Here is a 144,179-nt window from a genome sequence, read left to right as displayed (position 1 = left end):
TGGAGTGGTTGTCATGCCCTGCCCTGATACCCTATACTGTAGATATTGAATGAAGCATCAGGACCCATTTAAGTCACCAGTGATTAGAGATGAGCGAACAGTGAAATATTCGATATTCGATATTCGTTTACAGTAGCCCCTCAATATTCGACTACTCGAATCGAATATCGAATCCTATTATACTCTATGGGGGAAAATGCTCATTTCAGGGATAGGCAACATTCGATCAAATTGAACTTACCAAGTCCACGAGTGAGGGTCGGGCTGGATCCTTCGAGCAGTCTTCTCCGTGCAGTGTCCCCGCGGAGTCTTCCGGCTCAGAATTCACTCTGCCAGGCATCGGGCCTGGGGAGAGCCGGCTGCACATGCCCGCACTACAAGAAAATGGCCGCTTACAGTCGGCTCTGCCCAGGCCCGACGCCTGGCAGAGTGAATTCAGAGCCAGAAGACGCTGCGGGGACGCTGAGCGGAGAAGACTTCTAAAGGTAGGAGAAGAACCAGCGTTGATTGGCCGACTGTATAGCACTCGGCCAATCAATGCCGGTTCTGCATCAAATTTTTCCATTCGAATAGCGAGTGGTACTCGATCGAGTACGAGTATTTCGAATACCGTAGTATTCGATCGAATACCTACTCGATCGAGTACTACTCGCTCGTCTCTACCAGTGATCTCTTTACTTTGGGATTGTCCAGATGGATCTCAAAAAGTTGTCCCGTTGATAAATTTAACCACATTTAATGGAAAATAATGGTACAATGTAATAAATAAAATGGACTAGCCTCCTTATTTCTCTTTGACATTTTTGATACGCAGGGTCCTGTGACTTTATGGGAATGTTTTTTATGTTGTCATATGAAATCCCCTTGTATAATAAATCTCTTTCTCCTGACAGTCGGGGGGTTTACGCGGCTCTAACTATTAGCAGAGGTTTCTTCGGCATTCTGCAACTGTATTCTATAGGTTGAACCTATGAACTTTGAGTTAATTAGAACAGCCAGGAAAAAGATGATATACATACCATATGTAACAAATCCTGATTACATGCTAGGTACGTGTGCATGAAATACATACAGGCATGTTCATTATGTCGGCCTTATTCCAAAATCATACCATTTAATGCGATAAAAAAAGAAAACCATCCTATTTCCCTCTTATAGATATATTGGAATACTATAGTTTTATTGCATCAATGGATTTTACTTGCATTCGTCTTCAATATGCATTAGCTATGGGGTATGTGAAGACATCTAACACTCGTCGCAGTCGTCTTTGCTGCCTTTGTGCTCTTCGTTGATTCAATTTGAACTCTCGGTTTGATATCCTATTCTTCTTTGCATTTCATGGAAATTGGCTTAAGCCATATAAAAGATAGTGAGATATCCAACAACATTTCAACCTCTAGCGAGTTCTGATTGCAGATATCGGTATATGGGATTGAAAAGACAAGTAATGAAGTGGAAGAATCATCTTGGATATCAGAGGTTTGCATTGCTTGTTTTTCCCTCCTAGACTTTTTTCACCATATACATTATTCATTGTGTTATGTGGTACTACTGTATGACAAAGTCCTTTTATTTTAGTAGATGTACAAGATGTAACCTCATCTTTCTGTGTTATTAGTGTATACTGTAGGTAATTAGAGTTGAACGAGTACTGTTCGGATCAGCCGATCCGAACAGCACGCACGCATTGAAATCAATGCACGCAGCCGGCACGCGGGGGGTTAAGCGGCCGGCTGCCGTCAAACCGGAAGCACCAGGTGCTTCCATTCATTTCAATGCGTGCGTGCTGTTCAGATCGGCTGATCCGAACAGTACTCGCTCAACTCTATAGGTAATGTATTGGTTTTAAAAGGAGAATACGCTAATCTAAGGCTATGTTCACACCTTTGCTTTGGTTTCTATGTATAATTAATGCAAAAACACTTACATTGCACCTGTTACTCCCTGATGACTATGGGATGGACCAGAGACAGAAGAGACCAGGAGAATGGGGAAAGGTGAGTATTTGTTGGTATTTTGCTTGTTTTTTTGATAAATTGTACTGGGGGCAACTGGAAGGGGACAATGTATATTGTGGGGGCAACTGGAAGGGGACAATATATACTTAGGGGGACAAATAACTGGCAGAAACTGAGGGGGAACAATATGTACTGAGGGGGACAATTAACTATGAGACAACTGAAGGGGGAATTATAATCTAAAAAGTAAAATGTAGAGGGGGCCATTTGGGTGGAAAAGTTAATGTCTGAGGGGTCATGGGGGGGGGGAGTTAATGTGTGATGGATAGGGCTGAGCCGATCTTGAGAATTCAGGATCAATTTTAAAATCCAATTTCCGATCATTTTCCAGCCGATCCCGATCGTGAAATTTGCTCGATTGCTGATCAAAATCCGATTTTTCTTGATCCCGATCTCTCAACCCTAGTGATGGACAATTATATTATATGGAACCACTACAGGGGTATTTGACTGTACAATGGGCCACTGAGGGGCATTATATTGTATTGGGCCACTAAACAGGTATTATACTATGTGTGGGTCACTTATGGTGTTTTAGAATTTGGATGGGTCAGGTATATCTAAGTGGTAGTGATGAGGGCGTACTTATGAAAGCTTTACACTTGGTTCACCATTGTGGTAAAATGGCCCTGACTACAGCCCATACATTGACCATTTTTCACAGATGGGACTTGCTTGTTTGCAAGGGCCCTAAGAGTGGCTGTATATGGAAGATGATTTTTAGCTAAATTGGTTGCTGTGAGCAGGATCAGTCAGATATCTAAGGGTAAGTTCAGATGGGATTTATGGACTGGAACCTGAGGCAGCCTCCCAGTCCAAAAGACGGGTAGCTGTGACTGAATGCCGGTGCACTGTACCGGCATCCAGTCGCACACTCCGCTCCGGATTACGCCCAATGAATGGACCTAGTTGGGAGTGTCTTCAGGCCGAATCGTGAGGCGAAACAGCCTGAAGAATGAGCATCTTGCTTCTTTTTCCAGCTCCTGGAAAAAACACCTGACCTGCTCCCATTGATTTCAATGGGAGCCGTCTTTTTGGTCAGGATTTTGAGGCAAATATGGCCTCAAAATCCTGACCAAAAATACACTAATATGTATGGGGACTTCCCAACTCTCCCCAGATAGAGCAGTTGGTGGAGGTAAGGATTGACCATGTGTATTTTAATTGCCCAATTATTTTGCTTTCAAACAGCAAGACATGGCTGGCAGCAAATTTCTCCCCTTTTTCTTTTTCTATATATCTACCATTCCTTACAAAAAAAAGCTGCGCTTCCACAAAGTGGAACCTCAGCCTTAGGCCTTTTTCCCACTGCATTTTATATTACAGGCAAAGTGGATGGGATTCAAGCGAATTCCATACCCACTTTGCAGTAAAAACTGCATTGCGGACATACCGCAATTTCCAAAATCGGTGCGGTTTTGGGTACCACAGCATGTTAATTGTATCTATGGAAACGCCGGTGGTTTCCCCATAGATATAATTGTAACAGAAAGTTTGCGGCGGAAAACTCCGTTAACTTTCTGTTTAAAGCGCTGTGGGAAGAACAATGATGTGTTGCCGCCGCATTTTTTTCTGCAATGCTTTTTGGCTGCGGAACATCCTGTGGGGCCTTAGCCTTAAGGGTTTTTCTAAGACTATGATATTGATGATATGCCTTTAGGATATAGCTAATATAATCAATAATATCAATAATTATCAATAATAGATCAACGTCTGACACCAGGGATCCCCTTCGATTAGATTTTTGAAGAGCTTGCAGCGCTTGGGTCAGCTCCACTTTCTTTCCAAAGACCAAGGATAACACATCAATTGCTCACTTTTCTATGTGGCGACTCATTCTCTTTTAAATGAATGCGACTGATCTGCAATAAGAACAATTGCTATACAATGTACTGCGCTGTGTATAGTAACCAGTGAAGAGATCACAGCACTTGTCTAAATAAATGATCGTGAGGGTTCCAGGTGTTGTACCCCACCGTTCTGATGTGGCCTTATTATATCTATCACAGTCCCAGAATTCTCTGATGTAGCTGTTTATTGCTAGTTCATAGTGTATAGGTCTAGACCAGTGGTTCTTAACCATATCTGAGGTACCGAACCCACCAGTTTCATATGCACATTCACCCAACCCTTCTTTAGTGATAAATCAAATATGATTTTTTTCCAAATTCAAGACATAGGTATATGTTTTTTTACTGGTACACAAAATGAAACGTGCATAGGGCCTAGGGTTCGATCGAACCCTGGTTAAGAACCACAGGTCTAAACCTAAGAACCTCCTGCTTTCCTTCTATTTGTAGTTCACAATCTCAGGATCTCCGAGTATTGCAGCTCCAGCCATAGTTTGTTAACCACATAATACTCTGTTCTTTGCATTTTGTGTTGTTTTCTCCAGAGACTTCAATAAAATTGCAAGCTCAAATCCCAAACCCCATTTTTATAATATCATTATTACTTTTAATAGAAAACAGTTTAGCTTGCGTTATTAACCCCTTCCTGGACCAGCCATTTTTTTTTTTTAATTTTTTTTTTTTTAATACCCACCTTCTAACAGTCATAATTTTTTACTATTCACATATCATATAGTCATATAAGGTCTTATTTTATGTGGGACAGACAGTGTTTTTTTCCAGATTCTCAATACATTCAATAGAATAATAAATGGTGACATGAAGAAGGTTAGGCTGTTGTGAAATTGGAACATTCCCCCCCCCCCACACACAATTGGGCAATTTTTCTTATAGGTTTTATATTTACATTGTTTGGCAGCCAATAAAATATCAGGTTACTTATAGTCTATTGGCCAATATAATTATGGCAATACCAAATTTAGATATTTTTTCAAATTTTTAATACATTTACAAAAATTCAAGACTTTGAAAAAAAGAAAAGAATCACGCCGCAGGAAAAATCGCACTGTTATACGGTACAGGCAAAGTGAATGGGATTCATGCGCATCTCATGCCCACTTTGGAGTTAAAACCAAAGTGTGGACACGCTGCAATTTTCGAAACCGGCATGGTTTTGGAAATCACAGCATGTCAATTATATCTACGGAAACACCGGCGGCATTCCTGTAAATATAATTGTAATAGAAATTCTGCAGAGGAAAACTTGCAAACTTTCTGTTTAAAGCACTGCGGGAAGAACAGCATTTTTTTTTTCCTGCTAGCAGATTTTTTCCTGCTAGCGGATTTTTTTCGCTAGCGGAAAAAAAAAAGCTTCCTTCGGGCAGATTCCGCCTGCAAAACCAACGCAGTCAATAGGAGGCAGAAAATCCACTTGGAATTGGCAAAAACGTCATGAAAAAACCAAGGTCCATACACTGTGCTGGAGGAAAAAAAACATTTCCTAATTCCTGAAGTGGATTTTTTCCTCGCCAAATTCCTTGCCAAAAAAACTCTGTGTGAATGGACCCTAATGCTGAGGCATCACATTGTGGAAATGCAGCTTTTGTTGTTGCAGATTTTGCTGCGGTTTTTTGAGCCAAAACCAGGAGTGGATTGAGCAGAAGGGAGAAGTGTAAGAACTTCCTATATATTTCCCATTCCTTTGTAGCCTTACCTAAGAGTGGCTCAAAAAAACGCAGCAAAATCTGCAACAAATGTAGCTGCCTTTCCACAATGTGTGGCCTCAGAAAAAGGGTAAGTTCAGACAGGTATTTTGGACCGGAACCTGAAGCGGAGGCCACCTCAGGTTCCGATCCAAAAGACGGATAGCCGCAACTAAATGTTAGTGCACTGCACCGGCATACAGTCACTCACTCCGCTCCGAATTAGGCCAAATGAATGGGCCTAGTCGGGAGGAAGGAGTGTTTTCAGGCTGAATCGCAAGGCAACACAGCCTGAAAAAAGAGCATCTCGCTCAGCAAACACCTGAGCGGCTCCCGCTCAATGGGAGCCATCTTTTTGGTCAGAATTTTGAGGCGAATACGACCTCAAAATCCTGACCAAAATACTCAGTGTGAACTGACCCTTATAATGCTGCAATGCAGATTATTGCAAAATCCCTTCATACGTTTCAAGAGTTATATTGCTGTGGCAGGCCTGGAAGTCTTCAGAATGATCCTGGCTGCCATAGTAACTGGTCAGTCCCATAATCTCATCATGTGGAAGCCATTTAGAGGTAGGAAAGAGAATCTGAGGTGCTGTGATTGCATAAGAACACAGTACCTAAGGGGTTAAGTGCCTTAAGTGCCTGTGGTCAGAGATTTCTATGATCGCAGGCAAAGCCACTGGATCTTTGCTGAATAAAATAGTAGACACCTTGCGGCTATGGCACCTGCTCAGTTTATTTTACAGTGAATGCTGTCAAAGGGCTCAAGTTTAATTATATATATATATATATATATATATATATATATGTATATATATATATGTATTAAATACCTTGTAACCTTTGCACTATAAGGGTGCATTCACACTGAGTAAACGCTAGCTTATTCTGAACGTAAAACACGTTCAGAATAAGCGGCGTCTAAAGCAGCTCCATTCATTTCTATGGGAGCGGGGATACGAGCGCTCCCCATAGAAATGAATGGGCTGCTTCTTTCACTCCGTGCAGTCCCATTGAAGTGAATGGGGAGTGCCGGCGTATACAGCAAGCTCTGCTCATGCCGGAGCGTACACGCCGGCACTCCCCATTCACTTCAATGGGACTGCACGGAGTGAAAGAAGCAGCCCATTCATTTCTATGGGGAGCGCTCGTATCCCCGCTCCCATAGAAATGAATGGAGCTGCTTTAGACGCCGCTTATTCTGAACATGTTTTACGTTCAGAATAAGCTAGCGTTTACTCAGTGTGAATGCACCCTAATGCATGATTTTAATTTTGAAGATGTAAAATGTGGCTGGGGCAGCGCACTGGTAAAGTCTATCATAATTTTTGCATTTTGTTTTTGCAGCATTCACTCTGCATTAAAAATAACATGGTAGCTTTGTCCGACAAGTCATTACGATTACAGAGATAACATATTTATACAATTTTTTATTACATTTTACCGCTTTTACAAATAAAATATTATTATATTTGCGGAACAAGTTGTACTTTTTATTGGTACCAATGTTTGGTATGTAAGACTTACGGGTCACTATTATTGTTATTGTTTTGTGAAAGCAAAGTGACCAAAATACATTAATTTGTATATTTTTTTTGGCATTCACTGTATAGGATCATTATTGCTATTTTTGGATAGTGGTGACTGATACGCACATGGGGAGAACCTAACATGATTGTTAATTTTTGTATACATTATATATTTTTTTTAAATATAAAAAAAAATTTAAAACTTTTTATTGTTTGTTAATTTATTTTTGAATTATTAAAGGGATTCTACCGTTAAAATCAATTTTTTTTCTCGTTGACACATAGGAATAGCCTTAAGCAAGGCTATTCTTCTTCTATCTTTTGATATCTTCTCTGCACCACTGTTCAGTATAAATCCCGCTTTTCGTCGGTATGCAAATGAGTTTTCTTGCAGCACTGGGGGCGGGTCCCAGCGCGCAAACAGCACTGGGGGCATTCCCAATGCTGTGAGAGAACTCTCCAGCAATGCCTCCATCTTCTTCAGGAAGGCCTCTTCACGCGTCTTCTTCCGGCACTGGAGGTCAAAGTAGTAGGCCTCGGGCCTCGGACAGAGCCGACTGCACATGCTCACAGGCCACAAGAAAATTCCCGATTTCTTACTTTGTAAGCGGCCAATTTTCTTGTGGCCGCGGGCATTGGCAGTTGGCTCTGCCCGAGGCCTAGAAGTTTGACCGCCAGCGCAGGAAGAAGACGCGTGAAGTGGCCGTTCCTGGAGAAGATGAAGGCATCGTTGAAGAGTTCTCTCACAGCATTAGGGACACCCCCAGTGCTGTTTGAGCGCTGGGCCCGCCCCCAGTGCTGTGAGAGAACTCATTTGCATACCGACAAAAAACAGGATTGATACCAAACAGCGGCCCGGAAAAGACAACGAAAGGTAGGAGAAGAATAGCCTTTCTTAAGGCTATTCCTATGTGTCAACGAGAAAAAAATAGATTTTAATGGTAGAATACCTTTAAGTGATATGCTAACTATCCCATATGTGTCTATGTGTGAGCATGAATTGTAACCTTTCAAGGCTTTTTGCTAACATTTTCTAATATTGGGTGGGATGCAGCTCAGCGGATACATTTGACCCATTCAGTAAAAAAATAATAGTAAGTAAAAAAACACATTAGTGATGGCAATTTTTCTACAGCAGGAGTAACCTGAGACCTGTTTTCTGACGTTGAAGATGAAGCAAAGCCAATATTTTCATAGCTTTAGAAGCTTTCTTCTTCCATGTCACCTCACGTCACCATGTTATCAGATGATGTAACTGTATTCAGACTTTTTTTTACTCTGGGAATGTTTTTTGTTTTTTTTGCTTGCTAATGTTGATTATACTGACTGATGATCAGAGATGGCGGCTGCATGAAGCTAGCAGATCTCACCAAGTATTTCTGATGTGTAAAAATGGCTTAACAAAGGAGGACGCTGATTTTCTACCATGCAAGGAAATAATTGCAGATTCTGTTTCCAAAATCAGCTTGTGATGGAGAGACCTTCTAACCTTGTCTTCTAGCAGGGCATTTAATCAGCATCAGTCTCTGACTAAAATATCCCAAATATCTATGTGATCCTCTATATCTGACTGATTTGTGTTACCAGAAGCTTACATGGAGACATATTTGGTAAAGGTTACTGGTGAAATTTACTAGCTTAGAATTTTAGATTTTTTAAAACTTTATGTGTAAATTGGAAGTGTATTAAAAATATTTTTAATAAATTAGCAGGAGGGATGATTAAACTGATTTGTAATAGAGATGAGCGAGTAGTACTCGATCGAGTAGGTATTCGATGGAATACTACGGTATTCGAAATACTCGTACTCGATTGAGTACCACTCGCTGTTCGAATGGAAAAGTTTGATGCAGAACCAGCATTGATTGGCTGAATGCTATACAGTCGGCCAATCAACGTTGGTTCTTCTCCTACCTTTAGAAGTCTTCTCCGTGCAGCTTCCCCGCGGCGTCTTCCGGCTCTTCATTCACTCTGCCAGGCATCAGGCCTGGGCGGAGCCGACTGCGCATATCTGCTTGTAGTGTGGGCATGCGCAGTCGGCTCTGCCCAGGCCCGATGCCTGGCAGAGTGAATGAAGAGCCGGAAGAGCCGGAAGACGACACGGGGACGCTGCAAGGTGAAGACTGCACGGAGGATCCAGCCCGACCCTCACTCGTGGACTTGGTAAGTATAATTTGATCGTTGTCTACCCCTGAAACGAGCATTTTCCCCACATAGACTATAATAGGGTTCGATATTCGATTCGAGTAGTTGAATATTGAGGGGCTACTCGAAACGAATATCAAACCTCGGACATTTTACTGTTCGCTCATCTCTAATTTGTAACAATGTAGTCATGTGGCTGTAGCTGTTTAAGGCTAAGGGGTAGTTCACACGGAGTAAACTGGTGTGTATTTTGGCGTGTAATTTTACACGTGTGAAATAAGACTTCCATTGACTTCAATGGCATTTTTTTACAGGTGTAAAAAAAATACGACAAAATACACGTCAAAATACACATTAAAATACACGTCAAAATACAAATAAAATGTCATTGAAGTCAATGGGAGTCTTATTTCACACGTGTAAAATTACATGCCAGAATACATGCCAGTTTACTCCGTGTGAACTACCCCTACGGCCTCATGTAGTGGTTCACAGAAAGTCTGCAGTGGTTTCCCCTACAGATTTTCTGCTTCCATTATACCTATATAAAGTATGAGGGATTCATGTACCCCTCAGGTGCAAGGCAGCTGGGAAAAATGGACATTTTAACAGCCGTTTTACACCTTGGTCGTCTGTACATAGCCATAGGTTTCATTGACAAGTAAGTATTTTGAATCAGTGATTGTGAGCCAAAATCCAAAATGGTTAGAAAACACTGAACAAGTTGAAGTCTCCAGTACTGGTTTTGGCTTAAAAGACTGAACAAAACACTGATGTGTAAATAAGGCTTTACTGCATAGAACTAAGCAACATTGTTAGAGTGTTAAATAATATAGGATATGTGTCAGGTTGTGTCTATAATAATATTGCCAGTATAATAATCCCATTGGCCTTGCACAGAACTGGGGATGTAATATATTTGTATCAGAAAGATAATCCACCCGATGCTCATATAGTATACAAGGGCTGAAACTTTACTGGTTTTGACTGTAGAAATTGTTCCGAATAAGTTTGCTGCTTATACCATGTTGCAACACAACTTCAATTACACAACCTTTCTATGATGGGACTGACATCACTTCTGCTCCCACAGGGGATATTCCTTTCCATGCTCATGGACTGGACCACCAGTTCCTTGTTATGTGGTATCTGCAGCATGGAGCGGATCACTGAATGGAACCAATCTGCACCTTGTCCTGCCTTGTCTTCACCTACTGTCTGGAAAGGCCTCTCTTATACAGTTCAGTTTTGCTTTAGAATAACCCAATTATCAAACAACAGCTAGCACTGGGCCATACAATGGCAGGTGCGTAAATAACTCTTCTGTGGTACAACACCTGGACGCTGCCTTTCAACAATCATACTACATTATAAATGGCAATGCTGCATATTGGTCAGTGAACCAGGTACAGTATTGAACAAACACTATTAAATAACACTCCATATCTTAGGTACGGACACTGAATATGGACATCTCTAGTTACCTACCTAAAGCTGCCACACTAAACACATTAACCTTCACCTCCATGGGAGCACAATTAAAGGGGTTGTCCCATCACAATGATTCTATCTATACTGCTTGTTAATGTGGATGTAAGACTTTTCCTAAATACATTGCTTCAGCAAAACTGCTTTGTTTGTGCACAGTCTTACTTTATTCATTTCTCTGTTGACACATCCCTTGACTTATCTGGTCATAAGTCAAGTGATGTATCTGCTGCTCTGAGGGGGGAGGGAGGAGGGGCTAAGTGCACGGGAGCGAGCCTGGAGGGGGGTAGTTTGTACTTTGCGATGCTGCTATTCCACTCCTCCGCCCCCCCCCCCTGGAATAGCAGCATCGCTCCTGCCGCTGCTGGCTTCATGCAGGGCAGGACCGTAGCGATGCTGCAGGCACCCGTGTCGGCGTCTAACACTCCCCAGTATCCGCCTCTCTATTACAGCGGATGCTGGGTCTGTATTGCATTGTGAAGGCTGGGGAACTGACTGGTCTCACCATCTATGAGCACGCACGCAGGGCCAGCGGCATCTCGATGCTGGCTTTGCATATGTAACCCCGCCCACCAATGACGCAACAAAGCAGGAAGAAAGAAGAATTTACAGCAGCGACGAGTGGTGAGTATGCGACGTGGGAATATCCCTTTAAACAGGACTTACTATGATATTACATGGATCATCCCAGCCGCCTCCATTGCCAGGCCACCTTTCCTTTTGAAGCAATAGCAACAGTACAGATACAACCCAACAGTCAGGGGCTACATGTGACTACCATTACTTGTTGGATGCACCCGCTCTGTTGCTATTGCTTTGAATGAAAGTTACCTGTGCAGCCTGGAAACTCCTGCATGCCAGGACACAACTTGTAAGGGAACCCTAATGTTAGACTATTACTGATCATTTTAGCTAATCCAGCAAATGTTTCTTTATCAATAAGGACTCTCACTTTGATAGACCCCATAATTTCTCCTTGTCATTTGGGTCATGTATGTGTTTCTGAGAACCATTATATGGACTACACCTTTCTAAAATCAACCCTATAGACATAAATGACCTCCACACTATTAGTTTCTAAAATGTAACATTTATTGTTATGTTACATCCACCAATTGTAGAGGAAATACGTTTTTGCACACACAACGGAGATATTCAGCTATTAAAGTCCTCCTCTATTTTTTAAGCTGCTTTCACTGTTAAAAGTAATTTTTTCCCATTATTTTTAAAAGGGCACAACATTGAAAAAGGATTATGATGAATGACTCAACTCCTAACAATAGCGGATGCTTATTTCTAATCAATATATAGAAAGCGTATACTAGTCACATATATGTACCATAGTCCTGGAGGGAACATCAGAAAATGTTCAGTAAAACAAGTGCCATGTCCGCTTTGTGTTCGCTTAGAGGACATTACCGATATTACTGCTCGTAAAACTCTAATCCTGAAGCAGAATTTCATATCAGCGAGAAACCTTAACATTTTTTACATGTGTGTATTTAATGGTACAGTTTTAACCATTAAACTCAATGGAGAAAACCTGTGATAGAGCCACAAAAATAGCACATTGCACACAAAAAAAGAAATCTTTCATCTAACATCTGGCACAACATTTTTCCACTAAAAGTTAGCACAGTCCAGTGAAAAACAGTGAAAGCCATGTGCAGACACTAAGGCGATAACAAGTCAGAAATTCTGTATGGGGTTACAACTTTTCTGCTGTAGATTGGCCAGCAAGTGTGCTGTATATACCGAGTGGCGGAGACTCGGTATATAAATCAAATCAAATTAAATAAAAAATCCTTTATTGGCATATCCGAGTATACATTTGGCAGAGAGTGGTTGGTATGGCGGGTGGTGGGGGGTAGTCTTTGGAGTGAGGGAGGGGGTGCGGACATGGAGTGGGTGGGGATGGTTTGGGGTAAAATAGTCCTTGAGGTCTCATCGTTCTCCTCGTTTGGTGGCAGGTGGACAATGCACATGTGGGTATGGCGGGCGTAGGGTGATTTAGGGTATAATAGGCCTTGAGGACTCATCTTCCCCTCTTTTGGTGGCAGGTGGACACATATACGGCATAGTCTCCACCACTAGTACCCTGCGGCTTTCTATGTTGCTGTATTCTCATCCAATACCTTTGGTGAGCTGGCGAGCAACCAACAGAAACGCATTAGCTGGAGGGGGCCGCTGTATTTCATATATGAGGGAGGAGAGTATAACAGAAGGACTCCTCAGGGTATGGTACGTGTTCCTTACCATAGTAGGCAGAATATAGCTTGAGGCTTTCAGGTGTATGAGGGACAGGTTCTCTTTGGGTGTTGGCTTTAAAACAACTATAGCTACTCCTTGTGCTGCTACTTACAACTATAGCTACTCCTTGTACTGCTACTTACAACTATAGCTACTCCTTGTACTGCTACTTACAACTATAGCTACTCCTTGTACTGCTACTTACAACTATAGCTACTCCTTGTACTGCTACTTACAACTATAGCTACTCCTTGTACTGCTACTTACAACTATAGCTACTCCTTGTGCTGCTAATTACAACTATAGCTACTCCTTGTACTGCTACTTACAACTATAGCTACTCCTTGTACTGCTACTTACAACTATAGCTACTCCTTGTGCTGCTACTTACAACTATAGCTACTCCTTGTACTGCTACTTACATAGGATTAGTGAGCTGCGATTTATGGGTTCAACAGTGTGTTCTGTAGGGGGAACTCTGATAAAGTAACCAGCCTCTTTGCTCTATGGATGTCCGCATGGAGAGCTTGAACTTATGATATTTGCTAGATATGCTGCATTAAAATACACCATACCTCCCATCTAGTTTAGCATCACAGAGTGGAATACTTATGGCCAGTTCACATCTGTGTTTGGGTTTCCGATCAGTGAGTCCGCTTTGGGACCCCACTGAATGGAAACCTATACGCATAAAAAAGCAGTTACTTATGGAAACCTGCCGACCCCTTAGACTATAATGGCATCCATGTTGTTTCCACTTGGTTTCCGCACGTAACATGCAGAGAGAAAAGTGCTGCTTTTCTGAATGGAAACCCACACGAGGGGTTGAACAAGGACAGAGATTTTATTTATATTTTGAATAAAAGTTACATTTATTTTACTATTATTTACATTCTTTTGTTGTCCTAAAAATGTAATTGAAAAAAAAGAGTCATTGCCATGTCTTTCAATGAGTATGATAGTATTAGATAGTTGCATTATTATGTGGGATTACAATGGTGACGTACAATACAGTTATTTGTGTGCATTGGAAATGCTAATTCCCATCCCTCTCATGGATGTAGGTGTGTAAGTGGGTTTATGATTATATTATATTATATTATATTATGTCCAGATATATGTGTCATAGGATAACTAGCTTTTCTAGTAATACTGTATAACAAAGCAATATGCCATATGTGTTTATCTATGTCTTTCTTAGCATGTCATTATATTGTACAAAAATGTATTTCTTGGTGAAGTTGGACACTTCTGTATGTTGCTACTGCTGTGCCACAATGTACAAATGTACCAAAAGTTTAGTGTTACAAATAACATGTTAACATTCTGGCATGGATTGGTAACTCAGCTTTCTCAATACATTTCAATGGTTTTCTGTGACAAGATGTGTAGTATATCCAGTATTAAATGCTACATCTGAACTATGGGGTTGTGTAGTTATATGGAAAAAGTGTGTGGTTAAAAGACTCAGCTATATACACACTGTTGTGTAGGAATAACATGATTATTGTAATGCGGCCCAGTATTATAGCGAGGAGGGTCCATCGTTCCATCTGTTGGGCCTGGACTTGCACAGAGCAGCCAATATGGAAAAGAAAAGCTGCGGCTCTTGAGCTAACTAATGTCTTTCTATTGAAGCAAAAAGCAGATAATGATAAAGAAAACAATGTAAGGCCACAAATTGGCACCTGCTATAATGTCACATAAAGGTTATCTGTGACAAAGGAATGGACAATCACTATTTCAATGGCTGTAGCATTAAATTGCCTTTAAGAACTGTATAATAGTAATGCTGGTTTCGTGATTATGTAATGCCAGCAATTTTGAGTATTTTTCTAGCAATGACTGTATAGTATAGTAAGTGATTGCAATTTGGCCTCTACATCCAATCATAATAGCCTTGAAATCAACTTGTGATCACTAAAGAGAACGTTGGAAAATGTGGCTGGCCCGTGTCTGTGTGTCTGTGTCCAAATAGGACAATTATCTAGTTGTTCCAACTTTGGCCAGCTGACATGTCTTGTATATGGTGTAATGATTAGTCATAAGCAACATGTTCCAGGTAGGCTTGTGCTGCGGTACGTTCTAGAGATCGTTGTTGCCAATGAGAGCATATTGGCTTGAAGATCAGCACAACATTATGTGTTCTATTACGTTATTGAATTTTATTAAATTAGACTTTTATTCAGTTATGTGGAAAGTAAATTGATGGAATGAATTATACACAATGAACAGCTTCTTCCTGTTAATAATAAAATGTACATTTCCAAAGATACAAATTCTAGAGATTTTTTTGTTCATTTTTTTTTTTTTTAAGTTGACAGTGGTATTACAAAAAGATCTGCAAGCCACCAATCCATTGTCCACCTTGGATGAGCAGGGGCTGTGAATGTGGAGTTAATGAATTACACTTTCCGGAGTGTATATGGGAACTTTCATCCCATTGATCCAGAAGAATATTTGTAAGATCAAAAACAGTGATGTTGGATAAGAGTCCATAACTTGTAATCTTCAAAGTTCTTTGATGGTATGACTACATTCTTCTTTATCACAGGCTGGTTTGGAGGGAAGCTTCTTTGATGAGGTTGAGGCCAGAGCTCCATTTAGGACAGTCAAGTGCTTCCTCACCAATCTCAACCACCCATATCATTATAGACCTTGCTTGGTGTTCAGGGCCCCGGTCATGCTGGAACACAAAATGCTCTTCCTCAAACTCTTTCCACAGATTTATAAGAATACCATTCCCCAAAATGTCTAATATACTGAACTTCTTGAACTAGAAGGTGTCCTGGCATCGGCTAAGCATTATGAGTCTAATTTTTGAAACTTCTTGCAACTGTCTTAGGGCCCCTTCACACGGTGTAAGTGCTTGGCTCATTCCAAGCCGTACGCACGAGCGCTTCTAAACACTTCCCATTCACTTCAATGGGAGCGCTCGTAAAGCCGGCTTTACGCGCGCTCCCATTGAAGTGAATGGGAAGTGTTTAGAAGCACTCGCGTGTACGGCTCGGAATGAGCCGAGCGCTTACGCCGTGTGAAGGGACCCTTATATTACCAATTGATAACACAAGCAGTCATTGGAAGTAATTTATGGAAGTAATTTAAACATTGCTGTGCAGTCACACCATAAACTCACGAAATTCATCCTCACCCACAATTACTTTTCTTTTGGTGACTGTATCTATCTACAGCAGACTGGCACCGCAATGGGGAGCAAAATGGCGCCACAGTACGCTAATCTCTTCATGGCCAAGCTTGAGAGTGACTTCCTCTCCACCTGCACCATTAGGCCCCTGGCCTACTACCGATTCATTGACGATATCCTAATCATTTGGACTGGGTCTGAACAACAGCTGAAAACCTTCCATGAACTATTCAACCAATTCCATCCCACCATCAACCTGACGCTCAATCACTCCTTCTCGGAAATAAACTTCCTAGACACAGTCATCAAGATACAGGACAACAAAATTGAGACATCACTGTATCGGAAGCCGATTGACCGACCAACCTACCTAGGATGGGACAGCTTTCATCCGAAACACATAAAGAACTCTATTGTGTACAGCCAGGCCATCAGATACCATCGCATATGCTCTAACCCTGCAGATAGAGAAGAACACCTCGGAGTCCTCAGAGACACATTCTTGAAGCAGGGTTACCATCCAAGAACGATTGATAACCAAATCACCAGAGCCACCAGGATACCAAGATCGGAGTTATTAAGATACAATACCAAACAGGAGAACAACCGAGTGCCCCTGGTTGTCACTTATAACCCCCACCTGGAGACGCTGAGAGGAATCACACGCAAACTACATCCACTACTACAAAAAGACAACCGTCTAACATCCATATTTCCGGACCCCCCTCTCCTGTGCTATAGACAGCCACCAAACCTCAGGAATATGATGGTCAGTAGCTCACTAACATCCCCAACCAACGCAGGAACATTTCCATGTGGGAATAAGAGGTGCAAAACCTGCCCCCACATACTGACCACTGACAGGATAGAGATACCAAACTCGAACAAGGAATATAACATTCCAGGTACCTTCACCTGCAGCACATCCAATGTAGTGTATTTAATTATGTGTACCAAATGCTCCACTGATAATCTGTATGTTGGAGAGACCGGACAGCAACTTAGACTGCGCATGAACTCACATCGCCATACTATTAAAGAACAAAGATCTGACCTTCCCGTGTCAAAACATTTTTGCAGGGGGGACCACAACATTACCAATGACATGAAAATTCTGATTTTGAGAGGGAATTTCAGATCTAAGAGAGAAAGACGCATACATGAATATAAATTCATGACATTGTTTCGGACACTAGAGTGTGGGATTAATGCATCACAGGGGTTCATGTCTTTTTACAGTAGTGTGTGATCTGACAAGGACCTGTAAGTGTTTATATTGTCTCCACCAATTACCACATTGTCTCTAGCAAATGTCTCCACCAATTGCTTACATTGTCTCACCAACTACTAACAACCCCCCCCCTCCTCCTGAAATCTAACACCCTTTGTGCCTGCTCTGTGTATATATATATATATATATATATATATATATATATGCATCCTTCAAAAATGTTTTTAAATTTGCTTTGACAAAGGAGCCTTGCGCTTCGAAACGTTAGCCATTTGTCATCATTATGAGTTAGCCATTAAAAAGGTATCAACTACTGAAGATTACCAAGTTTTCGTGTTTTTTTATATTTCCAACCCACTGGCTAACACGGTACAACAACGAACATTTCCCTTCAACATTTTAAAGACAGAATCAATTTTTAAGACTAGGAAATTCTAAGAAAGTTAAGGTTATTTTCTTCTGAATTGTTCTTTAACATAGTGCTATTGTTTTGCTCCCAAGACATCTCTGATAAGTAAAAGCATAGACTTCATCTCTGACCTCTGAAGGTGTTCTGTGGGACGTTAATAGCAGATACGTAGAGTACTGTGGTAAATTGTAGGATCTCCATGGATTGGACTTGTTTTCCAGCACATCCCACACATGCTTAGTCAGTCTGAGGTCTAGGAAAAGCAGAGGCAAGATATTACCTTGAAGTCTTTGTCATGCTTATCAAGCCATTATGTGCAATTTTTCTCTTTAGTCTTCTCTTTCACAAGACAAGACTAACACACACCAGGCCAGCCAGAAAAGAAAAAAAATAAGATTTGAGCCATCAGACCAGGCCAGCTTCTTCCATTGCTCTGTCATTCAGTTCTGATGCTCACAAGTCAATTATTGGTGCTTTTGGCGGTGTGCAGGGTCAGTATAGCCACTTTGATGGGCCTGTGCATGGTCTGATGTCAGCCCAGATGGGCTATCTTTTTCTTGGGCAACTATGACCACTAAGACACTCCACAAGAGGAAGGAAGGAACGTGTGTAATCCTCCATAGCCTTTACGTTAATGTAGACAAGAAAGGTCAGGTTTAGACATATAGCTTCTGTACCTCTACCAAGTAATGTTTCACCTTACTAAATAGAAATACTCAAGATAGGATTATGCCCTCTAAGTCTTTCCCTTTATTTTCCAAACTGTTTGCTGCTATGCCATTTTTATCAAGAAGAACCATTTGGATGAGTGTAAAGTGATAAACTAAGCTGAATTAGATAGACCTGAAAGAAAATTTAGAGGTCTTTTTACAGATTGGGATGTGGATGCCTAAAGTTCTAAGCAGCAGGATTCCCAGCAACGTGTCACTTAAAGTTTAACGTATTTGCCCCAAAACAGGTAGGCTCATTTGGTACTACTCATGTCATCTGTATGGACTCTTTTATGAAGATGTACTTCATTTCCAATAAAAGTTAAGTTTTAAACTTTAACTTTGAGTGAAACGTTGCTGGGAATCCTGCTGCTTTTTGTCTTCATTTGTACGCTTCAATCGAGGGAAGCTTCCCGTGCACTGTGTGATCCAATCTACTCCATACCTCTAGCAGTCTTCCAATGAGTAAGTGATCTTCGTATTATTATCTTTATTTCTGGAACTTATTGCACACTGGGCTGTTTGACTTTTTTTCCTTCACAGCCTAAAGCCTATTGGTAGATGTCAATAGCCAAAATTATCAGCTTCAGGATAAGGCCTCACGTTGCGGAAGCACAGCGTTTTTCGTTGCAGATTTTGCTATGATTTTTTGAGCCAAAGTCAGGAGTGGCATGAAAAGGAGTGGAAAATATAAAGGAAGACATTTCCATTTTGTTAAATCTGCTCCTTGCTTTAGGTAAAAAAAAAAACACAGCAAAATACGCTACATTTCCACAGCGAGGGGCCTTAGCTTAAAGGAGTTTCCTGGAGTCCAACATCCAGACCCGGGTCAGGTCACTGGTCTAGTAGTTTCCTGGTGCAGGAAGCTGATAGTGGACAGGCGGTGTGTGCAGCACAGGCTCCTATTCAAGTAATTGGAGCGACACTGCAGTTCATCTGAACCACCATCAATATGCATTCAATGGCAATGCTGCACTGCTCCAGTTAACCTGAGACTGGTAGAACAGATGACCTGGTTTTCAGACTCCAACAAATGACATACTGATGACCTATCCCATGGAGAGTGTACACATATACTATCCTGTGGATAGGTCATCAATATGAAAATCCAACTTCGGGACAGAAAACCCCTTTAAATCAACTCTCAGGAATTTTATGTCTTTAATAGAGATGAGCGAACAGTGTTCTATCGAACACATGTTCGATCGGATATCAGGGTGTTCGCCATGTTCGAATCGAATCGAACACCACGTGGTAAAGTGCGCCAAAATTCGATTCCCCTCCCACCTTCCCTGGCGCCTTTTTTGCACCAATAACAGCGCAGGGGAGGTGGGACAGGAACTACGACACTGGGGGCATTGAAAAAAATTGGAAAAAGTCATTGGCTGCCGAAATCAGGTGACCTCCATTTTAGACGAATAGTGGATTTCAAATCCGGGTCATATGAGAATGTGAACTTTGTGACTATGAGACAGGGATAGCTGTACAGGCAGGGATAGCTAGGGATAACCTTTATTTAGGGGGGAATGTTATTAAAAATAACTTTTTGGGGCTCTATCGGGTGTTTAATTGTGATTTTTGTGAGATAAACTTTTTCCCATAGGGATGCATTGGCCAGCGCTGATTGGCCGAATTCCGTACTCTGGCCAATCAGTGCTGGCCAATGCATTCTATTAGCTTGATGAAGCAGAGTGTGCACAAGGGTTCAAGCGCACCCTCGGCTCTGATGTAGCAGAGCCGAGGCTGCACAAGGGTTCAAGCGCACCCTCGGCTCTGATGTAGGAGAGCCGAGGGTGCACTTGAACCCTTGTGCACCCTCAGCTCTGCTACATCAGAGCCGAGGGTGCGCTTGAACCCTTGTGCACACTCTGCTTCATCAAGCTAATAGAATGCATTGGCCAGCGCTGATTGGCCAATGTATTCTATTAGCCTGATGAAGTAGAGCTGAATGTGTGTGCTAAGCACACACATTCAGCTCTACTTCATCGGGCTAATAGAATGCATTGGCCAGCGCTGATTGGCCAGAGTACGGAACTCGACCAATCAGCGCTGGCTCTGCTGGAGGAGGCGGAGTCTAAGATCGCTCCACACCAGTCTCCATTCAGGTCCGACCTTAGACTCCGCCTCCTCCGGCAGAGCCAGCGCTGATTGGCCGAAGGCTGGCCAATGCATTCCTATGCGAATGCAGAGACTTAGCAGTGCTGAGTCAGTTTTGCTCAACTACACATCTGATGCACACTCGGCACTGCTACATCAGATGTAGCAATCTGATGTAGCAGAGCCGAGGGTGCACTAGAACCCCTGTGCAAACTCAGTTCACGCTAATAGAATGCATTGGCCAGCGCTGATTGGCCAATGCATTCTATTAGCCCGATGAAGTAGAGCTGAATGTGTGTGCTAAGCACACACATTCAGCACTGCTTCATCAAGCCAATACAATGCATTAGCCAGTGCTGATTGGCCAGAGTACGGAATTCGGCCAATCAGCGCTGGCTCTGCTGGAGGAGGCGGAGTCTAAGGTCGCTCCACACCAGTCTCCATTCAGGTCCGACCTTAGACTCCGCCTCCTCCGGCAGAGCCAGCGCTGATTGGCCGAAGGCTGGCCAATGCATTCCTATGCGAATGCATACTTAGCAGTGCTGAGTCAGTTTTGCTCAACTACACATCTGATGCACACTCGGCACTGCTACATCAGATGTAGCAATCTGATGTAGCAGAGCCGAGGGTGCACTAGAACCCCTGTGCAAACTCAGTTCACGCTAATAGAATGCATTGGCCAGCGCTGATTGGCCAATGCATTCTATTAGCCCGATGAAGTAGAGCTGAATGTGTGTGCTAAGCACACACATTCAGCACTGCTTCATCAAGCCAATACAATGCATTAGCCAGTGCTGATTGGCCAGAGTACGGAATTCGGCCAATCAGCGCTGGCTCTGCTGGAGGAGGCGGAGTCTAAGGTCGGACCTGAATGGAGACTGGTGTGGAGCGATCTTAGACTCCGCCTCCTCCAGCAGAGCCAGCGCTGATTGGTCGAGTTCCGTACTCTGGCCAATCAGCGCTGGCCAATGCATTCTATTAGCCCGATGAAGTAGAGCTGAATGTGTGTGCTTAGCACACACATTCAGCTCTACTTCATCAGGCTAATAGAATACATTGGCCAATCAGCGCTGGCCAATGCATTCTATTAGCTTGATGAAGCAGAGTGTGCACAAGGGTTCAAGCGCACCCTCGGCTCTGATGTAGCAGAGCTGAGGGTGCACAAGGGTTCAAGTGCACCCTCGGCTCTCCTACATCAGAGCCGAGGGTGCGCTTGAACCCTTGTGCACACTCTGCTTCATCAAGCTAATAGAATGCATTGGCCAGCACTGATTGGCCAGAGTACGGAATTCGGCCAATCAGCGCTGGCCAATGCATTCTATTAGCCCGATGAAGTAGAGCTGAATGTGTGTGCTAAGCACACACATTCAGCACTGCTTCATCACGCCAATACAATGCATTAGCCAGTGCTGATTGGCCAGAGTACGGAATTCGGCCAATCAGCGCTGGCTCTGCTGGAGGAGGCGGAGTCTAAGATCGCTCCACACCAGTCTCCATTCAGGTCCGACCTTAGACTCCGCCTCCTCCAGCAGAGCCAGCGCTGATTGGTCGAGTTCCGTACTCTGGCCAATCAGCGCTGGCCAATGCATTCTATTAGCCCGATGAAGTAGAGCTGAATGTGTGTGCTTAGCACACACATTCAGCTCTACTTCATCGGGCTAATAGAATGCATTGGCCAGCGCTGATTGGCCGAATTCCGTACTCTGGCCAATCAGCACTGGCTAATGCATTGTATTGGCTTGATGAAGCAGTGCTGAATGTGTGTGCTTAGCACACACATTCAGCTCTACTTCATCGGGCTAATAGAATGCATTGGCCAATCAGCGCTGGCCAATGCATTCTATTAGCGTGAACTGAGTTTGCACAGGGGTTCTAGTGCACCCTCGGCTCTGCTACATCAGATTGCTACATCTGATGTAGCAGTGCCGAGTGTGCATCAGATGTGTAGTTGAGCAAAACTGACTCAGCACTGCTAAGTCTGCATTCGCATAGGAATGCATTGGCCAGCCTTCGGCCAATCAGCGCTGGCTCTGCCGGAGGAGGCGGAGTCTAAGGTCGGACCTGAATGGAGACTGGTGTGGAGCGACCTTAGACTCCGCCTCCTCCAGCAGAGCCAGCGCTGATTGGCCGAATTCCGTACTCTGGCCAATCAGCACTGGCTAATGCATTGTATTGGCTTGATGAAGCAGTGCTGAATGTGTGTGCTTAGCACACACATTCAGCTCTACTTCATCGGGCTAATAGAATGCATTGGCCAGCGCTGATTGGCCGAATTCCGTACTCTGGCCAATCAGCACTGGCTAATGCATTGTATTGGCTTGATGAAGCAGTGCTGAATGTGTGTGCTTAGCACACACATTCAGCTCTACTTCATCGGGCTAATAGAATGCATTGGCCAATCAGCGCTGGCCAATGCATTCTATTAGCGTGAACTGAGTTTGCACAGGGGTTCTAGTGCACCCTCGGCTCTGCTACATCAGATTGCTACATCTGATGTAGCAGTGCCGAGTGTGCATCAGATGTGTAGTTGAGCAAAACTGACTCAGCACTGCTAAGTCTGCATTCGCATAGGAATGCATTGGCCAGCCTTCGGCCAATCAGCGCTGGCTCTGCCGGAGGAGGCGGAGTCTAAGGTCGGACCTGAATGGAGACTGGTGTGGAGCTATCTTAGACTCCGCCTCCTCCAGCAGAGCCAGCGCTGATTGGTCGAGTTCCGTACTCTGGCCAATCAGCACTGGCCAATGCATTTCTATGGGGAAAAGTTAGCTTGCGAAAATCGCAAACTGACAGGGATTTCCATGAAATAAAGTGACTTTTATGCCCCCAGACATGCTTCCCCTGCTGTCCCAGTGTCATTCCAGGGTGTTGGTATCATTTCCTGGGGTGTCATAGTGGACTTGGTGACCCTCCAGACACGAATTTGGGTTTCCCCCTTAACGAGTTTATGTTCCCCATAGACTATAATGGGGTTCGAAACCCATTCGAACACTCGAACAGTGAGCGGCTGTTCGAATCGAATTTCGAACCTCGAACATTTTAGTGTTCGCTCATCTCTAGTCTTTAATCCTTGAATGTAAAAACCATGCAGTCTTCTCATGGGCACATTCATGAAGGCTATATTGCCTGGCTCTGGATGCCTGTCAATACTCTTCAAGGACTAATGGATTAGAATTTACAAATGAAACAACTTATTTCATATCTAATCGATCAGGAAAGCCTTAACATCCCTAAAAGCCTATTATTGAACAAGCGATAGGTGCCCATCTATCATAGTAATAGAGAATGAGGATGTAACTGTATAAACTGTACACTAATACAATGTCCAGCCCTATCCTGTGTATCCAGTAATTCTCTCATCTTACTATGAAAGTCATTCTTTCAATCCCATTATTGATAGACTTTACCTTTTTGGAAGCAGATGGTAAAGGTGCGCATACACAAGATCATAATCTACCAAATCCACCAATTTTTGTCAGGATTCACCAACTATCTTATGTGCATGGTAATGTGCTGACTCTACCCTGTAGATAATGTTTGGGGTTGAAAGTATCAGGCATGATGAATTTCAGCATACAGTGCAGACCAAAAGTTTGGACACACCTTCTCATTCAATGAGTTTTCTGTATTTTCATGACTATAAAAATTGTAGATTCACACTGAAGGCATCAAAGGTATGAAGTAACACATGTGGAATTATATACTTAACAAAAAAGTGTGACACAACTGAAAATATGTCTTATATTCTAGGTTCTTCAAAGTAGCCACCTTTTGCTTTGATTACTGCTTTGCACACTCTTGGCATTCTCTTGATGAGCTTCAAGAGGTAGTCACCAGAAATGGTCTTCCAACAGTCTTGAAGGAGTTCCCAGAGATGTTTAGCATTTCTTGGTCCTTTTGCTTTCACTCTGCGGTCCAGCTCACCCCAAACCATCTCGATTGGGTTCAGGTCTGGTAACTGTGGAGGCCAGGTCATCTGGCATAGCACCCCATCAGTTGTTTCACACTTTTTTGCTAAGTATATAATTCCACATGTGTTAATTCATAGTTTTGATGCGTTAAATTTCAATCTACAATTTCCATAGTCATGAAAATACAGAAAACTCATTGAATGAGAAGGTGTGTCCAAACTTTTGGTCGGTACTGTATCTTATTCTTTGTTCTCATGGAAAATAAGCTACCACCAAAGGTCCCACATACTCACCTCTCCATATTGATAACGTATACATGCCAACCTGAACTAAATGTGCAAATGTATGGGAGTCATGGCCTTAGTTTGAATGGAACCCTGTGCGGATTCTGATATTGGCAACCCTCCCTACCCATTATAAGTATACTGGAAGTTAGGACTACCATACTTCTTTGTGCATTTCCGAACCAGTCACTACAGGACATCCTGTAACTTGTCAATATACATACATATACAGTTATATGAACTAACATTATTAAAGAGGTTTTTTGGGAATATATATTTTTTTAGAAATGTCTGTTAGTGCTAGTGATGGGCTAATAAGTACACCCATATACCTTGAGCAGTGTTTGGAGTGATTTCTGGGTGCCTCTGGTTGCTGCTGGCATTCTCACTTTGTTTACATGGTGTTAGCTTCCTGCTTCCATTTGTAGTTCCTGTGTAGCTGCTGTACTAGTTCTCTCTCACTCAGCCCCCCCTCCTCTCTCACTCTGTTATAAAACCTTCCATCTTACTAAGTCTATCCCCTCCCACTCTTACTGTCTCACTAGCCTAGCCCCTCCCTCTCTCAGTGACTAGCAATCCCACATATTACTAGCCCCTCACACCATCCCTATCTCACTAAGTCTATTGATCCTGCATATTTCTAGCCCCATACCCCCTCCTCCGTCTCCCTGGTTAACCCATTCCGCCCATTACTAGAAGACAGGAAGAGGGGGAGAAGCCGTCCCCGGACACAGGAAGGCTGGTAAGTATTGATGGGGATAGGGGAGGGGGAAGAGTGATGGTGACATTTTGTTTCAGAAGCGGTGAAATGGAACATCACCAGATTATCAGGACGTGTCCCTGGTGTGGTCATATGACCGCTCCAGGGTTATGGGTAATTATAGATTTTTTTAAAAAATTGAAGTAAATTAGACGTTAGGTGGGTGGAGAGGGTTTAGTTTAGGGATTAATCAATTTATCCTAGACAACCCCTTTAAATTTCTATGTGAACTATATAACAATAGCAATCTTATAAGAGAATGTTATAGGTTATAGGAGGCCAGCCTAACAGAGCAAATCACTAAGTCTGTAATGGCAAGGTATACAGTCATCATTAGGCATCATTCAGACATTCATATTGTACCTCCGCCTAACACTACTGTCCACTGCTTATAATTTTTATTATGTAAAATGTAATTTTGTATTATGTAGAAAGTGAAGAGAAGCCTTACATAAGAGTTACATAATATGTCTGCACCTAGCCTAGCGGCTTTCATAAACACTGTTATCAACTCACGGATGATTTTCTTTGTCTGATTTTCATTAGAGCTGTATTCAGTAAGTACGATGCTTTAATATATGCTTGAAGCATCCGAAAAACTGGAAATGTCTGTCTTTAAGGTACAGTAGCTCGATTACGTTTTACTAAATATTGCCTATAATTTCTGTTCTATTTGCTGGTAGACATCAGGGCGGTTGAGGTTACTGTACACTGACACCCACTCTCAAAAACACACATCATTCAAAGTATCCATTGGGAGCTCCCATGGTTGGCAGATGTTATATTGTGGTATGGTTGTCAGTTACAAATGCCCATAAGGGTCATGCTTGAGTGCTTTATCTCTGATCAGTCTCAACAGAAACACAAGGTACTGGAGATGCTTGCTGGTTGTCCAGACCTCACAACGTTAGCCAGGGAGGGATAATGGTTATACAGAGAGTTTCAGCCAAGTTCTTTCACAGGCTGGCAGCAAAGTGAATCAATTTATAGAAGCGTGTGTGCACAGAGAGATAAAGCCAGCGGCCATGACATTTTTATCTGATGGTCGAATTTGCTTTTCAACAGCACAGGGGCCCATTCAACCATCTTTCCTCGAACTATCAAAAAGACATTTTGTCAGAGATACAATAAGAAGGGGATATCGCTGTGGCAAGAATACTGAGCTACACAAGCTGCAATGAGAAAATACCAAACATTTCAATGCATCTGTCATGCCATATAGTAACAATGAAAAAGAAAAGGGGGAAAAAAAGCGTAGAAACACTGTTTTGATTAAACGTCTTGTATTTCTTTTGTAGTAAGCTCTGTGATACCTTGGTGCCTGTAAAAAATATATCTACCTGATATCGGATATATATATATATATATATATATATATATATATATATATATATATATAGTATATTTCAACAGTTTTTAAAGGTATTTTATCTATTGTAGTAAAGAATTTCTGCAATGGGATGGGGTTACTTTGGCAATATACATGAGTCAAATGGTGATGGCAAGACAACTGCGTCAGACTATCTGTTGTATGTCATGGGCACCCAAAGCTCATTGATGTGCTTGGGGAACAAGGTCAGCCCGTCCATTCTGATCACTCATTTAGATGAATGAGACATGATTTCAGTTATATACATTTCTGTGTTAGATATCTGTCCAGTGCAAATATAGCCTTATACTTATTAAGTGCTTTGGAAGTTGTATACAGTACCAAGGAGGAAGAATGGCGCGGCATATGTGGAAGGTATTGTGTGTCAAGGGGAGTGCCAAATTGCCATACTCAGGGGCTGACTTTGCATTTCTGGGGCTTCAAGTAACACTATGTATCATTCCCCAATGGTCCTTCCACTGGCCCCACACAGCATAATGCACCATTTACCTGCCCTCCACAGTATGTCCCCTTTACTAGCCACTAAACAGGATATTACCCCCTTTACTGGCCGCCACACAGAATATTGTCCCCTTTACTGACACACACACACACACACACACACACACACACACACACGAACAAGCTGTAACTCAACCCAACACTGTGGCCCCTCTTCATCTCTGAAGCCCCATGCAATGACATGGGTTGCATTACGGCCAAATCTACCCCTGGCTATACTGCTTTCCCTATTGCCAGGCTAAAAGACTCCCACTTTAGACATTCAGTCATAGACTATGATTTATATACAGCTATGGGAAATACAGTATGTTAAGAAGAACAACATTAGCACTGTATAAATTGGGAAGTTGGAGCAATAATGCTAAATATTTTACTCCTAAGTTTTCCCTAGCTGCAAACTATCTACCTTGGTATTGAAATGACTTACAATGGAGCACAGGCGGTGATGACCACTATATACTAATACAAATGGTATGAGATTTGCTGTTCACATTTCCAGTTCCATTTTTTCTTTTTAAGTAATCATATCATATACAAATATTATATAAATGCCATTAAATGGATGGTGAAGTGTGACCACAAATAAAAACAATTGCACTCGAGAAGATTAAACGCTACAATAGTCTCTTTGAGAGTGCAGTTCTTGCCAGATAAAAGATATATCTCATTTCCAAGAGAAAATTGGAAAATCCCTCCCAAGTATAATAACTATTAATCCAGTTAAAGCATTTGTACAAAGCAATTCATGTAACGCAAGCAAAACTAATTAAAATATACAAGTATCTCTATGAATTTGCGACTTGTAAACCAATAGCTAATTACATTGTACATGGATGGGCAGGTAAATGATTACATTTGCTGGAATGCAGGGAAAGGTTTCTTCAAGTATAAAATGTAAGTCTAACCTCATCAGGATCGCGTGGTGCAGAGCTTAGTGATCTGCCGTTAGTGCCATAAGTTCAGATATTTCTTGTTTCTCTTTAGAACAATTGATTTTAAGTCATTTATATGAACAGTTAAATGGAAATCTGGGAAATTCTCATATACACATTGCTTTTTTTGAAACTTTTTTTTTCTGTTTATCATTGAAGAAGTATGGTGCAGGCTCAATGCTAGGTGAACTGGTGCAATGCTGTGAGTAGTGTGCAGGTGAGGCATGCTGTGAATAGTGTCAAGGTGGGGCATGCTGTGAGTAGTGCGCAAGTGGGGCATGCTGTGAGTGGTACGCAGGTGAGGCATGTTGTGAGTAGTGTGCAAGTGGGGCATGCTGTGAGTAGTGCGCAGGTGGGGCATGCTGTGAGTAGTGCGCAGGTGAGGCATGTTGTGAGTAGTGTGCAAGTGGGGCATGCTGTGAGTAGTGCGCAGGTGGGGCATGCTGTGAGTAGTGCGCAGGTGAGGCATGCTGTGAGTAGTCTGCAGGTGGGGCATGCTGTGGGTAGTATGAAGGTGATGCATGCTGTGAGTAGTGTGCAGGTAGGGCATGCTTTGAGTAGTCTGCAGGTAGGGCATGCTGTGAGTAGTGTGAAGGTGGGGCATGCTGTGAGTAGTGTGCAATGCAGGTGGGGCATGCTGTGAGTAGTGTGCAGTGCAGGTGGGGCATGCTGTGAGTACTGTGCAGGTGGGGCATGCTGTGAGTAGTGCGCAGGTGGGGCATGCTGTGAGTAGTGTGCAGTACAGGTGGGGCATGCTGTGAATAGTGAGCAAGTGGGGCTTGCTGTGAGTAGTGTGCAGGTGAGGCATGCTGTGAGTAGTGCGCAGGTGAGGCATGCTGAGAGTAGTGTGCAGGTGGGGCATGCTATGAGTAGTGCGCAGGTGGGGCATGCTTTTAGTAGTGTGCAGGTTGGGCATGCTGTGAGTAGTGTGCAGGTGGGGCATGCTGTGAGTACTGTGCAGCTGGAGCACGCTGTGAGTAGTACGCAAGTGGGGCTTGCTGTTAATAGTGCGCAGGTGAGGCATGTTGTGAGTACTGCGCAGGTGAGGCATGCTGTGAGTAGTGTGCAGGTAGGGAATGCTGTGAGTAGTGTGCAAGTGGGGCATGCTGTGAAGAGTGTGCAGGTGGGGAATGATGTGAGTATTGTGCCTGGTGGGACATGCTGTGAGTAGTGTGTAGGTGGGGAATGATGTGAGTAGTGTGCAGGTGGGGCATGCTGTGAGTAGTGTGCAGGTAGGGTATGCTGTGAGTAGTGTGCAGGTGGGGTATGCTGTGAGTAGTGTGCAGGTGGGGTATGCTGTGAGTAGTGTGCAGGTGGGGCATGCTGTGAGTAGTGTGCAGGTGGAGCATACTGAGGCACCAGTAGCTGAGGTGCAGAGTGGCACAACAGGACGGGCAAGGGCAAACAGTCACTCGGCTCAATTTGTCTGAGGTGGAACGTCAGACATACTGTGAAGTCCCTTACCTCACAGCATTCCTTCCAATTTTCAGTGGACCGAAATAGGGAGAAAATCCTGAAAATGTACATATGATGCCTTGCCACTCCCAATCCTACATAGCCCTTTTGTACTCACACCACAATATCATTTCTTTTCTGTATATATCTGGGGTACGTGGCCTGTGTTGGGGTGTAATTTATGCTCAGTTTGCAACCTCAGTGAAGGGTGAATGCAATATTGAGTAAGTAAAGTGAACTAACCCCATGCAGCCAAACTAGTGTCATTACTAGGATGGTTCTTAGATGAAACCATGTCCTCCTTGTGCTACTCACATAGTATAATGTCATGTCTCACTTGTGGCTCTACCAGTATTACGATGACTACCTTCTTGTGGCCCCACAAAGAAAATAGCAAAAAGCCCCACTGAACTGGAGGTAACAGATAGACTTGAATCGGGAACATATCACCTACCGGCTTGGACAGCAAGACTGCAGCCAAAAATTTGTGACTGAATCCAGGCTGGTTGGTAGGTATATATAAAAGGAGCACCCCGAAATCGTCACGCAGCTGCAGCATTCAGTCTAAAGATTGTGGTGGTCCTAGATCGGGCCCACTTGCCATCCCTTACTATCATAGGAAGAACCCTTGAATGATGATACAATAGCACTACTATTGTCCTTAATGTATGGTCCAAGGATAGATTTTGTTATACATAACTATATATCAAAATATTCTCCCCTAATTGAAAACAATTACATTTTTCTTTTATTAACTTGGTTTTTTATGTGAGTGCAGGTCTTCATAGAGAGCCACACGCTATCTATATACATAAAATAATGTTGCACAGAGTAAATATCAACACATAAGTCAATCCCATATAATAATAAATCATGGAGTCGTGCGTATTAGACAGACATGATATTTATAATCCTGACCTAATCTGTCTTCTTTTCCTTCACCTGCAGTTTACCACAGACATTAATGTTATTGCTGCCGTCACGAGAACAATCAATGAAATATATCCTGCATCCTATTATGTCTGTTCATTTCCATATACACTCATAAATCAGGGTGTAAATGCCTGAGTCGTTAATTGGAGGATTACTACAGCACTATTCACATTCACGCTGCATTTACTGAAAGATACAAGCGCTGTTTTCATAGAAACGTTATATTGTTTTACATAATGGTACAGTTAGAAAGATTTCAAAGAAATAAAAAATTCCATCATTTCTGTGCAAAATTCAGCAATATGTAAATTAGAAGATGTCACAGTACTGAAAGATTTTGGACCACATACCCTACAGCCCCACACCTACATTGTTGGCCAAAAGTATCGGCACTCCTGCAATTCTGTCAGATAATACTCATTTTCTTCCAAAAAATTATTGCAATCACAAATTCTTTGGCATTAATATCTTCATTTAATTTGTCTTCAATGAAAAAACCACAAAAAGAATTGTCAAAAAGCCAAATTGGATATAATTCCACACCAAACATAAAAAGGGGGTAGACAAAAGTATTGGCACTGTTTGAAAAATCATGTGATGCTTCTCTAATTTGTGTAATTAACAGCACCTGTTACTTACCTGAGGCACCTAACAGGTGGTGGTAATAACTAAATCACACTTGCATCCAGTTGAAATGGATTAAAGTTGACTCAACCTCTATCTTATGTCCTTGTGTATACCACATTGAGCATGGAGAAAAGAAAGAAGACCAAAGAATTGCCTGAGGACTTGAGAAGCAAAATTGTGAGGAAGCATGAGCAATCTCAAGGCTACAAGTCCATATCCAAAGACCTGAATGTTCCTCTGTCTACCGTGTGCAGTGTCATCAAGAAGTTTAAAGCCCATGGCACTGTGGCTAACTCCCCTAGATGTGTACGGAAAAGTAAAATTGACAAGAGATTTCAACGCAAGATTGTGCGGATGGTGGATAAAGAACCTCAACTAACATCCAAACAAGTTCAAGCTGCCCTGCAGTCCGAGGGTACAACAGTGTCAAACCGTACTAAACCTCCCTGACTCACATCATCTTTCTGAGTGCTGTGTGCAGAATCTTCAGTGTATTCCTATGACATGCAGCTTCACACAGCTTCTACCCATATACTTCTTAAAATAAGTGCCACAAAGAAACCTTTCACAAACAGGAGACAGCAGACACCCTCCATTGCACAGGACACAAGAAGACTCAGCACAAGTTGGGGGACAGAATTTCACAGATCTATCATTTGCATCCCCTTTGATAGGATTCACTCAGAGCAAGTGAAGAGCAACTCCCTGCTCTATGGTTTTGAAGACATGATGGAAAATGTAGGATACATCAAGGAAACTATATCAGAGGAAAAAAAGGATTCAAGATGGCAACTCATGAATATTAAGGACTGTTAAGTTATTAAATAATCGCCTATGTCGCCCTAAATAGACAAAAAAATGCCAGAGCAATGCTTTGCCTGTAGTAATCTGCAAAACAAATGTTAATGTCAAATTAAATCGGAAAGCATTGAGTACTACCAAGGACCTGATCAGGAGTGATATGCCATACCAGCACAAAATGGGAGTGCCCCTTAATCATATTGTCCTATAAATCAGCCATATAGTTAGAGGATGCAGCTGAATACAGATGTAGATGAGTTAACCCTTTGTGCAGTGGAATATATTTCCGCAGCATAATATCTTATCATAGAAGACAAGCAACAAAACATTTTTCATTGACTATTGTTGCCTTCTGTGATAAGATATTACACCGCGGTAATTCATCCCTGTATAGAATGTTGGGTTAACTCTACTTCATCTGTATCTTTGATTCTTCTTTATCTTTATAATGTTTTACATATTTCAGAAATTTGTTTTGAATGCACTTTGAAGTATATCATCAAAAACGTAGCAATTAAATTGATGAAAAGATGTTTATAAAGAACTTCCAAGTCTGTTCTATTGTCACATGTGATTCATATTTTTAACGTTAAAAGAATTGGAAAGCCTGACCTTAGGTGTAATGGAAGAAGAATGTGAAAATAACATGAAAAAAATATTCAGATTAACATTTCCTTTGGTAAGAACATACACTGATAATCTAGTGCGGAGGCAATGCTCTGCTTGTTCATGGAATTTTACAGTGGAACGTCAGTGACATTCTAGTACCCCCTGCAGATAGCAATTCATAAGAGATCCCCGCAACCATGAAGATGTCTATGTGACTATGATAAATGACACAATTATTGTCACGTACCAGAACATTATTTGATCGTAGTGATGCATTTATATTGTATGTTCTTTCATTATACATAAATTGAAAACTGTATCCACTACATTCCTCTTTCTCAGTGATACAAAGAATGGTTAATAAAGGCAAATTGAAACTCTTACTCTTTTAGAGATTATTGAACAATTTTCTAAATTTGATACAGTCCTTATAGAAATGTCAGATATACATTATATATATATATATATATATATATATATATATATATATATATTGCTCAGAAAAGTAAAGGGAGCACTCAAACAACACATCCTAGATCTGAATGAATGAAATCTTCTCATTGAATACTTTATTCTGTACAAAGTTGAATGTGATGACAACAAAATCACTCAAAAATCATCAATGGAAATCAAATTTGGATTTGGAGTCACCCCCATAATTAAAATGAAAAAACACACTACAGGGTGAACCAATTTTAGTGTAATGTCCTTAAAACATGCCAAAATGAGTCTCGGTAGTGTGTGTGGCCTCCACGTGCCTGTATGACCTCCCTACAATGCCTGGGCATGTTCCTGATGAGGTTGCGGATGGTCTCCTGAGGGATCTCCTCCCAGACCTGGACTAAAGCATCTGCCGACTCCTGCACTGTCTGTGGTGCAACGTGATGTTGGTGGATGGACATGATGTCTCAGATATGCTCAATCGGATTCAGGTCTGTGGAACGGGCGGGACAGTCCATAGCTTCAATGCCTTCATCTTGCAGGAACTGCTGACATACTCCAGCGACATGAGGTCTGGCATTGTCCTGCAATAGGAGAAACCCAGGGCCAACTGCACCAGAATATGGTCTCACAAGGGGTCTGAGGATCTCATCTCGGTAACTAATATCTGTCAGGCTACCTCTGGCGAAATGCTACCCCACACCATACTGACCCACTGCCATACCGGTCACACTGAAGGATGTTGCAGGCAGCAGATCGCTCTCCATGGCATCTCCAGACTCTGTGCTAAGAGACGCAACAAACCATCTTGCTCTGTCACGTCTGTCACATGTGCTCGGTTTCCACCTACGTTCATCTGTGATGAGCACAGGGTGCTAGTGGAAAAGTTGCCAATCCTGGTGTTCTGTGGCAAATCCAACGTCCTGCACAGTGCTGGGCTGTGAGCACAACCCAGAGGCTTTGTGGCTTGTCAACATGTAGTTATTATTATTATTTTTGTCAGATTCAAGTTATTTCTGTGACCGTTGTGGGTTTTCCTTTCATTAAAAGAGGGGTACCAACAATTTTGTCCACTTGTGTATATCAAGAATACAACTGAAAGCTATGTAAAATAGTAAGCAAAATACAGTGTCTATAGATCATGGAGCTGGAAGATAAAGTGAAGCTGAATTTCTAAACTGAAGTTAAAGTGAACAAAACAGCTTCATTACTAGAGTCATTACTGGAGTCTGTTTATATTAATAGATATGGAAATTGAATCTCAGCTTCGGCGGGGTAGACAGTGTACAAAGCCAGAGAATGGTGCATAAGATATGGCTTCTCACGTATGAAGAAATGTCAGACTGCACGCTTTAATCCCATTCATACCATCAATTTGTGTGTATTTGTATAGCAGTAAAATATACAAGACAGGTAATTTATAATTAGCTTAGGCTGAGCTATGCCGAATGACGTGAGAGAAGGTGACAACCTCACGCTGGTGCTGGTCTGGAACCCAGATGCTCTACATGGGTTTGCATCTCACAGCCCATAGATCTTATTCTACCCATTGAATACAACATACTGTTTCTGTTCATCTTAATCCCTTTCACTGTAAATTAAATGCACTGCAGCATTGTGCAGAAATCCTAGGGTCAGAAACAGATGGGAAAAAGTGAATGCAGCTGGGATTAAAACAACTATAGCCATACGGCACAATTTTAGAGGCTATTATAAGGGCGGTAAATCAAAGGTAAGAGGGTGAAAGTTAGCTGAGCTCTTCACTTGTATCCAGAGATAAATGAAATACCAACGCAAAGGTTTAAGCATATAAGTGCTATATAGGGCAATTGGAGATGTTTAATTGTTGCCATATTTGTATCACCATGTAATAAGGTGACAAGTCAGTGGCACTAAGACTTCTGCACTACAATGCGGGCGCAGTACAGATGACAATTCAAGCTGAAGAACTATTTCTATTTTTTGTCTTTGGCTTTAGTAGAATTCATTGTAAATGTCAGAAGGTTATATGAGATTTGTATTGATTACTACTCAAGGGCAATGGTCACTTGGGACCGTCATGTCAAACGTGCAAGTCAACCAATTGTGTAACCTATTGCAAGCCTATGGGACACAATGTCACAAGACTTCGCTTGCTGAGAAACATTTGCGGCCAAAGTTATTTTGAAGCATTGACTTGAAGTGAAAAGATCACGGCTCTTATAAGGATCTCTTATAGAAGCAACGGCAAAAGCAAAATTAGGATGAAAAAAATTGTTAATATAGTTGTTTAAAATATTATTAACATTTGGTTTCAGGAAGGAAACTTTCCTGTAATATGGAATAATTGACGTCCATCTCATAGGGGGCTTTGCCTTTTTGTCGATGTAGGATTGCAGGTTAGACTTAACGGACATGCATCTTTTTCAACTAGATAACTAGATAGAAACTAAAAAATTTTTTTTTATACCCGCTGAATTAACCCCTTCCCGCCGATGGCATTTTTTGATTTTTGTTTTTTCGTTTTTGACTCCCCTCCTTCTAAGCCCCATAACTTTTTCATTTTTCCGTTCCCAGAGCCATATGAGGTCTTAATCTTTGCAGGACAAATTTTTCTTCATGATGCCACCATTAATTATTCTGTATAATGTACTAAGAAGCTGGAAAAAAATTCAGAATGGGGTGGATTTGAAGAAAAAATGCATTTCTGCGACTTTATTACGGGCTTCGGTTTTATGGCATTCACTGTGCAGCCAAAATGACATGTCCCCTGTATTCTGTGTTTCGGTACAATTCCGGGGATACAAAATTTATATAGTTTTATTTACATTTTAACCCCTTAAAAAAAAGTCCAAAACTGTGTTAAAAAATTTTTTTTTCTAAAAGTCTCCATATTCTGACAGCCGTAACTAAAGGGTTAAAATAGTTCAATCAAAACAACCACTTTCCACATTCCATAATATAGATACATCAATGTTCTACAGAAGTTTTTAGTGTATGTATTATTGTTGTGTATTTTATTTTTTGTTTTAAAATATTTGTGCACCTGAGGAAGAGCTTATAGTTCGAAACGCGTTGTGGAGTTCACCCATCAATAAAAGATTCATACCGTATCCAACCTGTTAGTTATCTGTTCTAAGGACCAGTGAGCGCGAACCACTTTCAGCCATTGGCTTCATTCATATTGTTCTAAAGAAACGCCTCTCAAACTTTTCAAGCCACATAACCCCGAGCAGCAAAAAGTTCCAACTGAGTAACCCTATATATAATCTTATAAATGCCTAAAAAAAGGATCCTTGTGGAAGCACTTGTGGCTGGCACTCACTGTTATGGGGCACTTTTGGCTAGCAAACACTGCCATGGAGGCAGTTCTGGATGGTATGCAATTGGGCTCTGGAGGTATATGCTCACTACATGGCAGCTTTACCCTCAACCTGCTAAGCAGATGTACAATAAGGGCGGGAGATGGTATCAGGGAGCATCAATATCACTTTTGCTTTTAGTTGCGACATGTACTCCCTGAATCCAATTTCCCCTGTGGGGTACATGTACTACAGGTCAAGAACCAGTGTTCTACAGAAAGATCCCTTTCTTAGGACTTAGAGTGAAGAACCACTAAGGAAGTGTAGCTCCTGCTCTAACGCACACAGGACATTCTTGTATTACAGTATAATGTCAGCCTTTAATATGAATGACCTGCATGTAATACTACATTTACCCAGTAGTGAGCGTTCATGTCTGAATGATACTTTCCCAGTGGTAACTCCTAATCGCTGAGTGTTTCTACAGGCAGACATATGGTAATAAACTGAAGGCATTTCAGAGAAATGGTTGCTTTCATAATTTTTACAATGTCTGTAGGTTCTCCTGACATTGTCTCTGCATGCTTGTGATAATGCAGCAGTTGTGGGGGATCTTCTCTCAGACGTTAAACATGATGTCAATGAGCTCCTGGACACACTGTTGGGCTACTTGACATGTTTGCAATGTTGCATGTACAGATACATATCACAGAGGTCTATGGTATAATTGATATCCATGAATTTCTTAAACATTTTTGGTCACATAAGGTCCCTTATCGACATGCAACTGGTGACAAGGACAGTGTTGGCCATAGTGCAACCCACACAGCCTAGAGATCAGGACTCCCCATACTTATCATAATGCCCTAGGAGTTACCTGGCATAATTAGCATTAATAAATTATTAAATAGTGAATTTATTAATGCTGTCACACTATCTGCTGTTTATTTGTGGATGTCCCTTCCTACTTCCCTAACATTCTCCACAACTCCAGACTCCTTTACAATTCTAGCATTCTCTGGTAAATGCCAATCAAGGTCCAATGTGCTGGGCTATGGGCACAGGTCCCACTGTATCCGTCATATTGAGCCATTTTCTTACAGTTTGGCCATAAATATGCACACCAGTAGCCCACTGGAGGTCATTTTGTAGGGCTTTGACAGTGCTCCTCCTGTGTATCCTTGCACAAGGAAGAAGATACTTGTCCTACTCAGTGGATGTCCTTGTATGGTCTTGCCTATCTCTCCTAATATAATGGCTCCTGTCCTAGTATCTGTTCTTGAGACAGCTAAGAAACGCAACAAACCACACATACTCTCCCTAATGTGTACGCTTATCCCCTGACCCTGGTCTATAGTCTCTCACTCTGTCAAATCAGTATCCCTGCGCTATGCTGAGGAGGCCCAAAAGACCGAAACAGCACTGTCCATAGCTGGGAATCTGTTCCTTTTGGAATAGAAATACTAATTTGGCAATTAAATCCGCATCATGATAGTAGACTTATTAACTGAGTCATGCATGATGTTAAGGAGGCTGCCCTCTAGAGGGCGGCATACAGAGTGCACTGTTCTCCTACTTACAGTACATCCTGGAGAATAGATTTGTTTATTTTTTACCCAACAAACCATCTAGTGAGAGAACATATGATTAGTTGAGCTAAACGTCCAGTGCAACCTAAAGATTTAGTGCTATGTATCTCTCCTTCACTGTATATATATATATATATATATATATATATATATATATACATATACTATATCTTACTGTATCCATCCACTGTAGGTATTATGTTTTGTAACATTTTAAACAAGTGATTGATTTATTATGAAATTTCTTCGTTTTTACAATGTAGAGTTTTGTGGCATACCATCTAACTATGTCATAATTTACTCTACTCAATGAACACCAACAACCATCACCGTCAGCTCCATGACATCACTAATGTGCCCTGAAACTATTTTAAGATGAAAACCTAAAACCCAAAAACCATAAGATTTAGCTTTGTTAGGAATACAATGAAATGATTCAAGTACTTCATAGGAAGAACAAGTGCCCTTTATAAGATTGTTTTCATCCTTTGAGTGTTGGGTTTCAATACTTAAGAATGGGTAGAAGTAAATGGCACTTGTGGAGTTTGTTACAAGACCATATACAGAATCTAGGAAATGTAGTGGAACAGAATGGGATGCTTGTAGCAGGAACTCAACTACAGCAGAACCACTTTCTTGCTGCAGGAAATGAGTGCAACAGAAATGGAAATTTATTTTAAGGAAATGGAGTGGAACAAAACCAGATGTTGGGTAAGAATATTGTTCTTTGCATAATATAAGGCAATCGATAGACTGCACTGCAAGACGACTACTGATACACAAGGATACGCTGATCGCAGAACAGTATTCATCTTAGGACATTGTAGGATGTGTACAAACAAGGTTGTATTATACTGAGTTACATCTATTCTGGACTTGCCCTTTATTATTTATTTACATGTGCTACAATATGGCCTTAGTACATACTAAGTATGGACCAAAAATATTATCATTTTATTAATTGATTTACTCGGGAGCAACCCGATAATTTCCAGGAAAATATTTAATACAAATACTTTATTGAATCAAAAGACCATAAATCTGTGAATATCTAATAAAGGAATGACATTCATAAATACGAACATCAATAATAGAAATGTCATACCAAATGTATTTCTTCTTGTGTTTAATTTTATAATGGAAGATTGTCAAATTATCCTGCAACTCGATAATACGTATAGTAATCCTGAATTAAGAAAATACATAATTTCTCCAGGTATTAAAGTGTTAGCAGAAATTTCCAAGGTCACGGTAGTCCTTAATCAATTTTATATTGGTAGGGGTCTGACAATGAACACTTGGGCAGATAAGGGGTGCATTACAGGTCTTACGCAAGGACTGTGTCCTCTTTATTATTTACACCACACTCCATGCACATAGTAGCAGCTGTGCAGAGTATTGCAGCATACAGTTGTCCCAGTTGGGACACAGCCATAATACCATGCAGTCACTACTATATAGATGGCGCAAAGTGTGAACAATGAAGAAGACAAATCTCTCATATGCATATACACAGTACCCCCTTCAGGCAGCTGGCTAGCAGAAGTACAAAGAGCAGAGGTGACCAAATTAAGTCAGCGTGAATTGAGTTCAGCACCAACCCCAATGGCGGCTGAACAAATAAAAGAAGCATTGTTATTACAATTTTGTAAAACACTGTGCAGTGTTTCTTATCCATATGCCAACCACCCATTGACCAGGGGCATAACTACCGTAGAGGCAGCAGAGGCAGCTGCCACAGTGCCCGGCCCATTAGGGGGCTCGGTGACAGCCGCTACCGCTGCGTTTTTTTTTTTTAAAATAGGCCGTTATGGGCCCTATTTACTTGCCGATATTGGCAGGGTCGGGATCGGTAAGTGACACCTCGGGGCCCACAAATACTACCATTATACTCAGGGGTCTTTGCAGACCCATGAGTATTATGATCGGCGGACCGGGAGAGGTAAGGGAACGTAAAAAACACTGTTACTTACCTCTCCATGATCCTGCCAGGCCTCCTTCATACCTCTTTGATGTCTCTGACGTCATATGAACCCGGCCTGCTTCCCGGGTCATGTGATGTCCTACGTCATTAAAGAAGTACAAGAGCGGCAACCGACAGCATAGGAGTCGGGGGATAGGTAAGCAACTGTTTTCTTTAATGTTTTTATTCCCCGGGTCTCCGATTATTATATTCTGGGGTCTGAAAAGACCCCAGAGTATAATAATTGTTTATGGGTGTCCACAGTGGGACATAATACTGTGTGCAGGGGACACTATTGGGGATGATACTGTGTGCAGGGGCCACTATGGGACATACTACTGTGTGCAGGGGCCACTAAGGGACATAATACTGTGTGCAGGGGCCACTAATGGACATAATACTGTGTACAGGGGCCACTATGGGGTATAATACTGTGTGCAGGGGCCACTAATGGACATAATACTGTGTGCAGGGCTTACTAAGGGACATAATAGAGTGCGGAGGAGGGGTCGGTCGAGGTCTTCGGCGTCGGTGTTACACCACTGCCATTGACTATATACATCTGGACATATACAAGCCTTCCAGATCACCGTAACACAGCTATGTTTCTGCTTTCCCCGGACTAGTAGTCATGTAATCTGCTGGAAGCCAGGAAGTGTATAAACTGTTGGGTCCTAGAAGGCCCAGATCAGCTCTGCAGTTCATTTTAGGAGGCCACATTCCTCCTGTACCTGGGGCCGATGTGCCAGACCCAGCTACAGAAGATATCAACAACAACAACAAAGTAATGTTATAATGGACCCCTCAAAGGTCCATTATAACTTTATGTGGAGCACAATGTACAAAAATAAATAAATAAATAAAAGTTAAAAAAATAACATCATAACCATGCCCACATTACAGGTCCTCGATCCACCTTTAACTGTAATCAATTGTCGGAGGTCCACCAGTGGTGTATATAGTATAGTGGTCTATATAGTATATTCATCTTTTTTCAGATTTTTTTTTCTTCTTTCTCTTCCTCTGTATTAATAGAAATGAGTGAATATTTCAGAATTCTCCATACTGCAATACACCGTAAATCTCAAGCTTGGTAAATGGAATTCAGTCTAAAGCATCTCTAAAGCATTTTCCTGATGATCGCGATTTTTTACATTGTACAACCTTTCAAACATGAACGAGTTTCGAAAACATTAACAAGACAAATAGACCACAAAGGAAAAATTACCTTTTTCTGTTTACCATTAGCCCACAAATCATATTACAACAATATTCTGGAATCTATCGCCAGCAGATACCCATATGCTTCTAAGCATAAAACTTCAGAATTTTTCACGGTGCAATATGAAATAATATACAACATCCTGGAGATTTCAAGGTCCTTACAATGACAGAAATTAGTGTCTTCCTATAAAAATGCTATTTTGTACTTCAGAACAGGACAGATTTTAGTGCGTGCAGGTTTGAGTTTTATGTCATAAGTGTCACAGTTCATCCAGACTTTTTATGAAGTCTTCCTCCTATTAGTAGAATATTATTACTTGGCTTTGTCAGAAACTCTCGGAATTTTAAATTTCTTCTTAAATCATGATTAAGATGTAAAATGTTCCTCAATTTAGCGTGGTGGCAGCTTTATTTAGCGTTTAAGAAGCATATTGATGGGTTTACATTTTTTCAGGAAACTTTATTCTTAAGAGTAGATTGCAGAGGATTTTTTTTATATTAAAATTCATAGATCAACAAAAGAAAATGGAAATGGTGTTAATGTTTTCTTTGTTTAATATTGTCTACAGATTGTTAAGGTTAATTTCAAATCTGCATATGACTCTCCCCTATAGAATATAATGGAGTTCGTCGGCTGTCTCTTGGGGTTCCGCCATTTTTATACTAAGACCAGCGGAGAGAACAGGACTTTTCTTTCCATCGATTTCTGGTGGTTTCTATGGTGGAGTCTCCAATGGTGATGTGAACTTAGTCTAACTATTATGGGCAGGAATCTCTGGTTACTTATCATTTTTCTTGTTTGTTACTTTCCCAACCATATATTAAAAAAAAAAAAAAAAATACTTTTATGCATGTCTCTGAAGTGTCTAAAAATGGGTGTAACTAAGAGGAGATGTGCCAAGTTGATTAAAAACTATCACTACTTTTTGGGATAAAAAAATTTGATCAAATGTACAGCAGTCATAAGGTAGTATATAAAAGAAAAATGAGTGTTACAGTCTATTCAATTGACCAATTTCATTGGATGTGTGCTTCCCAAGATCTGTGAAAAAATAAAGAATGCTCTATTTTTTTCACGGATTGAACTATCAAGACTGGTTTCACAGACCTGATTCACTCATTGAGCTAATGGAGTCTGTGATAAAAATGGGTGCCACAAAGATGCTACATTGATCTGTTAAGTCTTGGCTTAGTGAACTCCTAGTGCCAATCATTTGAATAGAGTTAAATGGGTTTTGGAGAGTAGTTGAAGATTTAGATTTAGACTTAGATCCATTTGTGGAGCCGGGTCTAGGTTATCTTTGCACCATCTTGCACTTGTTTTGCCCGAAGCTCAGCTTACTCCCTCTAAACGGGATTTAAAGACTCAGCTTATTGTTGTCGCCAAGTTCCTTATTCCTCAGAAATAGTTGCAGACTGCTCCACCAACCCACTCTGAATGGGTGGCCATAGTAAACCAAGTTTGCAGATTTGAAGAGATTTCGAGTCGGGCCTTGGGCAAACATACCTCTTTCCTTAAAGGGGCTGTGCCATCTCAAGGATCCTATCTATACTGCTAGTTTATATGGATTTAAGACTTTTCCTAAATACATTGCTTTATCAAAACTGCTTCATTTGGCCGCTATCTTAATTTATTCACTTCATTGTTTACACTGCGTTTCCATAACCACGGGCCTGGTGATGAGCTTATCCCCTTGGACGACAAGTGACATAGCTCCCTGCTCTCAGGGAGGGAGGGGTAGCTGAGTGCACGGGAGTGAGCTTGTATTTGTGAGCTGTTTATCTCTCAGCACCACACAAGTGACGTAGCTCCCTGTTCTCAGATAGGGGAAGGGAAGCTGAGTGCTCGGGAGCTTGTATTTCTGAGCCGTTTATCTCTTGCTCTTCCAGTTATCAGCTGGTTAATTTAATTTGGCTGATAACGGCTGAGATAGGGAGTCTTTACCTCTGTATGTAAACACAGAACTAAAATGGAGTTTATTGCAAACTGACTCAAATCCAGCTCTGCTACATCAGCTTCATATTGTGCATCTTCCAGTGATACTGTGGTAATTTATGTACAACCATCCCTCATTACTGACTGCAAACATACTGCTATGAAGAGAGATAGCAGAGCTTTGCCTCGGAGACAACAAGTGAAACCCCGCCCACCAATGTACCGAGAAAATCAGGAAGTGAAGAAAGCACACAGCCTGCAGGTTGCTGAACAAGCCAGTTGGTAATGCCCCGTTAAGACTTGGTCCCCCTTGGATCAGATTTGTAAAACTCAAGTGATGAGCTGGACACTGTTGCAGTGGTTTCCTTTCTACTTCTCCTCTTTCCTCTTACCCCCTCCCCCCTTCTATCCAGTCCCACCATTCATCTCCCCTCCCTCCCTCCCTCCCATACCTTTTTTTCTGTTCCTTAAAAACATGTTTAAAAAATTATTGGCTCAGTTTGGATGTCGCAATTGTGCGGCTCTTCCATGATTGCTATATATTGCGTGTTTTTCCCTTGCTGTTTGCCAATCGCTAAATAAGGAGTTGATAAAAAAAATCATGTGAATAGAGTCTTGCTGTTTGATACAACACTATACCATAGTGTAACCAAAATGTTTATATTCACGAACATACAGTCTTGATTTTAGGATCAATATCAGTTCTATAGTTACAGATAGTTATATAGTTATATATTTATAGTTATAGCTAACAAAACGGAGAAAGTCTGACTGGGAGTTTTCCTATAATCTCTTTACAGATAGCTTTGTAACCATGAAAAGAAGACATTGTCTACATCTGGAGGCACAAAGGTTTTACCACAGTCATAGGCAGGGCTTCTTTATAGAAAGAGTGGTGAGACTATGGAACTCACTGCCACAGGATGTCATATTACTTGATGATCTACACAAGTTCAAGAGAAGACTGGATGCCTTTCTTGAAAGAAAAATATTATGTTAGTCACTGGGGATGAGATGTTGGTCTACGGATTATTCTGATTGCCATATTTGGAATTGAGAAGCATTTTTTCCCCTCTGATGGGGAAATTATAGGTAAGAATTGATGCACTTGTATTTTCATCCAACCTTATCAACTATGTTAACATGTTACTGCACTGCAGTTCCTAAGGCCCAACAGCAACCGTTTAGTTTTAGCTCAGGAAGGGTCATGTGCCATTTTTTGAATACAGTCAAATTACACCAGTTTTAAAATGTAAACTACCATAGTGGCCGTAGATGGAGCTATGACCACAATAAAATACACACACAGTCAAACCCACAGACAGAACTTAAAGCTCTTCGGCCACAATACAAAATCTGTAATGGGGTCCCTATCTATCTTGTGCCGTTTAGATTAATTATATATTGTACGTGGACCTTTGGGACACCCTGTGTACAGGGCCCTTAAGCAACTGCTACGCCCTTGGCAAAACTTCCTTATGATAAGCACCAAATTGCAGCGTAAAGTGTTCCAAGTGAGGAGGTCTTCTTTAGAGATTGGTATACCTCCAAAGATTAATTTCATAAATATTTGTGAGGTTTGTCTGACAGTTTCGTTTTGGACCAATCTTGTGTGTACCACATGAACAAAACTTGGTCATGTGGGCCATGCAAATGTCAAGACACTTAGACACAAACATAATGATGTCAGCTTACATCACAAGACCGCTGAGGTCCAATCATAGGCATAAGTAGTACTCCTGGGCTCCTGACTTCACAGAAGAGGTCAGAAGAGCCCTGAAGAGGAATGGGGAACACACAATGGACACCACAAGGGAGCTCAGGACAGGTGAGATAAGGTAGACTTGCATTCCCTTTTATCATACCTCTCCTTGGCCCCCACTTATTCTACTGAAAAGATCTGAAGAGACCTTGGAGAATAATAGTGATTAATTTGTTAGTGAACCCCAAAAACATCGGGTTCATCCAAACCCTACATTCTGGTAAAATTCATAACAAACCTGGCTTTTTACAAACTGGTTCAGTGATCTCTAGTCTGCATGAAGAAGATGAGCAGTATGCATTATATTTATTATGACACAGACAATATTTCATAGATAATTTGGTCTGGAAAAGGGGGTGATCTTTTCAAAAAGGTGGTCTTCTGGACAGATTTCATTGTTTTTATTTTCAATTGATTCCAACTGATCCCAACAGATTCCACTAAAAAGATGGAATAAAATGCATTTGTGAACAGAGCCATAAAAATAATAAAACTAGGAAATTGCATAGATGCTCCTTCCATTCTTGGCTGCCATTCCCGGGACCTGGTTATCTCTAAATACTTTAAAAGTTTAAAACTTTAAAGTATTTCGAGTTACAATTTTCAATCAGTAAGAAACTGGTAAATGTTCAGATTGATCACATAGAGAAAGTATAATCTGCTTCAAATATTTACTCGCCTTTCACCTCTCTGCTTTCAATTTGACTGTCGTTTTTTACAGACGGCGGCAGGTTCATGGAGCCTTTCTGTTGATTAATCAGCACTCTCGCCATAGTCAGTACTATTTCTTGATTAAAAATAGGATATTTATATTGTCTTAAGTCAGCTTTCTGAAGGAAAATACTGATTGATAACCCTGCCGTGGTCATTATGAGATTTTGCTGCTTTACGAGAGGAAGTTGCTTCAAATAATTTAACATTGTTTAAGCATTTACGACAACCAGGAAAATCCATCTCTTTCAGTTCTATCTGTTAACAAAAATAATAGCAGTTCTTGTTTGAAAGGTGCAGAGAAATGGGTCAGTATTTTATTATTTATTATGTCTACGGCTCGAGACGTATTACAGCTCGTCAGGACGTTCAATGTTAAACCTGTATTTTCAGTATCTTATGACTTATAACTGCGAACGATATTCTGTAGATGGAACTTGGCAGCGCGGTGTTACATTAAATTTAATAAAATGTGATTCAGTTTCTCTACAGTCTAAATTAAAAAGCTAAAGAAAAACATGCCTGGGTGTTAAATAATACACCGACAATTGTTATTCTAGTACTCAAAGAAGCAATACAGGTCTAACATTTAACTGGGTCAAAATAGTCATATCGTTGGGATGAAAAGAGAAATATCATAGTGGATTTCAATTCTGAAAGTTACTCAGGCCAGTGTATTAAAGGATCTGTCCATACTGACCCGTGATGGATATGATGGATCCATTTTGCAATAGATACTAAATGAATTCCATGTGTCATAGTAGATACCTTAGGTTACACTGGATAAAATATCAATGGAAACCTGGAAAAAATAGATACATATATGTAGTATAATGTGTTTATAAAGTTATATTGGCTATATTTTCTACAAAAGAGTGCCATTTTGGTACAGATTTAGTTGAAATATATATCATTGTCCGTATTTTGAAGTAAACTGAAAATCTTAGCTACAATCTTTACACATCACATCATCAGCCACATGTATTGTATACTGCACAGTATCATTTTTGTTACAATGGAAGTGAAGGACAGAGTATGAAACTATATACATAGATGATCTAGTGCACACATCTATCTATTCAAATGTGTAAACTGAACCTATCAGGGGTATAAGGTGCAAGTTACATAGTCAAAACAAGAGATGGACAAACCTCTAAAGATTTGTTTCGGGTCCAGGTGGTTCACCAAAAATGAAATTGTTATACTCTAGAGTCTTTTTAGACTACAGAGTATAGTAGGTAGAGGCCGTGACAAAGTATAAAAAATAGCAAACAGTTATACTCACCTTCTCTCAACTCTTCTTACGTGGGGTTATGCTGAATATCATGCCTTGGAAATTCTGAGCCCCATTTGACTGCTAAGGCCAATTATTGGCTTCAATGGTTACTGAATGGACTGGTTAAGACAGGAATGCTAGGGACAGGTGAGTATATTTATTTTTATGTTATACCTGCTCTGGGCCCCTGGCAGTTTGTGTAATTCCTGGACAACCTCTTGAAGAAGAATGTCCTATAGTGTGCATAGTATAATATCCCATAATGTCCCTTCATACAATATAATGTCCCAAGTACCTTCCATACAATAAAATGTCATGTAGTAGTAACTCACCTTTCCTGGGCACCACTGCAGGTTTTGGGGCCTCCTGTATGACGTCAAAGATCACTTAGTCATAATCACAGGCCTCAACAGTCTTTGACATCGTTCAAGAGGCCTGAAGACAATGGGAACCTGAATCGGAGCCCCTTGGGATAGGTCTTTAGTAGAGATGAGCGAACGGCATTAGATCGAATTGGTATTCGATCGAATATCAGCCTGTTCGAGATATTCAATTTCAATCGAATACCACGCAGCAAACGCAGTAAAAATTTGTTTCCCCTCCCACCTTCCCTGGCGTTTTTTTACACCAATAACAGTGCAGGGGAGGTGGGATAGGAAGTAGGAAAACATAGGCATTGAAAAAAAAATTGGAAAAAGTAATTGGCTGGCTAAATCAGGTGATCTCCACTTTATATGAATAGTGGATTTCAGAGTCGGTTCATATGAGACTGTGAACTAGACAGGGATAGATGTACTGGCAGGGTTAGCAAGGAATTAGCTTTATTTAGGTAGGAATGTTACTCAAACAGCTCTTTGGGGCTCTATATACCTTCCTTGCCAGCCCAAGATACAAGCAAGAGTATGGTCAATGCATTCCTATGGGAAAAAGACAGCTCCTACATACCGCAAGCTGCCCGCGATCCCGACTAGCATATGGTGCACTGCCACGATATGTTTGCATTGAACTTACTCTCGCATTTAGCTCTGGCTGGCAAGGTCTCATCACTTTCAAACTTCACCTGCAAGCACATCTTGTAGCAGCCCATTATATGCTAGTCGGGATCCCTGGCATCTTGCGTTATACGGGAGCTGCCTTTTTCTCATAGGAATGCATTGACCAGCGTTGATTGGCCGAATGCCATACAGTGTACAGAATTGGCCAATCAATGCTGGTTCTGCCAGAGGCTCATCTGTGAGGAGGCAGAGTCTAAGATCAGTCCACAGCAGTCTCCATTGTGGTCCGATCTCAAGTGTAGCTGAGTTGAGCGCACAGCTCTGCTACATCTCAGGTATAGCAGAGTTGAGCACACAGCTCTACTACATCTCATATGTAGAAGAGTTGAGCACACAGCTCTGCTACATTTTAGGTATAGCAAAGTTGAGTGCACAGCTCTACTACATCTCAGATGTAGCAGAGTTGAGCACACAGCTCTGCTACATCTCAGGTATAGATGTAGCTCCTCACACAATGATCTCCAAGTTTTCTTTCATTCATCTTTTAAACTCTGAAATTCACCATGATGTATAAGACTGTTCTTCACAATCACGACCTTCAAGAGGACCTCAAAGACTCATCCTTTCAAGAAAGCCTACAAGCTTGGTTAAACCCCTGCCACCTCAATACCAAGTGAACAGCTTCTACCCTCACCTACTAGGGAAGTCTACAGTATTTTATAATACATGGAGGTTTCTCACAGCAGAAGGCTATGGTATATTGTAGAAACATTACTTACTAGACTAAACTTTGAGTATTGACCTTCAAAGAACTGACTTACCTTTCTTGCATCAGGTCCTTGTGCTGTTTGTTGGCTACTGAACGAATACCTTATGGAGTACTATATTATATGCTATAGAAAATTCCATTTCTCTATGGATGCCCTTCTCTCTGTTCTTCACCTTATCTCTGTAGGAGAATATTAAGCCAATGGAGCAATCATACAGAACCATGAAAGCGGATGACTATTTCAAGCAAAGATGTGTTATTTAACGCGCGGCATACCGTACTGTAAGCACTACACGTCACAATGGCAGACGTTCCGAAACAAAGAACCATTCTGAACTCCTGCAGGTTATTGTCAGCTCTATACATACTTAATATTTGAGGTAAAAATGCTAGTCTGCATATTCATCTGAGAGCTATGAAAAAATCAAACAATAAATCATGATAAAAATCCAATTATGTCACCAAATCCCACTTTAAACTAATAACTTATAAAGTAATGAGTCTGTCAGAAGAATTAATGAACTGCCAGTGAACTGAAAGGAGGCTGAGCTCAGACACAGGAAAATACCTGAATTTTATACTGCGCTGTAAAAAGAGCTTTGCCAAGTATATGGAATGATTTTTGTATTGTCTTATTATGAGATCCGAGATTCGGGGCTTGGCTCTCCCATAAAAATAGATTTCTGTTATTTTTGCTAAAACGTAAGAATTATGGCAGCTGATCTGATACCCATTGTATGGATCGACTCAGAGCACATAATAAAATGTATCAGTGAACGACATACATACGCTTCATACTAAGGGTATATTCACACTACCAAGCTGAAACTTAGACTTTTTCACAGACCCAATGCGCTATTTTTTCACAGATCATGAATGCCAAACAACTGGTAAACTTTGTTGTCTTAATAGGATCCTAAGGTGAATGCACTGTAATTTTCTCTAATACTGGTACATGTACAGCATTATACAGAATTATATATAAATAGATGAAAAATATGATTATTCCATAGGCTAATAGATAAGACCTCACATATCCATTCCTCAGTCTCAGTCAAAGTTTCAGCTGGGACATATACTGCCTAACAGCCACCTTATCCATCAGGTTGTCAGCAGCCGAAAACATAGAAGTTATTAATAAACCTGGTACATATTGCAAAATACATAAGGAAATATACTACTTTATGTCCTGCAAGAACAACAGTTCCCAGACTCCAAGAGACATAAAAAGATTTAAAAAAAAACTTGAAAGAGTACCATTGTCATTGAAAAAAAAAAAAAAAATTATAGGCTGATTTGTTAGAATTTGTTATAAACACTGCTGAATAGATACAAAGGATAGCACATTTGATTTCTAATAGTTTGGAAATTACCGTATTTTTCGGACTATAAGACGCACTTTTTTTCCCCAAAATTTGGGGGGAAAAGAAGGGTGCTTCTTATAGTCTGAATGTGGCACCTGGCATCCGCTGTAATAGAGAGGCGGAAGCCGGCAAGTGATAGACGCCGGGGCCTGAGACATACAGTTGTATTGCCGTCTATGGGACTTGCAATCAAGTGACCGCAGGCTCAAGCCCCCGGGGGGGAATAAAATAGTAAAAAAAAAAAAGCTTTAAAAATATAAAATAAATAAAAGTTCTAAATCACCTCCTGTTTTTTTTTTCAATACAAGGTGATCTAAGAAATAGACATTCCCCAAAATGGTATAACTAAAAAGTACATCTGGCCCCGCAAAAAAAAAACGCCCTATACATCCCCGTACAGCTGCAGGGTCACCTGTCAATGTGGCCTTGCAGCTGTTGCAAAACTACAACTCCCATATATTAAATATTTTACCAGTTTTTGCTTCAAAATTTTTTTTTTCCTATTTTCCTCCTCTAAAACCTAGGTGCGTCTTATAGTCCGAAAAATACGGTAAATACACTAATAAAGATTCAGGTGGGCGGTCCCTGCTGTCTGCTCCAACTCAGGACTGCCCACCTGACTGTGTTGATTCTAATTAGCATATTGGGTGCTGAAAGTAACTGCACTGACGGCTTGGGAAAACAGAAAGGATTCAAATTGCACTGGAGCAGTGGAGCAGCAAATAGTAGAAATTGGTGGAAGTGGTGAAAGGGGAGAGATTTTGGAGATATTTTTCAACTGCAATGTGATTGTAAGGGAATTAGAGGAGCACACAGTAGCTGCTGGAAAATCCTGGAGGAAGGGGCACAACAAGACAGTGAGCCCTAAGCTGAACCCACCGCTGCCCCTACCTGCTTGCCAACCTAGGCAGCAGAGGGCAACTGATCAACAAAGCCCTTCCTGTATAGGTGACAACACAGAACAAAGACAAGACAAACAACAACAAGCCGAGGGTCAGATAGCCAAGAGTCCGGTAACAGTCAAGCAACACAGTACAAAATCAAAATACAAGAGAATAGTCAAAAGGGAAGCCAGAGGTCAGTAATATAATAGTAGCAGACAGTGGAGCTTAGCAGGGACAAAGTCTAAGGACAGAGTCTCAATACCCAGCATGGCTGTGTGGGCTAATGGCTTATACGAGAGCCGAAGACCTGCCCTAGGCTTGATTGGTAGACAGGCTGTCAATTACACAGGCCAGACTAGAATTAACCATTTGATGATCAGAGAGAACAAGGTGCAGGAGATGGGTGTGGTGGAAATTCAATAACAGAGGAGAAGTAACAGAGCGGTATTCACACAGTGCAGTGGAAAACTCTAAGCAAAGAACCAAAATGAGCCTGCCTCCTGCACCACAGCGTGCGAGCGGAGGGTGGCGCAGAGATCCGAACAGGCAGAGACGTTACAGTGATCTTACGGAAGAAACAAAATGTACTGTAGCTATCTTTCCATATGGGCTATGCAGAATATAGGGGGTTGGCTAAAGTTGCAATATAGTATACAGTATAATAATGAGAATAACTTCATATTGTGTTATGTATTTAATTGAATTTAATTAGCATTACTTTTGGTGTCTATCTATCTATCTATCTATCTATCTATTTATCTATTATCTATCTATTATCTATTATTTTCTATCTATTTATCTATCAATCCATCAATCCATCCATCCATCCATTTATTTATATTTCTATCTGTCTGTCTTTATTGCAATACTGACCTTCTGTATGCCAAGCTGTCTAGAATATATATAAGCCCTTACACATCTTCATTCAGAACCGTTCCATAACAATCATTCCTTATGCTCAGTTTTTTCTCATGCTACAGGACATGAGATTGTATTTATGGCCATGCATGCTAACCTGCTGTGGAGTATAAAAAAGTCCTATAAATTAGTATGCTGCTATACTACTCTTTATGGGAAATTGCCAATACTCCTCACAGATCTGCATAAATTACACCGTCTGCCTGAATTGAAAGGATATGCCACGTCAAGAGAAGATTTGATGTCACGGAATTCTATTCATATTCTATAAATTATTTTTCCATCCAATTCCATGTAAAAACATTATTATATTAATTCTGGAAGCTCAGACATTTATTTTTATTTTTTTGCTAAAGCTACAATGTGCCAACAAATATTAAAGATTTTCTGTCTTCGGCTGGACTTGCCTGAAATAAAAAAAATAAAATAAAAAAAAAGAGACCAGGCGCAGTATTTTCACTCTACTGAAATGGCTTAGAAGTTCATTCACGAGCAGTGTGATTGAGCAGCCACTTCACCCGTTACTCATTGTCATTCCGCACAGAAATTCATATTACAAACACACTTCAGTGCTCCTCACTCTTTCGCTTGATAGAGTCCATCATTGTATCGCCCTGCCTCGCTGCTAGACAGTTTCATTGTTGCACGATCATCACTTACCAAGCTGTAATTCTAAAGATTTTTTTTTTGTTTTTAACCGCGATCATCATATCATTCATGTTCAAGAGCCGCAAACTGTTTTCATTGTAAAAAGAAATTAAATGAGGACCGGTTTGTAACGTGTACGACTGTTGATAAGCAGATATTTTGCATTATTTATTTTTAGATTATCATCTTTCTTTAGCTGAGGCAGAATTTCATTTTAGAATCTTCAGTCCAAGTTATTCTCTAAGAATATTTTTATAAAACTTGCCAGAAAATTCAATTGAAATAAAATTGGGCAAAAATATTTAATTACAAAAAATAATCAGAAAATTATTTGCACTAGGCTCTCCTCACATCTGTGGAATGTAACCTCTGCTACAAATTCTATAACATTTATAGAACAAATAATGCTGCTACAGCACTATTATCTAGTAGAGATGAGCGAACAGTAAAATGTTCGAGGTTCGATATTTGTTTCGAGTAGCCGCTCAATATTCGACTACTCAAATCGAATATCGAACCTTATTATAGTCTATGGGGGGAAAATGCTCATTTCAGGGGTAGGCAACATTCGATCAAATTATACTTACCAAGTCCACGAGTGAGGGTCGGGCTGGATCCTCCAAGAAGTCTTCTCCATGCAGCGTCCCCGTGGCATCTTCCGGCTTTGAATTCACTCTGCCAGGCATTGGGCCTGGGCAGAGCCGACTGCGCATGCCCGCACTACAAACGGACATGCGCAGTCGGCTCTGCCCAGGCCCGATGCCTGGCAGAGTGAATTCAGAGCCGGAAGACGCCCTGGGGAAGCTGCACGGAGAAGACTTCTAAAGGTAGGAGAAGAACCAGCGTTGATTGGCCGACTGTATAGCATTCGGCCAATCAATGCTGTTTCTGCATCGAACTTTTCCATTTGAATAGCAAGTGGTACTCGATCGAGTACGAGTATTTCGAATACCGTAGTATTCGATCGAATACCTACTCAATCGAATACTACTCACTCATCTCTATTATCTAATTAAACGACTCCATGATGGTACCAGATGGGCGCCATTATTAGTGAAAGGGTCCAGTTGGATGCTAATCCACCATGGCTTGAATGTTAGAATACAAAACTGGAACTTATAGTTCCTAAAAGCCCAGACAATGTGGGCTCCTCATGACCAAGCAATTCAAGACATCAAGGAATAGGAACACTCCAAGCTTTATGAATATGATAACGTGTTTTGGGGTATTACGGGCAGCCCTTCATCAGATCAGTTCTACTGTAGAGCAGAGAGCCTGTAGTCTACAGTAGAACTGATCTGATGAAGGAGTGCATTCTTTTGAACGTTGTAATACCCCGAAACGCATTGTCATTTTAATAAAGCTTGGAGTGGTCATATTACTTGATGTCATGAGCAGTGCACACATTGCCTGGGCTTTTAGGAACTATAGGTTCCAGTTTTGCATTCTACATTTCTAAACAGCCTATCAGTCCGACAACCAGTGATCTCAGATGGATGCGACCCACATTTAAGTCTATTTTTGCCATGTCATGTATCTCACCCCTGATTGGGCTGGTAAATCACCCTGTGGTTTGGAGGAGAACTAAGCTTTTTTTTGCCTTTCTGTGAGTGAAGTTGGTTTAAGGGATGCACTCTTTCCTTGTATTTTTTGTTCTCATCCAGTCCATGGCTTGATTTTTTTTGTTTTGTTTTGTTTTGTTTCTGATGGAAAGTAACTAAAACAAACTCAAAACACAAATGTGAAGGTTAGCCACTGCAAAATTCTTGGCAAGTAACCCACTGCAAAGTAAAGTAGTGGATGCAGTTAAACAAATCCCATCTACGCTCTTCAGAAATAATCCCAAAGTGCCTATGCTCCAGGTTTTGGACACACAACATGTCAACTATTGCTGTATTTTTTAAACCATTGTAATTCCAACCACCTAGGAATTGTTTGCAGCTATTGTTGTCTTCGGCAGATATCATGCAGTGGATCCATCATTTGGTTACTATTTTCATTCTTATGAAAACTTACATAATACTTGCTCACTCTCCCTTCCCCATCACCTATCAGTGCACTCAAATACAGAGCCTAAATCAGTGCTGATGCTGCTGAGATCACAGGACTTAGCTAGCTATTTTATATTACAAACACACAAACCACTTTTCATTTCTGTGACAAAGGTAGATATTCAATTTATTGAATCTTTCTGTATTGTTTACGCTTTCTTGTTCATATTATCAGTGTAAATACAGCAATGATAAAACTAATACAAAAGATAATTGCATAAACAGAGATCCATTAATATATATTGCATTTTCTGTACCTGTTTAATTACTATTCGTAAGAGTATTCTGATAAATGAAGCATAGGGACCATAAAGCAACTATGGATAATCCATATTCCTAGAACTGAGGTACTAATGTGTCCATCCTTATCTTCCCTCTTGGTTCAATATATCTTGATATGTGTGGCAAGGGATAACCAGCTTTAAAAATACGAAACAAATACATCGATCTAGTCAAAATCATGTACCCATAAATTGGTCATGTTATGAATTCAGTTGGTGAACTAGTAGATATCCTAAAACAGGGGTCAGCAACCTTCGGCACTCCAGTTGCTGTGAAACTACAACTCCCAACTTGCTCCATTCACTTCCATGGGAGTTCCAAGAACAGCAAAGCAAGTATGCATGCTGGGAATTGTAGTTTTACAACAGTTGGAGTGCTGAAGGTTGCCTAACCCTGTCCTAAAACATAGGTACTCGCACATTTCCATCCCCCTATGTTTTTGTAGGAAACTGTTTTAACTGAAAAGACTTTTTTTCGGGACTGAACTAATGAAATGATCAATTTTAGTCATAAACATAACTATTGGTTTGAACAACTTTGAGGGCCTTCAATATATGAAATAAAACCACTAAACTGGGCTGTTTTTTGTAGTTGTATGGAATAAAGTTGAATTATTGCACAACTTTAGTGTCATGATCCAGTTTGTTGCTGTCTAAATACATGTGCACGGGTCACAAATGCTTATTCAGCAAATATTTAATTGATCCTATTGTGTAAAAACATCTGACACTGAAATGATCACGTGCCAGCCAACAATTATCTAGCCATGCACATCAATGTAGTTACAACACAAAAGCAATGGAGTCATCTTACATCCTCACCAACAGTGAATAGATACGCTTGCCCAGGCACTTCATACTGGAGGTTGTCCAGCTTGCCCATGCTGAACTTTCATTCAAGCCAAGTGACAGAATCAACCAACCAATACATGTCCGAGCAAGACACTAAACCTTTTCACATAAAAAAAATACTATAAAATGTTATTCTGTTAATTACTAGAGATGAGCGACAGTAAAATATTCGATATTCGTTATTCATTTCGAATAGCCGCTCAATATTCGACTATTCGATTGAATATCGAACTCTATTATAATCTATGGGGAAAAATGCTTTGTTTCAGGGGAACCCACCATTCGACTCAGGAGGTATTCTTCACGTCCAGCTACTGCTAACACTTGCAGCTCACTCGGATAGTCATCCATCTGTGAGGATAAGTGTGTACAGTGGTAATACACTTGACAAAGGGGAAGCCCCGAAACGCAGCCCGCTGCGTCGTGTATTAAGAGCCATAATAAAGAACGTGTTGAATTTACGGATTTGGAGCAAGCGCAGTTCTTTTTCATCCATTGGTCTGTTTTTATTCGTGTTCACTTCACCTCCTGGAGGTATTGGATGTTGCTACTGCTGCTGAAAAGCTCCTACGTGCAAGATACCTATTCTCTAGTGAGAATTAAATCCTGGTGGTTTGCTCGGTGAATTTCCTCAATCCAAGTCCACTATGACACCTCAGCAAATGATGCCAACACGTCTGCAATGCAACTGGGACAGCAGGAGAAGCATGCCTGGGGGCATCTAACAATTTGTATCTTTTTATTGTACAAACAATAACATTTGTCTCTTAATATTGGTCAGAAAGTGGCCAACCCCTTTAAGTTCCTTGCATTGCAAGTTAATAAAAGTTTATCTATTCTATCTATCTATCTATCTATCTATCTATCTATCTATCTATCTATCTATCTATTTATCTATCTATCTATCTATCTATCTATCCATCTATCTTTAATCGAATAAATACACACGTGGACAAAATTGTTAGTAACCCTCGTTTAATGAAAGGAAAACCCACAATGGTCACAGAAATAACTTGAATCTGACAAAAGTAATTATATAAATTGTTAAGAAGCCATAAAGCCTCTGGAAAAATGTCCTATGGACAAATGAGACAAAAATCAAAGTTTTTAGCAAGGCACATCAGCTCTATGTTCACAGATAGAAAAATGAAGAATATCTTGAAAAGAACACTGTGCCTACTGTTAAACATGGAGGAGGCTCTGTTATGTTCTGGACTGCTTTGCTGAATCTCGCACAGAGTGTCTTGTATCTGTGCAGGGTACAATGAAATCTTAAGACTATCAAGGGATTCTAGAGAGAAATGGGCTGCTCAGTGTCAGAAAGCTTGGTCTCAGTGGCAGGTCATGGGTCTTGCGATAGGATAATGACCCAAAACACACAGCTAAAAACACCCAAGAATGGCTAAGAGGAAAACATTGGACTATTCTGAAGTGGCCTTCTATGAGCCCTGACCTAAATCTTATTGAGCATCTTTGGAAGGAGCTGAAACATGCCGTCTGGAAAAGGCAGCCTTCAAACCCGAGACAACTGGAGCAGATTGCTCATGAGGAGTGGCCGAAATACCTGCTGAGAGGGGCAAAAGTCTCATTGACAGCTACAGGAATCGTGTGATTGCAGCGATTGCCCCAAAAGTTTGTGCAACAAAATATTAAGTTACGGGAACCATCATTTCTGTCCAGGCCTGTGTCATGAGTTTTATTCATTTATTTATTTAAATTCTATTGAAACGAAAAGCGATGTCTGACTTTCCTTTATTCATTTTCATAGAATTTTTATTTATTATTGCTTTTGTCAGATTCAAGTAATTTCTGTGACTATTGTGGGTTTTTCTTTCACTATACGACAAGGGGTAACAACAATTTTGTTAACGTGTGTGTATATATATATATATATATATATATATATATATTTGGTTAAGGATGTGGAGAGGTCAGAACTACAGAATTTGGACAAGTAAGGAAAACGAAACATCTACAGATGGGTCCTCCTTACCTTCCATCTTGGCTAGAAATGTCTATATGTAAATGTATCAGAAGTTAAAGAACTTTTCTAAATGCAATATCATTTCATGATAACTTAACAACACAAAGTGTTATGCTAATGATGCTATTTATGTCTATGTGTGGGCACCCTGTGGGAGGTGGGGAAGATGTGGATTGCAGCCTTTCAATGCTGTTTATTAACATGCTATATTGTGTTAAATTGGTTTAATGAGAAATTGCATTAATTAACTAAACTAGAAATCAGTTAAAAGGTAATTCCTCAGTTTTCATCAAATGTTGAACTATCCATAGTGTTTTACTAGGAAGACTGTTCTCTGGCTATATAAGCCTTCATACATGGTTTTGGTTATTGCTCCTATCAGTTTTTCTGCAGCTAATAACTCCATTATGGGTGCAGCACATTTTGCATTTCTCTCCAAGGCAGTGGGTATGTACAATACAGAATAGTCTGCCCTACTCTCCCATCCACCAAAACAGGTCAGAAGAAGATACACACTCCTTAAACTCACTGTGAGCTGTGAGAAACTAGATTCCTCTCTGAGCAGTGTGAAGACAGAGCACTGAACAGCAGATCTGTGCATAAACATACAGTGACTTGGAATAGACTTGGAACCACTTTCTGGTTCTAAAGACGGACCTTCCCTGGTAACAAGAAGTGAGCAGCAAATTAGGAAGGAGGGAGACACCTAGGCTGTCTCCATTTTCAGCCTCACACGTACAACTTTATGGAGGGAGGAAATTCTCCTGCCATCTGGTTATTGCATCATTCTGTTCAATCATCATTGATTATGAATATAATCTGTTTTCCCTTAGTCATAACAGCGGCACAAATATGGGGTATTTCTGCCCCTGTGTGCTGGTAGGACAGGCAGAATTTTTAATTAGCAATTAATTTTACAATGCTTGACTAGGCCCTATAAGAGGGCAAGAGACACCCCCCCCCATGTTAATACAAAAGTACAATAATAACATAATAGGGAGGAAAGCCTTGTGCTGCTATTATGACTAAGGGAAAACAGACTATCTTCATAGTCAACGATTTCCTGTCGTCATACCAGCAGCACAAATATGGGGAGATGACAAGTAATCCCCTTAGGGAGGGTTCCCTCAACTTACAGAGCCCAAGACCCAACTGCCTGAAGGCAGTAGCATCCGAAGAATGTGAGCTCAGTCTATAGTGCTTCACAAATGTGGAATGGGAGGACCAAGAGGCCTACCGCACAGATATGTTCCAAGGGCACCGCCCTTTGCTCTGCCCATGATTTTGAGACTGCCCTCATGGAGTGTGCCATAAGGCAAGCTGGAGAAGGAAGACCCTGAGAAGAGGATGCCAATTTTATGGCCTCCTTAACCCATGAGGAGATAGAGGGTTTAGCCTCTCAACCTCCCAGCAAAGTTCACCAGAAGGCTCTCTGACCTCCTAAATGACTCCGTATGTTCCAAATAGATCCGCAGGCAATGGACCACATCCAGCGTATGGAGTCTCTCCTCCTCAGGAGAGGAGGGAGCCGGAAAAAAGACTGGCAATGAAATTAGTTGATTTAAGTTTGAGACAGAAGACACCTTGGGTCTAAATTCTGGTAAAAACCGCAATTGTACCCTGTCCTTAAAAAAAGAGGTGTAAGGTTCTTCTAATGTCAGGGCCTGGAGCTCACCAACCCATTTGGCCGTGGTAATCAACAGTAGGAAGGTTGTTTTGTAGGTCCGAAAATTTAAATCAACATCCTTTAACGGCTCAAATGGAGAGTCGCAGAGGGCTGAAAGGACAGTTCCGAGATCCCACTGTTGAACAGGGGCTGACACTGAGGGTTTGATTCACATGGCTCCCTTTAGTAATGCAGATAGAATGTTGAGATAGACGTCTCCTCAGATAGGCGGAAAAAGCGGCCACATGCACCTTCAGGGTAGAAGGAGATAGCCCTTTGTCTAGGTCGTTCTGCAAAAACTCCAAGATGATTTTGACCGGAGGGTTAGAAAGGAATACATTCCATCCACTACACCAAGTTCTGAAGATCGTCCAGATCCTTCGGTAGTTCTTGCTTGTGGACTCAGCCCTGGCACAGGCAAGAGTGTTCAGAACGGCCTCTGACAGTCCACTATCTAGGAATAGGGACCGGTCAACCTCCAGGCTGTCAGGTTGAATCTCACCAGATCCTGGCATCTCAGGTCTCCTTGAGTGACCAGGTCTTGGAGAGGGGGAAGCCTCCAGTAGTCGCCCCAACTCATGCCTATGAGCTGGGCGAACCAAATCCTTTTTAGCCAGAATGGTATTATGGCAATCGCCTGGACTTGGTCCTGTCTTATCTTCAGCAATACCTAGGGTATGATGGGAATTGGAGGGAAAATGTAAAATAGCCTGAACCTCCAAGAGATGGACAGGGCATCCACTGCCAAGGGAATGTCCTCCTGATACAGCAAACAGAATTTCTCCACCTTGGCATTGAGTCAGGTTGCCATGAGGTCAACCTCTGGGAGACCTAATCTCTGGACAATCTGTTGGAGCTTTGCCCCTCAAGTAGGGAGCGAAGTGAAGCAGTGCCGGGTATACCGCCTTGAGTTCCCTCTGGTTGGAAGATTCTGCTTCCAGGCTGCTCCAATGACCTCGCACAGTCCTCTCGTCTATGTGGGCTCCCCATCCAGTCTGGGATGCACCACTGGTATTCTGAAACATAAAGAAAACCCCCGTTTCCATGTTTCTTTGCTATCACATAACACTGCAGAGGATAAATACACATCTTACCATCATGAAGAGGTATGTCGCAATCTGCGCAAGATAAATGTCACCTCTTAGAAGACGATTTCCGTCCTCTGTGGTCGTCCGGAGAAGGGGTAGTAGACGACGTTAGGAAGTCGCTAGTGCATTTGACTGTACGGAAAAAATAAGACCTTAGGTCTAGACCACAGGCAACAAAACAACTGCAAGACCTTACTTACGGAATGAATCGAGCAGACTTCTGTGACAATTACAGAAAAGCTGGTGGAAACACAAACCAATAGCTGTGGTAACAGGTATAACACCTAGAGAGAAAAACCACTAGGAACCTCACTAGCAGGCTATTAAGGCCCAGAGTGACCAGCCTCTGCCCCTTTTAAATGTCCCACCCGGAAGTGGGCGGGGCTTCCGCTGCCGCAAGACAAAAGCTCTGCTTACCTCCAGGAGGTTGGTAGAAGGGAGCTCACCTCTAGGGGACCCTAGAATGCCAAAAAACCACTTTCCCGGAAAACGGGAAGTGCGCAACCTGCAAATATTTTCTCCCTGATACAGGGGAGAAGGATGCAGGTTCAAGCCAGAGCATGCATTCCGGAGGGGGTGCTAAGGGGCCAATATGGCATGGCTGGAAGCGGCGGGGCTTAGCGCTAGAGTGCACCCGCCCCGTGTAAGCCGGCCAGGCCACACAAATATGGCGAAGCCGGAAGGGGCGGAGCTACACACTACTACAGAGTGCACCCACCCAGAAAAGAACAGCCAGCCACAACAACATGGTCGAAGGAGGCGGGGTGAAACGCTCGCACCCCCGCCCGGGCCAACTAGGCCACAAGCCTAGAATAAGTAAATAAAAGATATAGCCAAATTATAGGGCCTAAAACTAACCTCTTCTCTTCCACAGGAGAGAAAAGAAGCTGAAGAGGCCGGGATCCCCGCAATCAGGAACGGGGAAAAAAGGTAAGGAAAAAACCACTTAGCCTTGACCCCGGCCCCTAGGAGGACTAGAGTCTGCCCCACCTGTCCTTAGTCCACAGGACAGAAAAAAACACGTGGGGGGGGGAAGGTCTCTTACCCTCTTATAGGCCCTAGTCAAGCATTGTATAATTAATTGCTAATTAAAAATTCCGCCTGTCCTACCAGCACACAGGGGCAGAATACCCCATATCTGTGCTGCTGGTATGACAACATGGAATAGTCTTTTATCTGCAACCTAGCAGTAAAATAGTTTAGAATAGGAGATTGTAACAGCAGCAATTATTTGAGTGTCATTTCTAATCCCCCTCCTCTCTTCATAGACTAAGATGGAGAGAAAAACTGCCTGAAAAGTGGAGAAGAAAACAGAATTCTTGTTTTACTATTCATCTTTATAACTAGAGGTATGGTTTAAATATTTAATACTTAACTCCCTTTCTTACCTGGATTCCCAGAGATGGAGTACATTAGGCATAAAAAGTGCCAGCTGGTCTTTAGGCTGGGTAGAACTGCTAGTAACTTGAAAACATTTCTGCTTACATAGTGACTGTAAAGTGTCTATAAGACAAGGTATGTTTGTGGTTATTCCACTTCACACACGCCACATTATAATCTAGCCTACTACTGTCTGTCTGACCAGTTGTTGCAAAGCAGTATTTCCAGAAAAAAATGGGGTTCCTGGGACCTGGTTAGGAGATTTCCTGAACATAGAAATACCTAGGACATGTCATATATACATTGGGGAAGTCGACCTGATTTCAAGCAAATAAACATGGTTGGCAGAATATCTTAGCCACATTACTGAATTCTCTACTCACAAAACTGTTTTGAGGCAGGGGTGTAAGTAGGGGTCCCCGGGAGTTTAAACATGTACCAGGTATTCCCTCGACATAATAAAGTTGTGAAATTACTGTAACAAGCAAACACATTAAGAAATATCTTGTCATTCTGCACGTTAGAATTCCTCTCATTGCTACTAATATTCTATGATGAATCGTTTGTGATAGAAAAGATTTAAGTTAGGCAGCTGTTAACTCCAATGTAAATATATTATCAAGTAGTAATATGTAAATGTTGCCATATATTTCTAATATATTCAATTGTACAAGTTCAACGTGTATATGGTTGTAGAACTTAAACACCAACTAAGCGCTGATTCTATCAACCAGGGGTAGAAATTTCCCCCAATAAGTCACAAGTTAAATTAAAAACAAATACTGTATAATGAAAAAAATGTTTCTAGAATTGTCCACCAATCCTGTGATTTATCTTTTGACCTCAGAAATTTAACGCAAATTTACCTAAATTCTTAAAAAGTTGCCAGGAATTTACTTGTACAACAGGGAATTAAGAAAAATAAACCTCCCTCAGCAGCATATGCACTCCCCTCTACAAACATAATTCAGTATGTACGGGTATTTCCAAGACAGTTTGTCAGGCCATGATTACCATAGGAGAAGACTCTGGAAGACCCATAGTATTCCTGCTTGTTTAACACAGAGCTCTGTTGTAGAGACTCCACTACTCATTCCAATGTATAGCCCAAATCCCCAGGAAACCAGACTTCATTAATTCTGCACGCAACTCCTTATTATATTTACTCAGCTGCGAATGGCTGGTCTGTTATATAAAGCTGTACATTGATCACTCCCAATATGCAATTTCCTGAAAACAAGACAGATAAAGTTGTGAATCTATAATTTTTCTGGAAAGGTGCCAGTCTTGTAAAGGAATAAAAAGCAACTGATTCCTACCAGTTATTTTTGTGGTATATGATACTGTCTCGTATTAAGTGTAATTACTGAATATTTTAGGTATTAGTTGCACGGGTTTGGTCTTCAAACAGATCTTAGATATTAACTTGAAACTGAGACACACAGCATGGATACTGTATGACTGACAGCCAGTTAGCTAAATAGTTTAGCAGATAAGTAGTTATAGTATGTCAGAGATGGATAATCACGGGGCTTATTTACCAGAGGAATACTAAGCTGAAAAATGTGCACTGAATGTAGCAAGCCATGAGAAACGTGTTCTGATATTTCAGATAAAGGTAAGAGTATCGGTTGCATATATACAGTGCAGAATCCACTACGATCATATATACAGTCTATTATTGGCTTTAAATAAGTCAAAGAACTGTTAGGTATTGACACAACTGGGGTATTGGTTGCATATATACAGTGCAGAATCCACTCCGATCATACAGTACAGACCAAAAGTTTGGACACACCTTCTCATTCAAAGAGTTTTCTGTATTTTCATGACTATGAAAATTGTAGATTCACACTGAAAGCATCAAAACTATGAATTAACACATGTGGAATTATATACTTAACAAAAAAGTGTGAAACAACTGAAAATCTGTCTTATATTCTAGGTTCCTTAAAGTAGCCTCCTTTTGCTTTGATTGCTGCTTTGCACACTCTTGGTATTCTCTTGAAGAACTTCATGAGGTAGTCACCGGAAATGGTCTTCTAACAGTCTTGAAGGAGTTCCCAGAGATGCTTAGCACTTGTTGGCCCTTTTGCCTTCACTTTGTGGTCCAGCTCACCCCAAACCATCTCGATTGGGTTCAGGTCTGGTGACTGTGGAGGCCAGGTCATCTGGCGTAGCACCCCATCACTCTCCTTCTTGGTCAAATAGCCCTTACACAGCCTGGAGGTGTGTTTGGGATAATTGTCCTGTTGAAATCACCATCAAACCTCCTTCTCCATGCTTCACGGTGGGAACCAGGCATGTAGAGTCCATCCATTCACCTTTTCTGTGTCACACAAAGACACGGTGGTTGGATCCAAAGATTTCAAATTTGGACTCATCAGACCAAAGCACAGATTTCCACTGGTGTAATGTCCATTACTTGTGTTCTTTAGCCCAAACAAGTCTCTCCTGCTTGTTGCCTGTCCTTAGCAGTGGTTTTCTAGCAGCTATTTTACCATGAAGGCCTGCTGCACAAAGTCTCCTCTTAACGGTTGTTGTAGAGATGTGTCTGCTGCTATAATTCTGTGTGGCATTGACCTGGTCTCTAATCTGAGCTGCTGTTAACCTGAGATTTCTGAGGCTGGTGACTCGGATGAACTTATCCTCCGCAGCAGAGGTGACTCTTAGTCTTCCTTTCCTGGGGCGGTCCTCATGTGAACCAGTTTCTTTGCAGCGGTTGATGATTTTTCAACTGCACTTGGGGACACTTTCAAAGTTTTCCCAATTTTTCAGACTAACTGACCTTCATTTCTTAAAGTAATGATGGCCACTCGTTTTTCTTTACTTAGTTGCTTTTTTTTGCCATAATACAAATTCTAACAGTGTATTCAGTAGGACTATCAGCTGTGTATCCACCTGACTTCTGCACAACACAACTGATGGTAACAACCCCATTTATAAGGCAAGAAATCCCACTTATTAAACCTGACAGGGCACACCTGTGAAGTGAAAACCATTTCAGGTGACTAGCTCATGAAGCTCATCAAGAGAATGCCAAGAGTGTGCAAAGCAGTGATCAAAGCAAAAGGTGGCTACTTTGAAGAACCTACAATATAAGACAGATTTTCAGTTGTTTCACACTTTTTGCTAAGTAGTTTTGATGCCTTCAGTGTGAATCTACACTTTTCATAGTCATGAAAATACCGAAAACTCTTTGAATGAGAAGGTGTGTCCAAACTTTTGGTCTGTACTGTATATACAATATATGAGTGGCTTTAAATAAGTCAAAGAACTCAGGTATTGACACAACTAGGGTAAGAATTGTTCCGTTGCTTTAGCTTATTATATAGTGTACCTATAAGCAAGTGCTGGTAGTATTAATAGAAGGGTTAACCTTACAGTATGTTAGTATGTCATTTTTGTGATGCAGATGCTCTGATTGTCCATTGATTGACTTGAAGTTTGCCCTGTTTTGCATGCATGGCCATAGCTAAAGTAGTGCCTAGGTAGTAGTCATACCTGGACCCTATTAAATATAGTAAACTGATTTGTTACCATTGAAAACTATTCTACTTCTATGTACCAGTTTTGATACAGTATTCAGTATTAGCTTACAAAAAACCTGGTCAGATGCGTGTTAGCTAAACAGTCATAACTGGTATAATTCCTAACATCCCTCCCCCATATAGATATACTCTTGGCTTGGCTGAATTGGAAGCTTCTGACACAACAGAGTGGTAGCATATCTACCCTGTAAACAGATGGACTGGAAATGTTAAAATCCAACAGTCTGATCCTTCTTCCTCCTTAAAATCTGGTTAGGAGTAGTTATGGCAGGCAGGAAGTCGAGGAACAGCTTTCTGACTACCTAGGCACTGTTCCCATAAGGATCCTATGTGTAATGTACATTGCACTGGGGATCCGACACCCAAAAAAGTTTAAAAAAATAAAAATAAAGAAATAATAAAAAAAATTAAAAAAAAAACAAAAAAAAACCCCTTAAAATAAATAAACATACATACATGTTAGGCATCCCCATGTGTGTATAAGTCCCCACTAACCAAAGATAGCATTATTTATCCCGAATGATGAACGCCAAAGAAACAATATAACACAACGCACAAAATAATGTGTTTTGGTTACTTTGCTTTACCCAAAAAATAGCAACAAAAATGGTTTAAAAAGTCATACATACTAAAAATTAGTAATAATAAAAAGCATAACTGGTCCTCAAGGAAAGACAAATCTTTGTCAACAAAACAGTAAAAAAAATTTCAGGTGTCAGAAAATTGTAGCCTCAGAAAAATCACTCATTTTCATAAAGCGATGTTTTATTTGTTTCTTGCATTTCTTTGTTCTTCCCCTTGCTTCTCTATTGAGATCTGTACCTGCTTCTCACTGACTATGGTGTATGGGCTTGTGAATAATGAGGACAAAATAAGGGCGGGTGAGAGTCACTATAAAAAGTTCTCTAAATATAAATTGTAGAAACATTCTACTGGTGTCGTATGAAAGAGGAGATGCCATGGTTCCAGTTCCACCTGTGTTATATCTAGGAATATCTTCAGGATACATTTTCAGGATTGGGACATTTATAAGCAGTTATATTTTGCTCCCAATACTGACTATATTTCCAACTGATGATATCTCTGGAAATAGTACAGTATGAACTGTGCAACAAATCCCCAATGCCCATAGGAATGTATTGAGTGACACACTAAAACTGCTAAGTTATGTAGGTAACTAGTAATTTTTTTTAAAAAAATCCATACGTGCTGAGATTTGGATTGATTTCAAGAGCATTTTGTTCCATAAAGTAAAAAAAGCATAATAAATAAATAAATTGCTTGCAAATCTCTTGTTCAGGTTTTAATTAATTCATAGATAAAATGCCTTATAAAATTTTACAAGGCATTTTTATTTGTGTTTTTGACTGTAATTTTTAGTTAAAAAATAGTGAGATCAGACATTACCTAAAAGTATAATGTAAACTAAGGAAAAGACTCCAGGTAAAACTACAGGTTACCCCACATGATATGATGCCGTTTCAGGCTAACTTTATATGTCCAAGCACCATCCACATGTTAAAGGACACTGACTGGTCCTTTTATGTTTGTGTAATGACAGTCACCTCTATTTCTATTACAAAATTGTCTGACCTCTGTATAAGCAATGCTGCCCCTGCTACCTCTTGTGTCACCCCCTATACCTCATAGATTGTAAGCTCTTGCAAGCAGGGCCCTCAGTCCCATTGTGTTAACCCCTTAGCGACCCTTGACATAACTGTACGTCATGGGTCGCATGGGGATGTATGGAGCGAGCTCACACGCTGAGCTCGCTCCATACACGGCAGATGCCGGCTGTATCATACAGCCAGGACCTGCCAATAACAGCAGCGGTCGGTGCCCGAGCCGATCGCTGCTGTTAACCCTTTACACACTGCGGTCAAACGTGACCGCAGCGTGTAAACGGCGCCGGCGGCATGGGCGCCGCCATGTTTCGCCGATCGCCGCCCTCCTGAACGTCACATGAGGGCGGTGATTGGTTGCTATGACAGCCAGAAGCCTATTGAAGGCTTCCAGGCTTGTCTCTGCACTAGATCTATTAGACGATGCCAGAGGCATCGTCTAATAGAAGTGCTGCGATTCTGCTATTCACTGCAATACTGTAGTATTGCAGTGAATAGTATGAGCGATCAGACCCCCTAGATTTCAAGGTATCTAAGGGGTCTGATCATAAATGTATAACAAGAAAGAAAAAAGTTTTTAAAAGTATTGAAAAAATTAAAAAAATATAAAAGTTCAAATCACCCCCCTTTCCCTAGATCAGCTATAAAAGTAATTAAAGAACATTAAACATAAACATATTAGGTATCCCCGCGCTCCAAAATGCCCGAACTATTAGAATATTAAAACATTTATCCCGTACTGCGAACAACGTAGCGGCAAAAAAAATAAAAATAGCCAAATAGCGTTTTTTTCAACACACTGCCTCCTATAAAAAATTGAATAAAAAGTGATCAAACCATCAGATCTTTCCCCAAATGATATCAATAGAAACGTCATCTTGTCCCGCATAAAAAGACACCACAACCAGCTCCATACATGGAAATATGAAAAAGTTACAGGTGTTAGAACATGATGACACAATTTTTTTTTTATATTTTGCAAAGTTTTTCATTTTTTAAAAAGTATCAAAACATTTCAAATACTATATAAATTTGGTATCACCACGTTCGTACTGACACGTAGAACACAGGTAACATGTCATTTGTACCAAACAGTGAACGCTGTAAAAATTAAACCCATAAGAAAATGGCGCAAATGCATTTTTTCTCCAATTGCACCTCATTCTGAATTTTTTTTCCAGCTTCCCAGTACATTGCACAGCATATTGAATGGTGCCATTACAATGTACAATTTGTCCTGCAAACAATAAGCCATCATGTGACTCTGTGAACTGAAAAATGAAAAAGTTATGGCTCTTGAAATGTGAGGAGGGAAAAACGAAAATGCGAAACCAAAAAATGGCCTGGTCCTTAAGGGGTTAAATGACTTTCTTTGTAATGTATCTTTTTGTCTGTATCTAAACCCTACAAATTATACAGTTCTACGGAATATGTTGGCGCTATATAAATAACATGTATTATTATTATTATTATTATTATTATTATTATTATTATACAGGTTCAACTTGTCACAAAATAAAAACAAAATTAGAAACTTGTAAGAAATGCTTTTAAAAACAAATGAAATTTGATTTTCTAAAAACAAAAAATTACAATAGTTAAAAAAAAAACTGTGTGAAGGAGCCCAAACAGAGAGCTGAGATAAATCAGTGAATAGATAAAATTTTGGCTTTATAGCTTGCCATAGATGCTAGGAATTGCCATCTGCTGTCACAGGAACCTTCATAGAACAGATTGACTATTTCATATCCAATACTATTGTTTCCTCTTCAAATAAATAGAAGCTCTGGTGAATCACACCACTCGCTCAACATTACATATGCTGTGTAAAGGGGAGGCAGTGTTGTCAGCAATATAAATCCTCACCAAAGTTACATTGTCTTAAAGGGATTCTACCATTAAAACCCTTTTTTTTCTCGGTAACACGTAGGAATAGCCTTAAGAAAGGCTACTCTTCTCCTACCTATAGAAGTCATCTCTGGCCCGCTGTTCGGTTAAAATCCCGGTTTTTGTCGGTATGCAAATGAATTCTCTTGCAGCACTGGGGGCGGGCCTCAGCGCTCAAACAGCACTCTTCTTCCAGCTGGCGTCACACTTCGATGCCTGCACAGTCGGCTCTGCCATCGGGCCTCACGCAGGTGTGTGAGGCCCGATGGCAGAGTCGACTGTGCAAGCGTCAAAGTGTGACCCTAGCCGGAAGAAGATGAGTAAAGAGGAGGTTGCTGATGAAGATGGAGGTGTCGCTGGAGAGAGTTCTATCGCAGCATTGGGGACGCCCCTAGTGCTGTTTGAGCGCTGAGGCCCGACCCCAGTGCTGCAAGAGAATGCATTTGCATACCGACAAAACCCCAGATTTTAACCAAACAGCGGGCCAGAGACGACTTCTTAAGGTAGGAGAAGAATAGCCTTTCTTAAGGCTATACCGAAGTGTTAACGAGAAAAAAAAGGGTTTTAATGATAGAATCCCTTTAAGAGAGGAAGACAAAAATGTTCCTAAATGCTTTGTTACAAAGAGATCATTGGAAATATTCAGGAAACTTCACCAAAACTGGCGCATTTTTGAACTCTGTTTTAATATTCTTTTCTTCGACATCATCTTTATCTATTATTATTATCATCCTATGCAGAAAATGGATTTCCTCACAGCAGACTCTACTTTTCTACCACATACAAAAACATTCCATGGGAAACCAATATTCATTTTTGGACTGACGGATGAAACGGCAGTGGCTTTAGGAAAACCAAAGGAACATGTTTTTGGAATGCAATGTAAATATGCCTTACCCAGTATCAATAGCTAAATAACATATGCTTTGCGTTAGCATTTCCTTACCTCTCCGAGCCTCCATTACAAATATCTGTTGCTAAAAAAGTGTGAAGATAGAACTAATTGTTTATTTCTGGTGATTTAGTATAGCTGACATACAGTATGTAAAAAATCTCAGTAACACAGGCAGTCTGTGATGTCAAAGGTCAATTTTAAGCTAAAGAGTTTTTATACAGAAGGGACTGGGAAAAAATCCAACATAAATTGTCAGAGCAGGGCCGTAAAAATTCTGAAAAAAAAAAAAATACTACTCCACTTTGAAAAGTTGATGTAGGCAAGAAATGAGATACTTAATGCTTCTAGTCACCAAGGCAAACAAACTCACTGGAAACCCTTGCTCCAATAAATACCCCAATAAAGAAATGTCTAACTGCACTGAAGTTTTCTTTAGTTCCTATAAGGCTACTGAAATGTAGAACGGAAATCCAGAGGGAAGTATCTTGATTCTCAATGGCATCAGTGTTTACAAAAGGCAACAGCAAGGACTTGAGCCATGATAACACAATGGCGAGCATTCATACCCTGTGCCAGGGAACACCGCTATGGACTCTACACATGCTATGGTCATTGCATGACGTCTTCAGGTATTCTGTTTTGATATATAAGTGACGTTAAGGGGATTTGTTTTGGAGTCAATTGTGAAAGACAATTATGGAGCTGTCAAATACTGTCATAGTAGATTAACATTTGCCTTCAGTTTCATGACTCTTAATGTCACTCTCGGGGTAATTTTACTCTCACTTTTCCCAGTTTGTTGTGTAGGTTTACAGCTTGTCACCAGTAATGGCACGCATCATATAATTGAATCTACACAACTGTGTCTATCTTTTTTTTTAATTGAGGAAACATTGTTTTATTTTTATTTTTTTGCATTTTTGAGACACAGAGTGGATAGAAAAAAAAAAATATATTTTTTAAATTAATATAATAATAATGATAATAATAATAATAAATGTTGTAACTTCCAGTTGTTTGAATAAAGTCAAACTTCTGGAGAACTTTTCCATTTCTCATAATATTATTTTAGTAAATATATGTGGATTTTTCAGTCTAAGGGGGCGTTCACATTACCGTCAGTGTCCGACAGGTAGTGTCCGTTCAAAATCTGGCACGGACATTAGGAGCGGACACTAGCTGTGTCCGTGACACTTGCCATTCATTTAAATGGCGATCAGGTGCATTCTTTTGCACTCCATGCCCTTCCTTCACTGTCCACATGTAAAGATGTCCGACTTTTCAAGAGGACAGAAAAAACCTACATGTCAGGTTTTTCTGTCCGCTTGAAAAGTCGGACATCTTTACATGCAGACAGTGAAGGAAGGGCACGGAGTGCAAAAGAACGCACCCAATCGCCATTTAAATGAATGACAAGTGTCACTGACACAGCTATCAGCTTCAGTATGTTACTGCAGCATGGATAATAAAGTAATATATTCAAGAAAGAACACATACAAGCTTATAGCAGATAGAAAAGGATACTAGGAGTCATACCGTAGTGGCTAAGAAAAAAAGAAAGACTCAGGATCATTTAGTTTTCTGTGTGGAGTGATCTTCACTTAGCCTGATGTTGATTATACAGCCTGACCCCAGTTGGGAGGAAGGATCTCCGATAGCGCTCCTTCTCACACTTGGGGTGAAGCAGTCGGTCACTGACAGTACTGCCCAGTGCGATAATGGTCTCATACATAGGAAGGGAGTTATTCTGCAGCATGGAGCTCACCACGGACAGTATCCTTCTGTCACCCACCACGTGTACTGGGTCCAGGGGGCTCCCCAGGAAGAGCTGACCCTTCTTACCAGCCCATTGGTTCTTAACTAGGGTTTGATCAAACCCTAAGCCCTATGCATGGTTCATTTTGTGTACGAGTAAAAAAAACATATACCTATGTCTCGAATTTGGAAATAAATCCTATTTGATTTATCACTAAAGAAGGGTTCGGTGAATGTGCATATGAGACTGGTGGGTTCGGTACCTCAAACAAGGTTAAGAACCACTGAACCAGTGTAACATCTCTGCCTGTTCGGGCCTCTGCGCCACCCTCTGCTTGCATGCTGTGGCGCCAGAGGCGTGTGCAGTTTGACAATCTGCTTAAGGTTTTTAGTTGCACTGTGTGAACACGGCTCTAGTCCTTAATTGGATTTGCACCACACCCGTCTTCTGCCAAGGTTGCCTCTGTTCATTAAGTGGTTAATCTGTCTTGCCTGTGATTGACAGCTTTTCTTCCTGTCAGGTTCTGGGCGGGTTCTTCCTTCCCTATTTAGTCTTGGCGCACAGTCACACTGGTGCCGGTTATTGCCCTAGCTTTCTGGTTTTTCTTGCTGTTATATTTCTTGTACTCTAATCCTTGACCTCTGGCTTTCCTACTGACTATTCTCTTGACTCCGATTTGGCACTGCATCGCTCTCTTGTTACCGAACCCTGGCTACCTGACCTCCCTTTGTTGTTGTACGTCTTGTCTGCGTTTTGTGTTTCACGTATTCAGGGAGGGATTGTCTTCGTGGTTGTCGCCTATTACTTAGGATAGGGTCTGGCAATAGGAAGGGCAAGCGGGGGGCTTCAGTTTAGGGCTCACTGTCCCTTGTGCCCCTTCCTCCCAGGGTTTAACAGTTCTGGGAATTGCTGTCTTAGCAATTCCCTTACAGAATAACCGGCCTGAAAAAACCTACATCCATTGCTTCCCTACAGATAGCATGGATCCTATCCAGTGCCTTGCAGCAAAGTTGGAGGGATTGACAGGCCTGGTAGCTGAGCTTGCTAAACAGGTTCAGACCCTAACTGAGGCTGCTGCACCATCCCCAGCTGTTTTGGCACCTTATAAGGTCAAGATGCTACTCCCGGACCGTTTCTCAGGGGACCGTGCAAAATTTGAAACTTTCAGGGAGTCTTGTCGCCTGTACTTCCGTGTTAATCCACATGCTACTCAGACCCAAATGGTGGGAGTGGTTATATCTCTTTTACAGGGGGACCCACAAGCTTGGGCCCTTAAACTCCCTGCTGAGGCTGAGGAGTGGGTTGATCTGGAAAAAATTTTTAAGTCCCTGGGCTCTATCTATGCTGAGCCAGACCAAATCACTATGCGGCAGGGAAAACGCTCTGCAGAGGAGTATTGCTCTGAGTTCCGTAAGTACAGTGTAACGGCAGGTTGGTGTGAGTCCGCGCTAAAGGCTCACTTTAAACAAGGGCTATGTGATCGTGTTAAGGAGCTCTGGGTTGGTCACCCAGATCCCCCGACTCTTGAGAAGGCCATGACTTTAGCGGTCCGTATTGACCGTAAGATTCGGGAAAATTTAAAAGAGAGAGTAGGGCCTGTTGCTTCCAAGTTTTCTGTCTCTTCCTCTCTCTCCTCTGATAAACCTACCTTTCCTCCCGTCACTTCTGGTGAGGAACCCATGCAACTGGGAGCTGTGGACGCCAGAACACGACGAGAACATCGTCTCAGGAATAACCTGTGCCTGTACTGTGGTTCCTCTGGTCATGTCATCCGAGACTGCTCTATCAGACCCTTGTCACCTGCGAATAAACTTCAGTGCCTGAGTAGTAATCAGAAGAACCACTCAGGCAACCAGGTATTTGGTGGAAATAACAATAAGATGATGTTATCTGTGTCTCTGTCCTCTGGGGACAGATCTGTTTCTGGCAAGGCCCTAGTTGACTCTGGGTCTGCAGCAAATTTTATTAAATATTCAGTTGTTGAATCTTTGGGCATTGAGCTTTTGCCACTTGACACACCTATGTCTGTTGCTGGAGCGGATTCTACTCCACTGGCCAGGGGTAAAGTCAGTTTTAAAACCCCCTTGATCTCTTTGCAAGTAGGTTCTACACATCCAGAGGTCATAAGCCTTTTTGTTATGGAGAATCTCTCTGCTGATGTTATTTTGGGGTTCCCCTGGCTGAAGCTCCATAACCCTATTTTGGATTGGGGTAAAAAGGAGTTGGTAAAGTGGGGAGATCAGTGCTCATCCCACTGTATTGCTTTACATTCTGTTGATTGTGTCAGTGAGGAGAAGGTCTCAGCTACTAAAAGTTGGGAACGCCCCTCTGGTATTAAAACCTGGTGGTATCAGAAGCGCCAGGTGAATAAAAAATGTTTGCCTGGTTCTCAAGCATCTGTGGTTCAAGCAGAACCAAAATACAAGGCAGGGAAAACTCAGAATCCCTCTAGAACTGGTTTGTCTGGTGAGGGTCTGGTGGCCCCTCATAAAAGGGGGGGGTACTGTAACATCTCTGCCTGTTCGGGCCTCTGCGCCACCCTCTGCTCGCATGCTGCGGCGCCGGAGGCATGTGCAGTTTGAAAATCTGCTTAAGGTTTTTAGTTGCACTGTGTGAACACGGCTCTAGTCCTTAATTGGATTTGCACCACACCCGTCTTCTGCCAAGGTTGCCTCTGTTCATTAAGTGGTTAATCTGTCTTGCCTGTGATTGACAGCTTTTCTTCCTGTCAGGTTCTGGGCGGGTTCTTCCTTCCCTATTTAGTCTTGGCGCACAGTCACACTGGTGCCGGTTATTGCCCTAGCTTTCTGGTTTTTCTTGCTGTTATATTTCTTGTACTCTAATCCTTGACCTCTGGCTTTCCTACTGACTATTCTCTTGACTCCAATTTGGCACTGCATCGCTCTCTTGTTACCGAACCCTGGCTACCTGACCTCCCTTTGTTGTTGTACGTCTTGTCTGCGTTTTGTGTTTCACGTATTCAGGGAGGGATTGTCTTCGTGGTTGTCGCCTATTACTTAGGATAGGGTCTGGCAATAGGAAGGGCAAGCGGGGGGCTTCAGTTTAGGGCTCACTGTCCCTTGTGCCCCTTCCTCCCAGGGTTTAACAGTTCTGGGAATTGCTGTCTTAGCAATTCCCTTACAACCAGCCTGTCAAATCTATTTCTATTCTTGGCTGGTATGATACTGGGGCCAATAAATAGTGGATTTTACTGTGTAGAATAGCCCTTGTAATAACCTCCTCCAGTAATAAATCTCAAATTTTGTAAACATCCTATATTATATGGAATAAAACCTAATATATATATATAGTATAGCAATACATATAGTATATAGTTATGTATTCTAAGTACATTATTTTACTTTAAGAGTTCCTGTAAGAACAACTTATTTTGTCTGTTATTTTTAAGCATCACAATATTTTGCTTCATTTTTGCAAGTCAAATTGGCACATTATCTTTACGAGTCATAGAGAATGAATAGGATAAATTAGCAAGGAATGCAGCACTGGTTCTTCTAGTGAAATAAATATCTGTTGAACTGCACTCAAATTTTGTTTTTACTACAGTTCAATCTTTGACTGTATAACATTTCCTGCTTCACATGTTTTAAGTAGCTTTGAAAACGTGACACTGAATATATCTCATAATTACTGAACGGGAAAGATGAAATAAAGGAGAAAGCTACAAGGCTCAAACTTACATTGCTATATTACCACTATATTATCACAAGTGAAGAAAATTATGGCCATTGAGGGGAATGTAAAAGGACACAAATCTAAAAAAGCAACTAGATAATTCTATAGATATCATTTTAATCTCTAATATATAATAAATTATTGCTTACAAAATCATACCACTAAATGACCTATGCAACAGTATAACAGCACATTACAGTTACCTTACCTTTATATTATAGGCGATACACAAGCAAAACAATTTCCAAAAACATATAATAGAGTTATTAAAAATATACACATAAAGATTAAATATTTTCAGGTATAGATGAAACAGTCTATGACAGTGACAATATATTTAAAGGGGTTCTCCAGAGAGGATTACTTCCTCAGTGGCTCTATAGCAGGACCACGTGTTTTTGAATTGATTTCATTCCTCGGTCATGTGATCAGAGCTAGCACCCAGCTCTCAGTCACTTCATCTCCTTCCTTTTTAAAAAAAAAAAAAAAAAAAAGTAGATTGTGAAACCCATGTAGGGATCACAAGGTACATCCCCCCCTCCCCCCCCATCAGTATGTCTTTGTAGAATGGGAGGAAATCCATGCAAACATGGGGAGAACATACAAACTCCTTGCAGATGTTATTCCTAGTGAACCCAGGACTTCAGAACTGCAAGGCTGCAGTGCTAACCACTGAGCCACCATATTGCCCCAATTCATCTCCTTCCTCGTCTCCTGTGCTCACAGTTACTGTTCTCTGGGCTTTTTGGTGTGGCAATACACAATCTTGGAGTAAAGAAACAATGGAGCATGACATCTGGATCACTAGGTTCAATGTCAAAGTGAAAGCACTGGTGTGACATTGATAAATATTGTATGTAATTCAATAATCAGAGCTTACTATCAGACCTACTGGAGTATGTTTATCCAGAAGTGATTCTTCTTGAATCAATAGGCTCAGAGAGGCAAAATACATGGGATACTATATATTGAAAGTCTCATTAGCTTCACCTGGTGCCTTTGGAACTAGTGAGTATATATGCGTGTGTGTGTATGTATATATATATATATATATATATATATATATATATATATATATTATAAAATTTGTATGGCCTCCCCTTGGCCTAACTAAAAGAATATATATATATATATATATATATATATATATATATATATTAGCCTGGACAATGTTTTTAACAACTTCCCGACATCCGCCGTTATACTGCGTCTGGGCAGACAACATAGCTGCCAGGTGTCTACTGTTTTACACAGCTTCCCAGTACTTTATACAGAATAATGGCGGCATCATGAAGAACAATTTGTCCGGCAAAGATTAAGACCTCGTATGGCTCTGGGAGCAGAGAAATAAAAAAAGTTATGGGGTTTAGAAGGAGGGGAGTCAAAAACGAAAAATGAAAATTGAAATATGTTGTTGGTGGGAAGGGGTTAATAAATTCCCTCCATCAAGTGAGAGCTGCCCTATATATTGGATTATACAACATTAATGATAACAGTTTATATGACCCAATGACAATAAGAACTGCCTTTTGTACAGGATAAATATAGCAACTACCAAACTAAGAGACAGATTCTTTTTAATTGTCTGGCTCTTCTGCTCCTCATCAGGATATTAGAAGTTCTATTTTCGTACCTAAGTGCTGCTCAGCATTTTCGGCCTATTGTAGCCAAGTGCCTGGAGAGCATGTTCATAACGGTATAGCTCTTTGCTACTGTATTGCTTATTGCGCCATCATGTATTATGCATGGGATGTGGTTGTTCTGAATGAAACATAGGTTAATAGACTTCCTATGAAATTAGCCTTAGTGGTTATGTACATGTTTGAGATACCGAAATTAGATTGTAAACTCCATTGGGGATAGGGACTGATGCGAAAGGTGATAATTTCTGTAGAGTGTTTCTGAATGTGTAAGCAACAGTAAATAAATACACATCTGAGGGATCATCTTGTACTTTGTTCTAGTGTATTTATATCGTATGTTGTATATTTTACTATAGATTAGATCACCAAATTGTTAGGGTTTAAGGTCCCCATAGACACAAAAATAAAGTTGGCAAAACTCAGTCTTTGGTGGAACCAACCAACCGTCTTATATGTCCGCAGTTGTGCTGATATCATTGGAAATCTACCTGGCACCTACCAGCAGGACAGTGCCATGTGTCATAAAGCTCGCAGTGTACGTGCCTGGTTCGAGGAGCACCAGGAGGAGTTTAATTCCCTCGACTTGAACCCAATCAAGAATCTGTGGGACCATCTCGATCGGGTTGTTCGTGCCATGGATGCTCAACTGTGTAACCTAGCACAGCTGGCTATGGCACTGGAGTTAACATGGCTCAACATCCCAGTGAACATCATGACAACATCCCCTCTCTTCCTGCACGTTTCGCAGCGGTCCGCTCTGCCAAAGGTGGTTATTCTGGATTTTGACAGGTGGTCACATTAATGTGACTATATATATATATATATATATATATATATATATATATATATATATATATATATACAATATATTGGCTATACGTAGGGTGGAGGTAAAGGGTAGAAATACTTTTAAAGTCACTGTAACAATGTCTTAGTTCTGAATCTTCTATCACCTCCATTTCATGGATTTTTCTTTAATATGTCACTGAACAGTATGGGATCTATTGACTGACCTAGGAACAGGTTGACGTGTCCTAGATGATAACTATCTACCATTTATCTTAATCTGCATGAAGCATCATTTTGACATCATACGAGGAAAATGTAGGATGGATCAATTTTTCCTCACTATGCAATTTACTATAAGTGATTCAAGTTCTATATTCTGGAATATTCAGATGATAATGTGACTGAAGGGGATTTAAAAAGTTAACTTAGCCAAACTCTATATTGAGAAGCTCTATAGAAATGATTTTTGGTTAGGTCCCGAAGCATCATCCTTCTACTGTCATATATGGAAATTACCCTAAATGTTGGGATACTATCACAGCAGATTTACTTTTGCTTTTTTTAGGCTGAGACTCCACGTAGCAGAAATGCAGCTTTTTTCTTGCAGATTTTGCTACTGTTTTATGATCCTAACTTTACATCTCCTCTTAGTTGGCTTAGTTTACACCAGAAAAATGTGACAAAATTTGGAGCATTTGGAATGTATGTCATTTAGGTCAAGCCTATTTTACATAAAGCCATATCCCTTCCCTGGAAAGACCTACCCATTTTTTTGTAAAAGTCATTACAGTATATACTCGAGTATAAGCCAACTTGAATACGAGCCGAAACCCCTAATTTTACCACAAAAACTGGGAAAACTTATTGACTCGAGTATAAGCCTGGGGGGGGGGGGGAATGCAGCAGCTACTGGAAAAATTTCTAAAATTAAAATAGATACCAATAAAGTTACATTATCTGAGTGGGGTACTGATATGTGAGAGACATAGAGGTAATAACAATTACATTAAACATTATTAAGGCACTTTATTATTACCTCCATATGTCTCATATATTAGTAACCCTTATATGGGGCACACAGAGGTTAATGTGAGGGACATGATGGGGTTACCTGCTATTAATGTGAGGCACATTGAGTTACTAAAACTAAATTAATAACCCCAAATGCCTGACATTAATAGGAATGGTAACACCAGCATGTACCTGTGTGTTTTACTGTCACTTTACTGTATGAGCTCTCATCGATGCAGACACAGGAGCAGGGATCTGCCACCTCCCGGGCTTTCTTCTCTATTGCTAGTGAATGCAACCATGAATGCAACCAGCAACCCTCAGGACACATGCACACCAAATAACATATGCTAGGTATTTTCTGCACCAAAATGTGCTCTAAAATGTGCACCAAAGCTGCACGTAGATTTTCTCTTGGATTTGTTGTGGATTGTGTTGCAAATTTTATCCTTCTCATTGAAATAGATGAAATCCAATTGAAAAAAATCTCATTGACTTAATTCTGACTGTATTATGCTATAGATCTTTTGTGCACACTCTGTGCTGTGTGCCTGTGTGGCTTACTTAATGTCCTATTTGTGCAAATTTCAGGAAATTGCCATGTACCATTTGTTGAACTCCCACCGATCGAATATTATTGACCTCTCCTACGGACAGTCTAACAATCCCAAGTCTTGGACAATCTCTTTAATATTTACATCCAGAATTTCAATGCTATTATGAATAAGACCACATATAATATTTCAGGTGCTACAATTGCAAGGCTGTATGCTGTGTCCGTATCCAACTGAATAATACACTGTCTACTAGTGTTGAGCGAATAGTATTGAAAACTATTCATTGAATACCTCGCTCTCATAGGAATGTGTGTAAGCGGCTGAACACCAAGGGGTTAAGCGCAGTGAATATTTGACGGCCACTAACACGCATTCCTATGGGAGCGAGGTATTCGACGAATACTATTTGCTCAACACTACTGTCTACCAATAAGTATTTGGACACTCATGCAAATGAATCTGCATCACGACCATCATGCCTTGGTCCCAGTGCATGATAAACTCAACGCCAATGCCTATTGCACTATTTTAGATAACAGTGCTTCCTACATTATGGCGGTTCTATGAGTCGGATCAATGTTACCTCCAGGATGACAACGCCAGCTGTCATGTAGTGAGGTCTACCATTGTTTGTTACAGTGACAATCAGGTTAACCAACTGGACTGGCCTGCCCAGAGCCCAGACTTGAACCCTATCGAGTTGGATCGCTGAACTAAGGGGTGCAGCAGTCGCCCAAAATTGCTGTAAGAACTTATCTGTCTTCTCCAAGCTGAACCGAATAAAATACCACTAGCCATCATATAAAGACTTGTGGAAAGCATGCCCCCGAGGGTTGAGGCTGTAATTGCCGCTTGTGGATTCTCTACCAACTATTAAACATGAATAAATGTTGTTTTTCTATTCTACCACAGGTGTCCAAATACTTATTGGTACATTTGGGAGGGTCATTGCAAAGAACAACTTGACAATCATCTGTGGATATCATATGATTGTTCTTTACATCTACCAGATATGTATAGCATATCCTTTCTAAGACGAAATGTGCACATGTCGAAAACATATCTTTATATCCCTCTCTATCTATACTATACAAGAAGCGCAGGCATACAACAGGATACTGTTATATGAAGACAACAATGGTACAAGGACAATATATTAACCAACTACATCTGTGTTAATGTTGTAAGTGAAAACTACAGTATCCAAGCAGATAAAGTGGAAATGTTACATTGAGTAATCTGCAGCCATACTTACTGATAATGTAATTTTGCAGCTAAAAATAATTAAGGCCATTTTTCATTTCCAATGCCGTTTTTAAGGCTTGTTGTCGAGCCGAGCTTAGTATAATTATTTAGCTTCGGGTTGTTAAATTAATGACCTCATTGGACTCCTCTGTAGCAATTCCCACACTGAAAATTGATGCTTAGTGCTAGAATATGTTTTTTTCTGCCTTTATTACATTTGTGGTTCCCAATTGTTATATCTATATAAACTAAAATGTTTAGACCATTATTCTATTTTGTAAAAATGCATTATCCACCATCAGTCTATTAAATGGTATTACCAGTTATTAAAAGCCAAGTAGAAAGCTTCTGTGTAGCCAACAGAGAAGGGAAACAGCTTAGGAAATATTACTAGTACATAGTATAGGATGTGCAGAATGTTACAGCGATGACGTTGTGTCTGTAGAGAAAGTCCTGCTGTCTATTTCTATCAATATATCTACTGTCTACTTCTATCTCTTCTTACCAGTATATTATTACTGTTTATATAAGCCATTAAAGAATTTTCCAGACTAAAAATAGGATAAACCGTCAATATCAGATTGGGTAGAGCCCGATTCCCAGCACCTCCACTGACCAGCTATTCTCAGCAACTGAAATGAAGAGAATGGAGCAGGAAGCAGAAAAAAATGACACCACAGCTGTGCTGTATATAGTGTGGCGGATGTTGGGTTAAAATAAAGATTTTTTTAAATCTATGAATAGCCAATAATATTTAGGCATAATTATTAGAGATGAGCGAGTAGTACTCGATCGAGTAGGTTTTCGATCGAATACTATGGTATTCGAAATACTTGTACTCGATCGAACACTACTAGCTGTTCGAAGTTAAGATTCGATGCAGAACCAGCGTTGATTGGCAGAATGCTATACTTTGCCAATCAATGCTGGTTCTTCTCTTACCTTTAGAAGTCTTCTCCCAGCGCAGCGTCCCCGCGTCCTCTTCCGGCCTTGAATTCACTCTGCTAGGCATCGGGCCTAGGCAGAGCTGACTGTGCATGCCCCCACCCGCGCGGACATGCGCAGTCGGCTCTGCCCAGGCCCGATGCCTAAGCAGAGTGAAAGCAGAGCCGACTGCGCATGTCCGCGCGGGTGCGGGCATGCGCAGTCGGCTCTGCCTAGGCCCGATGCCTAGCAGAGTGAATTCAAGGCCGGAAGAGGACGCGGGGAGAAGAATCCAGCCCGACCCTCACTCATGGACTTGGTAAGTAGAATTTGATCGAATGTTGCCTACCCCTGAAACGAGCATTTCCCCCCATAGACTATAATGGGGTTCGAAACCCGTTCGAACAGTCGAACAGTGTGTGGCTGTTCGAATCGGATTTCGAACCTCGAACATTTTAGTGTTTGCTCATCTCTAATAATTATCATCATTAAGCCTAATACACACGGCCATAAGAGCCAAGCAGCAGGCTGCTGATAGGACCCCAGGACAGAAACAATTAGAGGCAAGGGCTAAGCAGTAAGCTACTACTGAAAAAAAATTATGTTGGCAATATTTTAGGAACAAGCACCAGGTTATATTTGTACATATATTCACAATGAATTTTACTGTTGGGCACTAGGTACCCTAGTCTGACACTGCTCATGGTGATGGTATGTACATATACTGCTAAGTCATTGGACACTATTTCAATTTCATTATACTACTACTAAACAATTTCTGAAATCCTTTTTTTCCCATCGATATAGCACGGTCCTATTTCAGTCCACACCCTTAGGCCCTGATTCTTGGCTCATCTCAGTTAGAAATGGCTGTAGAGTCATTATAAAGCTACTCTATTCTCTCTATTTTTTCATGTAAGCTGAATCATCCAAACAATCGTTGAGAGTAATTTCACGCATGGCGGTTTTTTTTTTTTGTTTGTTTGTTTGTTTTTTAAATGGAACAGATTTGGGGCAGTTTCCCATTCTGATTTTTGAGCCCAAAAGAAAGAAATATAGAGTAAGAACTTAAATTTCTCCATCCATTTCTGAATTTGACTCAAAAAATTGTAGTAAAATTTTTACTAAAAACAGTATGTGAAACTACTAGAGATGAGGGAGCCCAGAGAAGTTTGAATTCACAAATGTTCACAAGGTTTAGACATAAAATTTGTTTTGGTCTGCCACCACCCATGTAAAAGCTAAACTGGAACACCAGAGGATGTCATAGTGGAACCACAAAAATGGTCAGCAAAATTAAGAATCCAAATTTTTTGGTAAATTAATAATAAACTCAGTTTCTTATGTACCGGTTTGCTCATCTCTGGAACTCTTAAACTATCTCACAAGCTCTTGACAATTGTCCTTTGTGAGAGAAATTATGCAGAAAATTATGAATTAGAGATGGGTGAACTTTATGAGATTTTTTTTGAGGAATATTCATGAGGTTCAGCTGTCTGGTTCATTTTGGGGCAAAATTGTTTGGAACAAGTCAAAAAAGCTATTATCATAGCCCAGTGTTACTTCAGATCCCAGAGTATAATAACTGGTGGACAAGGGGAGGTAAGTAAGTGCGAGAAGGAGTGCTATTGGAGGTCCTTCTGCGGTCAGGCTGTATAATCAACATCAGGCTAAGTTAAGATCACTCCGCACAGAGAACTAAATGATCCTGAGTCCTTCTTTTCTTCTTAGTTGATATGACTCCTAGTATCTTTCCTATCTGCTATGAGCTTGTATGTTTTCTTTCTTGCAATATATTACTGTATTATGCATGCCGCTGTAACACACTGAATTTCCCCATGGTGGGACTATTAAAGGATTATGTTATCTTAATCAATCATGTCAGTCATGTTATCTTAATCAGTCATACTGACCTTGCCTCAACTTGCCGTGTCCTCTTCCAACCTCTAGCTAATGCCACACACCACAGGGTCACTGCTGAGGCCTGCTATAGTGCTTTGGTGGTGATGAAGCCCACCAAATTTGTGCCAGATACTGTTTGGTTCACTCATCTTCACCATGAACATAATAGTAACCAAAGTAAAATATGATATACAAAGTAGCAGGCCCTACAGACTGTAACACATGCCAGTGCTTCATCTTCAGCTGCTACTGTATTGTTGCTGCCGGCTAAATGAGCCTTCTGGGTGTTTTATTTCGGCTTCTATCCCACAGGTAACTTACTGTTTGTGTGCTGCAGACTTTGCAGGTATGAATGAAAATATTGTTATGTTGTGTAAGGCAAGTTGCATGTTGCTAGATAAGTATTCCCTATCCAGCTCTGATTTTGGCAGACATTCTCTACAGCAGTGTTGAGCAAACACTGTGTAACACACTGTTATGGTGTTCACCGATCCACTTCACCTGCAATGATCACTCGCTCACATAGTGTTGGAGAAACAATAAGTCTCCTTATGGAGCTGTCAGATTCAGCTGAATGCAGGCAAGGCTTTTTTTGTGCCTGGATACATGCCAGTGCTACATAACACTCCTTGCAGGTTAGCAGGCAGGATTCCCACAACTCTCGTGTCTTAACTATCCTTCATTGATTCTGATTCTATTGCGTGCACAACACCTGTCAGATCTTCTACTGAAAATATTATTTGCAATATTTCATGTCAACAGAGATAAATGGACCAGTTGCTGTTATGATTCTAAAAAAAATAAATCACTTTTTATCACAAACATGTAAAATAATGTCTAATTTGCGCTATATAGGACTATGCTCTATGATTCCTGGAGTGTATAATGGGCAAGAAACCTAGCTATTGTTAACATACTGTTACATTTACCACCAAATACAAACTTAATTCACCAGTACTGAGCTATTGTTAGGGTGCCGCATATACCAACAGGTATAGAAGGGTTGTGTTTATAGAAGAATGGTCGTGCCTAAAGAAGAAAGGTCATGCCTATAGAAGAAGGGTGGTGCCTATAGAAGAAATGTCGTGCCTATAGAAGAAGGGTCGTGCCTATAGAAGAAGGGTCGTGCCTATAGAAGAAAGGTCGTGCCTATAGAAGAAGGGTCATGCCTATAGACCGCCCATAAGGAAGAGTGGCTAATGGGAAAAATACAATTTTAATTTACAATAAATTCCTTGAATATGGTTATTGCAGTTATTATGTATTAATTTGGCACTTACTGTGCAGTGGAAATGAGAACAGGACACCAAAGTAGGGAGAAGACGTGGGATCCATAGGGTGTTAGATGTTTTAAGAAATGTACAACATGGGAAGATTTAGGCTAAGGTGTTATGTAGAGTTTTTATTTTTTATTAAACATTTCGGATGGTAGGATTCATGAGTTACTATGTTTTATCTGGGCTGGTTTTTTAAAACTTTATTTAATTTTTTTAGTACTATTTTCTAGTCCCTCTTGAGACTAAATTAATTAGTGATATCCTGGCTATAAAGTGCAATGCATTGTACCACTTGTCGATTATTTACAGACAGTTTCTTAGGCCATGTCTTGGGCATGGCTTTATAGGATTATACATAGGCAACCGCTGTCTTTAGGCATCAGACCCCTGTGAGCCCTATACCTCCATAACACCTTAGATGGTGTGGTTGTTGATCGGCTAATGCCAGACATTAGTATCAGGTGCCCAGTTGTGGAGGAGACCCCTTATTCTACCACAACTGATGTAGAAAGTCAATTGCTGATGAATAAGAATAAGACCTATTAGTGACTGACATGGAAAGTCTAAAAGTCCCTCACTTAGTGGCATAAGTAACACCATAGCAGCCATAGTGGCTACCACAGCACCCGTGACCGCATGGGGTCCAGTGAGCTCCTGCTGCATTTTTTTTTATTAGGCAGTTACCAGCTGGAGTCACTCCAGCAGGTAATGGGCCCTATTTACTTACTAATGACTGTTACTGCTCATGGACACCTCCACTTCCCCTTTTGTCCTCAGGGGGCCTCAGGCATCCCATATTATGTCGCTTAGGGCCCACTAGAGGAAATTAGGGGAAGAGGAAGCAGCCGTAGGCAGGGGTGGGGATTGGTAAGTAAGGCCATTGGCTTGTGGTAAGCGCATTTGTTAGGCGAACCCCAACAAATACTACTGTACCTCCACAGATCAGATATTTGATAAAATGCACAGGTCCCAAAATTGTTTCCAGATGTACTTCTCACTCACTGTATTTTTAGTAGTGATAGTTATGGGTACTGAAGCACCCTAATCTATAGGACATTGCTGCAGTACCGATCATTGCCATTACTAAGAGAACAAAGAGTGAGCAGCGTGTTACCTAGCATGTAAACAATGACAGGAGCGGCAAACTCCAGAAAACAGTTGATCTCTGGTGATCCCGACATTTAGGATCCCTGTGAAAAAAATTTAAAAGCTAGTTAGCCAGTGATAAACAGTAGAAAGTCCCAGATGAATTGAAATACAAATCAGTTTGAAGGAGAATTTGGAAGCCATATACACTCACCAGCCACTTTATTAGGTACACCATGCTAGTAACGGGTTGGACCCCCTTTTGCCTTCAGAACTGCCTCAATTCTTCGTGGCATAGATACAACAAGGTGCTGGAAGCATTCCTCAGAGATTTTGGTCCATATTGACATGATGGCATCACACAGTTGCCGCAGATTTGTCGGCTGCACATCCATGATGCGAATCTCCCGTTCCACCACATCCCAAAGATGCTCTATTGGATTGAGATCTGGTGACTGTGGAGGCCATTGGAGTACAGTGAACTCATTGTCATGTTCAAGAAACCAGTCTGAGATGATTCCAGCTTTATGACATGGCGCATTATCCTGCTGAAAGTAGCCATCAGATGTTGGGTACATTGTGGTCATAAAGGGATGGACATGGTCAGCAATAGAGATGAGCGAACAGTGTTCTATCGAACTCATGTTCGATCGGATATTAGGCTGTTCGGCATGTTCGAATCGAATCGAACACCGCGTGGTAAAGTGCGCCATTACTCGATTCCCCTCCCACCTTCCCTGGCGCCTTTTTTGCTCCAATAACAGCGCAGGGTAGGTGGGACAGGAACTACGACACCGGTGACGTTGAGAAAAGTAGGCAAAACCCATTGGCTGCCGAAAACATGTGACTTCTAATTTAAAAGAACAGCGCCGCCCAGCTTCGCGTCATTCTGAGCTTGCAATTCACCGGGGATGGAGGTTTCCGTCCAGTTAGCTAGGGGTTAGATTCTGGGTAGGCAGGGACAGGCTAGGATAGGAAGGAGAAGACAACCAACAGCTCTTGTAAGAGCTAAATTCCAGGGAGAAGCTTGTCAGTGTAACGTGGCACTGACGGGCTCAATCGCCGCAACCCAGCTTTCCGCGGATCCTGAATGGAATACACTGACAGTGTATTCCCGTATACCCGATATATACCCCCGATACCCGTTCCAACGGTGTGCCCCCCCACCTTCACCCCAGAAATACCCTGCAAGTCCCCTAGCAATAGAATTGGGGCTATATACACCCACTATGTTTGCTACTGCCATATAGTGCCATTGTCTCACTGGGAATTCAAAGAATATATTGGGCTTACATATAACTTCAATTCCAGGGAGAAGCTTGTCAGTGTAACGTGGCACTGACGGGATCAATCGCCGCAACCCAGCTTTCCCAGGATCCTGAATGGAACACACTGACAGTGTATTCCCGTATACCCCATATATACACCCCAAATCCCCGTTCCAACGGTGTGCCCCCCCACCTTCACCTCAGAAATACCCTGCAAGTCCCCTAGCAATAGAATTGGGGCTATATACACCCACTATTTTTGCTACTGGTATATAGTGCCATTGTCTGACTGGGAATTCAAAGAATATATTGGGGTTATGTGCACCCACAATTTTTGCTACTGCTATATAGTGCCAGTTTCTGACTGGTAATTCAAAGAATATATTGGGGTTACGTGCACCCACAATTTTTGCTACTGGTATATAGTGCCAGTTTCTGACTGGGAATTCAAAGAATATATTGGGGTTACGTGCACCCACAATTTTTGCTACTGCTATACAGTGCCATTGTCTCACTGGGAATTCAAAGAATATATTGGGGTTATGTGCACCCACAATTTTTGCTACTGCTATATAGTGCCATTGTCTCACTGGGAATTCAAAGAATATATGGGGGTTACGTGCACCCACAATTTTTGCTACTGGTATATAGTGCCATTGTCTCACTGGGAATTCAAAGATTATATGGGGGTTATGTGCACCCACAATTTTTGCTACTGGTATACAGTGCCATTGTCTCACTGGGAATTCAAAGAATATATTGGGGTTACGTGCACCCACAATTTTTGCTACTGCTATACAGTGCCATTGTCTCACTGGGAATTCAAAGAATATATTGGGGTTACGTGCACCCACAATTTTTGCTACTGCTATACAGTGCCATTGTCTCACTGGGAATTCAAAGAATATATTGGGGTTACGTGCACCCACAATTTTTGCTACTGGTAGATAGTGCCATTGTCTCACTGGGAATTCCACAAATAATTTGGGGATTCATTCACCCTACATCTCAGGCTCTTGCCATATTCACCCAGGTTGTCAGTGCTGCACCAGCTCGTTCCCAGACAGCTCGGCCCGGAAAACACGTTACCTATATAGAGGATTTGGACAATGAAGACAACATGTTCTAAATCTAATGTCTGCACCTTCTCCAGAATTAAAATAAAGGCAGCGTTTAACTTTCAAATAGCACTGCACAAAGGAAGAGCTTATCAGCTTGTCTCATGACATGCTACTGAAAAGTGTCATTTGTGTATCTTAATGTAAATATAGTTGTATAAGCTTTTTGGGTTTTAGGCACTGCCAAGTTATTTATTACCACCCGCTCCCTTATAATGATGATGACGCCAAAGTCACTGTGGGTGTTCAGAGCTCACAGCTTTGGTTGACATTTGTCTTGCTCTCTGTTGGTACCAGCTGTCTTTTTGGATACCGTAAAGTTATGTTGACTTTATTAACAGCTATAGAAGCTTTAGCCAGGTTGTGACGGTGTGTAACCCTAACAACACTAAGTGGGATGCACATTAATAGTCAGTCTATGTACGCTAAACGTATCACTGAAGTAATTTTTTTTCCCTCTCCCCTAATATAAGAAAGGAACAGACATTAGACCTAGACCGGGGTTCGAGGCTTGTAAAAATCCAGTATTATTTGTTCTTCATGATGTGAAATATGTGTTGAAAAGCAACCCAAGATGAAGTCAGCCATGTGTGCCAGTGTGTTACTTGGCATGCCTTTGCTGGCCCCAACTGTAAGGGCCACTCTCCATTTCCTCCATTTTCCACTCCCCTTCACATCATTTGTGGTGAAGCAATGGGATGCACTGAAGTGCACCCTCTAGCCTCGTGTGGGACAGGGACATCAGATGCCACTCCAACCCCCTCGTCTTCCTCCGCCAGCCAACGGTGCGAAGATGAGAGGAGTGTGCTCTGAATGTTTTCTGCCTAGCAGAGGCTAGTTCTCACTTACGAAAATGGCCCCACTTTGACCTGTATATCAGGCACAATGGTGTAGGTTTCAAAGAAACATGGCACCAACAAGTTGAAAAACGTGGGCCATGCGTGGACCGTGTTTGAGTCTGGCAAGCTCCAGATCTGCTACCAGGTTCCAGCCATTATCACAGGCGCACAAATGCCAGGCCCCAGGTGTAGCAGGGAAAGAAAAATGCCATCTCAGCCAGGATGGCATCCCTGACCTCGGAGGCACTGTGCTGTCTGTCCCCCAAGCTGATCAGTTTCAGCACGGCCTGCTGACATCTCCCCATGCCAGTGTTACAGTGTTTTCCGCTAGTAGCTGGGGTGGAGGTTGCAGCATCGTAGGGTTTCAGTCTACTCCTGCCATGAATTTTGACCTGGGAGAGGAGATAGGCCACCCCAGTTTGCACCCAGGGAACAGACTCCACCACATTCACCCTGCCTGTCATTAAAGATAAGCACTGCAGCATCCCTGACCACAGGCGCTTGTCCATGTGTCGGTGGGCAAGTGGACCTTGCAGCAAAGCGCAGAGCTCTGGGCCCGACTGATGTTATGGGACACATGCAGGCGCAAGGCAGGGACAGCACACCAAGAGAAGTAGTAACGGCTAGGCCCAGCATAGGGAGGTGCCCCAGCTGCCATCTGCTGACGGAAGGCCTGGGTCTCCAGAAGCATAAACAAACACCAACATCTCCAGGGCCAGCAGTTTATCGATGAGGCTGTTAAAGGCTTGGGCATGGGGGTGGGTTGTGTTGTACTTCTGCTTGCAATGAAAAGCTTGGGAAATGTGGAGTGGCTGGGAAGAGGCGCATGATGGTGCAGGCCAAAAGGGCGCATGAGGGTGAACTCCCCAATGTGTCAGAGATAGGTGTGTAGGTGTCCTTGCATCATATACTTGCACCATATTTGGCTTTGGAAGTTAATTTTGTGCCAAAAAGTGGTTAAGACAGCGATCCCTCAGCTACTCCCGTTACACTGTCTAGTGAAATTACCATCTTTGGAAGTGGACCACCACTTGTAAGATCCCAAAGGAAGCAGGCAAGAGATGTGCAGTGCAGAAAAAAAGATGAGAAAATAAGTGTAGGCTGTAGAGCACAGAGGGATCGGAGAGGACAGAGCTGGTGTCGGCCAGGTATTCCCACAACATGCGCCTATACTTGTCCCTCCTGGTGACACTAGGCCCCTGAGTGGCAGTAATTTGTCCAGGGGGGCCATTAACGTGTTCCAGACCTAGGAATAAGTCTTCCAACAGGGTAGAGTTTTGCATGCCTTTGCTTCTACCCACTGTTTTTGCTACTTAGCTTCCCTCCACATCTACACTGCTTTCACCCCTAAACATCACCCCAGTTTATGCCTTTGTTTCTACCCTGTTTTTTTTGTTGAATTAGCTTCCCTCCACATCTACACTGCTTTAGCCCCTAAACATCACCCCAGTTTATGCCTTTGCTTCTACCCTGTTTTTTTTTGTTGAATTAGCTTCCCTCCACATCTACACTGCTTTAGCCCCTAAACATCACCTCAGTTTATGCCTTTGCTTCTACCCAGGTTTTTTGTTGATTTAGCTTCCCTCTACATCTACACTGCTTTAGCCCCTAGACATCACCCCTGTCCATGTGGGGTCGGTGGCCTCGTCATCCACCAACTCCTCTTCCAATTGCGCACTGGCCCCTTACTGCAAACCGCACATGACCACAGCTTGCCCTGATGGCAACTGTGTCTCATGATCCCCACTTAGGTCCAGACAAGTCGGTGGCGGGTCCAAAACCCCAAAATTGGAAGGAAATGGCGGATTCTGCAGTATTTCTAACACCTGTTCCTGGTGCTCGGGCCTGGTCTGTGTTGTACCCTGCACCCTGCTTAACGCAGCTGCCATATCTGAAGTTGTGCTGAGCGCATGCTAATGTTTCGTGTCCAGTGCAATGGATGGGATGGGATTTCACATAAGTCTGCCACCCATGGCCACTCATGGTTGAGCAACTGAGGGAGTTGACTTTGACGAACCCGAGGGTTTTGGAGTTGGAACTACATCAAAGGTCTCTGCTGCTCACACACTCTGCTCAACACATGATATGTTTAGTGCCAGCAGTGTGGAGACGTCGCACAACAGCCGTTGTTCCAGCAGGTACAGGCGTTGTAGGAGTGCATAGAGGCTAGCAGCGGCAACTATAGACTTTAAAAACTATCCGCACAAGCGCCACACTTTCACCAGTAGCTCAGGAACATTGGGGTACCTTTTTAAAATGATTAGCAGCAATGAGTTAAAAACGTGGCCCAGGCATGGAATATGTTGCAGGCTGCCAAGCTACAGAGCCAATCCCAGGTTACGGCCATTATCACACATGACAACATGCCTGGGCCCAGGTGCAGTGGCAAAAACCACATTGCCGTCTCATCGAGGATGGCATGACTCACTTTGTAGGCAGTGTGCTGTCTGGCCCCCAAGCTGATGAGCTTCAGCACGGCCACGTCTCCCCACACCAGTGTTGCAGCGTTTCCAGCTCGTAGCTGGGGTCAATTTAACAGCGGAGGAGGGTGGTGTTTCAGCCCTCCTCCCAGGAATGTTGTGTGGGGAGACATGTCAGGCCACCACATTTTGCGACCCGGTCCACGCCTCAACTACATTCAACCACTGTGCCCAAATTGAAAGGTAGCGTCCCTGTCCGCATGCACTTGTCCATTTGTAACTGGTCACATGGAACTTTAGGGCTAAGCGCTGAATTTAGGGACCGCCTCATGTTTGGGGGAAAGTGCTGGTGTGGACAGCACAGTGCGGTGGCGCAGTAGACACTCTGCCCAAAAAGGGCAGAGTGTCCCCCAGCCGGGATTCCAACATCTCCTGGGCCAGATTTCTTGAGATGAGGCCGTTGAAGCCTTGGGCATGTGGGTGGGTTGCGCTGTACTTTAGCATGAAATGAAAGGCTTGGGAGATGGGGAGTTGCTGGGAAGAGGCGCATGATGGCGCGGGCAAAAGGAGAAATGGCAGGAAAAGGTGAGGATAAGGGTGAACTCCCCAAAGTGTCAGAGGCAGATGTGGAGGTGTCCTGGCTGCTGGTCTGGACTGCAGCGCCAGCCCTGTCAACAGTGGGAGAGGCAGTGGCCGCCAGGCCAAACGACGATTATCCTGCGCTTGCTCTCACCCACTGAGCCCAGGGCTTGCCTTCCAAATGATGGCACCCGCAAGAGGTGGTGAGATTCCTCTCCGCAGATCTCCAACCCATCTTGGACTTGCAAATTGCACTAAATTTGTCATGTAACTGACATGTATATGATGAGTCTATCCATTGTCTGTTCATTTTGGTGAAAGTCAGCCTGTCAGCTGACAGACAGCTGTGCTTGTCAGTGATGATGCCACCGGCTGCTTGTACCCCCAGTTTTTGCTGCTTAGCTTGCCTCCACATCCACACTGCTTTTGCCCCTACACATCACCCCTATCCATGCCTGTGCCTCTAGCCATAAGTCTGCCACCCATGGAAACTCATGGTGCAGAAAGTGAGGGAGCTGACTCTGAGGAACCCTTGGGTTTTGTAGCTGGTACTCCATCAAAGGTCTCTGCTGCTCACACACCCTGCTGAACATACGGTATCTAGGGTTAGAGCGTGTGGTGACCTCACACAACAGTAGGTGCTTCAGGCAGATGTAGGCCTTGCTGGAGTGTATTGCGGCTAGCTCCAGGTACTGTAGACTTGGGAAAGTGGGTGTCCAAGTGCCGCACTTTCACCCTTAGCTCAGCTAATTTGGGGTATGTTTTTAAAAATCATTGCACCACTACATTGAACACGTGGGCCAGGCATGGAACGTGTTGGAGGCTGGCAAGCTCCAGAGCCCTCCAACAAGACAAAAAAGCCTGGCCCCAGGGGCAGCGGGGATAAACAAATTGTCATCTCATCCAGGATGGCATCCCTGACCTCAGAGGCAGTGTGCTGTCCGTCTCCCAAGCTGATGAGCTTCAGCCCAGCCTGCTGACGTCTCCCCACACCAGTGTTGCAGCGTTTTCAGCTCGTAGCTGGGGTCAATCTAACAGCGGAGGAGGAGGAAAAGTCAGGAAAATTCTTGAAACAGGGGAGAGTTTTGCATCTTTGCCCTTGCTGCCTATGGACATCCCTTTGCCTCTAGCCACCATTTTCCCTGCTTTGCTTGCCTCCACATCCACACTGCTTTTGCCCCTAGACATCACCCCAGTCCATGCCTTAGCTTGTACCCCTAGTTTTTCCTGCTTAGCTTGCCTCCACATCCACACTGCTTTTGCCCCTAGACATCACCCCAGTCCATGCCTTAGCTTGTACCCCCAGTTTTTCCTGCTTAGCTTGCCTCCACATCCACACTGCTTTTGCCCCTAGACATCACCCCAGTCCATGCCTTAGCTTGTACCCCCAGTTTTTCCTGCTTAGCTTGCCTCCACATCCACACTGCTTTTGCCCCTAGACATCATCCCTATCCATGCCTCTGCCCCTAGCCATAACTCTGCCACCCCTGGAAACTCATGGTGCAGAAACTTTGGGAGCTGACTTTGAGGAACCCTTGGGTTTTGTAGATGGAACTCCATCAAAGGTCTGTGCAGCTCACACACCCTGCTCAAGATATGGTATTGTAGGGTTTCAGCCTTGTGTGAATGACGGACAACAGCCTGTGTTTGGACAGATGTAGGCCTTGCAAGAGTGTTTTTAGGCTAGCAGCGACTCCTGTGCACTTGCAAAAGTGGGCGCACAAGCGCCGCATTTTCAACAGTAGCTTCGGTACATTTGGGTATGTTTTCAAAAAACTTTGCACCACTAGGTTAGACGTGGGCCAAACATGGAACGTGTTGGAGGCTGGCAAGCTCCAGAGCCGCTACCAGGTTCCAGCCATTATCACAGGCGTAAAAATGCCAGGCCCCAGGTGTAGCAGGGAAAAAAAAATGCCATCTCAGCCAGGATGGCATCCCTGACCTCGGAGGCACTGTGCTGTCTGTCCCCCAAGCTGATGAGCTTCAGCACCGCCTGCTGACGTCTCCCTACACCAGTGTTTTAGCGTTTGCCGCTAGTAGCTGTGGTGGAGGTTGCAGCGTCGTAGGGTTTCAGTCTACTCCTGCCATGAATTTTGACCTGGGAGAGGAGATAGGGTACCTCAGTTTGCACCCCGGGACCAGACTCCACCACATTCACCTTGCCTGTCCTTAAAGATAAGCAGCATCCCTGACCACAGGCGCTTGTCCAAGTGTCGGTGGTCAAGTGGACCTTGCAGCAAAGCGCGGAACTAAGGGCCCACCTGATGCTGAGTGACACGTGCTGGTGCAAGGCGGGGACGCCACACCGGGAGAAGTTGAGACTGCTAGGGACGGCATAGTGAGGTGCCACAGTTGCCATCAGGTCCGGGAAGGTGGGAGTTTCAACAAGACGGAACGCCAACCTCTCCTGGGCCAGCAGTTTAACGATGTTGGCGTTCTAGGCTTGCGTGGGTGGGTGGTTAGCGGTGTATTTCTGCCGGCGCTCCAATGTCTGAGAGATGGTGGGTTGTTGTAAAGAAGCGCCTGATGGTGCCTTTGATGGTGCAGGAGAAGGAGATAAGACAGAAACAGGGGAGGATGAGGGAGAAGTCAACAAAGTGGCGGAGGCAGATGAAGTGATGTCCTGGCTCGTCCTCTGGAGTGCATCGCCAGCACTGTGAGCAGAGGCAGTGGCATGAACGGCGGGCGACGTTTGTCCTGCCGTTGCTGCCTGCCACTGATTCCATTGCTTGGATTCCAAATGACGGTGCATTGAAGTGGTGGACAGGTTGCTCTTCTCAGGGCCCCTACTCGATTTCGAGAGGCAAATTGTGTAGACGACACTATATCTGTCCTCGGCGCATTCCTTGAAAAAACTCTACACCTTCAAGAAACGTGCCCTCGATGGGGGAGTTTTTCTGGGCTGGGTACAAAAGGGAACATCTTCGGACATTCCGGGTCTGGCCTGGCTTCGGCAAAGCAGCTGACCTCTGCCTCTGGACATGTCTCTGCCTCTAGCTACCCTTTTTGGTGCTGCACCTGCCTCAACATCCACACTACTTTCCCAGCTTGACATCCGCCTTGTCCAGGTGGGGTCGGTGTCCTCGTCGTCCACCACCTCCTCTTCCAACTCCTGTCTCGCCTCCTCCTCCTGCACAATGCGCATGTCAACTGGCTTCCCTGACAGCAACTGCGTCTCATCGTCGTCGATGAGGGTGGGTTGCTGGTCATCCGCCACCAAATCGACCGGAGATGGAATAGAGGAGACTCTAGTGTTTGAGCATCTGGACACAGATACTCATCTGTTAGGTCCGTGGAATCGCGAAATGGAGGGGCAGGTTGCGGTACAGTCAAAGGAAGGGAGAACAGCTCTGGGGAGCAGGGACAGTTGGGGTTATTGTTCTGGGAAGATTGGGAATTTTGGGTGGAAGGAGGACAAGACTGTTGGGTAAGAGGAGGTAGAGGCTGACTGGCTGGTGGACAATGTGCTTTAAGCGTTATCCGACAGCCATTGCAAGACCTGTTCCTGGTTCTCGGGCCTACTAATCTTTGTACCATTCAGCCTAGTTAATGTGGAACTTTTGTGCAAAGCGCAGAACTTAGGGCCCGCCTGATGTTAAGGGACACACGCTGGTACAAGGCTCAACTCACCCTAAGTGCCAAAAACACTGCTGGTGCAAGGCTCTACTCATGCCAAGGGCCTCAATCTCTGCTGGTAGCTCAGCTTAAGGTCCTGTAACTTTGTTTGGAAGGGCTCATGTTAAGGGCTAGAAAAGTGAATTTTGGAAGGTCTTACCACATCACACACACACACTCACACACACACACACACACACTCAAAATGACAGTTAAGAGTGAGGGCTTTTGGAATTCCCATTGCCTATTCCATTTGTGGTTGTCATGGGGAACGTGATTTAAAGGGGTGGTTGTTACTGTTTGTTGAGCTTAAATTGGGGTTTGTGTCCATCCATTTGGGGAGTAAAGAAGGTTTCCAGGTATTTTCCCACTTTGATAGAGGTTTTTTTGAATGTGGAAAGTGTGTAGTTGTTAGGCAGTGATGTTGGGGTAATAGAGGGTCTTTGGTGTGTTAGATGCCCCCAGACATGCTTCCCCTGCTGTCCCAGTGTCATTCCAGAGGTGTTGGCATCATTTCCTGGAGTGTCATAGTGGACTTGGTGACCCTCCAGACACGGATTTGGGTTTCCCCCTTAACGAGTATCTGTTCCCCATAGACTATAATGGGGTTCAGACACACGAACTATAACCCGTTCAAACACACGAACATTGAGCGGCTGTTCGAATCGAATTTCGAACCTCGAACATTTTAGTGTTCGCTCATCTCTAGTCAGCAACAATACTCAGGTAGGCTTTGCGTTGCAACGATGCTCAATTGGTACCAAGGGGCCCAAAGAGTGCCAAGAAAATATTCCCCACACCATGACACCACCACCACCAGCCTGAACCGTTGATACAAGGCAGGATGGATCCATGCTTTCATGTTGTTGACGCCAAATTCTGACCCTACCATCCGAATGTCGCAGCAGAAATCAAGACTCATCAGACCAGGCAACGTTTTTCCAATCTTCAATTGTCCAATTTCGATGAGCTTGTGCAAATTGTAGCCTCAGTTTCCTGTTCTTAGCTGAAAGGAGTGGCACCCGGTGTGGTCTTCTGCTGCTGTAGCCCATCTGCCTCAAAGTTCGACGTACTGTGCGTTCAGAGATGCTCTTCTGGCTACCTTGGTTGTAACGGGTGGCTATTTGAGTCACTGTTGCCTTTCTATCAGCTCGAACCAGTCTGGCCATTCTCCTCTGACCTCTGGCATCAACAACGCATTTCCGCCCACAGAACTGCCGCTCACTGGATGTTTTTTCTTTTTCGGACCATTCTCTGTAAACTCTAGAGATGGTTGTGCGTGAAAATCCCAGTAGATCAGCAGTTTCTGAAATACTCAGACCAGCCCTTCTGGCACCAACAACCATGCCACGTTCAAAGGCACTCAAATCACCTTTCTTCCCCATACTGATGCTCGGTTTGAACTGCAGGAGATTGTCTTGACCGTGTCTACATGCCTAAATGCACTGAGTTGCCGCCATGTGATTGGCTGATTAGAAATTAAGTGTTAACGAGCAGTTGGACAGGTGTACCTAATAAAGTGGCCGGTGAGTGTAAGTCATCACAGTCTCCATCAGTGCTTCCTCTTGAAAATCTGGATGACATCAATAACTCTATTTTGTACTCGGTACAGTAACACTGTTATTTTGCGTTGTCTGAATATTCAGTTTGGCATAGAAGAATTCTTTATCCCTTCTAATAAAACATAATCTGTTAAAAAAAAAAAAATACCCAACCAAAATAATCACAAGGGAAATGCATCTAATTACAGATGTTTTTGTGTCTTTTCACAAATAAACTTTTCCATTTGTCCTTGCAGGGTAATTCCATATTTTAGACACATTTACATTTAGGATACATTCCTAAATAAATGATCTGTCTTATGGAAAGGTAAAACAAATAGAACCCCCAGCACTATTTGGATATTATTATTTGGGTTTAGTCCAATGAATACTGACTGTTGGACTACCTTCTAAAGCCGTTCTCTGGATGAGAGCTATTGTACGGGGGTGGTTCTGCAGATCCCGATGCAGCTTGACCTCACGTTGCTTGGACCTCACATCTGTTTTCCAGGCTCCCAGCTGTGCGTCTGAGGCGGTGAAGAAGCCAAATCTAGACATCTAGCTTTTCTTAGCACATTTGCATTGATGGTATGGCCATACACCACATTAGAACTGACGAAGTTTCAATGTGCACTTAAATCTGCATTAACCTGTCTTGCCAGAGAGTGAGCAGATCCATCCAAGAGACTATGGATGACCTGTTCTCTCTATTTGTCTGTATATCACTGTGAATCCAGTAAGTGAGATCTGATGTTAAAATGCTTTGCAGATGAGGCTGAGACAAAATTCATCTTCAATATCTTCTATCGTACGTTATTTACTTTCTGGTAGAGACAAATAGGATTCACGTCTTCCTCCATTTTCGGGACATGGAAAAAGGAAAAATGTGACCGTAATATTGAAGTTTGCAGTACTGAAAGTCTTACAGTATGCCTTTAAATCATACACATGTCAAAGACCATTATTTAGTTACAGTATATACAGTGGTTCCTCAAGTTACAATATTTCCAAGATACAATGGACTGTTTTGTAACATGAACCTACATTCAACGTACAATGTAACAGACACTGCCACACATGTGATTGACTTGAAGATACAACCAATCCACATAGATAATCTGCAACCTATCTCTGGTCAGACTTAGCCAAGCAAATGAGTATTGCAAATGAAGATCTTGTCTCCCTGCCTAAGAAGACATACAGGATGGTTTGAACAATTATGGTCTTGAAAACACAATAAAATAGTTACATAGTTGCATGTATCAAGTATGTATCAAGCTCAATTGATTGCTTGAAACTACAGCTCCATCTTACTCAAGCCTGGTGTTTCAGGTATAGTCATATACCCTATTCCTTCAGTACAGTACCCAGAAGCTATCCCAAGGTGGACAATCTGTTCTTGCGGTGAGGGGCTTTCTTTTCTCCTTCCATACATCATTTACGTGTCCCATTGGATTGCCATCTCTTTCTCTTTTTATCTCTCTTTCTCTGTGGTGCATGGTGGTTCCTCTTAACACCAAAACATCATAGAAGTTGGCATTATCTTCAACACCACTCCACTGAGGGGTCTGACTTCTGGTGTCAGCCTCAGAAACCACAAATTAACAGCACCTACAGCTCGACACCAATTGGATAGAGGATGATGAGAGGATTTTTGGTTCTATTCAAGAGTTCATGTTTTTGTGAGATGCAGAAATGGTAAGTAGATGGTGTCCAAAATTAATGGTTCCCACAGTGAAACACAAAGAAGAACTTGTGATCATGTGGAGATACTTTGTTGGTGATACTGTTGGGGATTTTTTAAAAAAATATATAATGCAAATGAACAGCATTGCTACCAAAGCAATGCCATATCATCAGGTTTCCACTTATGAGGCCATTATTATTATTTTTTTTAATAGGACAATGACCCCAAACAATCCTCCACTCGCTAAGTAAGGACAATTTGACCAAGAAGGAAAGTGATGGAGTTCCTTAGCAGATGACATGGCCTCCACAATTACCCACACAAAACCCAATTATGGGTATGCGATAAATTTGGCTGCAAAGCAAAGGGAAAAGCAGCCAACAAGTGTTCTGCACCTCTTGAAACTTTTGGAATACCACTGCAATGTCTCTACCTGTTCAGGTCTCTGTGTCACCCTCCACTCGTATGCTGTGGCGCAGAAGGCGAGATCAGTTTGAGTCTTTACTTAGAGTTTTTCATTGCACTGTGTGAATACTGCAATATTATCTCTCCTCTGTAATTAAATTTCCACCGCACCCATCTCCTATACCTAGTTTCCTTCTGTTCAACAAATAGTTAATTCTAGCCTTGCCTGTGTGGTTGACAGTCTGTCTACCAGTCAAGCCCAGGGCAGGTCCTGGGCTTCCTATATTCAGCCCATCAGCCCACACAGCCATGCTGAGTATTGAGACTCTGTCCTTTAGACTTTGTCCCTACTAAGCTCCTTTGTCTACTACTATTGTATTACTGACTTCTGACCTATGGCTTCCCTTGTGACTACTCTATGGATTATGATTTTTCACTGCTTTGTGTCTCTAGCTTGCTGACTCCTCTTCTGTGTTGGTTGTCTTGTCTGCATTCTGTGTCATCACATATATCTAGCAAGGGCTTGTCGACCAGTTGTCCTCTGCCGCCTAGGGCAGAGAGGCAAGTAGGTAAGGGAAGCAGTGGGTTCAGCTAAGGGCTCGCTGTCTTTTCGTGCCCCTTCCCCCAGGGTTCACCAGTAGCAACTGGGGAATTGCTCCTATAGCAATCCCCTTACAACCATTCCAAGTGACTAACTCCAGAAGCTGATGCAAATAATGTGCAAAAACTGCCATGAAAGCAAAAGGGGGCTATTTTGAATAATCTAAAATATATAATATATTCTAGTTTAACAATGATATATTTACTATTTAATTGGATATGTGTTCCTTTATAGGTTTCACGTCTACAATATGAATTTACAAAACACAAAATAAAAACAGAAAAACAATGAAATATTAAAGTATATCCAAACTTTTAACTGGTACTGTATGTTCTCAAGTTACAATATGTTTAGCTTACAATGGTCGTCCCAGAACCAATTAATATTGTAACTTGAGGGACCACTGTAGTCCTTTTTATAATTCTCAGAAAATATCATGTAATGGAAAATTGAAGAATTTTGAGCGTGGGAAGCATCTAACAACATACAGTCACTAATGAATTCTCTATCCAACTTTAAGCTGAGAAAATATCTAAAATTGAAATCCAAATTTCAAATTTACTATTTTTTCTTTTAATAATAAAGTTTTACAACTAAACCCGATGTTTTAGAAAGTTTACAGAATTTGTATAGAGATCAAAAATTGTGTCTATGCTTAAAACCTTGTTAAAATAATTGCACCTAAAAACGTGCCATACAAGTTCTCATATGTAGTACCAAGAGAGGCGCTGGAGATTCATGATAAAAGTTGGGAACTCTGACAATGATAAATTCTAAAGCAGCCTCTGTACAAGCAAATTGTACGGAGTAGCAGTAGGTTATATTGTAACGCTATGTAATTTTTTAGTTTTATTTCCATTAAATTTTTAGTATATTCGAAAATCATTACATAAGGACCTTCAAAAATATGGAGTGTTTCTAGAAGCACCGAAGTTCTGACTCAAATACCATCCAACTAAAAGTGTTGAGCTTCACCACGAGACAAATATTTGGCATACGATGGAAGGGACAAATATTTGGTGCACGGATCCAAAACCCTACAATTTTTGGCACAATATAAGCAGAAACATATCATCTCTCACTTACTGAGGAGACAAATATGTGATGAATGACCGGACTTTATGGCACGCAAAGTAAATTTCAGATTTTACAAACAGTAAATTTATGAAATTTTAAACTTGGTATAGTTTGCGCAAGAAAATCTGCGCCATATTTGTTCTTTTTTGGGTCATAAATTATGTTAAGTTAGACACTTTATAACCACGTACATTCTGGTGCACGTTTTTTAGGAGTTTTGATCCTGTCATATTTTTCTGTTCTTTCTGGCTCACAGTGTTGATAAATATGTTGAAAATATTGGGCACTATAAATTTTGGTGTAAGTCTAGACAGAAACATGTCGGACTTCTATTGATAAATATGTGTACTATGTTCTATTGATACAAATATGTGTACTGTTTGTCAGATAAAAAATTAAAAAATTCTACCTATGAAGCCATACTTGGGGTTTATTACAATTTACTTATAAACAAAAAATGGAAAAAACTAAGTATTCATCGCTTATACAGGAACTTTTCCCTTCGTTATTGTGTAACAACAACAAGGGCGTCACTAGGCACTTAGGTATAGGGCACAGGCCCAATTCTAAAACTAGTAGAGGTTGAAAGTTGAGAGATTCCTGCAGGTGTGCTGCAGAAAATCTGCCCAATTTCAGGGAAACTTATGAATTTCCCTTGTGAAAGTTCAGTGGCGTGTCCATTCTGTGTGACTCAATCTAAATGCATTGATCCCAAACTGCTGACCAGAACTTTTAAAAAATGAGAAAAATAATTTGCTCTTGGTAGGAAAAGAAACAGGACTTGGTAGGATTCCATAAAGATAGTAGCTTTAGTAAAACAAAATTAAACATAACCCAAACAGAGGACTTGAGTCCAACTAGACTTGTATGTCTTATAAAGAAACAAAAAACTTGATAGTCTTCAGTAGTTGATACCTTTTTAATGGCTAGCTAATAATGATGACAGATAAGATAAAATAAGATAATCCTTTAATAGTCCCACATTGGGGAAATTTCAGTATGTTACAGCAGCATAGTAATACAGGTACAAGATAATACAGATTAATATATTACAGACGTAGACACACATAAGCTGAGAAGAGAAGATATACTAGGAGTCCATAGCAGCTAAGGAAAAACCGGAAGAGAAAGAGGAAGACCTCATGGTCATCGTCATAATCATTAGTTCTCTGTGCGGAGTGTTCTTCGCTTGGTCTGATGTAGATTATACAGCCTGGTCGCGCTTGGAAGGAAGGACCTGCGATAGCGCTCCTTCTCACACTTGGGGTGAAGCAGACGGTCACTTACAGTGCTGCCAAGTCCCATCAAGGTCTCATACATGGGGTGGGATTTGTTCTCCCGCATGGAGGTCACCACAGACAGTATCTTTCTGTCACCCACCACCTGTACTGGGTCCAAGGGGCTCCCCAGGACAGAACTGGCCCTCCTGATCAGCCTGTCAAGTCTATTTCTGTCCCTGGTTGATATACTGCTCCCCCAGCAGGCCACACCAAAAAAGATGGCTGAGGCAACCACAGAGTTGAAGAAGGCCCTAGGAAGTGTCCCCTGGCCTCCGAAGGCCCTCAGCCTCCTGAGCAGGTAGAGTCTGCTGTGTTCTGTGCAGCGCCTCCAGGTGATCACAACGTCTCAGAACTCTCGGCTCCTTTCTCAAGCAAATTTAAAACCATTTCTGAAGGATGCATATTTATGTACAAAAGGGCACATAGGGATAGAATTCCAGGAGGAGGGGGGTAGAGGGTCAATAGTAATTGGTCCAAACAATGTAAAAACAATGTAAACATTCCAGGTTTTTAGCAGTTCTCAGGGTCTCAGGTCAGTGATTTCTGTAAAATGACATAAAACCATGTGACAGATTTAGCCCCTTCTCTAGTGTTTGAAGCAGGGTCACAAATTTAACTTGTATGTCTTAGGCTAGGTTTAATGACCTACTTTAAGTTCACACCTGCACTTGGGTTTTCGTTATTTGGATACGCTCGGAGACCTGAAAAAACGGAAACCTAATCTGCTTAAAAAACTATTATAATGGGATCCAATGGATTTCCACCCAAAAAATAAGGAAATAAAAGTTCTATTTTCTGGACTTTTTTCTCCACACTTTTCAAACGGAATGAGGAACGAAATCCCTGAGCACTCACTGAGTGCACATGTGAACCCAGCCTTACTCATTGCTTGCAGAACTTTTTTCTCCGCATTTTTCAAACAGAATGGGGAATGAAATCCCCGAGCACTCACTGAGCGCAGATGTGAATCCAGCCGTACTCATTATTTCAGCCTACGTGCATTACCTTTAACCATCAGTACCTCTTAAAACATGGGAAAAGTACCATGATTAGGCCCTGTACAAACTGCATTTAATTTTTCTGCATACCCCAGAGAAAAACTTGGTCCATTGTGGTGCAGGCATACAGTAACCAATTATAAAGAATGTCATACAGCTCCATACTATGTTTCTACCATTGACTTCCATGGTAATAAAAACATTTACAGTCCAGTATACATTCTTAATGGGGGATGCTCTTGTATTTGAATCCATGGTGCTCTTTAAAATAGCCACCAGAATCTGTCCAGAACTGCATGTAACCGATACAACACAGTCACCACCCAGATGTGAGATGTTTCAGCTGCTATTCTGCGGTTTTTGGTACATTATACTAGTATAGGTGTGCCTATGTTACGTCAAGTTATAATAAACAATTAAAATCCAGCTGCAGGTGGATAATATAACTGACAATAGTTCCCCTAGCTATTGTAACTTACTAAAGTTGAAATAATGTCAAAATTGTGGCACAACCATCATGGAAAACGAAGTAATTAAAGCCTTTTCTTAGTAATTTGTGCTGCATTGTAGGTGTTGTGACATACCGGCCTGAAGGTTTTTGGATTAGATCCTTTATCTAGGGAGAAGCTGTATAACACAATAAAAGTGATTTTATAGTAACATCAAAAAGAAACAGGTGTTCCAATTAAAAAGTTTTGCAGCATGTAAGTAACCTCTGTGTTATGGCATATACTGTAACCCTTTACCTTGTAATATTACCACTCCGCATTACAACTGTCAACTATCACCAAAAAATAAAAGACGGAGCAAACGTTATTATATTTCATACATATTCAAAAATGTATCTTCATTACTTTTTACATTTATTCATTATTCAAAAATATTCATAGTTCGTTAAGTATTTTTCTTAATTTTTGTAGATGTTAAATTAAATGATATATCTTAAAAAGACTAAAATAGACAAATCATTGGGTCCAAGTGGCATACACCTCCGAGTCCTTAGAGAATTAATGAAATAGACCCCTACTTCTAGTATTCAAAGATCCAGGTCTGTCCACAAAGCAAATGTGATGGCAATATTCCAAAAAGGGGTCAGAATGTGAGCATGGAAATTATTGGCCAGCGTTGACTTCTATGCCGTTGTCTCCGTTTTTTTGTTCCGATGGAGGAGCAGTAGAACTGGAAAATGGTCTGTGTAGTGTGAGAAGATGACAGGTATAGTGCTGGACTCCAGATATATCAGGTTTCTGACATATGTGTGGTCCAGGGTGGATCTGGAGTAGGCCTCAGCCCAGGTATAGATCCTTGGCTAATTACTGGGCCAGAAAAAGGCTGCAGCTCCTGCGTTCATTCCAGTGCAGTTCCATGAGGTGAAAGGAGGTGTATGGGTCTGTCCTGTAACCCTGAGTCTGGGGAGACAAAGTTGTGCCTGTTTTGTTCCTGTGGCTGTAAGTAAGCTACACGTATAGTTAGGTTATCAGTTCTGTTTAGTTAGTTGCCCAGACGTGCAGGTTTTTATTTTGTTTTTGCCTGAAGTTAAGGCTGTATTTTGTTTTGCTCATTTTGTGCCTGAAGTCAAGATTTATTCATTTTCCTGTTTGTTTTTTTTCTAAATAAACCAGTTTGCTGCATATTTTGTGCCCCTGTCTTGACTGTTTGGGTCCGCACCACTGCTTCTACTGAGCTGACCTCTCCACACTAGTGACAGACAGCAATGGATAACAAAAATAGGTCCATTATTTTTTTCACAAGAGACAGATTTTCAGGATTTTTTTTGTCCAGGATTTCTGTCTGACTGGGTGTTGGAGGCTCAAAAGAGAGACTCCGAAGCAGATGTGAATATACCCAATTTTTTAAAGGATTTCTAAGAGATGGTATTCTGGAGTGTATCAATGAAAATACCTTGATAACTCCTTATAAGCATAGGCTTATGAGGGATGGTCCTGTCAATGTAATCTGATAAAGAGGTAAGTTCTAAACAGACCTGGGAGAGGCTGTGGATATTGTACAGGTAGTCCTCGGGTTACGACGGTCTCGGGTTATGACGTTTCGTGGTTACAACTAGAGATGAGAGCTCCCTTGTAACAGAAAACTGCCAGCAATCCCGACTAGCAAGGACTAGCCTGCGGCAAATCAATGCTGGTTCTGCAGCAGGCTCGTCCTTTCTCATTGGAAGAGAGCTGGCAGCTTGCTGTTACAAGTGAGCTTCCTTTTTCTCATAGGTCTTCCGAGCCGCTGCACACTAAATCACGTTGATCCGTTCCTATGCGGCGTCGGTATGGTAGATTTCCGACTTACGTCGAAATTCGGTTTACGACGCCACGCAAGAACGGATCAACGTCGTAAGTCGAGGACTACCTGTATACAGTATAGTTATAAATGATCTTACGGAAGGTTTGCACCATAAACTATCACTGTATTACAGATGATGCTAAATTTTGTAAAATAACTAACACTGAAGAAGATTATAGTTTACTGTCACAAATGGATTTAGTTCTTTGGTAGAAAAGTGGCAAATAAGATTTAAAGGGAATGTATCACCATTGATTGTTATATATGAAAACCAGATAGTGAAATATGTAAGTTTTTGATAATTTGTTTTTAAGTGATTTTTTTCTATTTTCTGTACATGATTATGTTGACTGGCATTTTGCCTTTAATTTTTCTCTGCTATGGCAAAAGAATTTAGTGATACAATGTTTACGGCAATCTCATGACCATAGACAGCAAAACTGATAAACTGCATCTGACTCATCGTAGTCATTGGGAGAGATTTCTAGATATGCTCTGTGCAGAGAAAGGGAGTATATATAAGCTGTGGCTCTATCTATTCTCAGTAATGTATCCAATAATGAGTCAGTGGTATTAACTATAGGGGTATTTTTAAAATTTTATCTTGATATGTCTACCCTATATGTATTGCTGGGGGGGTTCTGTAATGTAGCATGATGTCAGGAAACACTCAATATTACATTAGATAGACCAGACTGGTGGAAACTAATAAAACAGTAAAACAATAAAGCAACACTGGAGGAGAAACAATCCCCCCCACCTTACTTTTTGGATATCTCATGGATCTCATCATTTGGGTTAGGTAGTATCCCAGAGTAAGTTATCTCCCTAAGCCAATAATATCTCTATTCCTTCAATCTTCCCATTGCCCCATAAGGTCTTCTGCGAAATACCATGTGGAGCAATTTAATGAATTTATAAGCAACTATAATTATTATTGGTTTGATTTGATAACAGTTTTCATATAGAGTAAATCATTCCAAAATGGAAGATATGCTATACTTGACCCAATATCCACCACAAAGAACAGAAGAAACTGCTTGGCACTGTTCTTTCAATGAACCCTGGGACATGGATGGTTTTTTTAGACACCGTACTTGCAGCATAGCAGATCATTTTGGCCCAAGATTCTGAAATGATCTCTCTGTTTGTACTCCATCAAGCTATGAGTTATTGAACAATGGAATAAAGAGAAAATGTTAAAGGATGGTGAGTGCCGGTTGCCTCATTTCTAATGTCTGATTTGAACCTACAACATTTGGATGTGTCTGTCCTTTACTTGGATGGGGTCAAGGATTCGATTTGTTTATGTAAACCATTTCAATACAATATTGCTACATGATAAAAAATAAATAAAAATTAAAAAGCCTGCAAAAAGTGACCTGTACATTATGTGATCAAAAGTATCCGGACACCTGGCTGAAAATGACTTACAAGTTTGTGGCACCCTCCATCGGTAATGCTGGAATTCAATATGGTGTTGGCCCACCCTTAGCCTTGATGACAGCTTCCACTCTCGCAGGAATACGTTCAATCAGGTGCTGGAAGGTTTCTTGGGGAATGGCAGCCAAGAGTGCTGCACTGAGGAGAGGTATTGATGTAGGTCGGTGAAGCCTGGCATGAGGTCGGCGTTCCAAAACATCCCAAAGGTGTTCTATAGGATTCAAGTCAGGACTCTGTGCAGGCCAGTGCATTACAGAGATGTTATTGTCGTGTAACCACTCCACCACATGCCGTGCAGTATGAACAGGTGCTCGATCATGTTGAAAGATGGAATCGCCATCCCCATATTGCTCTTCAACAGTGGGTAGTAAGAAGGTGTTTAAAACAGCAATGTAGGCCTGTGCTGTGATAGTGCCATGCAAAACAACAAGGGGTGCAATCCCCCTCCATGAAAAACACTACCACACCATAACACCACCGCCTCCGAATTTTACTGTTGGCACTACACACGCTGGCAGATGACGTTCACTGGGCATTCGCCATACCCACACCCTGCCATCGGATCACCACATTGTGTAAGGTGATTCATCACTCCATACAACGTTTTTCCACTGTTCAATCGTCCAATGTTTATGCTCCTTACACCAAGCGAGGTGTCGTTTGGCATTGACCTATGTGATGTGTGGCACCCAATCACCTGACCACGTACAAAGTCCGTGAATTCTGTGGAGCGCCCCATTCTGCTGTCTGGATACTTTTGATCACATAGTGTAGGATACTCAACATATCAGTGTGTGTTAGTACATTGCAAAAGGATAGAGAGACTAAAAATCTCCAGCCAAGTGGAAAGACGTCTATATGTTCTGTATGATGAATCCTTACAGCACAGGTCTGTAATATAGAGTAAATGAACTGGTTTTTATTAAAAAAAACAAAAAAAAACCCTACATCTATAGTAGAGTAACCATTAGCGAATATCTCTAGTTTTCATATAGCTATATATATATATATATTCAGGAGTAGTGCAAATTGAACCAAAAATGTACCACAATTTCAAGCCATGATATTGAAGTAAAGAGCCATAAATGAGGCTTTTGGAGCCCGCAGGACCCCTGTGTAATGTTTAGATGTGAAGTGACTGGCAGATTTCCCACGCTCTAAGAACTGTTTACCATCGGAGTACACAGTTTATGTTAATCTATTTTTTCTTTTGTTTTGTTTCATAACCCCTTTATAATTTTATTACATTCTCCCCAGGGAAGTCGGAAGGACAACGCTCCATGCTTTTGCTCGCCATCTGCAAGAGACTGGGAAAAGAGCCAGCACTTTTGAATACTTATAAGGTCGGTGGGTCAGCAGAAAGCTGGCTGGTTCTGATTTTTCCACATTCCCAAAGGAAAAGCTGCTCACCTCATCACACTGCAGAACACAACCCACAATTCCTTGTGTCCTCTGTGATCACTGAAGTCTAATAGGAGTTAATTGAATGCTAAATTGTATCCCATTCTCTACTGGATTACCATGGCATACATCAAAGAGGGGTTTATCATGGCATTGCTGGGAAACCAACAGGTATTTTAGGGGAAAGCTCCTGGTACCTATATCACGCTAACACAATGAGGTGAAACATGCTGACTCTCTACTTGATGGTTTAAGCACATTTCCAGAGGTCACTTTCAGTTTCACAAAGCATTTAATGGAGAAAAACTTTGTATCTGACATTTTGCTCTTTCCACCATCTTAATATTGAAATCAATAACTTGCTATGTTCTAAGATTATTGTTTAGAATGTACAAGTAAATAATAATTTATACTATAAATATTATTACATCTGTGTCATGAATATTCTTAAAGGGAGTTACCCCAAAATTACAACTTACTGTATGACCTATCCCAAAGGACATAAGTTCACAACAGATAGGTCTCATATCTTCCATTTGAAGGATGTAGTGATCAGGAATGCAAAGTCTCTCCAAGAAAACTTGGCTGTACTTGGCTATGTTTAGCATTACTCACACTGTACAGAGGCCACCAGGTTTTCTGCCCCCAGCCAATCGCAGGCCATTTCTGCTTATATAAGTGTCCCTTGGGTTTGTATAGTTTCTAGAAAGGTTTTGGCAACTGCATTCTATCGGACTAACCATGTACTGACCTGACAAAATTCCAGGTGGCAGTGTCATTACACTCGGCGTACCCATGTCACTGCTGAAGACTATAGATGAGCGAGTAGTGAAATATTCAAGATTCGATATTCGTTTCGAGTAGAGCCTCAATATTCGACTACTCGATCGAATATCAAATCCCATTATAGTCTATGGGAAAAAATGCTCATTTCAGGGGAACCCACTACTCGACTAAAGGAAATTCACGAAGTCCACGAATAGCAGGAGGAGAGTGTTTAGGAGGAGCACTGTGCAGTTAAAGAACACGGACCCCATTATAGTCTATGGGGTCTGTGCGCTTTAACTGCACGGCACTAGCAGTTGCGCTGATATTCTGTTCAGGGGGGTCCTCCTGTGAACTCCTACTGGATGGGAGGCAAGCGCTAATGTGAAACGGCCCTTACTTGTCTTGCAGAACCAGCATTGATTGGCTGAATGCTATACAGTGTATAGCATTCGGTAAATCAACACTGGTTCTGCAGCAGGCTCTTCCTTGCTAGTCGGGAGAGCTGGCAGCTTGCGTTTATGTGGGAGATAACTTTTTCTCAAAGGAATGCATTGACTAGCGTTGATTGGCCAGTGTACAGCATTCGGCCAATCAACACTGGTTCTGCTGGAGGCTCGTCTGTGAGGAGATGGAGTCTAAAATCGGACCACAGAAGTCTCCATTGGGGTCCGATCTTAGACTCCGCCTCCTCACAGACGAGCCTCCGGCAGAGCAAGTGTTGATTGGCCGAATGCTGTACACTGTATAGCATTCGGCCAATCAACGCTGGTAAATGCATTCCTATGAGAAAAAGTCAGCTCCCGCATTAACGCAAGCTGCCAGCTCTCCCGACTAGCAAGGACTAGAGCGTGCTGCAGAACCAGCGTTGATTTGCTGAATGCTATAAAGTGTATAGCATTCGGAAAATCAACGCTGGTTCTGAATCGAATCTTTACTGCGAATAAATAGTATTCGAACGAGTATGAGTATTTTGAATACCATAGTATTCGTTCGAATACCTACTCGATCGAATACTACTCGTTCATCTCTATTGAAAACCAATTGCAAACGTCAGTAGTAACTCCAGACACATGATATCACTGGAGAGTGTCGGACGCCACTAAAAGGCAGAGAGACACTACCGGATACCACAAGGAGGCGCAACATAGGTTCCATCTATTATACTGGGATCTGAAGAGAGTATAATAATTTCACTTCCAGTTCTATCCAGGCTGAAACAAATCGGGGGATTGCTTCAGGATGAATTATATCTTCAGAGGTTTACCCATCTTTAATAAGGAAGAACACATCTACATATGGAAATTGTATCACTCTTTAGTGCAAAGCTACATATGTGCTCCTTGTGCTGCTGTACAGACTATACTGCGGTGCTTTACATATGATGCTTCTAAGTGAAAATTCATCAAGACACAGAACAATGAAGCATATAGGAATTTTTTACAGAAACTTTGATATGCATATATATATATATATATATATATATATATATATATATATATATATATATATGAAATCTAAGGTGTACAGAGGTAAATTGAGGCTTTTTACTTCTCTATGACAGTTTATTAAAGATCAATACAAAACTGACGCATTATAAGTGCTCATGTCAATATTATACTGGTAGTGCAATTGAACAGTCAGTATAAATGAGCTGTCTATGGTCAACTAGCAAAAGAAAGAAAGTGTAACTTACAATCAAAGGTTAGTACATTTAGACAGAGGCCAAGTATGAAAATAACAGAGTTTGACAAACAACTAATTTCATGTAAAAGCCGTATTGGCAAACAGCTTATCCATGCGATCAGCTTCCTGCACAAAGACACAACTCAGTGGCTGCAAATGGGGCAATATAAATCAAGGCTAAAGCCCCATATAGAGGGCCACAGCAATAAAGGGCTGTGGGTAGAAACGCATTGGAACATATTGCAGTTTTTCCTGCAGTGCTTTTCATAGAAAGTCTGCATAGTTTCCTCTGTGGACTTTCTGCTTCCATTATACCTATAAGGAAACTGCTGGCGTTTCTGTAGGTATAAATGACATGCTGTGATTTCCGAAAACACAATGTTTTTGGAAATCATAGCATTTCCAAAGCTGGTATATTTCTTCAATGTGCAGATGGGATTCACTAGAAAAATGGCCCTTTTTTAAGTGAATGGGAGCTGATCTGGAATACCCTGGTTTGGCCACTACACAGAGATTGGATCTGTCTGCTTCCTGCTTCATTCTCTTTATATTAGTTGATAAGAACAGCTGATCGGTGGGGGTGCTGGGTGTTGGACAATCTGATATTGATTACCTATCCTTAGGTCAGGTTTAGTATTTTTAGTTTGGAAACCCCTATAACTTGAGAGACATTTCGATGTATTGCCATCTATGTACTATAAGGACTGCTTGAGTCCATGAGAGCAGAAGGTGCTTTACAGATCTCATGAAAACAGGTGATCCCTTCCATAATGCCCTTATACTGAGAGTGACAGTTGTTCTGATAAGACTTTTCCTATTGTAAACACCTTATTGGGATAAGCTGGAGTTTTCAAACACAAAAAGACCCAAAAAAAAGGGCAACACGGTGGCTCAGTGGTTAGCACTGCAGCGCTGGAGTCCTGGGTTCGAATCCTGCCAGGATCATCATCTGCAAGGAGTTTGTATGTTCTGGATTTCCTCCCATACTCCAAAGACATACTGATAGGGAAAAATGTACATTGTGACCCCTATATGGGGATCACAATCTACATAAAATAAAAAGACCAAAAAGAGAAGCTGCAAAAAAATGAATGAAAAGTAAAAGCATTTGACCATATAATTTATCAATATAACAACCTTATAATTTATCAGTAGAACAAGACACAAAACATTCGGTATGCATTATGTCTCTTGTTACAGCACATATTATATGACAGATAAGAGAATAGATCTCCTCCTTTATATTATACTTAAATTATACACTTCACTATTAGAGATGAGCGAACACTGTTCGGATCAGCCAATTCGAACAGCACGCTCACAGCACGCTCCCATAGAAATGAATGGAAGCACCTGGCACGCAGACTTTGCCGGCGGCCGGCCGCTTAACCCCCCGCGTGCCGGCCGCCTCCATTCATTTCTATGGGAGCGTGCTGTGAGCGTGCTGTTCGGAACGGCTGTTCCGAACAGTGTTCGCTCATCTCTATTCACTATAGTAATGTAACATACTTAAAAAAAAAATAAAAACTTTTATTTTTGGGTCAAAGAGAGGTCATGTGGCATAGTATCGGAATGTAATGGCGCTATATATGTAAATAAAATAAACAAATAACGATATTAAATGATAAATTCATTTCACCTTCCAGACACAAAAACAAGCTTGTGGTACAGAATTTTCTTCTCTTGACCTAAGAGTCTGTTTGTGACTTAAAGCCAGAAAAATCAACTAGGGGACATAGCGATTTTCTGGTTCAGCTGACGGATGTCAGCTTAGTGTCGGCTTTATGGTTCCCGTATTAAGACATCAAAAATGCTGTAGCCTGAAGTCAACATAATTTTGTGGCTCAATGTGTGCTGAGAAGAGGAGGATTTTCCCATTGTCTAATTTTTACAGCCATGAAAATGGTTTTTCACTACATAAACTGCTTATTTGTAGCATGAAATATATAAATGAAATTAAGCGATGTTACACAAGCGCTTCCGATAATGTCAGTCATTTAGTATTACAAGAGACAACTAAAATATGTGATCTTATAAACAAAAGCTTCTCAAGAAAATAACTTTTTGATAATGTAGGAGTTATAATCCGATGCTTACGGATTTACATTAATTTAAAGGACAATTTCACCCTAAACTGAAAGATAAGACTTAAAAATCTTGGCAAGAATTTCTTATTTAGAAGTCAATTGCTTCCTAACATTTACAGAAAATGACACATATAAAAACCATACAGCAAAAGAAGAATAGAGTCTTAGATAGTACACCGAAAAGGTCCATGACTGTAAACAAGGACCTGTCATTAGATGTTGCCCTTGGAAGATATAAGTTTCATGGATGTAATTACTCGTGTAGCAGATATATCCGCTACTATGGCACCCAACAACTATGGTGGCATCTCCACTCAGTGGTGACTATGGATAATGGAAAATGGTATGGAGCCTTAGTCTAAGTTTTACAATGGCACCCGACAACTATGGTGGCATCTCCACTGGTGACTGTGGATAATGGGAAATGCTATGGAGCTAGAAAAAGCTTAAGTTTCACTATGGAGCCCAGTAGTCATCCCTGTCATTACACAGAGCGTAGATGTGTGTCATTCTTGTACTGTGATTTACTATCCCTGTATTGTGACATCACTGTCTGCACTATATTACTACTGTGACATCACTTTGTGCATTATCCTTGTACTGTGGCATCAGTGTCTGCATTACATCTCTACTCTGATATCACTGTGTGCATTACTGGGTATACTTGTACTGTGACATCACTGTGTGGGTTATCCCTATGCTGTGACATCACTGTCTGCGCTATATTACTACTGTGCATCACTTTGTGCATTATCCTTGTACTGTAGCATCAGTGTTTGCATGTCAGCTGATATAAGCTGTATACAAAAGTCCAGACCTGTCACTGCTAAAAATGGAGGACGAGGAAGACATGAGTAATGTTCAATATTATTGGCCCCATCAGTAGCCCTATTGCATCATATAAGTTAGCAAAGGAATCCACATACAATTCCGAATAAAGTGTAACTTCCTAATCTGTAAATGTGCTTCAGTACCACCTATTTATAGGGCTGTTGACATCTTCTCTTGCATGGCAACCTCAGACAGTCTTATTCGTATGCTATTGCCTTCAGCAGCATTGTCAACACTAAAGCCCCAAGGCCATGAACATTCAGTTTATCAGTTTCTGACATTTTACTAATTATTATTTACTTAGCTAAGGGGCAGCAATGGCATCTATACTGTGCCCTGAGTATCCAAAATAAAAATGCTCTTTTGCTTTATGGAAATCTACATACTATTGGACTGGTTTTGGAAAACTGCTACATTATGTGTGTTCTTTTTAATACAGATATAGAGATAAGTCATACTGTTTTCTGGTATTTTGGTAGTAGTATTATTTTATAGGTAAGGTAACAGGCAGAGTGATGGAATCTCGCTATATCTCCCCCAGGTTTTTAACTTATGTGTGGTCCAGGGCGGATTTGGAGTAGGCCTCAGCTCTACGTGTCAGTCCTTGGCTCATTACTGGGCCAGAAAAAGGCTGCAGCTCCTGCATTCCAATGCAGATCCATGGAGTGAAAGGAGGCGGCTGGGTCTGTCCTGTAACCCTGAGTCTGGGGAGGCAATATTGTGCTTGTCTTGTTTGTGTGGCTGGTAGTAAGCCACACATATAACTTAGGTTAACATTTCTGTTTAGTTAGTTGCTCAGACGAGCAGGTTTTTATTTTGTTTTTGCTTGAAGTTATGGCTGTATTTTGTTTTATTTATTTGGTGGCTGAAGTCAAAGTTTATTTATTTTCCTGTTTTTCTCTAAATAAACCAGTTTGCTGCTTATTTTGTGTCCCCGTCTTTGGGTCCGCACCACTGCTTCTACCGAGCTAGCTTCCCCACATTATGTTGGTTGGTAGGTTTCAATATGGTTGGATCTGTAGTACAGTATATGTTACATATGGCAGCACTATATATGTATAGTAGAACTATTCCAGTTAAGCAAAATATAGACTTATTGACTTGACAATACTGGTTGCTTAGTGTGCATATCCAGGACAGCACTTCTGTCACTTCCATTACTAATATTGACTAAAATCTTAGTGTACCATCCATGTACAGTGTTACGGTGTTGATGCTAAATCAACAAGGTTTACTAGGTTTGTCTAAGATGTAAAAAAACAATTGTCGATATATATCCCCTGCCACCAGTGTCACAATGTCAATACTTCTTGCCAGTCTATCCTTACTTTGCCGAAGTGATGAAATTGTTGTCTACACGAGACTGCTGCAGCCAGTCTCTGACCGCTAGTGATCACATGTTGTACACCCCTGAGGCCACTGGATGTAATGGTGACAAGCTGTAGGTAGATGAAGATGTCATCATTGCAATCTAGAAAAGCAAAACCGCTGGGGACCACTGGAGCAGTGCTAGTAAGTATCAGTTTTTGCAGTTTGTTAACATTCAGTCCCTTTGGACAATTTTTTAAGAACCCCCCATAATTCAGTAACTAATGTATTCATAGTGAGTTAACTGAGCATTAATTGCCTAAAGGGGTTGTCCGGGGTTTCAGAGAAGGTGTAAAAAATAAAAATGCATTTTTACCTACATTTTCCCCTGTGTTCCTGATCTTGGCCAGCTATCACCTCCGCTGCTTTGTTTGTATGCTGGCTGCTGCAGTAAATTTCACATCAATGGGATTGCTGCAGCCAAATATCGCTCCATTACTTTCAGCAGTATATTGCAAACAGGGCGATCTGTGTAAAAGAAGCGGAAGAGATGATCAGGCCAGTGCAGGAACAGACGGGAAGATGCAGGTAAGTATAAGTGCATTATTTTCTACACCTCCCCTGTTGCATAAATGTTTTTTTTTTTGTTTGTTTGTTTGTTTTTAATCTTGGGCAACCCCTTTAAATAGTAATAAAAAAAACCTATTCTGTTGAGTTGCACCAACTTCTGTAAAAAATATGCAACAAAAATAAAACAAGCTATAAGTCACATATCCTATAACTTCTAACTTCCATCCATCAATCATTGCTTCGTTCTAATTATTTTATGTTTTCATTTTTGTTTACTTATGCTAAGAATACATGAGTTATGGATGATTTAACTGCGTTTGCATAATCTTTGCCAGGACAGCCAGCAGATCTGGACCTTTCCCAAGTACAACATGCATTTATGTTCTAAGCAATACAAAGTCCCTGTGTTCTAATAAATCTCCTGGATGCCTGTTTGTGATGATTTTCATTCTCATCAATCCAAAGAAAACCCATTGCTGCTGCGTACATGTACTGAAAGGTTTTTGGGGACATTTAACCTATATGGGTATAATGTCTGCACTTTAGCTTAAAATTATATTAAAGGGTTTGTCTAAACTTCGTATTAATTGTCTAGTGTTAGGATAGTTCACAATCAGAAGATCAGTGGCGGACCAATACCCAGCTCCATGTACAAAGATTAAAGCAGACAGCTTGTACCCTGCGTTGTGGTCATACTATTGGCTTTTTCAGGATAGACCATCAATATAAAGTCTTAAACTCTTTTAAAGGGTTTGCGTTAGCAGGAAAATCTGTATCAAAATAATCCTTAAAGAGGACCTTTCATCAGATCGGGCACATGCAGTTTTATATACTGCTGGAAAGCTGACAGTGCGCTGAATTCAGTGCACTATCGGCTTTCCCGATCTGTGCCCCGGGTAAAGCGCTATCGGTCCCGGTACCGTAGGGCTTTACAGACAGAAGGGCGCTTCTGACACTTAGCCAGGAACGTCCTTCTGCACCGTGGCGCCTATCACGCTGTACTGTGGAGCAGGGAGTAACTCCCCCCTCCCGCTCCTGATAATACTCGTTTATGGACAAGCTGTGTGAGCAGAGGGAGGGGGCGTTCCTCCCGCTCACACAGTACAGCGCGATAGGCGCCGCGGGGCAGAAGGACGTTCCTGGCTAAGTGTCAGAAACGCCCTTCTGTCTGCAAAGCCCTACGGTACTGGGACCGATAGCACTTTACCCGGGGCACAGATCGGGAAAGCCGATAGTGTGCTGAATTCAGCGCATTGTCAGCTTTCCAGCAGTATATAAAACTGCATGTGCCCGATCTGATGAAAGGTCCTATTTAAACACTTGCCAAATATACCTTTGTTATTCAGCATTGCAGCTCCAAAATCAAGAAAAATGTTTCATTCATATGTAAATTAGGTAAAAAGGGCTTTGGGTGTGTGGGTTTTTTTTTTTTAACTTTTCCCCGGGATTCCCCCTTTGCTATAAATTACCTCCCCTAACTGTTACCCAGTCTAACCCACCATCCTTTGATAGACAGCTCTCTCCTGGGAAAGGTCATTTACAGCATAAAGTGAAGCACATGGAAGATAATCAATGCCCTAAGACTTGTCTTTCTGTAATTATGTAATTACAGTACGTATTGGAGGAAATGTACTAAAACTGGAGTCAAGGAAAAAGTGAAGTATTTTTCGGACTATAAGACGCACCCAGGTTTTAGAGGAGAAAAATAGGGAAAAAAAATTTTCAGGCAAAAAATGGTAAAATATTTAATATATGGGAGTTGTAGTTTTGGAACAGCTGCAAGGCCACATTGACAGGTGACCCTGCAGCTGTACGGGGATGTATAGGGCGTTTTTTTTGTGGGGCCAGGTGTAGACCGGGCATTTTCAGACACAGGGATACCTAATGTATATGTTTCACAGTAATGTTATACTTTTATATGTATTCTAGGGAAAGGAGGTGAACTTTTATTTATTTTATTTTTTATTATATTTTTTTTAAGTGTTGTTTTTTTTTTTTTTTTTTTACTATTTTAATATCCCCAGCCTAGGGGGCTTGAACCTGCAATCATTTGATTGCAAGTCCCAAAGACGGCAATACAAGTGTATTGCCGTCTATGGGAGATTCTATACATTACTATCGCGGAGGGTCATAGACCAGCCGCGATAGTAATATATATCTATGACAGGCCTGGGAGCCTTCATTAGGCTCCCGGCTGTCATCGGAACAGGCCGGCTCCTGCGGCCTCGCCGTGCAGGAGCCGGCCTGCATCACTAAAGGTATGAGGCCGGGGGGGGGGGGGCTAACTAACTGCTGGGACCTGCGGAGGAGCAGTGGGTTTGCAGCATGGCCGTGCTACTGCCACTGCTGGTTTTCTTCAGCGGCAGTAGCGCGGCAATCCGCAGGCCCCGGCAGCTAAGACAGTCCCCGGCATCTGCTGTAATAGACCGGCGGATGCCGGGGAGTGTCTTAGCTGCCGGGGCCTGCAGTATTGTCACACTCCTGCCGCTGAAGAAAACCAGCGGTGGCAGTAGCGCAGCAATCTGCAGGCCCCGGCAGCTAAGACACTCCCCGGCATCCGCCGGTCTATTACAGCAGATGTCGGGGACTGTCTTAGCTGCCGGGGCCTGCGGATTGCCGCGCTACTGCCGCTGAAGAAAACCAGCGGTGGCAGTAGCGCGGCCATGCTGCAAACCCACATTCAGACTATAAGACGCACCCTCATTTTCCTCCGAAATTTGGGGGAAAAAAAGTGCGTCTTATAGTCCGAAAAATACGGTAGTTGCCCATGGAAGTCAGATCTCACCCCAAACTTTTTAATAGGTTAATGATCTCCTGACAGGATAGGTGACATGTGTGGACAGCCTGGGTATCATAGATCTCAGTATGTAGGAGAGAAGGATTTTTCGATACATAGACAATCAGACATACAAGGAAATCAAAGTGTTGTCCATGTGTTTAAGAAGGGCCCGTTGTTTCCCCTCTCCCTTTCTGGTTTATGGGTTCATTTGCATCTGTGACCACTGAAACCCCTATCTTTACGCCTTTGGATTCAAGCTGCCTTCCGAATTGCATTGATAAGAATCAATATAAGTCTCTGACATGTTGGTATGATACCCCCACAAACTCCTTATGCTGCACCCCAATATCCCAGATATTTGATATATATGGTGCTGTGGTTCTCTAGGTGGCACATAGCATCACATTTTTTGGATGTTACTGTAGATTCAGATATCCTGGAACAAGGTGTTCTCCATTGTCTGATCGGTCATTGGGATTCATGCCCCCTAAACCCTGACCTGTGTCTACTTAATATTTTACCTTTCAAGCAGCAATGCATACATACTCACCACAGCGAGATGTCTCATAGTTCTGAAACAACCCCCCTCAAAATACTTAACTAGAATCTTTCACCATCTTCAACTAATCCAGTTGTTTAAATTTACATTAATAGATGCTCCATTGATTTTGGCACTGTTGGAATTTTTTTCTCTAGCCCTCAACATTCCTGAGCAAGCAGTGCTTTTAATTTTGGTGTCTGATAGGCTATTTAGTCTCTGTACTGTCAGGAGAGCGGTGTCAGGCAGGAGCAGACGAAGAGTGTGGCTCTAAGCTCTGACACTGGCTGCCTCTGATTGGAGCTCTGAATCACTCCCCCCCCCCCCCCCCCCCGCCTGGCATTACAGAGCTTATATAGCACATTAAGAACCAAAACTAAGTGTGGTTGGTGCTCAGGAATGGTGGTGGCCAGAGAGATATTTCCAACTGCACTGAAATTAGTGGAGCAGCGCCTATTAACAGATGCTAAGAAGTAAAATTGGTGGAGATGTTGAAAGGTCCTTTTTAATGTCTACGCTAGGATCAAAGAGGAGTAGACTATAGACCATCTGAATGCTACCCTGAACAATAAGCTAGAGGCTTTGAAGAAGTGTGGTTGCCAGGGACATCTATTGCGTAACACTAGGTTGGTGATATGGAGGTTCTACAACAGAGCGTTACGATTATGTCACTCAATGTTTTTCTCCACTTTCCTGACATACCTTGTCCTGTGATACTTGTTTTGTTTTGTATACTCCATGTTTTAGAATGATAACTTTCCCTATCCCCTTCCTGACTCCTGTTCCAGCTCTTTCTGCCCCTTCTCCATCCCTACTCACCCCTTTCTATTTTGGTATCTTTTCACAAGTTTTGTTTTCTATGCAAAAAATAAATAAGTATACAATACATTATAGGTTTTTATTTTTCAATTTTTGCTCACCATTGTGATTAGGCACTGGACACATTTGATGTAACAGTCTATTTGCTGTCATGAATCTTTTCAATATACAGTTAAAAAAAATAAATTCATGAGCAATGTTCCAAGTTCTAGGTAACTCTATGCCTATATGTTTGTATACAATTATACTATAGATCTATAGAATTGTACTGTATTAAAAAGTGTGGTTGGCATTGGTTTTTATTATAATTTACATAATACTGTACCAGAGTATACTGGTCAAATGTGTACTAAATGGATACTATTTTAGTATATTACTGGCTAGTATATTTTACATTATAATGGACACATACTTTGGGAAAATTTTCAAGATATACAGGGTGGCCATAAAATAACCTCAGGTGTTTGGAGTCGTGTGCAGGCTGACCCAATGGACGGAATTGCCTGAAAATTTGTATGTGTGCTAATCAAGGCATGGGGAAACAGATGGCATGAAAAAAAAAATTAATCCCAAAACTCCCCACCAGGGGATAATGTGGCGCTGTACAGTAAACGTCTCTTATTCTCTACTAGAGATGAGCGAACACTGTTCGGAACAGCCGTTCCGAACAGCACGCTCCCATAGAAATGAATGGACGTAGCCGGCACGTGGGGGGTTGAGCGACCGGCCGCCGGCAAAGTGTACGTGCCAGCTGCTTCCATTCATTTCTATGGGAAGGTGCTGTTCGGAACGGCTGATCCGAACAGTGTTCGCTCATCTCTATTCTCTACTCAATCTCACTCAGTCGTCACAATGCCTGTCTCTTTTCCAGATCATGTTCGTCTAGTGAGGTTGTTTTATGAGAATGCCGGGAACGCCACAGCTGCCCTGAGAGCTTTTCGTCATTTGAAAGACCTGCATACAGGGTAATGTCTGTAACGTCGCTGAGACAACAGTCACAGCAGCGAGGTACCGGACAATGCTGGAAACAGTTGTTGATCCCCAACTCCAACAGCGGTAGTGTCAGCAGACGATCACCTTCATACAGGATGGAGCCCCTCCTCACATCGCAAATCCTGCGAAGAACACTCTTTGTGCACATTTTCCCGATGACAGTATTTTGAGCCGCTCATTCCCTACAGCGTGGCCACCGCACTCTCCAGATCTCACTCCTTGTGATTTCTGGTTGTGGGGACACTTGAAGGAGCGTGTTTAACGGGGGAATGTTGAAACGCTGCCTGACCTCAAAGACTGCATCACATTGGAAGTACGCAGCATCTCACCAGAGATGTTACACGCAAGCACGTTCTGCATAGGATGACTATGCTCACCATGCATGATGGCGGCCACATTGAACAGTCATGCTAGTCGGTGGTCAAAATTTTGCACCGCAAGCTCACTGTACAGCACCACATTATCCCCTGGTGGAGAGTTCTGGTATTAAATTTTTTCATGCCGTCCGTTTCCCTATGCCTTGATTAGCACGGATACAAATTTTCAGGCAATTCCGTCCACTGGGTCAGCCTGCACCGGACTCCAAACACCTGAGGCTATTTTATGGCCACCCTGTATATATACTGTATCTAATGCCCTAAAACAGTGTTAATGTAGCCTTAGTGGGTTGAATATATATAATATATATATATATATATATATATATATATATCGGTACTACTACTTATTACTTTAATACTGTGCCGCTCTTCTTTGCATATGCAGTATAATAATTTTTTATCACCCATTAGCTTTAACACAGCATTTTAATAGCTTTCTTTCTAGACCTTTCAAATATCTGTACTCTACAAAGAAAACCTAACACTTACAAACCTGAGTAATCCCTTTACTGCATTATTAATGTTATTTTTTATGCTGTATATGAACTGAGCCTCCATTATTCTATCTCAGGTTCCAACATAAACCACCAGTTCTACAGAAAAATGTAATAAACTTTGAAATTATTCATCTGTTTGCTCCAATTAATGGAAGATAAATTGGGTCTATAGAATTTGGCACAGCTACATATTTCACTTGTTAATATACGGAGTTTTCCAGCCATGTCCCTCCCAGACATTAATGCACAATTCGTTTTTAATACTCGACTGCTCATTTTTTAAAGAAAGTGATACTTTAGGGAGTTGGTAATGAAAGATAGATCCTTTTGTTCTGTTTGAGTCATACTCATTTGGCTTAATTATTTTGATAATACAGAAATAATTATAGAACATGGCGATGCCAGTCCTCCGTACAAGACACACATCATTTCACAATCTCTCATTTTTGTCACATTGAAGCAGAGGCAGGAGAGACATAACCGATGTTGCCTTGAGAAAAAAGAAATAACTAATTAAAAAAATTGATAAAATGGTAGAACTATCTCCTGTGTGTCACGACTTGACTACAATGTAGAGAAGATCAGACTTAAGCTATTTCTCTTGGAAGACTCATGGGAATGTTAAAATGTAATTCGTCTTACACAGAAATGACTGCCCAGGAGCCCTCCTCTTAGCTATTTTATCCTCCTTGGTTGGGAAAGATGGTTCTGTTTTAAAAGCTGGCACAGAAATGGGATTTAATACTTAAAGGAAACCATAATCCATCCCATATTGGAGCGTTACGGGCAAGTCTGGATCGTTGCCAAAACAAATATATTTGGAACACTTGAGTTATTGAAATCATTGTTTTTTCAGAAATGTCAGAATGATACACTTGTCTGAATAGAAAAATGTGTACTACTGTTCGTCTCGGAGACTCTGCATTTCTTGGTTGTAATACATGTGTCTGGCTTCAAATAAACATTGCTGAACTGTGACTTTCCCAGACAATACTACAATCAGGCAGTTACTAATATTGTGCTTATGGTCTTTCCCAGTACAGCAGACAGAATGCAGTGCTAGGGACAAACAGAGAATATTCTACGTAACGCAAATCCACTGATAGTAATGTAAAAAGGGGATTGTTGTATTAGCCTATAAACAGTTAATAGACATGGGCTCCCATTACAGATGGGCTAACCTCATGAGATTTGTTTTCTGAATATTCACAGGGTTCCTCCGCTGTTTTATTTTGGACAAAACTTGTTTGATTTGAACAAGAAGTGCATTTATTATACTCTGGAGTCTCTTCCAGCCCTAAAGTATAGTAAACAGAGGCCATGATAGATGTGTAGGTGAAAACAGATGCTACATCACCCTTCTCCCCAACACAGAATTTTATATAAAACTAAGTTCGGTTAATTACAACCACGAGAGATCTGGATGATGTCATGATTTTTTGTGCAAAGGTGTTAACAGAAAAAACACAAACATTTTGGGCATTTCCATTGTTATACTGACCCACAGAATAAACTTAGAATGTGAAAAATGTACAGAAAACTTGTATAAGGAAAAATATATCTTTGTACCGTGTTAGCCAGTGGATAGGAAATATAAAAAATTAAAGTCTTTAGTACTTGATACCTTTTTTAATGGCTAACCAAAACGATGACAGGGACCCTTCACACAGCGTAAGCGCTCGGCTCATTCTGAGCCGTACACGCGAGCGCTCCTAAACACCTCCCATTCACTTCAATGGGAGCGCGCGTAAAGCCGGCTTTACATGCGCTCCCATTGAAGTGAATGGGAAGTGTTTAGAAGAGCTCGTGTGTACGGCTCGGAATGAGCCGAGCGCTTACGCCGCGTGAAGGGGCCCACAGATTGCAAGCTTTCAAGGCTGATTAGGCCCCTTCGTCAGGCATGGTTTAAACACGATTTCTGAAAGATGCATATTGTCAAGGTGGTGGTCTCAATGGGACCACTTAAGTATATTGGATGGATTCCAAATTACGTCAAACCTCGAGGTTCGCAATGATGCAATCAACACAGAAAACAAGATGAATCTGAGCTAAAGCATAAGGTTTATTGAACAAATCATCTCTTCTTATACCCAAAGAAGTGGGCGTACATACAGGGTGTATTATAGAGTAATCATTAACTCGGTAGGCGTGTATGGGTGTGTCATTGAGTAATCATTTACCGTTAGGATTCAGCAATTTCTATACATGAGTATTACAAGAATATCCCGCCCCTAATTATGAATATTCTAACTGTTCTGACATCTGATGATGAGGTTAGCTCAGTGCGCATTACGTAGTGTACGTTTTAGTCACCTTACCGCGTGGCATAACAAAGTCTATTTTGACATGGGTTTTTCCTTAGTCTCATCTTAAGCTATTTTAATAACCATCTTATCACTTTATTCCAGCCACTTTATTACTCTGTTTATTATGGGGTGCGGCATTATGTCTGCAAATATTCTGATTAATATGGAATATGGGTCAAGCTGACCTGGAGAGGCATGTTACAAGCTTAAGTTATTGAAAGAATGTATACACATATAGGGAATATATATGAACGTATTCATTTCCCTATCAATATTTATGTAAAAAAGGGGACACACAGAAATAGAAAGAAGATGTCACTGTCCAGGTGTGCCCGTTTCTTCAGAAGTGTCTTTAGTTCCATATGTGGTAGATTCTGGTATGCTCCATTTCGTATAGGGAAAAATATATCTTTATACCGTGTTAACCAGTGGATATGAAATATAGAAATTGAGAGTCTTCAAAACTTGTAATGCAGAAAACAAGGGTGAATTTTTTTTCATCCGCGCCCATTCCCGAAGCAATAACAAAATTTATTCAATAAAATATATGTACTCTTAAATGACAAAAAACAACTCATCCTGTAAAACACAAGCCCTCTATGTAGCTACTTTGACCAAGAAATAAAAGAATAGTTATGGCTCTTGGAAGGAGAAAATGAAAATAAAAGAATGTATATTTCCATATAAATAGTGTTCCATAGTATTAATATACTATAGCTTGAGTATAAAGTAACAATCTGGATTATTTCTATTGGATCCCATTTTGTTGTTTCGATGATGCTTTTTACATTATGTATTTACAGATTTTCTACATATTTCCTTTCTTACTCTATTCTGGCAGTGCGTGTTGGTTGTCTTCCAAGCATATATTGCTAATATTACGGTATGTATAAATGTTTTCTTTCAGCCACCTCTACAGTCTAGGTTGGGATGTGTGGAAAGAGTGCAATGATCCCTAATAAAATCACATCTTTCACGTTTTCGTGATGTTTAATGTATTCATCTGCCAGTTTTGCTCCTAACTGTCATCTAGCTCATCCATCTTTCTTATTTACAGTTTGATTGAAAAACCTTGTGCTCTCTGCTCTTTAGTATTCATGTTAAGGGTCCTGCTGAGTGTGAGCAGGACTATGTGTAATACATAATAATACATATGGTATGTAATATCATAGGGATATTTAGTAAAGTGCATACTGTAACTGCAAAATTTGGTTACAACTGTGTTGTAGTTCAATAGTCTGACCTAACCCCTTCCCACCGATGGCATTTTTTGATTTTTGTTTTTCGTTTTTGACTCCCCTCCTTCCAAACTCCATAACTTTTTTATTTTTCCACTCTCAGAACCATAGGATATCTTAATGTTTGCGGGACAAATTGTTCTTCATGATTCTACCATTAATTATTCTGTACAATGTACTGGGAGGCTGGAAAAAAAATCAGAATGAGGTGGATTTGAAGAAAAAGTGCATTGGTGCGACTTCCTTATGGGCTTCGTTTTTCGGCGTGTATTCTATGTTTCAGTATGATTCTGGGGATACCAAATTTATGTATCCAAGCACCGATGCAATATAAAACTTAACATTTAATAAACCTATGTTAAAATGGTCCTTTAAAAAACAAATACAATTGATGTCCTACAGTGGTAGTCACACGAACATAATCCCACATAAGCAGGAAATGATATTATAGACAAAATACAATGTGTACCTAGTTGTCGCTGCTATACAATAATATGATAATTGGAATGGTCTTACCAATTGTGAAGACAGGAGGGAGAGTGGTGAAGGAGACATGCCATAGGAGAAGGGATTCACCCTATTACCACCCTAGTGTCAAATCCTTACTCCCAAAAACTCCCACCCTAAGAAGGGCAGAGCCAAGCTTTCCCTTGCAAAAGACCCTAGTTGTCCCTAGTCCCATGCGTTTCCTGGCACAGTTATGCACCACTCATCAGGTGACGTTGCTTATTCTGACATATCACTAAGAAGCTATACTTCCTGGCGACCGCATTAGAGTTACAGTGGTAGGATAGAGCATATAAGCAGACAGACTACTGACGCTGGCTACCACATAGTTGATCCAGTAGACACAGATGGCTCTATGTACAGGTGACATCAGATGTCAGATGCTGCAGACGATTTAAACAGATCTATATGCACATGAGAAAGGGCTTGTGCCCAAAATGCGTAGTGCCTTGTCAATAAAGATTCTGGAAGAATTCATGTCCAGCTGGTTTGTGCACGCCTTACCCCACTCCTCTGCTACCCGATTGGACTTGGACTTTGAGGGCCACCTGTACATTTAATTTTTTGCGAGCCTTGGCTGTCGCAAGGGGACTAGCTGCTGCCACCACGCTTTAATTTTGTGTGCTAATAGTGTTGTGATTTGTCACATCACAACACAACAAGGTAAGGGGCTTTAATTTATGTCTATTGCCTCATCTTATCGGGAATACTACACTATTGGCGCTTGGTGTCTCTCTCTCTCTTTTCTTTTTACAGATGGCTCTATATCCTGTATATTGGCTGTATTTTGGTACTGCTGTTCTGCTCCATTTGTAATCAGGAGCATACAATGTCATTGTCGTGTGATCAAGGCTCTGAGACTGCTGCTGGGATTATGAGATGGCCCTGGACATGACAAAATTGTCCCAACCCGAAAGTTTAGACCTAACTACGGCAGTGAGGTGAGACATTTGCTTCAAAAGCATACATCAAACAACCACTTTCTCTTTATTATTTTGACGTTTTTGTAATTATATTCATACATGTTACTATTCTTAACCAACTGGTGATATGACCCCTTGAGGGGTGTACTTTCCAAAGTAGGGTTATGTGTCTGCAGGTTCTACTATCCTTCCTCTTCTGTGCCCAAACAGACAATTATACCCACATATGATATTAAGTATGGTATCCTGGGTACACCAGTGTCACACATGTGGGCATAAACTGCCGCTTGGGTACACAGGAGGGTGCAGATAAGAAGGAGCACTATGTACTTTTGGACAGCTGATTTAGGTTGTTGTTTTTTGGACACATGTCACATTTGTAGAGACTCTAAAATTTCCCCTACAAAATGGGGTCACTACTTGGGGAATTCCAATTTACAGGCACCTCTAGGGCTCTGCAAAAACAATATGGCATCCAGGAAATTCATCCAAATCTGTACACCAAAAGCTAGAAAGCACACTGATCCTTCCCTTCTGCGCCCTGTTGTGTGCCCAAGCAGCAGTCTATACCTACATACAGTATATAACTTCTTTATACCCGGAATAGCCCACTTAATAGTTTTAAGACTGTATGTCTCTGATGACACAAAATGGGTGCAACATATTGGGCACTGAAATGGCAAATTTCTTTAAAAATTAAAATTTTCACTTTGTATATTAATTTTCAGTAAGCACTCTTGGGATCAAGATGATAGTACACCTTGATAATTATTTGAGGGGTCTAGTTTCTAAAATGGAGTCACTTTTTGGGAGTTTTCATTGTATTGGTTCTTTAGGGGCTCCGCAATTGGACCTGAAAACTATTCCAGAAAAAATCTGCCCTCCAAAACCAAATAACGCTCTTTCCATTCCAAGCCCCACCATGTACCCATACAGCAGATTATAAACACATATGGGGTATTGCTGTGTTCAGGAGAACTTGCATAACAAACTTTGGGGAACTTTTTCTCCGTTATCCTCTTGTAAAAATAAAAAAATTTGGACTATATTGATGGTTTATTGGAAAATAAGTGATTTTTCATTTTCACGTCCCAATGTTAATAATATCTGTGAAACAGCTGTAAGGTCAAAATGCTTGCTATATCCCTTGATATGTTCTGTGAGGGGAGTACTTTCCAAAACAAGTTTACTTTTGAAGGTTTCCATTGTATTGGTACTCTAGGGGCTTTACAAATGCGACATGGCACCCAAAATATTCCAGCAAAATCTGCCCTACAAAAGCCAAATAGTACTGTTTCCATTCCAAGCCCCACCATGTACCCATACAGCAGATTATGACCGCATATGGGGTATTGCCTCTTTCATGAGCAATTGCTTAACAAACTGTGTTTTTATTTCATTTTTGCCTGAAGTTAAGGCTGTATTTTGTTTTGCTCATTTTGTGCCTGAAGTCAAGGTTTATTTACCTGTTTTTTTCTAAATAAACCAGTTTTCTGCCTATTTTTTGTCGCTGTCTTGACTGTTTGGGTCTGCACCACTGCTTCTACTGAGCTGACTTCCCCACAAAGGATATACAGTTAGGTCTATAAATATTTGGACAGAGACAACATTTTTCTGACTTTGGTTCTGTACATTACTACAATGAATTCTGAACACAACAATTCCAATGCAAATAAAGAAAATAGCTATTTATTTTGAGTGACATATTTGTCAAATTCCGTTCAATGAAATGGGACAATTGCAGAAATTTGCCTCAATGCATTGGCATGCATTAAAATTCTAATACATTATAAGAAAAACAAAACTGAAAAGTAAAAGCATATTGTACACGATTCTCCTAGTTAGGATAGACCTGTCGCACTGTCTCTTCCAAGATTTCTAAATTATTATCTAGTAAATAAGTTCTGTTACACTTACAATAGGTGCAAATATGGCAAATATTTTCTACAAAATCTGTGGCAAACATTCGGAAAAATAAATCACTGTTGGGTCGGCATACATGCGGATTTTAACCCTTTCGCTGCCAGAGGTATCCGGATATTTTACACCTCTGGTAGCCAGGGCAATTTCACAGTTTTGAGATGGACAAATAAAATCTAAATTGCAATGTTAAAAAATTATACCAACCCCTATATATTTTTTGAAAGTAGGTACCTGCAGCATTGTCAAAATGCCACTTGGTACTGTATATGAACAAGCACCATTATCCAATTTTGATTTAAAGAGAATTGTTTTATAAAAAAAAAATACATACGTTGATAAACGTGGAAACCAAACAAAAATGTATATGCACCCCAACTCCTAAAATAAGAATTCAACATGTGCAGAGCTCATTCACATCGCTAAGGCCTACACATGCATGCACATATCACCAGAACTGGAAGGAACAAAAATCTGTTTTGAAGCTGGAAATGTTAATAAAATATAGGGATTGTCCACCCTGAAAAGCAAGTGCACCTCTAAACCCTATAAATTTATTGATAGTAGACAAAGATTACATGTGTCTCAATGGGTTATCAATAGACATGTCCACCTTCCTGTAACTTTGTGATCATGTCCTTTGAGCTTCATAGTAAACACTGTCATAAGAAAATGATGCAAATGCAGTTTCCACCTCATTTTCTATTTTTTACAAGAGATCCAGAACATTGTGTGGAATATTAAATGGTATCAGTATAAAGTAGAATTTGTCCTGCAAAAAACTAGCCCTCATACAGCTCTGTGAACAAAATAATATGGCTTGAAGAAGGAAAAGAGTTGAAAATAAAAATGCAAAAGTGAAAACATGACTTAAACGGCCTAAACATTCCAAATTTGCTTAAATAATATTACTAAAATACTTTAGTAATATGCAGGACTTTGTGTCCGGTCATTTGATGTTGCAGGGTCAGTGGGTCTTAAACTTACTAGCACTCTCTCTTTCTAAAAGTTTGTGTGGCAGTGGCCCTGTACCCTCTCTATCTCCTCTCCTTTATGCTAAAAGGGATGTGCTATAGTGGAGTGGCTGCATCTGTGGGAGTGAGCAGGAGTGGCACCTGACATCTGGTCATTTAGATAGTCAAGCCCACAGCATAGTAGTGGCCCTGGCGGGGGGCCCTGGAAGATGGCATTCAGAAGGCACAATGCGGTACTTGGGAATGGGTGAACAGATTTTGCACTGCCATGGCAGGAGGTATCAGGGCACTTGTCCTGGAAGGTTGGGAGCTACAGTGTGCTTAGTCTCTGTCTCCGTGACGCCAATGAGTTAACCTAGCGCTGGAGGCACTGACTGTAATAACTAGGGCTCATTTTTGGAGTAGGGCTTATATTTCAAGTCTACTTAAAAAATCCTGCAAAATCAAGCTAGGGTTTAGTTTCGGGGTATGGCATACTTTTGGAGAAACAGGGTAGCTCAATTGTTCCCACTTATACACACCTCTTCTGGATCTCACGTGACCCCCCTTAAAAGCTCTCACTCTAAATCCATGGGAATGAATATAGACTTGGCCCCTTTTGCAATTTAAACAGCTTCCACTCTTTTAGGAAAGATATCTACCCCCTTAGCGACCCATGACGTACTATTACTGCATGGGTCGCATGGGGATGTATGGAACGAGCTCACACGCTGAGCTCGCTCCATACATGGCAGATGCCGGCTGTATAATACAGCCAGGACCTGCCACTAACAGCAGCAGTCGGTGCCCGAGCCGATCGCTGCTGTTAACCCTTTACAAACTGCGGTCAAACGCGACCGCAGCATGTAAACGGTGCAGGTGGCATGGCGCCGCCATTTTCCGCCGATCGCTGCCCTCCTGAACGTCACAGGAGGGCGGTGATCGGTTGCTATGACAGCCAGAAGCCTATTGAAGGCTTCCAGGCTTGTCCCTGCATTAGTTCTATTAGACCAGGGGTGCTCACACTTTTTGAGCATGTGAGCTACTTTAGAAGCGTACCAATGGATAAGATCTACTATCCATTTCTTGTGGGTGGGGGTGGGGCAGGGCCAGGGGCGGGGCCGGGTGGGCCAGGGGCGGAGCATGAGAGCAGGAGACAGCTCTCCGGTGTCTGCTTGTTCACAAAGCAGGCTGAGAATCATCTCCGGACACTGGCAGGTGGGGCCGCTGCAGCCCTGACTACGAATGAGTGCAAGGCCCCGACTGTCAGATGATTCTCAGCCTGCGCAGTCAAAAAGCAGACACTGATCCCGCGATTGACCCATATGTCCTTCGCGATCGGCCGGTAGATCGCGATCAACGTATTGGGAACCACTGTATTAAACGATGCCAGAGGCATTGTCTAATAGAACTGCTACGATATTGCTATTCACTGTACAGTAGTATACAGTAGTATTGCAGTGAATAGTATGAGCGATCAGACCCCCTAGGTTTCAAGGTACCTAAGGGGTCTGATCATAAATGTAAAAGAAGAAAAAAAAGTTTTTAAAAGTATTTAAAAAATTTAAAAAATATAAAAATTCAAATCACCCCCCTTTCCCTAGATGAGATCTAAAAGTAAATATAGAACATTAAACATAAACATATTAGGTATCCCCGCGCTCCAAAATGCCCGAACTATTAAAATATTAAAACATTTATTCCATACTGCAAACGGCATAGCGGCAAAAAAAAATAAAAATAGCCAAATAGCGTTTTTTTCAACACTTTGCTTCCTATAAAAAATTGAATAAAAAGTGATCAAACCATCAGATCTTTCCCCAAATGGTATCAATAGAAACGTCATCTTATCCCGCATAAAAAGACACTGCACCCAGCTCCATACATGGAAATAAGAAAAAGTTACAGATGTCAGAACATGACGACACCATTTTTTTTCTATTTTGCAAAGTTTTTCATTTTTTAAAAAGAATCAAAACATTTCAAATATTATATAAATTTGGTATCACCGTGTTTGTACTGACACATAGAACACAGGTAACATGTCATTTATACCAAACAGTGAAGGCTGTAAAAATTAAACCCCTTTTAAAATGGCGCAAATGCATATTTTTTGCCAATTGCACCTCATTCTGAATTTTTTTTCCAGCTTCCTAGTACATTGCACAGCATATTGAATGGTGCCATTACAAAGTACAATTTGTCCCGTAAACAATAAGCCATCCTGCAACTTTGTGAACTGAAAAATTAAAAAGTTATGGCTCTTGAAATGTGAGGAGGGAAAAACGAAAAAGTGAAACCAAAAAATGGCCTGGTCATTAAGGGGCTATAAGATTTTGCAGCTATTCTGCAAAATGTTTTACTATTGCTATAAAAGTCTATGAAGAATTATAATGAGTTTCTGATACAATTCTATTTTATTCACTGACATCTGTATTAACTTCACTCAAGGTGGGGGCGTATTTTTCGGACTATAAGACGCACCTAGGTTTTAGAGGAGGAAAATAGGGAAAAAAAAATTTGAAGCAAAAAATGGTAAAATATTTAATATATGGGAGTTGTAGTTTTGCAACAGCTGCAAGGCCACATTGACAGGTGACCCTGCAGCTGTACGGGGACGCATAGAGTGTTTTTTTTGCGGGGCCAGCTGTACTTTTTAGTTATACTATTTTGGGGAATATCTATTGCTTAGATCACCTTGTATTGAAAAAAACCCGGTGGTTTATGATATATGATATATATATATATATATATATATATATATATATATATTTATTTATTTTTTTCTAGGGACAGGAGGTGATTTAGAACTTTTATTTATATTTTTAAAGCTTTTTTTTTTTTTTTTACTATTTTATTCCCCCCCGGGGGCTTGAACCTGCGGTCACTTGATTGCAAGTCCCATAGACGGCAATACAACTGTATTGCCGTCTATGGGAGCCGGCCTGCAACTTCACAGATACGGGGCCGGTGGGGACCGGCCCCGGGGGAGAATGGGCCACCGATACTGACCCGGCATCCGCTGTACTAGTGAGGCGGATGCCGGGGAGGGATAGACGCTGGTACAGGTGCCGGGCCTGAGACATCGCTGCGCTCCACTGTCCTGCATGAAGCCAGCGGCGGGGGGACGGAGGAGCAGAATAGCAGCATCACTCCTCCCGCTGCTGGCTTCATGCAGGGCAGAGGAGCGCAGCGATGTCTCAGGCCCCGGCACCTGCATCTATCCCTTGCCGGCATCCATCTCTCTAGTACAGCGGATGCCAGGCGCCACATTCGGACTATAAGACGCACCCTTCTTTTCCCCCCAAATTTTGGGGGAAAAAAGTGCGTCTTATAGTCCGAAAAATACGGTATGTCAGATACCCTGAATACAATGTAAGTCTGATCACTGGGAACCCATTTAAGCCTGTTTTATGGTATTTTCTAGTTACCATAATGAAGTCTGTAGGTATAATTGACATGCTGTGATTTCCAAAACCGCACTGGTTTTGGAAATCGCGGCATGTCCAAACCGCGGTTTTTACCGCAAAGTAGGCATGGGATTCGCTAGAATCCCATCCACTTTGCCATTACTGTAAAACGTCGTAGATTTCCCGCGGCGTTTCCGTCACATGGGGTCCCGGCCTAAAAGTCAAAGACCACACCTTAAGCCTCTAGCGTTACACCTGTTCACAGTATGTGTGTGGTATTGCAACTCAGCCCCTTCCAATCAATGAAAGTGACCTGCTGTCCCACATCCCTTCCTATAGACAGGTGTGGTGCCATTTCTGAAAGAAAGCAGCCAGGTTATTGTAATCCAGGAAAACCCTTATAATAAATTGTCTATTCATCCTTTGATCTATTAAGTTCTGTAAAGAATTATAGAAAGACTCATGTACACAATTTTTTTTTTTTTTTTTGACTGACTTTTTTATTAACTTCAGTCAAAATTTTTGTGGGAGGAAACCGGAGTACCCGGGGAAAACCCACGCAAGCACGGGGAGAACATACAAACTCACTGCAGGTGTTGCCCTTGGATGGATTCTCACCCACCCAGGACTCCAGCTCTGCAAGCAAGCAGTAAGCACTGAGCCACCGTGCTTGCCCATGTCATAGATCATGATATCCTGATATGGTGGCCTTCATGTCTTGCAGGAGAGTTTTCACCTCTAGTGGCAGTCATGATGGTGGAGCTAGTCTAAGGGATGAAGAGAAGAGGATTAACATTATCACAGAGGCAGTGTGTTATTCATAGCAGAAGTGAGCCATGCAAATCTTGCAAGACACAGACTGCTCTGCAGATATTACAAAGATGCTGGATTTCACATGTGTGACTATAGAACCAATGAGAATCCAAGGCAGGGCTCTATTGTAATTCTGCAGGAGAATTGAGAGGACAATGGAGATATTCTCTACTCACCTTCAGACTCCGTTTCTGCCTCCTTGCGGTCCCTCTCAATAAAGTGGGCGTTGACCAAAAAGAAGGCTCCTCCAATAGCTTCCATGAATGCACATGTCAGGAGGGCGTATTTCAGGCTGCGGTACCTTGATAGAGTTGTTTCTACCGCTGCTCCATGGATTAGGTCAGATATCTGAGGATGAGAGGTGATACATACTTGATTAATAATACATGTATAGTTAGTAAAGAGCAAAAATACAAAAAAAGCAGAAAGGTTGGAACACAACAGTAACTGCTATGTGCTTGTTAGGAACTCTGGTGGCCAGACAAACATGTGGTAGCAGAAGCGCTGCACTGTATATAGAGAAGGAGCTTCCATCCTACAGACTATGAGCAGCCCCAGTATTATACAATGGCTGGAGCTGGAGACGTGCGGCATCCACCTGGAGCAGATAATCTAATATATAGCACCAGAAGGTTTTGTCTTTGATGTTCTACTGTCAGACTTGCAAGTTACAACTAGTTTGTTTCAATATAATTTCTATGTGTGTATATTCTATGTGGGCTGTACAGATGCTGTGTGTATACTGTTGTTTCAATGCTGTACATGTACTATATGTGTACTTTGTGAGTGGACATGGAGGGAGGTAGAAAAACTCAGCTTTAGGATAAGGCGCACATTACAGAAACACAAAGCCAGGAGTGGATTGAGCAAAAGTACAAAGTACAATTACTTCCTATATATTTCCAATTCCTTTCATCGCCATTCTTGGCTTTGGCTAAAAAAAGCAGCAAAATCTGCAACAAAAAAGCTGCGTTTCTGCAACTTGGGCCTCATACTTACACAGAGAACCAGTGAGGTAATAGTGATGTGTATATACAACATTCAGGAAACAATATGTAACAACTACTTACAAATCCAATGAGGTAGGGGCTCCCGACATCGCCCAGCAGGTGGGCCACAGTAACTTGCACAGCCCCTGCTGTAGCTCTTCTTGTAGGAGGAACCACTGACTGAAATAAAAGAATATTGTGAGTAGGCCGAAGGAAATCATTGAAACCAAAACAAGAGCCATTGTACAAAGTGACCGCATAGTATAATGACAAAATATTAAAAACATAAAAAGTAAACCTCCCAATCTACCGGGAAGGAGCATCTGATGGGTAACGGAGGGAAGACAGAAGAACGGCTAAAATATCATTTCATGGCTTGTTAGAACTCACCAGGAGGATTTCTGCCACAAGGGCCCAGTTGAATGTGAGGAAAGTCTCTCCAATGAATATGAAGACCTGCAGAAGTGAAACATTTGGGGAATTAATATAGGCCACAATACAAGTGCTGGAACGTGTAAGTACAAAACTACACCTGTCCACAGCCAGTATACTGTACAAAGGAATAAATAGATCCAGAATCCAATAAGTGGATGACAACAATCTATAGCTCAGGTACTTACATAAGTGGCCACAAGACTAATGTCTGCCAGAACCAGGGCCAAGAACAGGAAAGGGGCGGAGCATAGCAGGCCACACGCACAGACCAACGGGTCTGCACGGGGATTGTTTTTTCTATATTTTTTGCTGATCTCCACCCCTGCTAGAACTCCCAGGATGCCGGAGATGACTGTAAGCACGCCAAATATCAGACTGCAAAGAAGAGTGTTTATAGAGGTTAGTAAAGAAGGTTCAAGAAATTGCAAGACAACCTTGTTTAATAAGGCACAGTATGATGAAAGCTTCATCTAATGTATCTTCAAGGAAGACACTAAACAGAAGTCATTCCACAGCACCGGAAGAAGAAATGCATACCTGTCATTATAGGTGCACGTTCCAGTCTGACAAGGCTCCTTCTCTAGTAAGAGGCTTCGTGCACGTGTCAGAAAAGAAGGAGCCCAGAGACCTATGGCGCCGGCTACAAACGCTACAGTCGCACATCCGAGAGTGGAAAACAAGAAACTACGACTGTAGAGAGGGAAAAAAAGAAGGATTTAATAATCATAAAAAACACAAGGAGGATCGCTGCCGACATCCACTACACAGAAAACACCTACTTTTTGAATAGTTTCTTCACATCCGAAATCCAGTTATTGGAGCTGACGGCTTTGTTTTTGTTCTTCCCGTCTGCGGCTCCTCTTGGCGGTTCTTTCACAAAGATAAGTAGTAGCAGGACAGCAATGACGCCCAGACCAGGGGTAACCTGCGTGGTGGAGGAAGAAGACATCGTATGATAGATAGATAGATAGATAGATAGATAGATAGATAGATAGATAGATAGATAGATAGATAGATAGATAGATAGATAGAGGATATAAATAGCGGGATCATCACCTAGTGGAAGTAACCAGGGACAAGTTTAGGAAGTAGATTATAGCCTTTTACTTACCCGGAAGGCCCAGTGCCAGTCACCACCTGCTGCACTGACTACTTTGGAGCCGATAATATATCCGAGGCCACTGTAAGAGAAATGAAGTGGTTATAATTTCTAGATCATCTGGCCATAAGTTCTCCACAAAGTCTGTATATTTACACAGGATACTCACCAGCCTACAGGTATAGTCAGGTAGAAAATTGAAAACATGCGACTACGCTGGTCTGCCACAAAGAGGTCAGCAATAACGGAGGGGGCAACGGTGGAGAAACTTGCCTCTCCGACCCCTACCAATGCTCTCATTGCCAGGAGGAGCAGGAAATACTGTAAAAAATAAAAATTAAAATGGGACAGAAAAAAAAAATTAGTAAATTTTTGTGATTTTTTTTTTTTTTTTTTGCCTGCATGGCAAGTGTACCTTGTCATAGAGAGATTTAGTAGCTGAGATTTATATCTTTACCTGATTGGGAACGAATGAGATGCTCAGGGTCATAATGGACCAGAATAAGGTTCCTGCGCACATTATGTATTTCCTATTCCAGCGGTCGCCCATATAGCCAAAGACCGGACCAAACAGCATATAGCTGGCGATGAATACTAAAGGGGAGAGAAGGAGAAGAAGTATCAGGACAATGTGTCAGCGGAACAAGTTATTGCTTAAGGACATTGTTAGTACATTAACTCCTGTATTTAATCCCTCCTGTCCAGATAACAAGAAAGATTTTCAGGCAGCCATTTTCTGAACTACACCAATAGGGATCCATATTCACATTCTTATTCTTCTGTGATGTCATAAGAATTCCGTGAATAGATTGACCGACAACTCTGGAATATTGGTTTAGTCCTGACAATGGCGGTTTCCAGGGGATTTACAGAATATAATTCTATGGTAAAATATACCTGTATGTAACAAGCCGGATACACTGTCGCTCATATTGAAGGCTTTTTGAAGGTCCGGTAGCACCCCTGTCACATGGAAAGAGAGAGGACAATCATTATACACTATGACAGATCTGTGCTAATAGGTGGGCACAGTAACAGGCACAAAGATCATTACATTTGGTAAGAATCCCAGGCCAGGGGTGACCTATTCTAGACACCACATTGCTATGGGCCTGATAAATCTCACCACCAGAAGTAATACCGTTTACCCCTCCCCCACATACCTGAGGCGCTGAAGCGTTCAATGTAATGTATAAGGCTTACGAAGGACATAATCGCTACGGTGATGACGGAGCGCATGTAGGAGACTCCAGTCAGCGCATGAGTGTCCTGCGGTTCAGAGCAATAGCCTTTTTCTTCATCCATTTGAGGTGAATGAGTGCCGATTTGTTTTTCCTCATCCACATTCTCCATCAGTAATGGAGTTGTTGGTTCGCCATCATGGAGAGATGCCATATTTACAGGCCTGAGTCTATAAATACTAGAGAGACACAACATGGAAAAAGATTAGACGACATTTCATTCCTATTAATCTAGTTTATTTCACATAATGCAGATTCTGATAGTCCAGAGCAGAACCACGACATAACCTGGGCTATCAGAAAATCAGAAGGCGTTGCTTTATGTTACAGTTTTTGATGGAGCTGTCTTCCCAAAGGATTCCTGAAGCTACCAGGTCCTATGAATTTCACTACCTTATGATATATTTGTACCTATGCCATTATTCACATCATGGCCCTGAGCTGCAGGAGATGACCACACAGCAGTGCTCAGAAATCTGTGGCCATTCAGTCACTATTGGACTACTGGTTCCAGTATCCCCACCCCAGCTAGATACCCTAAAACTTTTAGTTGTTCAGTATTTGGATTCCCCAATCCCATCACTGTCTTCTGATCACTGTGACGTATCAATAGTATAGGTTGAAACTTACCGTGTTCTCCAGTAAAGGGCGTTCGAATTCTCGCACGTGTAGCTTTCTAGCAGAGTTTTGCAACACAACTAGCATTCACGATACACAAGAGAAAAGAGAATGTGCTCAGGTCCTTCTCCTGTTTTACAGGCAGGAGCTGATTGTGACATCATCAGCTGGGTTCTAAGCTATTGCGATGTCATCAATTCTTTTTTTTTTTTTTTTTTATCAATTCTTTATTTATAACAAAGCAGTTATAGAATACAGTGACAATTCTTTATAGTCTAATTCTATGGAACCATTGCATATTGATGCGATGGCTCCACTTGTGTAACCTGTTTCTTCATTAGAAGTGGTCTTAAGAAAAAAAAAAGTTAAAATTAAAATGATACATTGGCACATGTTCAGATATATTTACATTAGTAATAGTGAACCCCTTGGCGCTGTGCACACATAGATGTGTGATCCTGTAATCTAGTGCTTACATCTCTGTGATCACAGGGCACATCCATGGAGATTGATAATCGACACCTATATAACCATTTCACCCTTGTGAAGCCATGACAGCTGCCCACTGTATGTAAGTGTCAGCACTTGCTGGGTTTAATGCAGCACCAATGTTTATAAACAGACCCTACCAAATTAGGGATTGGGTTTCCCCAAGGGTTAGGAACTCCGTGAACACAGTGTTAATAGCTACTGGTGTCCGTGGAGACATGATCAGGACTAGAGATGAGCGAACACTGTTCGGATCAGCCGTTCCGAACAGCACGCTCCTATAGAAATGAATGGAAGCACCTGGCACAGCAACCGGCCGCCGGCAAAGTGTACGTGCCAGGTGCTTCCATTCATTTCTATGGGAGCATGCTGTTCGGATCGGCTGATCCGAACAGTGTTCGCTCATCTCTAATCAGGACATGGTTGTAAATAAATTAGCACAGTATCACTGGAAGATGCACAATATGAAGCTGATGTAGCAGAGCTGGATTTGATAGGTGATGAGAATCCCAAATTTACATGCTAGAGGACCAGGAGTCAGCTTGCAATAAACTCAATTTTAGGTCTGTGATCACATACAGAGGTAACAGACTTCCCGTATTAGCCCTTATCAGCAAAATTAAAAATCAATCAGCCGACCTGATAACTAGAAGAGGGAGATAAACAGTTAAGAACTACAAGCTGCTCCCGACAGGGGTGAACCTGCCAAGACGACAGAAAGCCGCCCCCCCCCCCCCTCGCGAGGAGGGGGTAGAGCGGAGGGGGCGTGGTGGAGCAAAGAGGGTGGGGAGAAACGAGGGGGCGGGGCTTAGCGGCATTCGCAGGCAGAGAGCAGGCAGGGAGAGGACCCGCTCTCTGCCTGAGCATGAGGGGAGGCTGCTGGAGCAGCGCTGCTCCAGCGGCTTCCCCAATCCACCACTTGGTGCTAAGCCAGTCCAGGACAGCTTGTCCTGGACTGGCTTAGGTAAGCAAAAATGCCGCCCTCCCTGAGGCCCTGGCATAGTGCCGCCTGAAGCGGTCGCTTCAGGTCGCCTCATGGGAGGTGCTGCGCTGGCTCCCGAGCACTCAGCCCCCCTCCCCTCCTGAGAGCAGGGAGCTATGTCACTTGTCCTGGGCGGAGAGATAAGATCATCCTCAGGTCTGTGGTTATGGAAACGAGATGTAAACAATGAAGTGAATAATCTCAGATAGTAGCCATACAAAGCAGTTTTGCTGAAGCAATGTATTCAGGAAAAAGTCTTAAAGGGATCCTAGCATTTAAACATTTTTTTTCCTAGTTGACATGTCGGAATATCCTTAAGAAAGGCTATTTGTCTCCTACCTTTCTAAGTCGCCTCTGGCCCACTGTTCAGTAGAAATATTGTTTTTTACCAGTATGCAAATGAGTTCTTTCGCAGCACTGAGAGGAATTCTCTCCAGTGACGCCTCCTTCTTCAACAGCAACCGCATCTTCTGCGTCTTCTTCCAGCTGGGATCAGACTCTAGCGCCTGCGCAGTCGGCTCTGCCATCAGCACGCAGACAAGAGCCAAGTGCACAGGCCAACGGCCATTTTTTTGGAGGCGCATGCGCATTATGCTCCTGTAGTTATCTGGAGAAAAGGAGTGTACTGCGCATGCGTGCATAAGCGGTCTCCAAAAAAATGGCCGCCGGTCGGCCTGTGCACTCGGCTTTGCCTGAGTCCCGATGGCAGAGCCGACTGCGCAGGTGCACAAGTCTGACCCCAGCCGGAAAAAGAAGATGAAGAGGCGGTTGCTTTTGAAGATGGAGGCGTCACTGGAGAGAGTTCTCTCGCATCATTGGGGATGCCCCCAGTGCTGTCTGAGCGCTGGGGCTCGCCCCCAGTGCTGTGAAAGAACTCATTTGCATACCGTTAAAAAATGGTATTTCTACCGAACGGCGGGCCGGAGACGACGGATAAAGGTAGGAAACGAATAGCCTTTCTTAAGGCTATTCCGACGAGTCAACTAGAAAAAATATATATTTAAATGATAGGATCCCTTTAAATCCCCATAAGCTAGCAGTATAGATAGGATCTTTGAGATGGGACAACCCCTTTAAGGGCGTTTAAACCCACATGTATTACAATGTCATACTGTATGTGGGTATAAACGGCTGTTTGGGCACAGAAGGGAAGGAGCGCGATCTTGATTTTTGGAGCACAGACTTAGATGGTTTGGTTTGTGGACACTTTTATACTTTTGCAGAACCCTGAAATGCCAGTAAATTGTAATTCCCTGACACATGACCCCATTTTGGAAAGTACATCCCTAAAGGAATTTATCCAGGGGTACAGTGATCATTTTTAACTCTTAAGTGTTGCATTTATTAATTTTCCAGAAATGAATACGTAGCTAATGATGGAAGGTGAAAATGACAATTTTTTCAGGAATACGTCATTTTAGTGTGTAATATGTTGTGCCCAGCTTGTATCAGAGATGAACGCTCCAAAAGCTGTTGTGCCCAGGATACCCATTTACCAGTTTTTGGAGTATGCGTCTCTGCTGACACAAGTTGGGTACAACACATCAGACACTGAAATTACATATCTATGGAAAAATTGCAATTTTCACTTTTCATTATCAGTTGCACATTCTTTTCTGGAAAAGAAATTAATGAAACACTCAAAGTTTAAAAATGCTTGCTAAACCACTTAATAAATTCCTTTAAGGGTTTATTCACACAGATTTTTTTTTGCAGGCTTATTTTGATTTTTCAAGTTGCATACAGTGTGCTTGAGCAAAAAACGCATCAAAAACCGTAACAAAAACTGCGATAAAAAACACGCCAAAAACCATATCATGTAGAAAACGTGTCAAAAAAACATTTACTTCCTGCAACAGACTTTTTCAGCCTGCAAAAAACCCCATGTGAACATACCCGTAAATTAACTTCAGGCTTTGTGAATTTCGGAGCTCCATGGATCAGAAATCACTACTAAAATGAATCAGGTTTGTACAAAAAGTATTTTTTTTTCCCAAATAACACAATTCTATGATACAGTCTTTCTATTGTATTTTCTAGAGTTCTTTAGTAACTTTTAGTTCATGATCTTATATTCCTCCAGTCTAACACAGCAATCAATATATGCTATTTCAGATTTGGGACTCATGCTGCCCGTAGGTGGTCTTACTGCTCGGTTTCTAACTTCTAACTACTGTAACAAAAGAACATTACGATAGTGCAGCACTATTTGAAGTGTCATTAAAGTGCATCAGCCACCAAGAGAGTCCTTTAGAAAGTAACTCCCATTAAAATAAAAAAAGAATTCTCAGAAAGTAAAGACTTAACTTGTTTTATCTTTGAAAATGCTAAAAATTGACTGACATTTCAGCCCACACAGCTTTGCCGCTCAACTTGCCCAAGAATTGCCATAGATATGTCAGAAAAAGATTCCGTTTGATGTATAAATGGGACAGTTAGCCATTCAGAAGTCCTAGAAAGCTGTTGTGCATCAGAGAAAGGTGGAATGTTGACCGTGTTGGTCATCATTTACGGAATCCCAGAAATAGATTTAACTATGATATGAATAATGGCCCATAATTACTAATAGTTAGACAATGTTAACTTGGGAAGTCTGAAAATGAACCAGAAAGAAACTTTATCATAAATGTTTCCAGAGGAAAATGCTTCATTCTCCTTTTATTAGGCTGTTTCTCTGCTCCTCTTCTGATAATCTGACTTACACTCTGAAATTTCTGTTGCATTCATCTTGAGATGGACTTCAGGTCACGTGACTCAGATTATACATATCTATACAAGTCTATGCAAAGGAAATAGGAAGGGACAGAGGGAAAGAGATAGAAGTAGGAACACAGGTCTAGAGATGATTTTATTAACATTATTAAATGAGAGTAATCTCTACATAGGTTCTGCGTGGTCCTGGGGATGTTTATGCATGAAAGGGAATTAAGGAGCAGATTCTCTGTCACATAATGTCTGCATCCACAAGCCCAGAGAGAAATGCAATCTACAGATAGAGATTGCAGAGGTTAAAATTGCTAAATAATGCAAAATGAAGGACAGCCAATAGTGTTACTCCTCTGTACTACTGATTTATGAAACGTCCCAAATGCTGCGAGAGAACTCTCCAGCGACGCCTCCATCTTCTTCAGGAACCCACCTCTCTGCGCTTCTTCTACACAGTAAGCATAAGTGGCCATTTTCTTGAGGCCGTTGGCATGCGCAGTCTGCTCTGCCCGAGGCCTAGAAGGTTGAAACTCAGCTCCGGAAGAAGACGCGTAGAGAGGTGAATTCCTGATGAATATGTATTAGTCACTGGAGAGTTATGTTGCAGCATTGGGGACGCCCCTAGTGCTATTTGAGTGCTGGAGCCCGCCCCCAGTGCTGCAAGAGAACTCATTTGCATACCGAAGAAAACCGGGATTTCAACTGAATGGCGGCACGGAGAAGACATCTAAAGGTAGGAGAAGAATAGCCTTTCTTAAGGCTATTTCTATGTGCTATCGAGAAAAAAAAAGCATTTTAATGGTTGACTCCCTTTAAAACAACTTTACATTGGTGAACCTCTCAAGTACAAGAGTAGAACAGAGGATTTAAAAGCCATTGTACCCTATTCACATACATTCGCATACAGATCTAATTATTTCTTCTGTATGCAGACCATAATTTGCTCTCTTGTCAGTCTTCTCCACATTACCTTTCCAGTGGCATGTATAAAGGCTACACAGCCCCTTGACAATGATTCAAATGGGCCCTCAGTATATTGGTAGATTTTGTACCTAGCAAATGAGGACCTGTTGCTTTCTTTCTTCCATGACCCTTTGGCGTACTCTTCCCACCCTTATTGCTAACAAATTCAATTGGTACAACCCTACAGTTAGCTTTTTTAGTCATAGAAAGGACTCTGGATTAGATAGTTGTACTCAGCAGTATGTTATTTCAATTCCAATAACCATCATCAAGAATGAGGACTGTGGTTGTGTGGAATGAAGCATGAATTTTACTTTTTGGGTGCCTGGTATACAGCAGCAATGGCTTTGAACAAGTGCAACAGGGCAATGGCTGTTTGGCATGATCCCATTCTTCAGGCATCTGGAGAAGAGAGTTCTGAATAGGCTCTTGCCACCCAATTGCATCAAACCAGTGGAGGAAAGCAGGGAGCAATAGTTGACCACAGTTGGGCTCATAATGGTGGCTGCACTGGGCCTCTTTAACTCCACAGGAGCTGGTGCAATGGTGACGAGGGGACCTGCAGTATGGATGGTGGTAAATGTAGTTTTCCCTGGGATACTCTCTGTAGTTAGTCTTTCGCCTGATGGTGGTTGAAGTGCCCTTGATGTTGATGCAGAATAGAGGACTTAAGAGACAATAAGGGACTATGAAAATCCTTGCAGTTGCAGGTGAACAGTTAAGCAACAATCTTCCATCGAATATACAGGCGTGGAATATCACTGGTTTGGAGCTCCGGCTCTTTTCATTCCATCTTTTATCCATTCAAAAATTCCTCGCAGTCTCTGACATGCACACTAGTCCCAAAAAGAAAGCAGAGCAAAAATGGTCATCTCTGTCGTGACTGCAGTAATGACATTGGCCCTGACATGTAAATGTCTGAGTAAGTCCGAACAGGTGACTCCAGCATGTACATCCATCAGCGGAGAAGGGGACAGACATAGTCCCTCTTCCAGAGTAGATTTCTTTAAATTTAGGAATGTACCATCTACCAAGACCCAGCTCAGTTAAAGTAACAACTTACAATCAGCAACATTAATCAATTAT

At 41.6% G+C, this 144,179-nt stretch overlaps 1 protein-coding gene across 1 annotated transcript; it reads right to left on the bottom strand.

Annotated features, from left to right (window-relative positions):
• Window positions 1-38,397: 38,397 nt before the first annotated feature.
• On the bottom strand, window positions 38,398-137,399 carry LOC142198535 (protein spinster homolog 1-like). The gene is made up of 16 exons (XM_075269567.1): window positions 137,258-137,399; window positions 136,992-137,057; window positions 136,552-136,688; window positions 136,264-136,415; window positions 136,107-136,176; window positions 135,775-135,920; window positions 135,533-135,685; window positions 135,181-135,370; window positions 134,951-135,016; window positions 134,642-134,740; window positions 133,748-133,919; window positions 60,514-60,595; window positions 59,627-59,783; window positions 59,329-59,511; window positions 56,005-56,076; window positions 38,398-38,730 (listed from the first exon to the last, which is right to left on the bottom strand). Exons 1-16 carry the CDS (start codon window positions 137,397-137,399, stop codon window positions 38,398-38,400), a joined length of 2,220 nt encoding a protein of 739 aa, XP_075125668.1.
• Window positions 137,400-144,179: the final 6,780 nt, after the last annotated feature.

This window comes from Leptodactylus fuscus, chromosome 3 (genome assembly GCF_031893055.1).
Source record: "Leptodactylus fuscus isolate aLepFus1 chromosome 3, aLepFus1.hap2, whole genome shotgun sequence".
Lineage (NCBI taxonomy): Eukaryota > Metazoa > Chordata > Amphibia > Anura > Leptodactylidae > Leptodactylus > Leptodactylus fuscus.
The sequence above is the reverse complement of the archived record's forward strand: the minus strand, read 5'-3'. Positions and strand labels throughout refer to the sequence as shown.

Excerpts from the sequence above, each read along its gene's own strand:
- LOC142198535 (XM_075269567.1), bottom strand. The coding sequence starts at position 137,399 with ATGGATGAAGAAAAAGGCTATTGCTCTGAACCGCAGGACACTCATGCG. Across the intron at positions 136,177-136,263 it reads CTGACTATACCTGTAGGCTG|TGGCCTCGGATATATTATCG; the intron begins GTGAGTATCCTG and ends TTTCTCTTACAG. Across the intron at positions 38,731-56,004 it reads AATACCTCCTGAGTCGAATG|CAAGAAAGTGGTTCTGCTGT; the intron begins GTGGGTTCCCCT and ends CATTTCCTGCAG.